Here is a 130,425-nt window from a genome sequence, read left to right as displayed (position 1 = left end):
GACTCCGAAGCCATCAAAGTGAAATGTGATTCACAGTTGGTGGTAAATCAGGTCTACGGAATTTTTGACACCAAAGAAGAGCGTATGCAACAATACATAGTAAGGGTTCATGCTTTACTGACAAGGTTCCGGTAGTGGTCAATAACCCAAATCCCGATGGAAGAAAATGCAGAAGCGGATCCATTAGCAAATCTGGGCTCATCAATAGAAGTTTGAGGACCGGAATTAGGTACGGTAGTACAATTGATGAACTCAACCTTGTACACAAAGGGCTATTACAAGGTAAATTCGACCAGTCTGGTCTGGGAATGGAAAAATGAGATAATCGATTATCTCGAGCATGGAAAATTGCCCGAGGACCCCAAAGCATCAAGAGAATTGTGCACCAAAGCTGCGCGATATAGCTTTAGGAAAGGCCAGTTGTACAGAAAATTCTTTCAAGGCCCGTTGGCCTGGTGTCTAGGAGAATCAGAAGCTAATTATGTCATGAGAGAAGTCCATGAAGGGATATGCGGAAACCACTCGGGCGCAGATTCTCTGGTGCTGAAGTTAGTCCGAGCAGGATATTACTGGCCCCGTATGGAATAAGATGCCAAACACTTTGTACGAAAATATGATAAGTGCTAATGCCACGCACCACTAGCACATCAACCGGTGAAACCCCTGCATTTAGTTCTGTCCCCGTGACCGTTCCTGAAATGGGGAATGGACATCGCTAGACCATTATCATAGGCTCCTGGAAAGGTAAGGTTTCTTTTGATTCTGACTGACTATTTTTCAAAATGGGTGGAAGGAAGTCCTTATCAAAAGATCGGAGAACGCGAAGTGGTCGGCTTCCTGTGGGAAAACATAATTTGCAGGTTCGGAATACCGAAAGAGAAGAGAAGTATCCATATCTCTGGGAGCAGTAGGTGGTGCCACCGATGGCTCAACATCTTCTCCAACTGGGTCTTCGGCATCATCGCCTTCCGATTTATATTCAGTATCAGAAATATCGGAACCAGAATCAGAAGAACCGGGAGCGTCAGACCGCGTCGGGAGTCTATTCTTTGCATCCAACTCAAGCTCGCGTGCCTTAGCAATTTCGGCATCAATATCAATAATGCCAGCTTTGGCTGCTTCCAAGATTTTTCTCCTCATACTGTATATGGCGTAAGTTTTTTTTAACAATGAGGGAAGCCTCTCAGTGCCTGAGTTCTTCTTTGAGCTGAGTGATCTCGGCAGAAACATTTTCCCGGGCGAACCTAGCATATCGAAGACTGACATCGACATCATGGACAATTGAACTATAGGGCATGTTGTGCTCGATAGTTTTCTTATACTTCTCCTCCAACCGGGCATGTCTCGCCCCCGCGGCAGCAAGCTACCCGGCAGCAAGTTTTTCGGCCTTAGAATTCAAGGCTACTTCTAAATTAGTTACCCTTTCAGCAGCAGTAGCCTCACGATCATTGGCAGCAAGAATGGCTTTTTGGAACTCAGCCCATTTAGCCTCGACTTCATCAAAGCCAGCCCTCAGTGGCCCAATTTCCTGGCTGGGGGTTACCACTTCTTGCTCACTTTACTGCAAACGAGTTTCAAAAAGATCGGCCTCAGTGGCCCTGGTTTCCAGTTTCGAGAGCGAAGAACACCCCAGTCCCGTTCCGTCAAAAGCTGATCCCATTCAAAAGAGAGTTCCTCCTTCTCGCGGATTAACCTTTGTAGGCCCTTGAAAGAAGGAAAATTGGCATGCGAGATAAAAAGAATTAAAACTTAAAATGCACTCATTTAGAAGCTAAACAAAATAGTAGTAGAAGAAAGAAGCATATCGCTGCAGCATTATGCATGACATTGTTCAACAAACACTCTCCCGAGAGTGTTTGAATCTTTTCCCAAATCTTCTCTGAAACCAAGGGCTTCGGATAATTTGCAAGCTCCACCGGGGGGGAAAGAAGGTTGCACCCGGTAGATACCGAGAGGGTAACATTCTTCCTCCTATGAGGATATTCAGAAGAGGCAGCATAATTTTTCCCCAAATTGTCATGAACAGGAGACTAGGGAAGAGGAACGCCTTCATCATGGTCAAATGAGGCCGTTGGAGATGATGTTATTAGGAGAAGCGAGGATGAAGATGGAAAAGAGGTAGCAGCCGCTGGTGGCAAAGAAGGTGGTGATAAAGTTAGTAAAGGAGAAGAATGGGAAGCAGCTGCACCGAAGGCAACACTGATTGTTGGGTGCTCATCAACCGAGGATGGCAAGGACCCGGTACTCTGCCTTGCAGTATCGGGCACAACGATTGGGGCCCAAGAACGGGAGTTAGCATTTTCCACCAAATCAAACTCTCCCCAAAGTGTCAAGACATCATCCTCGGCGGGTGTGACTGCATCAACAGGTTGAGCATCTTGTTGAGAGGATAAGGATCGTTGTCTTCTATGAAGAGAAGCTCCCTCATCACAAGCTTCATCATGATCAATCACTACAGTGTCTATGACCGGCCCGGAGGGAGGACCGACCAACGTCGCCACCTGGGATGATTTGGGGGCATCAATCTTTGCCCCCTTATTCTTCTCCCCGGGCGCAGAGGAACACCTTCTTTTTGGTTGCTTGTTCTCTGGCTGGGGACTCCGTGAAGAAATATTTGCGCCCGAAGTAGACCCGGAGGCACCCGTTCGAGCAAGCGCCTACTGGAGCAGCCTCGCCGCATCAGCAGGGTCGACCAAAACATCCTCTTCGAGGATCTCGACTGAGCCCGGGGGTAGACCTAATTTGACAAACAAGTGAGGAGATTCAGCCAAAATCCACATATGCAAAAACTAAAAGCAAAGCAAATCATAGTTACCATGATTCTTGGCCTTCCACCCGTATTTAATGGACAGGTCTTTTCACAAGCGGATTTCAGGCGTGGTGATGTCCAAAATCTTTTGAACCTACCGGTCCAAGCCTTCTACCACCGGTGGGGCCTATCGGGTCGGTACAACATACAGAAGTTGAAATATCAATACATGCATAAAAAAGCACTTAGGAGGGGAGAATATATTGAAAGAAACTTACGGGAACGGTTCCAAGCAACCGGAAAGGATGAGGCCGTTGTTGGAATAATGTCATCGGAGGTAGCTCAAACAAACTATTCTATCCACCCTCGGTTATTGCATCATCCATGTTGGAAATCAAAGCATGGTGACCATACTTGCAAAGATTTATCATCCCCCCGCGGAAGATCTTGGGGGAGGGGGGGGGGAGTACAAATTCATCATATGAGCCAGGGTCAACTCTTCTCTGGTTTCAAAGCATAAGCACCGAAGATAGGCAACCGTCCTTCATACAGAGGGGCTTACCTGTGCCAAACATACCTGGTAGCGAGGACAAAATTCTGTTATCACGGAATCAAGCTCCCCACTCAAAGAGAATGTACCCAAGGTAAAATGGTACGTGTAAAAATATGTGGAACCCTCTTTGGGAAGGGTCAATCGCTCCGATAGGTCGGGAGCGATGATGTTCAAATTCCAGCAACAACAGTCTTCCTTCACAGTAGGAATACTAGAAGGATTAATGGAAGATGGATACCTGCTAACCGCCCATGTACAGGGGTTATCAGTGGAAAATTTCTCCTTCAAATCCTTCAAAGTACTGAGCCTTTTGGGGATTATGGAACTTACTGTGGGAGGAGCATAATCTTCGTTTTTGTTCTTATTCTTCGAAAAACTAGAATGTTTAGATGAAGAAGCCATTGGAGGAGGGGAAGAAAAAGTTATGTGTTTGGAAGAAATTAAAGAAGAGACGTAGAACATGGATGTAGGTTGGAAGTTCAAGCAACTGGTAAAACCTAAAGGAAAAGGGAGTCGATACGTATAGGTAAAAATTTTGGGTGGGGTAAAACACTTGGCCCTAATTACCTCGATAACCGGCAAAAGGCATGCTAAATCATAGGAGGACGTGTGTTCAAGGAATTAAATGCTGAAAGACCGGCGTCTAATCAACCGTTACTAACCTTGAAAAGAAATTATAGTAATTCACGCCAAAAGAAGATTCTCACCAACTTCCCGGTAACACAAAGTTATGTCACCAGAAAGCAGGGGGACTATCTGTATTGGGTAAAATATGTCACGGTACATGGCCATTGAAGAAGGGGACACGTGGAATCAAAGCCGGGAAGACGGATAGCCGGGTACATCTACCTCGTATGTCACTGAGAAAGGAAAGTCCATAAAAGCAATGAGCATGATGCGCCCGGTAGCATTCAATGAAGAATATTTTATAGCAATAAAGAATAATAACCCATTACAGGAATTTGGGCATTTATATTTACTGTTAGGTTTCCATTATCGCACTTTAATAATTATCATTAGTGTTAGGACCGACCATTACACCCACTGAACTATAAATAATAGGTTCACCAATCATTGTAAGACACGATTTTATGGAGATCAAAGAACATATTCTAATACACCATCTTGATACTATTTCTCTCTAGCTTGTTGTTCTTATCATCATCGTGCCCAGAAATCTTGTTCCTGGGCTCTCCAAATCTGTCGTTTTATCTATATTTGAGCTAAGTATCTTGTACGAAAATTGATTAATTCATTATCTATTGGGATCAAATTGATTCATCTGTCTAGAAACCACGAACAAATTCAATTGTACCATTTTTCGGATAAACAGTTATCATATAGATAATTTAACCAACAAAACTATTGTGAGAAACAAAAGAATAGGAGAAGCAATTGAGAAAATTTGTGAACATCAATATCTTATGTCTAAAATCTTTATATTTCCAGTTTATTAATAATACTTTCTTTATGATGGTATATCACAAGTCGTGTATACATAGTTTGTTACATCATATTATTTCCCTTGTCTGGTTGAGAATTGGTAAAAATGTCTATAAGTATATTATTAAACTATCAAATTTCGTGGTAAGATATTGTCTCTAAAAGCATATTTACTTTAACAAACGACAATCAATTTTGACGTGTTTGGCCTTCTCATAAACCGATGGACCGAGGGCGACCAACGTATCTATCAAACTACAGAAGTTTGTATTCTCGTTTCTCCAAATTCCAATCCTTTGAATAATTGTTTGATTCGTATAAATTTGCAAAGTTGCCAGTATCATAATTCATAGCCCAATATTATTCTTTGCACATAATCTTGTAACTATCTCGTTTTTAGCTCGCTTTCAATGTACCAAATTAATTATCTATACCTATATCGTCAGATATCTAACCACATTAGTCTCTTTTGGTATTCATTACATCTCATAAAGTTTTCGAATTATGTGACTCAATCTTAAGATTATTTATCAAATTGAAATTTTAAGTTGCACACGCTTTCAGTGACGTAGTCAAAAATTTGGCCAAGGGTATTCAAAGTTTAATGGAGTCAATAATATATTTCAATGAATGGGTGCCCTAAATTTTTTAAATCAAACCACACAATGTTTAACTTAAACTAACAAAATATTTGTAATGAAACAACACTTTTATAAATCCAAACTAACATAAAAAGACATAACAAAAATTCTACTAATAAAAGTAAGTGTAGCACCCCGAAAAAATTTCAAGGTACTTAATCGCTATTAAGAAAGTTGATGTGTGCTAATTACATTATTTTGTGTGCATACGGCAAGGTCGTGTGAGAGGGTATTTTGGAGCTAGTATTTGGTGCTTTCATGGTGGATTCGACTTTGGGACAACTTAAGAATACAAAGTGAGTTTTTATGGATATTTTAAGTTAATAATATCCTATTAACACTAGTATTAACATAATTCAATCTTTGAAATCCCTAAAAATCTTTCAAGTTGTTCAAGAACACAAAATTTTCTAAATATTAGATTTTTGAGGAAAAGCTTTAAGAAGGTAATCATAATGATTCAAACTCATTTCTTATGAGTCGGTGAGAGTAGTTATAATATTTGTTTCAAGTTATTATGGTTGGATAATTGAATTCACAAACCCTAGTTCATGGCATAAATAGTATTTTTGAGAAAATGAGGAAGATGAAGAGTGTTCTTAGAAATGAAATTAAAGGATGCAATGAACCTATGGAATCATTTTCTAGATAAATTGAAAGTGTTCAGCTAAGTAATACCAAATTGAATATTTTGGAAATGTTGGTTAATTAAGACGATGAATAGTAATTTGGCGGTATTGGAGAATTAATATAGTATCATTAATGACTTCAAATGAGTATTAATTGATAAGAGTGGAGTTGAATATGCTAGTAAGTGAACCTATTCGGCGATTTGAGTTGTTGGAGGCTTGTAGTCAACTTATGAGCCATAAATTGGTCAATATTTTAGGTCATATTTTGATATAATTAGGATATCTAATTGTAGATATCGAGTTGTTGGTGATGCTTGAGCATTTTAATCAAGGTTGGAACGATGGAAGAGGATTGAAAGTTTGTGAATGTTAATAAAGCGAAAGCGAGGTAAGTTGATTAAAACTTACTCTTCTTGAGGGATTCTCTAAAAGCATGTTTCGAGTTAATGCTTAAGTTGTTTGCAAATGTGCTTTCGTGCTTGTGGGGACAAAGAAGTACAGATGTCTCCATGTACTAAAATATTACGTTGCACATGTAGTGTCATGTTGTTTTATAAAATTTTATTTTAAATCTTGTTGCCAAAATGACACTCAAGATAAATGTTACTATAAGTTTTTATCAAAACTTATGTGTTGATAAGAGTATACATATTTGAGTGCTAAAGATAAGTTTTTATGAAAAGTATTTCTTTTGAAAATTGATAAATAAAATAGCACTTGTGACCAGTATCTTTCAAAGATTGATGTTAAATTGCTAAAAGTTTTAATATGAAAAAGGTTATTTATTTAAAATTTGTTCAAATGTCTTGATTTTCTATTAATGCTATGATTTGATAAAAATAGATCATTTGAGACTACTATGCTATGAATCTATTTTTGAAGTATCAAATATTTTGGGAGTTGTGTTCACCGAGATTGATTTCAGATATATTGTGTTCGTTGTTATGAAACTATACGTGTCGGTGTAGGCGTAGATGGCCACTTTGTGGTATAGACTACGGCAGAGTGCTCTCCCTCGAGGGGGGTACTATTTTATGTTATTATTAGCATGGCTGAGTCGATTCGTACGACATTACGATGAGACGACCTGAGCAAGTAGGGTGTATGATACTTTCTGCTAGGTACATAACCTAGTTGACCTTCTTATGTCGGTGATGGTATAGTACTCCCAGTGAAAGGTAATGATGATTTTCCTATGTTTAGGCCTAAGGAGCCGAAAGTAATTTCAATGACTTAAAGCAAATGAAATGATTTTGTATGAATTTATCCAAAATCTTGGGTTGATATATATGTTTTAAAAGTATATATTGTGGGTTATGTTTTTCTTGTCTTTTATTTAAAATGACAAGGATCATGAATTGATAAAATTTCTTATCGTTTTATATCAAATATTGATGCATTATTTCTATAAAGTTTGTCCCAAGAACTTAAGTTAGAGAGAGTCTATGACACTTATTGAGTACCGATGTGGTGTACTCATCCCTTAGGGCCTTCCCTCCAGGGTCCCGCTTACTTTACATATTTCAGGATGAGGTATGATACGTGGCATGCGGTCAGAGCTAGGATGACTTTCTTCCTGAGGTATATGGTAAGGCACCACTCCTGTTTCGCGGTAGTTATCATGTTGTTTTCTTAATTTACGCTAGTCGGGTATTAACCCAATTGTTTAATTCTGTTCTTTGGTATAAAGACTCCATAGATAGTTGTGAAAAGTTGTAATAACGGGGTTGTACACAATATACATAAAAGTATATTTATTTTACTTAGTCTCATTTTTATTATCATGCAAGACGTCATGTGTGATTTTGAATTGGAAAATATTTTATCATTTAACTTGAAAATGTATATGATTTTCAAGAAGCTTCCGCAGTTAAAATTGGTTTTCATGAAAGACGTCATGTTTGGTTCGCTCGGGTCGGGTAGTGTGCCAGGTACCAGTCACGTAATTTTGGATCGTGACAGTAAGCATAGAATTAGAAGAAAGAGAGGATCGAGAAGTTTTCTATGAGAACTTTTTGTTAAATAAATTTTTGTAGCGCTTGGCATTTAATATATAATTTTTCTTAAATAACTTATAAATAAAAAACTACTTCTATGATAAGTTGTTTATTTTTTAAGTTATTTGGTTTTACACAAATTTTAAGAGTTATTTATATTAAGAAGTTTTAAGATTAAAAAAGAGAGTCAAATAGCCGAATATGATCCCTGTTTAGTTTCAAAAAATAAATAGGCAGATAGATGTAACGACCCGGCATGTCGTTTTGAGAGTAATAGCCCCGATCCCCTATTAACTGCTTCCCCCATATCTTTTTCTGCTTATGTTACTTGCCGGGAGGTTTTGTTGTTGGTTTCAGAGTATTATTGGGACACTTAGTCCCTAAATGGAAGCTTAAGCCTTAGAATTATTGACCATAGTCGGAACTGTATGAAGACGACTCCGGAATAGAGTTTTATCAGTTCCGTTAGCTCCGTTGAGTGATTTTGGGCTTAGGGGTATGTCCGAATTTTATTTTGGAGGTCTGTATTTCATTTAGGCTTGAAATGGCGAAAGTTGAATTTTTGAAGATTTTGACCGGTAGTGAAATTTTTGAAATTAGGGTCGGATTCCGATTTTGGAAGTTGGAGTAGGTCTATAGGGTTGAATATGACTTGTGTGCAAAATTTGGGGTCAATCGGACGTGGTTTGATAGGTTCTGACATCGATTGTAGAAATTGGAAGTTTCAAGTTCATTAAGTTTGAATCGGAGGGTGATTCATATTTTAGCATTGTTTGATGTGATTTGAGGGCTCGACTAAGTGCGTATGGTATTTTAGGACTTTTTAGTATCTTTGGTTGAGGTCCCGGGGCCTCGGGTGTATTTCGGATGCTTAACGGATCGAAAATTTTACTTGTGTTTTTGCTGAGGTTTTTGGTTTCTAGTATTTTCGCACCTGCGGTGGGGAGACCGCAGGTGAAGACTCGCACGTGCGGAAGATGGAGCGCAGAAGCGGACGGGGCCTGGAGCGTGAGGTTTCGCAGAAACGAAAGATATCCGTAGGAGCGGGCGCGTAGGTACGGTCCCTTGCTCGCAGATGCGGACCCAGCCCCTTAAGTCATTTCCGCACCTGCGAGGGATTTTCCGATTTATTTTACTAAGTAGCAACCTGTTTTCCCTTTCATTTGAGTTATACCGTTTAAATAAGTATTAGTCTGTTTTCATTCTTAATTGAGCTATTCCAATATGTGTAGTTATCCTGTTTAGTCTAATATCGCATGTCTACGTGCTTTAACTGCTTATTTGAACTCTGTGAAGCATGCCTAGTTGATTTCCTATTTTTCCTTGTTCTTTATCAGTATAACTGTAGAAATCTTGCTATTTGTTGTATTTACTGGTTTGAACTGTGTGTTTACTTTTGAGACTACGAGGCGGTTCCTCGGGAGTTCTCCCTACACATTTACTTTTGAGACTACGAGGTGGTACCTCGGGAGTTCTCCCTGTACAGTTACTTTTGAGACTACGAGGCGGTTCTTCGGGAGTTCTCCCTGCATATTTACTTTTGAGACTACAAGGTAGTATCTTGGGAGCTCTCCCTGTATATTTACTTTTGAGACTACGAGGCGGTACCTCGAGAGTTCTCCATATATATTTATTTTGGGACTACGAGACGGTATTTCGGGAGATACCCTGTTGTTTACCCCTGTGTGTTGTACTACTGCCTTCCGGTGCTTCCTTTTGTTAAATTCTAGTCTCTTATTATACTGTATATATTCTCCTGCCTTATTTATTATTTACTAGTGGGCCTGACCTGACCTCGTCACTACTCGACCGAGGTTAGGTTTGGCACTTATTGGGTACCGTTGTAGTGTACTCACGCTACTCTTCTGCACATATTTTTGTGTGCAGATCCAAGTACTTCTTATCAGCCCCGCTATTAGCTGAGAGTGTTTGCTGCTGTACGGAGACTTCAGGGTATATCTGTCGCGTCCACAGACCTCGGAGTCCCCTTCTATTCTCCCCTATGTCAATTACCTTATGTACTTCTTTTGTTAGACTCTGGTGTATAGAGATACTAGTTTCCTTCTTTAGCTTGTGACTTACGATGTTTCGTTTTGGGAAGACTGTGCAATTATAGAGTATTGATATTTGTACATGCCAGGCGGCATTTTTACTAGTTATTCAGTTATCCACTGCTGTTAGTTGCTAAGTTTTACTTTCGTTTTGTTATTTTTCGCAATTTGTTAGGCTTACCTAATCGTAGAGACTAGGTGACGTCACGACATTATAAATATGGAGTTTGGGTCGTAACAATAGAATCATAGAAATGTCAACTTAGGGATTCGAACCCATAAATTTACCACACTCAAAAACATCCTTGGCCGCTATGCTGCCTATCTCAATAGAAATGGGCAGATAGAAATGTCAACTCATGGATTTGAACCCATGAATTTATCACACTTTGAACATCTTGGCCGCTACGCTCTCTATTTCGATTGTGTTAAGGGTATTTAAAATAAGTATATACTCATATAAACTGATATTTGACCTGTATATACATTATAATTTTTCGGTGAGTGATATTTGTTTGACCACCTTTGCTACCATATAACTACGCCACTTGACTTCTCTCTTTTTCTTCTTCTTATCAAATGTTTGGTTTTAACAAAATGGAAGATACTATACATTCAAAAGTAAATATTTGTTCTTTAGTTTAGTTCGACATCAATATTATTCTCAATCAATTAGTTATGTCTTGTACCAACCAATTATAGACATCAACGGTATGAATCACATACTATATATTATTGTAATATAATATATTATTGTAATGAATCATATTAGAAAAATGTACAATATTCTTACACTTTGGAGAGAGAGTATAAATACTAGAGTACTATTATTATGGACTAGATTCAAATCGGCTATGGACATGGTCAGTGGTTGAGGCCCTCCTTCATTCGTGCAAGTTAATGGCAATTAGAATATTAGATGTAGGAATGAGGAGATTAGTGAAAATTGCAGAAGTTTCCACGAAAAGCTCTCTCGTAACTAATTTTACGTTTTATCCTCTCACCCATTTGTATTCAGTTTTGACCGCACACTTGATTTCTCGTCGATCTATTCACTCAGGCATGGACATTTCAGTTTTCGAAACAATCTAATACCATTTCCCATAATTAATACCATCATTTCACAAAGACAATCACTCTCTAGTTTACAGTTTTTTTCGGAGAAAATGAAAAGAATGAAAGGTCAATTTTCCTAGACTTTCTCGTTGCATGTTTTTTTTTTTTTGCCTCAGCGCTATTACCATTGCGCAAAACAATCCTAATTTTTTTTTTCTCTTCCATGCCATTTTGTTTGAGCAGACAAATCCTAAGTTGAAAATTAAACACATTTGAGTTAGTCACACAATCATGGATGCAGAGAAAGTAACACAAACTTCTGAAACAAAATCCCATGACATTAATCCCAGTGACAAGCAACAAGAAAATCCTGACCCATTACCTCTGAAAGATGATACTGAAAATCCTTCGCCGCCTGACGAATCACAATCTGCAGAAGCAGAGATTGTTCAACAACTGCCAACAGATGATGGTGTCAAGACAACAGATGATGGTCATGTCCAAGAAGATGATCCCAACAATGATGAGGTCAAGGTTGAAGATTCTTCTCCCTTGCCTCCTGATCTCGGTAAGGTTTCCGAAGAAATTGATCAGTTTATCTCTGATTTGCCAAACCTAAAAGGAGAAAATGAATCTAAGCCTCCCGATGTTCCTGTCTTTGTGGAACAATTTGCTGTTCTTGTTGAGGCAAAGATTGAAGATTATGACGGTGGTGATGCACCCATCAAATGGAGCCAGCTCTCTCAGGAAGACGCCATGTCTATTTTGGAATTTGTAGATCGAATCTCAAAGCTATTAAATTCTCTCTGTCAATTCTCTTCGGAGTATAAATATGCTTATTCAATCAGCCGCGTTGACGGTGTTCTTCAGCGCGCAATGTCTTATATAGAGGAGGAATTCAAGTCGATCCTCTACGATTACAAGATTCCTGATTCAGATTTCAATTCAGACACTTCTGCCAAGCCTAATAAGGAAACTAATTCATCCTCAGACACTAATCAAGATTCAGAACAAAGCTCTGTCGCTGAATCCGCACCTTCTGAAGATAATAAATTTCCAGGCTACACTGAGGAAATCGTGACAACAATGAATAAATTATCTAAAGCTCTGATTGCAGGAGGCTGTGAAGTAGAATGTTGTCAGGTCTATTTCTTAGCACGGAGGAAAGCTTTGGAGGAAAGTTTGCATAAGCTTGGATTTGAAAAACACAGCATTGACGATGTGCAAAAGATGCATTGGGATTCATTGGAGAGAGAGATTACTGCTTGGATTATAGCATTCAAACATTGCACTAACGTGCTTCACTCCAGCGAACGCAAGCTCGCCGATGCTGTATTTGCTGATCAACCATCAATTTCTGAGAAAATCTTCAGCAATTTGTCTCGAGGTATGATGATCCAACTCCTTAATTTTGCTGAAGCCGTTGCCATGACAAAGCGCGCTGCTGAAAAGCTCTTCAAGTTTCTTGACATATACGAGACTTTGCGCGATCTGCTTCCATTGGTGGACAAAATGTTTATTGTTTCTTACGCTGATGAACTCAAGGCTGAAGCTACATTGACCCGGAGCCGCTTAGGAGAGTCCATGGTTTCTATTTTTGCAGAGCTCGAAAACTCAATCCAGGCCGATTCAAACAAGACTCCTGTTCCAGGTGGTGCGGTCCATCCATTAACTCGTTACATTATGAATTATCTGAAATATGTAGCCGAGTACAGAGACACCTTAGAACAGGTCTTCAGAGAACATCAAATGATAGAAAGAGCTGATTCAACCACCGGATCAGATTTCGACTGCCAAAATCCACAAGCTCAAAGCGAGACATTGAATAAGCTATCGCCTTTTGAAGCGCACATGATGAAAGTCATGGATCTATTGGATGCAAACCTGGAGGCAAAATCAAGGCTGTACAAAGACACTTCACTCAGCTCAATATTTATGATGAACAACGGACGATACATTTTGCAGAAAATAAAGGGATCACCAGAGATCAATGGTTTAATGGGGGATCAATGGTACAGAAAGCGATCTTCGGACCTTAGACAATACCACAAGACTTACCAAAGAGAAACTTGGAGTAAACTGTTGCAATGTTTAAACCATGAGGGATTGAATGTGAATGGAAAAGTGAATAAACCAATTTTGAAAGAGAGATTCAAGAGTTTCAATGCATTATTTGACGAGATACATAAAACACAAAGCAGTTGGGTGATTAGCGACGAGCAACTGCAATCGGAGCTGAGAGTTTCAATATCGAACATGGTTATACCGGCGTACAGATCATTCTTGGGAAGGTTTAGTCAAACTTTTACTCCAGGAAGGCAGACGGAGAAGTATGTAAAGTATCAAGCTGAAGAAATTGAAACACACATTGATGAGTTATTCGATGGAAATGCTACGCCATGGGGGAGGAAGAAATTGTAATCTTAGTAGTACTTAATAACCAGAGATCAGATCAGTTGATGATCAATAACGTTGTTTGGAAGTTGGATCCAATTCTTTTTGTCCGTTTTGTGTTGTAACTTTTGTTTCTTTTTGTTATTGTTCATGTTTGTAGTGGTACGACGTATAAACTTACCTTTCAATTTCTCTTTTAATGAGAGAAGCTTTACACAGTACTTTTCATGTTGGGGAACAACCTTACATTAACTTTTTAGTATATTCCAATTCTTTGATTCATGGTTGTCATGTATCAATCTTTACAAAATTTACTTACTTATACCACTACTTTTATATATTCGACAATATCGGACTTTACATGGGCTGCTATATGTTAATTGGTGATGAAAATATCATGACCAAAGTTCCCAGAAAATACCACCTTTTCGCTAGCATGCAAAGGAAAAGGAAATAATATACTGTAGCAGATATATCCTCTCACACACATTTTATAACAAAACCTTCAAGTTCTAAAAGTGAAAAGGGGTACAATTTGCCTCATTTCATTTAAACCAAAATATACTTTGATTGTTATGTTTGTACAAAGAACATATATGTTAAACTACAAGAAAAAGAATCTGACATATATACACACACGGGCATTCTCACATATGCAATCTTTATTTGTATTATTCCATATATATTGAGTGCGTGGGAACACATAATATGCTTATGTAATTTGTGTTGCATTCTTTCAAACAATTTTTTTTTCACTTGATCTCATCCTATGAACTTTAAAAAATTGCTTCAAATGGCAATATTTGACCATTACATGTTGAACAATTATTCATCAAGTCGATTACGTAAATTAAATGTCAGAATGGTTGTTTCACTTAGCCAAAATGTCCACTTTTATTTCATTGAATAGTACTAATCGAGGAAACTTTCTTTTGTGTTGAAAGTGAGAAACAGAAGAGGTAGAAAGACAAATACTACTCGAAAGGTAAAAAGAATATCATCAATGAACATTAATTTATAGAGATAAAAATTGATTCGGGAATTTACACCAAACTAATTAAAGCATGATATATATTTGTACATAAAATTTTATGACTTAATCATGATGACTTAATAGATGTTTTTACTTTACTAGATCACTTCACCAAGGTAATTTTAATTAGTTCGGCGCAAGTAAGTATTCATCTGGATCTTAAACAAATAATGACAATCAAATTGAGATTTTCATGTTTATTTAATGTGACTATTAGAATCATCTCCAAAGTTGTAAAAAAGAAAAAAAAAGGAAAGAAAGGGAAAGAGAAAAAGGTAATTAAACTGAGTTATAGAATCAATCTCCAAAGTTGTAAAAAAGAAAACGAAAAAAATAATTCAAAAGAAAAAGGAAAGCATTAAAAAGGTAATTAAACTGAAAAAGGAGTACAGTTGCGGAAATTCATAATAGGCAAGGACACACGTTCACGAGCGGACCTGCAGCGAACCTAAACCCAACTTAGGAGATGGGCTTTTAGTTCTGTACTTGGTTCCGGTTGCAACTTGGAATAGAATTCGACTGCAGGCAATAATCATAACTTCTCCAACTCTGGCTTTTGTATACTGATTTTCGAATAGGGAGTATATAAGTCCAGAACTTGTTCGCTCCAATACCAGGGGATAATCTTATCAATTCCTTCATTCACCGCTATCCTGTTCTGCTGCATTCTCCTAATACTGGTTTGTCTTTTTCCTCACTTCCTCCTTTTTTTTTTTTTTTTTTTTCTTTCTAAAAGAACTGCTAGAAGAAATTATTTTAATTTTTGTGCGCAGGCACTCGTTCTTCTTATTCTAGGGTTAATTCCTTTTTTCCTATTTGTCTGATATGTCTTTTAATCGATTTTTTTGGAATTATTTCGTTCTTTTCTTGTTTACGAACTTGTTGAACGCTGGAAACCTAGGAACTGAACTGACATGCCAATTCCTCTTTATTAGTTCTTGTTGCCAGTATTATTTTTCCTTCTTTTTTGTTTGGCCTTGTTTAGAGAGAAATTATGTTAGTATGCTTGATTAAATAAAAGTAATGCAATGTGGTGCGTCTTTGGACGGCTAAAGATTCAATGATCTATTACTGCTAGGCTAATATATTGATACCAAAAGAGTATATATTCAGATGGTATCAAATAAATGTTGGCACCAGCCATATATTCTAATGGTAGGACTGGGCTGGGTGGGTTTTTTATTGTTTTATTTTGCATATCTCGAGTTTAAATTCTACTCACGCTTTTCCATCACAATTTTCTCTTGGAGAACACTCGCCTCGTCCATTCTCCCCCCTTGGACATTGAGATGTTTATGCAAAGCACAAATTTTTACAAAGGCTGCAGTTTTGGAAGCTAACTGGTATATCAGTTGTTGAGCCTACATAAAATGATGGGCGAAAGTTATTGGAGGGATTGATTGTTTCATTAGCTCTGTTTTCGAATATAAGATAATTTGTTTTTTTTGTTCTTTTATGACAGTGGTGTCTGGCCAATTTGTATACTTTTCCACTAGGTACCTGCTATCTCCCACCAGTATAGGTACCGGTGATTTTGCCCACCATATGCTTAGGCAGATGAGAATAAATTACCTAGTGTTTTTTTTGCCTCCGCTAAAATTTGAACATAAGACCTCATTGTTCTCCTCCAATTTCATTGACCACTAGGCCATACCTTCAAAGGCTGCAGTTTTGGAAGCTAACTGGTATATCAGTTGTTGAGCCTACATAAAATGATGGGCGAAAGTTATTGGAGGGATTGATTGTTTCATTAGCTCTGTTTTCGAATATAAGATAATTTGTTTTTTTTGTTCTTTTATGACAGTGGTGTCTGGCCAATTTGTATACTTTTCCACTAGGTACCTGCTATCTCCCACCAGTATAGGTACCGGTGATTTTGCCCACCATATGCTTAGGCAGATGAGAATAAATTACCTAGTGTTTTTTTTGCCTCCGCTAAAATTTGAACATAAGACCTCATTGTTCTCCTCCAATTTCATTGACCACTAGGCCATACCTTGGGCGCAAACAAATAAAATTGCATATGTTTGCTATTATTTGCACTTATTAACCAGATATGGACACAATGTGAGCACATAGTCATTGAATTAGTTGCAACCTAAGTTGCTCGGACACGGGTGCGGATCTAGAAGTCGGATCCTTCGAGATGTAAATTCTAAGATTCGGGGATACGGATCCTAGTACGGATACGGTTGCGGGGATCCGGCTAAAAATAATTTAAAAAAATAAAAATAGAAAATATCTCTAAATTATGAGAAATTTTGTGGAATACTCAAGTATAGCCTATAAAATGTGAATTTCTTTTTTATTCTCAAATTGTGTAGATAAGTAAATGATTGATTTCCTAGATAAGGTATGCTATTTTCTTCAAATTTACCCTAGTTTTGGTTCTGATTTCGGGAATCAAATTGTATCTCGTCTCGAATTTTTCCATCCGTCGTGGTCAAAGTACCCAAAATTGTTTGACCAGATCCGGTACGGATCCCATACCCACACCCATACTAGTGTTGTGTCGACACGGGTGCGGCAGCTAAACTGCCATGTCGGAGCAACTTAGGTTGCAACGGCAAACATGGGATATATTAAGTGTCAAACATTATATGGTGGATATATATCACACATGTGCTTTATGACAATTGTGTAGACTTACCAATACGACCTGGATTAGTAGCATATAAGTACACACTTTATTCACTTGGTAGTGGCAAGTAAGAGTTATCTTACTTGGGTCTTCTTTGTGTGGTGACAAGGTTTGATCATCATGCACTTGTATATTTTCCTCCTTCTCCAGCTTCTATTACATCTATGCCATCCATTATTAGATCTGAAGATTTATATTCGGTAAATGTGTCTGTCTGAGGGGAAAATCTTCTGCTGTCAGACATCCCTGTACAGTTGGCACTTGCTGGGCATGCCTAAATGATTTTCAACTAATAACAACACAACAACATATGCAGTGTAATCTCATAAGTGGGTTCTGGGGAGGATAGTGTGTACGCAGATCTTACTCCTATCTTGTACAGGTGGAGAGGCTGTTTCCAATAGACCCTCGACTAAGGCATGCATAATTACAGTAATAACGATGAAATTGAAGCAAAGGGAGAAAGAAAGCAGTAACAACATCAAGATAATAATAAAAACGAAGCAGAAGCATAAGCAGAAGCAAATCAGGTAGTATTAGACATCTAAGAAAAAGAAAAGACGAGAATAGTAATAAAACTACTAGTATGGAAAGGAAATACACTCGACTACCTACTAACCTTCAACCTTAATTTTCGACCTCCACGCCCTCCTATCAATGGTCATGCCCTCGAAAAGTTGAAAATATGCCATGTCCTGCCTAATCACCTCTCCCTAGTACTTTTTTGACCTACCTTTACCTCTCCTAAACCCCGCCAATACCAACCTCTCACCCCTCCTCACTGGGGCCTCTGAGCGTCATTATCTTCACATGTCCGAACCATCTTAGCCTCGCTTCCCGGATCTTGTCCACCACGGAGGCCTCTTCCACCTTGTCCCTAATATCTTCATTCCGGACCATATCTCTTCTAGTATGGCCAGACATCCATCTCAGCATCCTCATCTTCGCTACTTTCATCTTCTGGGCGTGAGGGTTCTTGACTGGGCAACACTTCGCCCCATACAACATAGTCAGTCTAATCTAAGATGTAAATTAAAGAGTGTAAATATACTCGATTACTTATTTGACTTGTGTCAAAACATCCTACTCCTCTTCGACAGGGACCTTATGACCCATAGAAGTGTTTGCTCTTTTCAAGTCTGGCATCATTCTCATGTCTATACTTCTGATATCATAGGATTTGCCTTCTAAGTTATTATCCCACAAATGTGATCTCGTACTTATTTGGTTCTGTTTCTCTGGCGCAGGGTGCTTTCTCTTAAGGGCCTGCCTAGCGGTTTACTAGTTGGTGAATTTTGTGTCGAAAACCATGGGAACCACATTTAATCCGCAAATTTTGGTGGACAAGCTGGCAAAGCTCAATAGTACGCAGCAAAGCATTGAAAGTATCCGTCAATTTTTAGCTGTTAAATAGATAATTATTTGATCTTGTTCTATTTTTCAGGAAACACATTGGTTGGGCATGAGAGTTAATTCCATGCTTGAAAAATTGGGAAAGAGAAAGAAACAAAAGAAATTAGAATGAGCAAAAGAAAGTTATTTTCATCCCTTTGTTTAGTTTGGTGGATAAAGCAAAAAAAGAGGAAAAATGTAGGACTTTCCGTTCTCTTGAATTTGAACTTGTGGCAACAAGAGGAAAAATTATTATTTTTTCCTCATTTTCTACTCAAACCCAAAAAGAGGATTTTTTTTTGTTGAAACATTCTCTTCTATTCTGCTCTTTTCTCTAATTTCAACAGAAGCATAAAGGTTATTGGCCCGTGTACTGTAATAGTAGAAAATGAAAATATTAAAAGAGTGGCTTGAAAGTTGATTTTATGTTGGAAGTATAATGATGTTAAGGGGGTACACTTTTAATGGAGCTTGAATTACTAAAACTTCTTTTGCAAACTTCGAGTCATGAATAAATAAACTAAAATGGATATCTTCAAACCATCATCAGAAGATGAACTCCAAGCCAAGTAATCAAATACATAAGAATTAGGAATAAGGTATTGTAACCTTCTCAAAAAAAAGAAGAAGAATAAGGTATTGTATCTTCATATCAACTGCTGAAGAGTGAGAACCTGTTCCTATAACACACTTTCTTCACACATTGAATTGTTAGGACTTGGGAGAATCCATTTTGAGCATGAATCATGTGGAAGAGAGCACTGTTGTATCAGAGGGGCCGAGAGGGGGAAAAGGTTTTTTTTTTTTTTTGGGGGGGGGGGGAGGGAGGGAGAGAGAGATTAGCAAGCATGATGCCATGGCACGTATTAGAGTGTCAAACATCGTGGACTTTGTGTGAAACGTATTATTTAACACTCATTCAAGCTCGCTGCTGCTGTAACTATATTTCCTTGTGGATATCTGTAGAGTATTTAGTTTGTTGTGCAGTTTAGTGTGATAGTGTTTTTTTTTTTTAATCACTTCAATCGAAAGCCGAATCTGAGAGTAGTTGTAGCCCCTTTTTTCTTGACTATGTGAAGAAGCTTTCTTGGCACATTTTGCATAGGTGTAAATACTTGCTGCTATTCTCTCTTTCGGCAATCAGCGTACAGTGTCGTGATTCACATTAATCATGTTGAATATGTAAGGCTTACATGCTTCAACATGGCCTAGGATAACGTTTCTATATCTTTCATGGATATATTATTTTGAGATTTCCATTTTTTTGGGAGATACTATGGTGCTGCTACTTTGGCTTGCTAGAGCAAATTGTTACCTGATTGCTCGACAAATGCGTTCTTTTCATGGATTGTAACTTAACTCCAACTAGCTTTATCACATTGGTGTATTTTTCACATGAACAAAGCAAAACAAGTTGTTGAAACTTGGGCCCAGCAATTCCATTGCTCACCACGTGAACAGAGATTGGCGTTTCTTTACCTTGCAAATGACATTCTTCAGAATAGTAGGAGAAAGGGCTCAGAATTTGTCGGTGAATTCTGGAAAGTTCTTCCAGATGCTCTTCGTGATGTAATTGAAAGTGGAAATGAGTTTGGAAGAAATGCTGCATTACGGCTGGTATGTTTCTCTAGTTCCTTCATCCTTTTTTAGCTCCATACTGTAGCCATAATTGGTTGATGTGTTTGACAAGTTTAAGCTCACCTAACTATGGGTAAAATTATACAGATTTGTGAATGAATATTCGAAGCAGAAAGTTTCAACTGTAATGGGATGCCTTTATTTGCAATATCCTTTGTCCAATAAATTTAACTTGAAATTTAGAACTTGAACTTGAGAAACAATGTATTGGAGTATAAGCAATTTTGAAGAGTATGGTAATTGGGATGTACAACAGGCACTTCTTGGTACAAGTTTGAGGTTGGACATTTTGGAAGGAGTATGAAGTATGCAAGAGAATATACTATGTGACATTTTTGGAGAATATTAGATCCCTTCTGTAGATGGAGAAGTAGTTAAGACCTCTCTAATTAAGTTCTGTTTATCTCAACTTGAATGCCTTTTTTTTTGGATTGGTGTTCCCAACTTGAATGTCTTAGCTTGAGTTTGCCCATTGGTCATATAATAGTAGAAAAGCTAACTGTTTAGTCTTCATTGAGAGGACATTGTGCCCTTTTGGTTTTAAACCGTTGATTGTGTGACCATCTCATCTAAAAGCTTAAGTTTTATTTACTTAATTATGTCTTCAAAACGTCCCTTCATGTGCAAACCTGATTCTTTTTATGGGTTGAGCATGTGAAAATTCTTTTTACACACTTTTATCTTCTTGGTTACGTCTTCAATATAAAGAGTAAAATAGGAAAAAGTTCTTTCTGAAAAGTTAATTTAGGTCCATATGACCTTTTATGGATATATACACTTGAAAATATCCTTTCTAGAAGTAAACGTTACTTTCAGATGAACAAAATAAAAGGTAAAATTTCAGAAGAAGTATGATAATAGTGGATATACTCAACCTTGATCTCTATGACTATTAAGTCGCAAGGAGGTCCAAAATATTCAATTTGTTATCTTTTCCCATTCAAAACTAATTGTATTTGCTAGAATTTAATGACCAAAAAGGAAAAAAAGGAAAGTCTATCTTTAACAATTTGTTGGACTCAACCAATAAGCTCTCCTTCCCCATCCCCCTTCCTCTCTACCCAACTTCAGTACCTTCAGACCTCCTTTCTTATTGGCCCATACCGTCCCTTTTTTAAAAATGAAGTAAGAAGTTATCATTAAAAAGGCACCAAGAAGATGCATAAGGGAAAAAAGGTACAAAGAGAGATGACTGTTAGCTCTGCTAATACGAAAAAGCTATGCTAGGATCAGGGAACTAACACGGTCCAAAAATAGTCGGTGCTAGTTACAGGGGTCATTTAGTTCTTACTAAAAAGAGTAACTAAATATCTAGCCTTGAGGAAACATGTTGGAGTTGAGACACCATCAAAACATCTGCGATTTCTCTCAGCCCAGATACACCAAAAAATAGTAGTTGGGATCATTTTCCATATCCTTCTGGTGGCCTTATCAACTTTCCACAAAAACCAGCTATCATAGGCTTCCCTGACTTACTGAGGAATGACCCAGGATAATCAAAAAATGGAATAAAAGAAATTCCATAAGTCAGCTGTAATTGGACAATGAAGGAAGAGGTGGTTAATGCTCTCTGCATTATGGAGACACATGTAGCATCTGTTAACCAGTATAGTGTTACTCCTGATAAGATTATCCTGAGTGAGGCATGCCCATTTCGATGCTGTCCATGTGAAACATATTACCTTCGTAGGCAGTCTAGTCTTCCATATGTGATTCTGTAACATCCCATTTTGTGAGCAAATGAGATTATAACCAGCTTTGACTGCGTATTTGCCTTCCTTGGAGCTTCCGCAAATGATTCTGTCTGGCTGCTGTTCTTCAATGTTGTAACCTTCTAAAGCCTCAAGTAGATCATTGATTTCCCAACCCTGCACATCCTTCTGAATAAGGGCTTCCAGGTGCTTCCTTCCCTATTCTGGCTATTGTGGAGTTCTAGGCTATCTGAAAGAGCCCAGGGAATGAGTCCTTCAGACATGAGCTTCCAATCCACCTATCGTTCCAGAATTTGACATGCATTCCGTTTCCAACTTTAATGGTTACATTCTGAAAGAACTCATTCCAGTTTCTGCTAATATTTTTCCATAGGCCAATCCCATGGGGGGCTGAGCTATTCTAGGTACATCGGTGGCTTTGTACTCCATACTTGGCATCAATGACATCTTTCCAAAAACCAGGCTCCGGCTGACCATACCTCCATAACCATTTCCAGAGCATACATTTGTTGTGAGCTTTTAGGTCCCTGATGCTCAAACCTTCTTGTGACTTAGGTTGAGTGACCTTAGACCACTTAACCAAAGAATTTTTATGGGTTTGGCTGTTTCCTTCCCATACGAATCTCCTTCTGAGTCTATCAAATTGCTTTAAAACTGAAGAAGTAATAGGGAATGATGACATGTAGTATGTTGGGATGCTATCGAGAACAATGTTTATTATGTGGCCTAGGTATTGCATCTGCCAGGATGAGAGCCTCTTCTCAAAATTTTCTATTACTCCATTCCATATACCAGCTGCCTTGTGTTTAGCTCCCAATGGTAGGCCTAAGTATGTTGTAGGGAAGGTGCCTGTTCAGCTGGATTGCAGCCAAGAATCTCAGCCAGTTCAGCTAGATTGGAGACCTCATCCCTTCGGTATCCCATAAGAATGTTTTACAGTTTGCCAGAGCTGACATTCAGAAGAAAACTAGAACTGGAGGTTGAATTGTGGCAAACCATTGATCGTTTCACAAATTTGATCAATTTTCATCTTAAGGAATTAAAGAACAATATTGTGAGCATCATTATTCCCAACCTTTGCAGTATCTTATAAACCTTAAAATTTCCCAATTGTTTCAGTGACCGGGTGATTCTTTTCAATTCCCCGTCATTGCAATTTCTCCTAAAGCATAACCCCATCCATTGTTTGTTCTGCATTGAATCACAATTGCCTCTTTGTCCTCTATAAGTTTCCACCAAATTCTTCCCAGAGTGCCCTGATATGGTTCCATAGACCAACTTCACGAGAGAGGGTACTGCATAATGTCCCCTCCATATTTTTCCTTAGTTATTTGTTTGAATAAAGCTTTATTATTCTTACTATATTTCCATAGCCATTTGAAGAAAAGGCTTTTATTGTGCAATCAGAGATTTCATTTTGATAAGATGTTACCCACAGATTTCTATCCTCCAATTCCCCCTCCTTGTTCTTTTTTTTTTGGTTGTAAAAACAGTTCAATTGACAACATGAAAAAGTTTTCTTCTCTTTATTCCTCTCATAGGAAATCTTATCCTCTCCTGCTTCCTTTCCACACTTCTAGGAATAGGAAATAAAGACATAGTGTACGTGGAGAGTGTGAGTTCAACATGCTGTTAATTAGAACTAGTGACCCATTGAAAGTTAGTCAGAGGTCAGATGACATTTGCTCACACTTATCCAGTATCTCTTGCCATATCTCTATTAACTTGTACTTCATTTCCAGAGGAAGACGAGGTTATGCATTTAATTCCAAATTTCCTGAAAAATCTTAAAAGTTTTAAGAGGCCCCAAAATTCCCCTATAAATGGTGTTCTGAAGAGGCGTATCTAGGATTTTAAGAACATGGGTGCACCATTATATTAATTAAAAAGGGCATGGGGAATTAGCCGATTTGTTTATTTATTAATGATAAAAAGAATTAATTAAGAAGAACTATATGGGAATTGAACCCCTAACTTGAGGGACAAAAGGGGCACTTAGTCACCAGTGCATCAAGTAGTCACTTGAGCATGGGTGGCCACAAATATATTTAGGTACATAATCTGAAAAATTAGTATTTTTAATATATAGCTTAGGGAGGGGAACATGGGTGCATGTACCCCACCCCCCTCCACATAAATCCGTCCCTGGTGTTCTGGTCAAGTAATAGTAAACATTGAATCAGTGAGCTTTTGTTGTCAAAGAAGGGGGTCTCACGTGTTTATTAGAAGGAAGATCTATTTAGTTTTGCTATACTCGATTGCAGATTTATTTGAGAGAGAAGTGATGATAGTACGATAACGCTCAATTGACGAGAGGTACAAAGGTTTATTTTATGCATCAAAAAAAAAAAGAAGGTACAAAGGTTTATTTATCAAATGATGAATAGTCATGAACAATTCACATGGTACCCACAAGAAGGTAAGAGAAAATGCAAATTTAACAGCAAAAGATTGAATCTAAGAGCTTAGAGCCTTGGAAGCCTCATATGCAAGCCCATTATTGAAGTGTCTTATTATCCAGTTTGCTAAGTATGAAATTCAAACGCTTCTGCAAAAAAACATTAACCAAGTTTTTCAACTTATTGTGTGATTCAATTCTCTTTGTGGTTGGACCTAGCTTTTCTGGAAAACCAATCACAACTACTATAACACAATTCCAAGCTACTATGGGCCTGTTTTAGTCAGAACTAGTTAGTACCGCCTATATATATTTTTTGCTTCCATTGTTCATTTTTTGCCAAGTCTAAATGGATTTTGATAATCATAGGTTCTTTAGACAACTTCCATGTGATTTTAGGTGTATTTATCAACTTTTTATTTTTAAGCTGCTGGTCAAGTTTTAGATTCTTTGTAAGTATTCATCCGGTATTTTGCCTTGTATTAGTAGGAGTATGGTCAATGTTTTCTGTTTCATATGGCATTGTCCTATCACACTCAAAGTCCTACATGGTTTTGCAATAAATTATACTAGTTCCATTACTTCTTGAAGTAACATTTGTAGTAGTCATAGTTGTAGAAAGCGAGCTTGACTCTTATTTTTTATAAGAGTCAAACATTGTGGCTTAGTTCTCCTTTCAAAACAGTTATTTCCGCCGACAAATGTGTGGAGTTGAAAGCAATAATCTTTTTTGCTACTCCCTCTGTCCCAATTTATGTGACATTTTTCACTTTTTGAGAGTTAGTTTGACTAATTTTTGAAGCTAAATTGGATTGGATCAACTCAATATTTTAAAATTAAAATTTAGATATCCAAAACTATGCGAAAAGTACTATAAGTTGCAATTCTTCTCATGTTAGTATGATGAAAAATACGTTTTAAATTGTTGGTCAAAGTTCACATAGTTTGAATATAAGGAAAAGTCTCACATAAATTGGGGCAGAGGGAGTATATGATTGTTGGTCAGATATGAAATTGACACAATTTTTTTAAAATGAAAAAGCCAGTAATTTCCCTACATTCACCTATGTTACTACTAGAATTTTCTGTTCTGCTGATTCGAGAAAAAAGAGAGTATTTTTCCCTACATTCACCTCTTTCTTACTCTTGAAATACTTGCCTTCTGAACGAAAGTTTCTTCAAGAGAACCAGAAAGGGAATTGCATTAATGTGATCTATAACATTGAATGCCCCCCTGGTTAACCACTTCTTGAATTGTTCGGCAGTTGACCTTGTTCTAGACCATAGATGTTGATTCTAGCACTTAGTTATGCGACATCTTCACGATGATTCCCCTAATCTCATTTTCATTTTCAAGAGGGTACAGTTATATGGAGGATTGGCTAGCTGTTCTCCTTATTATTTAGATATATGCATTGCAAGCTTATACTAAGGTCATAGTGATCGTAATTCACGTATCCATGAGTTTTAACTTTGATTAGCCACACTTTGAATATTAACCTGAAAAATATGATGAACATTGGATGAAGAATTGCCTACAATATCAAATCTTTTATCCTGGGTAGAGTTTATAGATCTTTTTACATTGTGACTTGCATTGTGGAACTGACTTGGTGCCTATCTTATGCTCTATTTAATTCTGAAACATCAGATCACTATCTGGGAGGAGAGAAAAGTATTTGGTTCTCGAGGGCAGCTTCTGAAGGAAGAGTTTGCTGGGAAGCATGTTGGGAATGGAAAGCATAGTGGAGTCAAAGTGGTAAGTCTCCCTTTTCATCCTGGTCTTTTGTTGTTGAACCCGCTTTAGTTGTTGATTCTTTTTTATATATATTTGAAGCTGGATAGAACCTTCTCATCACACTCTTTGCGAAGAAACTCAACTGGGGATGCCCTTGACAAAATAGTTTCAAGTTATCAGATGTTGTATGGTGGTCAAATTGATGAAGATGCTATATTGAGCAGATGTAAAAATGCCATTAGCTCTGTTGATAAAATAGATAAGGAGATGGGGGGTGATCTAAATCCAGGTGCGCTTTCTTTTCCACTTGTAATGTGTGCCTAACATCGCTTGGCTTGTCCACTTTTGTGTTATAATGGCCCCTTTCACCAAGGTTTGTCTAGTTGCCAGTCAATTTTCATCCAACTGAACAATACAATTCTGGTTTGGTTTAACGAAGAGTTAATTTTCTGGGGGTTCAATTACTTGGACCTCTCTTTAATTCAGCAAAAATAGATAGAGCTTCGTTGTAGTCAAAAAACCATCTGACAGTTTTCTGCTTAAATTTTCAAATTGGATGGCTTTAGCTTTTGGCATCCTTCGTCTGAAATTCCCTTTGCCTAACTTACCCAAAGTAGAAAGAAGGGGCTTCCTTCTTCAAAGAGAGAGGGAGAGAGAGCGAGAGAGGGAGACAAAGCACCATTCAATTAATTTGTTTCATATCTAGTTTCATACTGAAGCTAAATCAAAAGCCAATTCATTCGTTTTGCTTCTATATCTGGTTTAATAGTGAAGCTTATGAAAAAGCTCCGTTGAGATAAAAACATTGACATAACCTACCTTATGAAAAAGCTGATGAAAAAGCTTTTAAAGAATGTGCCACCTACCTTTTGCTGTTATGTCAACCAATTCACTTTCTCTTCAATTTTGGGGAATTAAGAAAATTGTATATGTTTTATTATTATAGAGGAGCACATGATTGTGCCAGTCTTATTTAAGAGAAAAATGTATAGTTACAAAATATTTTAATCAAGTCATGTTTTTAGGTGAATGTATAGTGAAATTTTCTAGTCTGAGAAGCCGGCTTTCATGGGCATGGTTTAAGGAACACTTTTAAACCATAGGGCGTTGTGGTGTTGTGGTCTTTAGCTGTTGATATCTAATTGATAGTTTTGTATAGGCCAAAAATTACCCTAGTCAGCACTAAGATAGCCTTCGAAGGCTGCTGCGTGTCATCGGTATGGTTTCAACAAAAGACGGGTTCAAGATAGAAATGATCAGACAAAAGATAAGGGCTAGGTCGAGGAGTCAACCCATATCGAGGTCGAGGACGAGTACCCTCTTTAACGGAGCAGTAACGGCTAGTTTTGGGGATCTGACTTTAAATTAAATATTCCAGTGAATATTCCTAAAATCTGTACTATTAGGGTTTTGTGGCACATGTCCTCTTATAAATAGAAAGAGACATACTTATAGAGGGGGCATTGGACACTCATTTGTAAAAGAACAACACTTTGACATTCTCTAAAGATTGTAAAGATTCTTGCTTTATTACATACATACAAAAGACACTTTTTTCTTGAGATCCTTATCTAACTTTTCTCCCACGATACAAGGAGAACCCGAATATTCAAAGGCTCATCAATCATTTATCATTGTCAGAAGGAATATCACACGATTTCATCCCTTTTTCGGTCATCTCTGTTGCATTTATTTACATAAATACCATTATATACCATTTATTGCTATTCACTTTTATTGTCAAAAAAATGCTATTCACTTTGTATTTGTGCCATTAAATGTTGTTTATTATTATATGTCCATCACTGTTCCCACAGACTTTGTGACATTTTGCCATGGCACTAGTTAAATAATCTAGTCGATATCATTATTGGCTTAGATTAACCCTATTTTGTTAAGAAAATCTATTTGTTTAAACCGAAATCCAAATTTTGGGTCAAACAAGTTTAATATCTTATTTTCCTCTCTGGATTTGAATCTATGTTTCTTTTGATACTTGCTATGTCATGCTGTACTTCTTATCGACTTCCTCCTTTGCCCTTCAGGCCATCTTAATGGATCTGGTATAGTGGATGAACTCAAGGGGCAACACACTATATTGAAGGACTGTATTGAGCAGCTAACAACTGTTGAATCATCCAGGGCAAACCTCATCTCTCATCTTAGAGAGGTCCTCCGAGAGCAGGTTAGTCATCCCATTTTGGTGCATTCAACATCTTTCCGTCTCCCTGTTTGCTTTTGTGTTTTTTGCTCTTGATTGAGTAGTGCCACGGGTTTCTCCTCAGGAATATAAGCTGGATCAAGTCCGCAATCAACTTCAGGTAAGTAACATGCTTATTAATTTCGTTTGAAAGCGTTATTGATCTTTTAGGTGAATCATGAATGATTACACTTGGTTATGATGACATGATACTGGTTTCAAAAGAGGGGGTCGAATATATAGTTGAGTACACGAGGAAAGAGATACCTCATGCTTGCTTGGAGAAGTTATCCTTTTTCTTTGTGATAATGAAAAAAGTGTAGAGAAGGAAAAGCCAAAGTAGAAGTAGCAGCTTATACTATTCCTCAAAAGTAAAACATGTAGACTCTGGAAAAACCAGTCTTTTGCAGTAAACTGATACTACTTACATGAATTATTGATACTGCTATCCTGCTACCTTTTCTGGCCAACATTTGTGCCTGGTTAAACAGTGTTGTGATGTTCCATTAATTTGCTTTTAGGCTGCTCAGTCCCACGCAGATCAGGCAGGCAATATTTGTAGACAGTTGCTGAATTGTGATGCCAATGGGCAAATCTCGGCTGAGCAGAATCGGAAGGAAGCTAGTACTTCCCAAGCTCCACACGCATTCGTAGCAGGAAATCGAGAGCAATCTGTTCCAGTGATGTACACTCGACAGGTGTCTTATGAAAAATCTGGCAATCTTGATGAAGATATGAAATCTGCAGCTGCTGCAGTGGCAGCAAAGCTCACTGCATCAACATCTTCAGCCCAGATGCTGACTTATGTTCTCTCATCCTTGGCGTCGGAGGGTGTCATAGGCAACTCAAGTAAAGAATTTTCCCACGATAATCAATCGGAGAAAAGGGTGAAGCTTGAAAATGACCACGCAGCTTATGTCCCTTCACAGAACCCTCGAGAACCCCTCTCATTTTTCTCTCAATCCTTCTCAATGCAACACAATCTCCCGAGCACAACTCAGGAATCTGCTCCAATTGAACCGCCTCCTCTACCGTCATCACCTCCACCATTGCCACCCCTGCCTCCTATGCAGCCATATCCAGTGCCTCAGTGCATGCAGACGTCTGTGCAGTTACCTAATTCAGCATTTGTTTTCGCGACAAGTCAGCAACCTTCAACATTGCCTGGTTTTCCCCAAGTTGTGCCTCCTGTCAATGGGGTTTCTCCTTTTACATCTTCCACAACAAATGCTTACCAAGGGTATTCAACTGATAGTAGTTTATATAGCCAGTCTTCATCCTTGCCGATGACACCCGTTACCCGTCAATAGGATTGACAGTTCCCTGTGGTTCCTAGAATGGTCTGTTTGGTATTTTAGAGCAAATACAATCTTACTCAGCTTCTCTGTCACTTAATTTTAGGGTTCTTGACAGCTTTTACATAATTAGCTAGTCTGATGTATACAATTAGGCTATTCACATTGTAACTATGTAACTTATGTTGTGATTTTATTTGTAGATTGGAGGTTGTTGGTGTTTATATAATACTGACCTAGTATTACACTAGAAAAAAGTCGTTTGTTTGAGTACTTCACTATCTTCACAATGTCAACCACGTTTGTTCACTTACGACTTCCTAGCAATTTTATATTCAGAGGAAGCAAACAGGCAATGAGTCAATCATTCGAGTCCCCTTGGTTAAACAAGCGAGGAAGAGGCAAGAATGATGACCGCACGTGATGCTCACAAAGAAAAAAAAAAAAAAAACCCACCCTCATCTACCTAAATTGATTATAGAAATGTTGTGCACAGAACGAACCAATTTTGAGTCGAGAAAGATAGAATGGATATTGGTTGAAGGTGAAGTATGAAACTCGACCAAACTGACACAGTGACACAGCTTTAGATGCAGTCAACGGGGACATGGGTCACGTCGACGACAAACTCATTAACTTGTGTGGGAACAAAAACTGATTAACGCCGCCGTCCTGCTGTCAGTATCTGTACGAACAAGAAGTCGACAACTGACCCATTTTTCCCTTCCTTTCTCAATGTCCTGCATTACTGCATGCATACATTTTTATCACAATTGATCATTGATTCTGTAAAACAAAAAAAAGGAAGTTGATATTGCAAAAAGTGCAGCAACTTTGTCTCCCCAAAGCTACTCTTCGTCCTACTATATGCAACTGCTCTTATATCAGGGAACCACTTCTACCTGGTACTCCCTAGTTTGTTTCAAAAAACACGCGAGTCTTTAAACAACAGCAAAAGAGACAAAATGTCGGGAATTTGTCCAAAAGCAGCCGTCCAAATTAAAGTATGAATAAGGAGTGAGCTCAGAAGGGTAAAATATACACTGTATGCACCCTGTCTCAATATTTTAGAATCAGCCGCAAATCAGAGACAAATGTCTCCTTTAAAAAGGGAACCATACTGAGCAAGGACGGCTCATTGTTAAGTTTGTGAAAGTCACGTTCCTGACTTAAACATGATCAAATTATAAGGCCGACATCAAATAAAGATTTCAGCCCTCTATGTAACAACAACAACAACAACTAGTCTCTGAGCTCTACTCCCTTTCAGAAAAAAGCCTGCTCCTTTTGTCTCTTCCCTCTATGAGTCATAATAAACAATTGTTTTTTCTTTGGGTAAATGTTTTATATCAACATAAGCTACAACAAAGCCAAATGCTGAAATTGAATTTATGCTAAAATACAACAAGGACAGTTAACAGTCCCACCACACTTCACTATCCACACTGCCTCTATCCACCTGCCATTCTCTATAAATACCTCTAGTTACCTGAATCATCCTCACTCACCACAAGGATATCTAAGCTAACCAACTCACTTGTCTTACACCTCCCATACTTAAAAAAAGTTGACTTCTTTCATCCTTATAGACATTCTCATAATTGAAATTAATAGAATGCACTATCAAACAGAGTCTTGGAATTCTTACCTACCTGAGAATTTTAAGATGGGTGGTGGTGACCCATTGGAAGAAATACAGAGAATGGCATCAAGGAATGCAGTGGTGATATTCAGCAATAATACTTGTTGCATGTGTCACGCAATCAAGAAGCTTTTCTGTGGAATGGGTGTCAACCCCACAGTTTATGAATTAGATGAGAACCCCAGTTGGGAGCAGGCTTTAATGAGTCTTTTGGGCAGCTCCTCTTCTTTGCCTGTTGTTTTCATAGGTGGGAAGTTAGTTGGAGCTATGGACAGTGTAATGGCAGCTCACATTAATGGCACATTAGTTCCTCTTTTGAAAGAGGCTGGTGCTCTCTGGCTTTGATCTTCTCTTCTCTGTTCTACTCTTTTTTTACTTTACTACAGCGGAAGTGGAGTTGCTTAGATTTACCTATCTTTTCTTTTTTCTTCTTCCTTTTCTATTTCGCCAGAGAAGGAATTTTGTTTTGCTTGTTTTTATGTAGTTAAAAGTTTTAATGGCCTGGGAAAAAAATTGTAACTTGCTCCCTCCATTGGTGCTAAAGAGAATTGAATTGAATAAGAAAAATGTAGTTCCACATTTCTTACATATGATCTCTTCCTAATTCTTTTACTTTGTCTGCTATAATGCAATGTTCTACCTCGCCTTTACAAACTCAGGCTCAATACTCATTTTTTCTTTTACTTATCCTAGTGTTGTTATGGCTCTTTTTTACTGTACTAAGAAGGAAGGTTTCATTACAAATAGAAGAGAAGGTATTGTACTACTACCACTTAATACTGAATTTAAGAGAACATCACTCTTCTTTTTTTAATGTACTTCAAGATAATGCTCCTTTATCTTAGTTAAACTGAATTTGAAGTAAATTCCTCAAATGGTCTCAAGTTGACTAAATTACTTAGTAAATCACTTTCCTTTCTTTTATCACAATAAAGTCACTTAACTATTGGAAAACTCTAAAAAAAAAAACCCAAACACACGTTTGAAGCTTCTTTCCAGCAATGGCACTCATGGATTGGATTTTCTTCTAATTTAAGTAGTTTATTTTATATGACATACTACTATTTAACAAAAAAACAAATTTTAAGGCTATTCTTTTTAAATAATGAAATGAAAATATTGACTAGATCAAATTGGTATTTCGAATGGTGAATGGAAAGCTCAAGTTGTTTTGTGTGCAAATTATCAACTTTTCAATGCTTCTAAAGATGGTTCACCTCTCACAATCATGAAAGGTACAAACTAATTAATCTCATCCATAAATCATTTATCATAAAAGCAAAGAGCCAAAAACATAGGATGCAAAAATGTACAACTCAAATACCTTACCATTTATCGAAAAAAATACCTTATGATTTTATTAATTAATAATAGTAATAGTAAAAAGATAAAGTGTAAATTCAAGAAAACCTCCATTAAAATGCAAAGTGAAAAACGAACAGAAAAAAGTGATACAACAGCTCGAGCCAGGCGTGACCCACGTGGCGTACACTCTACGTAGTCGATACTCCAATCATACACAAGACCAAAAAGGAAAGAGGAAAAAAGGTAACCCACTGTATATATTTTGTAAGCTCTTCACTATTTTACGTTTCCTTCCTTTCCGTTTTGCTTTCACGTTCAACGTCATCGATTTGGGGTCTAGGGTTCCTGGTTTTTCTCCCTCCCTTTAACTAAATTCAATGCAACCAAACTCAATAATACTTCAAATATCCTCTTTCACTGCTCGTTAATCACTGGTACATGTTAATATTTTATTTATTTTTATATTCGTGTTAGACTTGTAGTTTAGAAAATTATTTTATTTCCCTCTTTTAAACTATGGGGTTTGAGTGGTTCAACAGTGTGAACTCAATTTCTGTGTTTGGCTTCAGGAGCTGGGGGTAAATTGGGAAGTCCAGTGAAGGTTGGAGGTTTGGTTGGTGTTGATCGGAAAACAAGTGAAGACGGTGGGCAAATGCCGGAGGAGGACTTGATAGAGCTCAAATTTCGGTTGTACGATGGATCAGATATTGGTCCTTTTCGCTACTCACCTGCTTCCACCATAGCTATGCTTAAAGAGAGAATTGTCGCCGAGTGGCCCAAAGGTTTTGTTTACTGCCTCCCTCCTTTGTTAAGTTTTTTTCCTAGTTAGCAGTCAAGCATCGTGTAATTCTTTTCTGGGCTATGTATAATCATTCTTGCCATGTTTTCAGTTGTAATTTGCCCACATATGATGCCTCCCTGATTTTAAAGTTAAGGACTTTCAACTCTCGTTTTAGCTTATTTAGTTTTATAATCAATGTGATCCTCTGCATTGAAAATTAGTTCTAAAAGGGGCACCAAGGTGTGGCTTGGTGGTCGATGAAGTGGGTTGAGAACCATGAGGTCTCACGTTCAAATCCTTGCGGAGGCAAAAATACTAGGTTATTTCTTCATATCTGTCTAAGCATTGGTGGATAGAGTTACTTACCTGGTACATGTCCTGGTGGGAGGTAGTAGGTACTCCGTATAATTTGTCGAGGTGTGCATAAGCTGGCCTGAACACCATGGTTATTAAAAAATAATAGGCTTGAGGTGACCTGCATATTTTGAAAGTTGACTTATGCTAGATTAAGTCACTTATAGGCAGTTTTTGAACTTGTTATACCGTTCTAAGGCCAAGCTTATTAGTTAGAAAGCTTGTGTCAAGTGGCAACTCCTCTGAAAAAGTCTAAGAGTGCTAGTGTTAGTCGCAAATGTACTAATATTGAATTAATGATAGAAAGTATCTTTGCAGAATTTTTTGAGTCAAGAACTGTAGTGGGGTATTTCTTTTTCTGAACTTCAATTCCGTTTAAGATGACTCATCTTCAATATGTTCGTACGAGTGTTCTGAGTTTCTAGTGTAGTCTGTCCAAGCTTTCAGGCTTCTGAAGTTTTTTTAGCTGGTGTGAACTTTCATCATGTGCCTTGCTGGACTTTCACATGAAAGAATTGCGTGTTGTATTCTTTTTATCATTGGGTTCAGGAGTCTTAGGCTGCATATATTTGGTCTTATTTTTACTTTTCCAAAAATCCTTACTATCTTGAGGGTTTCTCCATAGTTTCCAACTTTGTGTCAACTCTCTTGCTAGTTTTGTCATTTAGCACATCATCATATGCAATATCAAGTGCCATAGAATTTCATCCTATGTATATTAGTTAGTTTGTCCATAACTATGATAAACAAGTAGCCGTTCAAGGAAGATGCCTGCTGTAAGCCCACATCATCCACCATAGAACCTCATCTTGTATAGTGTATACTACTAGTTAGCTCATTATAAGCCAGCTACCTGGTTTAAACCCACGATTATAAGAAATTCCTCTATGCATCCTCCCAATATTCGTGCACTTATGATTGCTTGCTTGCACATATGATATTGCAAAATCACATGATGGGAATGTATTCATACTACTACAGTAATATATTACTTTTTCAAGGAAAAAAAAGGCAAATTTAACCAACCTACAGTTCATATTGTCAAAAAATGCAGGGTATATATTTGTTGTTGTTTGTAAGATCAAAATCACCACCATCACCAGAGTAATAATGGCGCTTTCTTTGATTGGCATACATCCAGTGTGACCTAGATATTCAAAATTGCATGATTCATAGTGTTGTACAAGAAAGTAGAATATGTATCCAAATTGTCAGATATATGCTGAATTCTAAGAGTGTATAGATACTCATAAAATGCGTACCGCTGGAGGCTTGTACTGAAACATATCCAAGAATACTAATGGCTGCCTTGCAAACTATTTGTATAGATACTCATAAAATGCGTACCGCTGGAGGCTTGTACTGAAACATATCCAAGAATACTAATGGCTGCCTTGCAAACTATTTGCTGTGAGTACCAGTTTTGTAGCTAAGAGACGTTTGAATAGAGTATTTGTTAGCGGGGACTTGTTAGCTAGAACATTGAGCTAATGACACCAAATCAGATTGACAAGTAAGCATTTTGATCCTACTCATTTTGCCTAGGAAAGTTTGAAATAGAGCCCGTGGACCTTAGGATTCTTGGTAGGGTTAAATGCGGTGCTCTCAAAGGCCAGAAGCAAAGGAAAGCACCAAGGTCTATTTTTTTTTTTTTTTTTGAAAAGTTCACATATTTGTATTAATTAGAAGGTGGACTACACCAAACCAGTGTAACCATCCATAATTACAAGAGGGAGTACTAGAAGAGATTCTAGTTCTCTGTAAAATCTCATAAATAATCTAAAACTTCAAAAATACATTCACATTCTTCTAAATACTCCTGTTTACACCAAAAATAATAGAGCACTAGACAGCTCATATTCCTTAGTGGTTGTCTATTGGGGTTTTAAGTGCACACCAAAATTGATAAACATGCTTAGTGAAATAAGGTGCTGATCAGGGGAAAAATATGAAAGAATATATATCTAATGCAAGGAAAAGAACTCTACATATTAACAATAAAGTAGAAAAAGATTCAAAGTAAAATTTTTTTCATTCTTCATCAAAAAAAATAAAAGTAAATTTTTTGTCATTCAATGTTCAAATACTGTACAGCCAGGATGAGCTAAGTAAATCTTCCAGCCAGAGCTTTTTGGTTTTGAAGAGAACAGAAGAAAAAGTACTTGCCCACACTCACATTAAAAAATAAAAAATAAAAAAAATAAAAAGATGAAGCCAAAAGTTAAAGCCTTTTGGGTTAGCTACAGGTAAAGTTCTTCCAGAGCCAAAGCAAGACACAAACCGCTACTCCTTCAGAATTAGAAGAGAATTTTGAGTTTCTACATTCTTAAGACTGAACCTGCAATATGTCCTATTTTCACCCCTATCAAACAAGGGGGTAAACCCAAGACCAAAATTTTCACAACTATAAACCTATATTGGTAAAGGTGATAAAGTTAGAGCCTGGAAAAACCACCTTTATGTTTTTCTCTATACCGTGCAAGAAAGTGAGTAGACATCTAAACTTTGAAATTTGACTTCCTCTTATATCATGCTTTATTGCTTTTTTGATGGTCCATTTATTTGCAGGGGTCTTTGAAAAGGGCCGTCCATATCCTTCTTTGTACCTTTTTGTCTATGGGCTTTGTTTTAATAAGATTCAGTTGTTTTCCCTGCAGATAAAAAAATTGCACCCAAGGCGGCAAATGATGTAAAACTGATATGTGCTGGCAAAATCTTGGAAAACAGCAGGAGTGTTGGTCAATGCAAGACGCCTTTCGGCGAGCTACCAAATGGTGTAATTACCATGCATGCTGTTGTACAACCATCTATAGCTAAAGCAAAGTCAGGTAGGTTCCCCTTACTACTGAATATGCTGGCGTTCTATGCCATGTCTTACTGTTTTATATTAGGACATTTTAACCTGATGGAATTTTTATGTTCTTAAAACAGAAAGAACTAGAAGCTTTTATCTCTTCCTTTGAATGTGTTGAACCTAAGCAACAGTGTTGAATGTGGGAGTCTTATTTCTAACGTAAAATGCATCTAACATAGTTATGCTGGAGATGTCTATTGGCTTTGCCAAGATTTTCAGAAGATTTGACATTTCTCTAAGGCAAGAGTGTAAGATGTTCAGATATAGTTCAGTTGGAGTCTTTCACATGTGGTGTGGAGAAATGGCTATTTTATGAGAAGAAAGGAGGAGGTTCTGAAGATTTGACATTTCTCTGATTCCATGTTAATATTTCTTCTACTTGTCAAATCGATTCAATTAACTCTATGTCCGCTGAAATTTGGCAACCATCCTTCAAGTCTAATGCTTTTTATATATTTAGTCTTGTCTATAAAGATGTAAAACATGGTAGATGTTGCATTTTGTTGGCTGGCAATAAAGATGGACAATGAGAATAATTTTTATTCCTCTTCTACGAATTGGACTCATTAATTAACCTTTTTAAGATAAAATATAGCCAAGTGTGGAAAATATTTGGGGAGTTGAGGTTGAAATGAATGCCATAGAGATAGGGAAATGTCACTTGAAGTTATCTCCCAGTGACGTAAAATTGAGGAAGTTACGAAAATTGAGCATCGTTTAACCAATTAAATGGTAAGATTACCATTTTTAGGGTAAAATTGTAAGCGAATGAACATCGAAAGCCAAGATATTTCTTATCTTGTTCCCACTTTGTATGTCAGCATAGATGAAAACTTGCTATGGGGCATTGAAGAATGAATCAATGCCACTTTAGCATTTTACCACCATCTTGTGTTGACAACGGTAACTTGGGATGTTAACATATCCTGGGCTTTTATGTGAGTAAATTAGCTTCATCATAGATCACCATATGCTGGGGTATTGTGAGGTGAATTTAGCTTTATCATAGATCAGCATGAATGTGCTCTAGCCTCTAGGTGGGATGAACAACTCAAAACATGAGCTTATAATTACACCAGCTTTTTATGTGTGTTCATTATGTCACTCTGAATATATGCTGTGATAACTCAACACTTGTTTTATCATTCATGGTGTAGAATTGTCTTTATGATTTTTCCTTTTTTTTCCCTCTACTTTCTATTATCCTATCAATATCATTTTTACCTTAGCCTGGTATATGATAATTGTAGATGATATTATGTTAATTGGAACTAAAGAAGGTGAATACCAAAAGCTTGAACTACGAGAAGCACTCTAGAGAGTTTAAGATAAGCTGGAGTAAGACTGAATTTATGCACTGCAAGTTTAGCCAGCATAAGAAGAGTGTAGTTGAGGTGAGATTAGACAGGATTATGGCGCGTAAATGCAATAATTTAGATCCGGGCTCTAGGAGAATAGCATTCTGAGAGTCACCGAGATTTTGGGTATTGTAGACGCATCAAGGTTGAGGAGGTCGTGGGGGCTATGTGTAAGATGAGCAAGGGCAGAGCAACCAGGCCAGATGAAATTCCGGTAGAATTTTGGAAGTGTGTGGGTAGAGCAGGCTTAGAGTGGCTGACTGGGCTGTTTAATATTATTTTCAGGATGAAGATGATGCCAGACGAGTGGAGATGGAGTACGGTGGTAACGTTGTACAGGAATAAAGGTTATATCCAGAGTTGCAATAACTATAGGGATATCAAGTTACTAAGTCATACCATGAATGGTGGAAGTGAGGGTGAGGAGGACAATGTCTATATCCGATTACCAGTTCGGGTTCATGCTGGGTCGTTCAACTACGGAGGCTATCCACTTTATTAGGAGGTTGGTGGAACAGTACAGGGATAGGAAGAAGGATCTGCACATGGTGTTTATTGACCTGGAGAAAGTGTATGACAAGGTGCTTAGGGAGGTCTTTTAGAGATGCCTGGAGGCAAAAGGTGTGTCGGTCGCTTACATCAGAGCGATTAAAGACATGTATGATGGAGTTAAGACTCGAGCTAGGACCGTGGGAGGCGACTCTGAGCATTTTTCGGTGTCATGGGGTTGTACCAAGGACCTGCGCTCAGCCCGTTCTTATTAGCCCTGGTGATGGGTGCACTGACACACCATATTCAAGGGGAGGTGCCACGGTGTATGTTATTCGCTGCTGATATAATGATATAGTTCTGATTGATGAGACGCGATGCAGCGTTAACGAGAGGCTGGAGGTTTAGAGACGGACCCTTGAATCTAAGGGTTTCAAGTTGAACAGGACGAAGACAGAATACCTGGAGTGCAAGTTCAACGCCGACTCGAGTGAAGCGGGCATGGACGTGAGGCTTGGGTCACAGGTCATCCCCAAGAGAGGCAATTTCAAGTACCTTAGGTCAGTTATCCAGGGGATAAGGAGATCGACGAGGACGTCGCACATTGTAGAGGGGGTGGGGTGGATGAAATGGAGATTAGCATCTGGAGTCTTGTGTGACAAGAAAGTGCCACTGATGCTCAAAGGTAACTTTTATAGAGCGGTGGTTAGACCAGCCATGTTGTATGGGGCAGAGTGTTGGCCAGTTAAGAACTCACTTATTGAGAAGATGAAAGTAGCAGAAATGAGGATGTTGAGGTGGATGTGCGGACGCACTAGGATGGACAAGATTATGAATGAAGATATTCGGGAGAAGGTGGGTGTAACTCCTATGGATAACAAGATGCGTGAAGCGAGGCTCAGATGGTTCGGGCACGTGCGAAGGAGAAGCCCCGGTAAGGAGCTGTGAGTGGTTGGCTTTGGCTGGTATGAGAAGAGGTAGAGGGCGGCCTAAGAAGTATTGGGGAGAGGTAATCAGGTAGGACATGACGTGTCTTCAGATTTCCGAGGACATGGCCCTTGATATGAAGGTGTGGAGGTCGAGCATTAGGATGTAGGTTAGGGGGTAGTTGAGCATTTTCCTACATTGTTTCGGGTGAGAGACTAGTTTGATAGGATTTTGTCTTTAGACTGCTAGTGGTTAATGTTGTGTTCATACTATTCTTCTGTTTTTCATAGTACGGGGCCTTATTTACTTGTTATTGTTATTGCTTCTCATCTATTTTCTGGTCCTTATGTTGCTGTTATTATTTCTGTGATTTCTGTTGATGGTACTGATTTATTGTCTCTGTTCGTCTTCTTGAGTCGAGGGTCTTTCGGAAACCGCCTTTCTACTCCCTCGGGGTAGGGGTAAGGTCTGCGTACTCACTACCCTCCCCAGACCCCACTTGTGGGATTACACAAGGTTGTTGTTGTTGTTGCTCTATGAGAATGAAACAATAGATGAAAATATTATACACAATTAAAATAGGATGGTTGAAGAAATGGAGAAGTGCTATTATTGCACCGTTAATACATATGGCAGATTTGGTGCATGTTCCCGAATCTATTTGGGATTTGTTGGTGTTTCCAGAAACATAAGAGATACGCTTAACAACTGGCAGGGCCAAAGAATTACAAAGAGCAAAAAGAAGATATGGAGAGCTATTTCTTTTTATGTATATTTTGGACAGTTTGGATTGCGAGAAACCATAGATATTTTGTGGATAAAAATCTGTCCTTACCTTTCGTGAAGTTTAGATGCCTGTAGAACATGTATTGGTGGAGCAATGTAAATTCTGTATGATCCTAGATTGATGGTAGAACTCATAGACTTCCTCCAAGTCTAAAAGGGAGAAACTACCTCATCTTTGAAGTACTTAAGCACTTGCTTGGTGCTATCTTTGCTAATAAGTTTATATTTACTGATCAGAAAAGAAATGAAGAAATACTACCAGAGTGTTATATGATAGAGAGGACACAATTTGATAGACAAGTTGTTAAAACGGTTATAAGAGCAATAATGTTATGTGAGAGTGAGTGTCGGGCCACCAAGGTTCAACATATCCAAAATGAGTGTTTCAAATATGCAAATGCTAAGATGGTTGTAAGGTCATACAAGAATAGAATTGGTCACATTTGACCAAAGGTACAAGCGGCATACTTAGAGGATAAAATGAGAGAAGGTCGCTTGAGTTGGCTTAGTAATGTCCTATGTCAACCTGCAATATCTCAGAATCCATATAGACTTGCCAAAATGTGACACAATGGAAGAAAAAGATTCATGTAGGCTGATCCAATGAATTGTGATCAAGTTTAGTTTGCTAGGAGTTTTTTAAGTTTCGGTAAAGATTTATATACTAGTAGAAAACTTTGAGTACTTTTTTTGAAAATGGTAACAAGTATTTATTATATATAAACAGCACAAAGCTTCTGCTGAAATCCAAATGTACAGAGGAGAGCAAAAATTATGCCCTCGTTCTTCTTACAAGGATTAGTGACATCTATCAGTGTGTCAACATCTTCTACCAGTTCTTCCTTACACCAAAAATGAAATAGAAAATAACTTGTGCGGATCAAAATCTTCAAATATTGGCTTGATGCTAGTCTAAGTGGAATGACATGGTCAATGAGGATCTATATAGCCAACTCTAGCTAGCTTGGGATTGAGGCGTAGTTGTTATTTGTTGTTTTATTTTATTTTTTCACCTCGTCTATTTTGGTTTATTTGCACTGTTATTCTTTTAATTTCTTCACCTTCAAGTACTGCTACTTTTTGTTGAACTATCTGAAGATCCAAATTTGAGGGATTTTGCTCGTCTACAATTGATGTGCATAATTTCTGATGATTGCTACAATTAGAATAATATTCCTCTTTATAGTGTGACCTGAGATAACTGCTGACTCTCAACCTGTAGAGCATCTAATGACTGTGGACTTACTAAGTTCTAAGGAATTTCGTTTCCACTTCTTGTTAAGTTGCTAACTGTCATATTTTTATAGACGCATATATAATTGTTCTCCGTCTATGTCTTGAACCTTAAGAGACAGCTCTGTATTTGAAGATCTGAGGTGGTCCTGCTACACCCTATCCCCTGCTCTAGCCCCTGGTTGCCAAATCTCAGTCCAGGGTTATGATGTTAAACCATTGATGTTTTAATTTTCTCCTTTATTGCTGCTGAGACTTGTCTTTCTGCAACAGAAAAGAAGATTGACGAGACCCCAAAGAAAAGCATATGTTCATGTTCCATATTGTGAGATTGCAAGTGATTCAGTTTGACCTTGTGGTATTCATGGGGTTACCTGCGCTTTGAAGTTTAGTCACTGAGTTAATAATCTGTATGTACCTCATTATTACATGTTTGTTGAAAGGCATTTCTATGTAACTATTGCATGTTTCTATGATCACGTTTGTTCTATAAAGTTGGCATATTTACATTTGTAGTCGCAGATTTTCTCATTTGAAAAATACAGAAGGATGGGGACACGCAGAAGGTGATTTCTCATCATGGTCAATGGACTCGGATTTTCTTGTCAAACAGACGCATAATTAAATTGACTTATGGATTCCACGTTTTAGTCAATAATTGACACATTAATGCAAAAGCTACCTACCTTTACGCAGGATGCTGGTCTTTTTTAAATATTTCTGGTCGTCTTAGGAGGAATTGTCCTTGTTGAGTGATGCAGGGCAAACTTAATTCTTACCACATAAGTCTCAGCAACTTTTGTATATAACACAACCGAGTAATTCTTACAATATCAAGGTCACGCGGCATGCGACTTTAGCTTTTATTGTCTTTGAGAGTAACCACGTTTATTATGCTCCGTTTAGATAGCAATGACAGTATGAAACTATTTTCCGTGAGGAAAAGAGAGCATAAATATGTACTGATTATGTAAGGGAACGAAAAAGATAATGTGTGATCTCAAAAAAAAATCTTTTTTTTTTCTTCTGAAGCTTGAAATTCTTGTATGGTCTCATAATTCGTTTCCTCCGATTTTCTTCGTTCTTTTTTCTTCTTTTAAATAAAACCACTCCTAGTGGTGATTTTATACATCACTAAACATAAAAAAAATTACATGGTAGGGGATGTGACCACATTCTCCGGTTCTGTTGGCCTAAGCGAAGATTGTTTTGATGATTGACAAAAGAACTCAAGCATGAACTAGGTTCATACACAGTGTATACAGACACGGCAGATTCGAGCACAAGGCATGCACGTGAAGGAGATAAGCTTAACTGGTTATATCCGATATCTCCTGAACGAAATGATTGCATAAGTGATAACATGATTGCATAAGTGATAACGAGAATGACTCCTTACTCAAAGAGAACTCTATCCTAGATAAGGGAGGAGTTAGAAGTTGAAGATAACTAGAGCTCTTCCACCATGGAAGTTCTTTACTTTCTGCATTTATTATTTTGCAACAGTAGTATAAGGAACACATAGAAGAACCAGGTTCTTCGATAATCCGTGCACGCGAAAAATTGTACACCACACAAATCACCCCCTCTTGTGTGGTATTGAAGTACAAAACATCAAGTTCAAATTGAGAATGGACCGTCCCATTTATACATTAGAGAAATCTAACACTATCAGATTTGGGGACTCTAACAATTTGTCATGTTAAGCTTACAAAAAAATTATCATAAATGTATGATATCACTCCTTTTCTTCTTCGTCCTCAGTACTTACGAGAGTTTACTTTTCGGGACATGGCTTTTCGAGTTGCAACCTGTACTGATATTGTGACGAAGGTGCAACAACTAAGCGTACTTATATCTATGGCCAAACTCAATGATATTTGGCAATTTAAGAAGCAGGTATCTAGGAAATTTGCTGCACTTTTAGGGCGGGAGTATTTGCTACAGTAAACTTAAAATACTCAAGCTGGTAATTAACTTCATCTAATCCATCTAGCTTTGGAAATAAATTACAACGTTCGGCAAAATAGACATGAAAGTGGCTATATATAAAATCCAGTGCTTCCGATAGTGAGGAGCTATATGAGTAATATTCAAACGAATGATTTGACTTAATTAAAATAGACATCCTGCACCAATAAATTAATGTTGACCTAATCCTTCTTTAGAGGTCCCATTCTACTTACACAGAAAAAATAATACTCCATCTAGAACTTTGATAATTCTGTTTCATTACCTTTTCCTCTTTGGCAGATATTTTGTTTTTGGGGAGGCTTAGACAAAAGCAACCTCAATCCGAGTATGAAATAGAGAAAATAAAAGAAAAAGGAAAAGGAGACACATATACATTAATATAAGTAAGAATTAAGGAAGAAGAAGGGAAGCAAATGGAGAAATCATGAGCATCAGCATCGCCAAGCAGACGCAGCTAAAATGGCCCTATCTTGCCATCCCAATAGCAAACAACCATTATCCTCTGTCAATTTATAACCATCACACGAGTAAAGTCCCAGTAATATTTTGGACTGCGTCACTGCATTTGCACTCAGTGCTACTCCTTTAAACCCCTTCCCTTCCATTAACCTCCTCCATTTTTCCAACCTCTCGTGCCGCACCACTCTCTCTGCTCCCTCACACGACACTATGTTCATTATCTCCGGCGCAAATATATACTGTTCCAGTTTTGCCCTCTGCGAAGAATCCGCCGGAAATGTCGCGTCCAGAGAATCAAATATCGCTGAATAGTAGTGCAACGCTTCTAAGAAACGGCCCAAAAAGTAGGGCCCGTTATGGCTCGCTTCTTGCTCCACAATGGTTACAATATTCGGAGCCTGGTCTCTAATCATGGCTAACAAATTCCCAATACAATTTACTGGGACTCTATGGAGTCGGTTCACCGAATTAACAGCCAGAGCCTCACCAATCCTTCTGTTAAACATGTGCGGTTTCAAATCTTCAAGTTGCTCCCCTACAGGGTGAAATTCGAACGGAACATGAAGGGAGTGAGCCAGTTCTGTTAAACATCGGCCCGTTTCCTTGACGGCTTCAGGAGACGGCCCGACTCCTGTTATACGAAGAAACGGAGCTCCACCGGGTCGCGCTGCTAACGCTTGCATAAAAGCGGGCCACTGATAACCTTGAAGGATGTCTAAATCGATGACATGGACCCGCTCTTCGGCTTCGAATGCTTCAAATATGGCTTGATTAGCTGTGAAATGAGCAAACTTAACGTAAGGGCAAGCTTGGTAAAGAATCTGATAGATTTTGAGGATTTCTAGGGAATTAGGAGGGAAAGGGTTGAATGGTTTTGGGGCAGAAGAAGTGTTGGGTTTAGTGGCTAGGGTTGCGGTTAGCCTCGCAGTAAGAGCTTCGGTGAAGCAGGAAGCGACACGTTGCATGGAGTCGCCGATAGGGGTGACAACTCGATTCAGGTGGTGGAGGTATCTTCTGGCCAACATGTAGTCCTCTTTTGAGACTGCTTCTGCACAGGCAAGGAGAAGGTGCACCAGTTGTAAGCCACTGTCCAGTTCCTGCATATATACACATGCGTTCAAATTAGATTATTCCCACTTTTTTACCTTTAATTAATTAGAACATTACTATCTAGTGAAACATCTTCAAATTAGCAATAGATTATATTTGTCTAGTGAAGCTGATTGAAAGAGTCCAATTTTGTGGAATGACTAAGGACTAGGCTCTTTTCTTAATAAGCTTCTGTCCATACAAAGAGGGACAAAAACACGTTTGCATGGTCATAATAAGCAAGCCGTTAGAATTCGCTGTAGACATGTTGCCGTTTTTAGCTGACTTGGTTTAATTCCTACGTACTATTGAAAAAGAAAAATATTGTTGTAAACAAGGTAGATTAGAGACTTAATTTGAATAAATAGCATTGGAAAGACAGTCTAAATTTTGGCTTATTTGCATGAGGTGAAATCAAGACGTGCAAGATGAGTAGTACTAGCTAGATATGGTTTCCTTTCCCAAACCTTGTAAAGAACCCAATTATAAGTGTCGAAGTAAATTTACAAAGAAAATTAATACAAATAAAGTAATACCTGATCAGGTGCAGCAACGACCAAGTTGTGATTGATAATTTGCGTATGTTGTTGTTGTGCCGTTGGTGGTTGTGCATGTGTTATTGGTCTTTGTTTTTGTTGCTTTTCATGCTGCCGTTCTTGTTGTAGCTGTTGGGACAAAGGAGCGATAGACCCCGTCTGGAAAATCTCATCGTCTGGGACGGCACTTGTATCGCCGAGTAAGGATCCCATAAAGCTACCTGGTGCATTAGATGATGAATTTGGCAAAGCGCCCAGGCACTCCAACAGATCGGGCACTACCGACAGCACATCAAACGACTCGGAAGAAGATCCAGCAACACCACTACCTGAAACTTTGAGGGTCGAATACGAGGATGCCAAATCCTCCTCCTTGTCATAATCATCATCCAAGAAACTCTCAAGAGCTGGCAGGTTAAAGCTCTCAATTTGCATGAACTGGTTATTGGGAGAGTTGAATACCTTTTGGAGTGGGCTCAGTCCCTTGCCTTTATTACTCGAGTGGTAATTAGGTCCCAAAGGAGAGCGAGGAGGTGAGCACATCATCATGCTCTGCCCATGAATCCCCTGATGATGCCCGTAATTATTGTTACTATGAGTAGTAGTACTGAAACTGGAAGCAGGCTGAGGCGAGGGAAGGTTCCTGACGGGGGAAGAGATCATGAAATCTCCCTCCAGCTGATCCGCAAAGAATGATTCCCAAATGGAATTGTCAGGTGATTGGATTTCAACATCATCGTCCACTACGAATTTCAACGTAGGGAAACTGAGACTGGTAGGTCCTAAGCTGCCACAATTGAGTTCAAAATCGGAGGTGACAGGAGTCACTTTCTTTGATTCAGAAGAAGCAAGAGAAGACTCATCTAGCGGCAGCTTGCTGTATGAATTCTCACTCTTGAAACTTCCTATTTCACTCTTTAAGCTGCCAACCTCGCTTTTTATGTCATTCTTTAAACTTCCCATCCTCGCAGACAAAGAATTGTTCATAACAGTACTCATTCACTGCCCTTGTTTTTTGCAATCTATTTATGCTGATGAATCAACCTTTATTATTATGATTTGATGTCCTATATAAATAATTAGCCGGGAAATTATTAGAAATGATGGTCATAAATTGGAAGGTGCAGAAAAAGGAAGTTTGATTTTGAAAATCAGGCGAAAAGGAAAAGGAAAGAGGTTTTTAAAAGGTGAAAGTTGTGATCTTTCAATCGTTTTTTTATTGGAAAATTAAGGGCATTCGTCAGCTTGTCCAGACTGTGGATTATGAAGGAAGAAAATCTTGGAAAAATCTGTGACTTCTTCATTTCGCATGTTTGGAACTTAGTGAATTTTATCGACTTCTTTCTATCAATCGAATAGGATTTGGAATTGTACCTCTTTAAACTAAAGAATTTTCTGTTAGCTGGTTGGTCGATTCTTACATTATTTTATTTCATCTCTTGTTCTTTTCTTAAACTACTGTTTAAAAAGCAAGAAATCGGTGGGGCCTTGAGGTCCAGTTGTACGAACTTTCGTGGTATGGGCCCCACTCTGGGCCGGCCCGGCTGACGATAGCAAGCATAGTTGGGAATTTTGAATAAAAAGAATGATTCCTTTGGTATAAAATAATGGGAGTATAGTGAAATCCGCAAGCAGGGATTGGTCGAAGTGGAATGAAAGGGATATTATTAGATAAAGGCGATGCTCCATTCTACGTTAACAATCAAGTCACTAGAAATCTACTTTTCACATTTAACAAAAGCACCAACAGTGGCAACCCATCAATTTTATAAACAGTTTCTTATTACTCCCTCTATTTAACTAACTAGTCTTGCCAAACGCGTTCTGTGCGTGTAACATGTATCAATAAATACACAACTTAAAAATAAATATACTCTGTAACTATTATCAAACAATGTAATTTGGTTTTAAAATAGAAAAACTAAAAAAAAAGCGTAAATTTCTAAAAACGATGAATCTAGCTCGCATAAGTTCTCATATGCCTTATTGTGGTTTCTAATAACATCAGAAGAAATGCTTAATGAAGATTATTGTTATTTTTGTGATGTAATTCTGAAAATAAATAAGCAACACAAAAATATTTTTAAATTTGAGAATGAAGACGCCTTCTAAAGTAACAATGTGAAATTTAAAAATGGCTAATATTGAGTTAATATTTTCTAATAAATAAATTAGTATATTAAAATTTTGATATTAGGACTTCCTCACGAAATTTTTGTTGATAAGTGGCAGTTTTACTTACCATATGAAAGTTTATGTGATATCAATTGGTTTGGACCTATGTTTATTGGTGTTATTAGATCTTATAACTCGAGAAAATTTTAGTTGATAAGTGAGATTTTAGTTGATAATCGATTTTGAGTTGATAAATAAAATTTTAGTTATTTTTAGAGTCATAAATATTAGAAAATTAGCATGGAAGATATTTTGCTACATAATTCAAAGAATTCAAGTATTTATATAAGGTACAATTTTAATTGATTTTAAAATTTTAAATATTAGAATATTTTGCATAGCAATTTAAAATTTTTTGTGTTAAATGACAAAAAAGTTCCAATAAATTAAAAGTGGTAAATTCATAGTTAGAATTTAGAATCCGAAATATTAGTTTATTCACATTTTCTAAATAATGGTAGTATCCTATTCAAAGTCTTTCTCTTGCTTACTTTTTTATTTTTCGAGGGATGATTACAATGGAAGTAAACTTTGATTACCCATGTTAATGTTGATTTAGTTAATATGTTATATGTCTACGATGGCTAAAGTCTAAAACTTAGGACTTCTTATTTAGTTCAATAAGAAAATATTTAATAACCAAAAGTTTAAAAAATTTAAATATCCTAATATTTAGGAAAGTAACTTAAATTATAATTTTGTCTAATATATAGTAAAAAGGGGTAAAAAAGGCGAACAATATTTTACTAAGAACTTTCGATAGATAGATGTATTATTTGACTGCACACCAAAATTAACGCCAAAAAGGGAGATTTCTGTATTTGTGGTTTTAGGCGTTTCATGACATTTATATTGCTATAAAATATGTCACTAAAAATAAATAAAAAGGTTAAAGTTAAACTATTACATGCTAAAAAAGAAAGAGTGTTATATGAACTAACCGTATTCATATTTATTTCTTTTTCTCTCCAAACTATTAAAATTATTGTTTGTCTTGTATTGTTACACTTCCTATTCGTTCTGAAAGAATGCTACCTATTTATATGTATAGCTCAATTCAAAGTAAAAAATGCGAGTGCACTTATCGGCAAAGATAGTGTTTCAGCTAACTGCCTAGCTTTGTGTTTCCTCTTATTGTACAACACATACATGGGAAGAAATAAAAGATTAATTAGGCGTTTATTTTTCAAGTTGTAACTCTCTATATCTACCTTGATCTCTTTTTGCATGTTTCTTTTGCGTTCATTGAACTGTTAGTGTCTTGCCAGAATACAACGTTATAGCAATTATCTATTCAAATTTAATCCCTATATATATTTGGTCTAATGATAAAAGACTCAATTATTTTTGTTTGTTGTTGCTTTGGAGTGGAGAAACCAACGCATTTTGATTTTCTCATCGGTATGATCATTTGTTTGAGCTCGAATTACAGGCAAAATGTGGCTGACCTACAAATATCAATCCTAAACTTTAGTCTTCCTTTTGCCAACTTATACCTGGAAGCTAAAAGCTTTAATCCCTTCTTTTCTTTTTCACTAGCATATATATATACATGATCTTCAATTAAAATCCAGTGCCAACGTTTGTCTTTTGTTGGAGCAGAGTCAGTGACAATCACCTTCTGCACATGACTTAAATTTGTTCTTCTTATTAATGGACTCAAAATTGCGCAACCATACTTTCAAAATAAATAAATACAGATAACTGTGCAAACACTCTTGTATCTTCGAGATATTGAGGTAATTTCTAGGCTACTGCAAACTCCTAGGTTTTGCACTTTCTAAAAGTTTAAACTAAATAGAGCTCACTTTTGATTATTTATTATATTATGTCTCAATATTTATATGACAAGTATAAATGTAATATTCTTTTGTTATCCGTCCTAATTAGTAATCAAATTTAACAGCTACTTATTAGATTTGTAGTTGAGTTGTAACTTTCAAACTTTAAATTCCACTGTCTCTTCTTGCAGCCTTCTATAATTTCATTTCCACTCGCTCTTCCTGAAAGTTAATGTGCAATTCTGTAAAAGAACATGTGGCATAAAGCTGCTTCGGAATCGAAGGGGTAAACTTAAAAAAAATATTGAAAGAGAAAGAGTGTGTTAAGCCAAAAACTACCGTAGCCGAATATGTAGGTAAAAAATAAGAAGAAAGTGAAGAATATTAAATCTCCAAGTGTTAGCCAAAAGAAGGGGCGGTAGGTCATTATCCAAGAAAAAAATGAGGGCCGATATTTAACAGGGAAACTGAGTGCGAAAGAGGAAGTAGAGAGGTAATGAAAAAAATCACCAAACAGAGGGTGAAATGATAAACGTTTCTTTCCCTTAATCAAAAGTATGAGATTCAAATCGTTAGAATAAAATTATTTTAGATATATATAAGAAAAGCTAAATTCCTTATGATATATTTTTTATAATGCGAATCCGAAGCGAGTGGTGACAAATAGTAGAAATTGACAACATTAATGTCTCATGTGTCGTCGATGGCGCCCTTGTATATGCCTTGGATTTACCTAAGGATGGTTGCCCTTTGTCTTTTTCTTTATTTTCTCTCCCTCACCTGTCTCCTCACAGAAAAGTCGGCATTTTTTCTCTTCATTTATTGCCACCTCCACAAAGTTAAACCCACCTTCTTTCTAACTGGATAATAATGTTTATCACGTCCCTCAGCTTATTTTTCCACTATTGAATATTGAAAAAAAAAATCATTAACGTTTCCAGATATATTACTACTACTACAAAAGAAAAAAGAAAATATATATATATATATATTACCAACTTATTAACTTTTCCTAGATAATCTAGTGACGAATATGTATGGTCGCATAGCTTATTTGTCGCATATTAATGAACTTTGATAGTTTCTTATTTATAAATATCTTTACAACTAACTTATTAACTTTTCCCATCCGAGAAACACTAGTTTACAAATATATACAGCGGAAAGAAGGTTAGGCTCCCGTGTAATAATTCTTTATATAACCACAAAAAAGATCTTTGGTCTCACCCCAGAAACAAGGTCTTGACCTCGTCTTTAGATATTTACTACGATCCCGTTCATATTTTAATGGAAAGCGATGAATATAGGCATTTAATATTTGTTTGAGAGACGTGTGAATTCAATAGCAAATGTTATATTAAGTACAGAAATTTTCAGAAATTATTACTGTTTATACGAAAATTTGTGATATGCGATTTCCGTTACTATATTCATAAATACAGTAGCGCAAATACATCAAATACAGTCGCACAACGGGACTTTTCTATTTTTTAGGCGAGATCCGCTACTGTATTCATAAATACAGTAGTGCGAATACAACGAATACAGCCACGTAGAATCGAAATTTATGTAGAGTTAATTATGTTGAGTTAAATTAGGAGTGATACACACTAATTGATCCTCTTTCTGTTATTAAACTGCTGGACTCCCCTATTTTTAGTCCTTTTGAATCATTTATCACAAATTTTCGTATCTGTGTATCTTAAACTTCCTCCATTATTAGCCATGGCCAGATCTGCTCGCCTAAGAGGATGAGCCAATACCGGATGATGACGGCGACCACGATGATGACGCCGACGATTCTGTTGATTTGATAGAGAAGAGAGAGGATTAAGAATCTTGGTGATATAGAGAGAGAAGAAAGAGAGAGAAATAACATAATTGGCGTATTTCATGCCTTAATGGAAGGTATAAATAAATACCTATTTTGCTATAAAATAGAAAAGGTAGCTATAAATAATAATATTTTGAAATTATTTTGGTGTATAATAAATAGAGGGTAATAGTTTGCTATATGAGGTAAAATAATTTTCAAAAATCACTATTGTTTAGTGGCTATTAACTTCCTATAGCTAGCATATACATAATTACTTCCTATAGCTACAATTAAGTTGTTAAGCCACTGTATTCGATATATTCGCGCTACTGTATTCATGAATATAATAGTAAAATTCGCCTAAAATATAGGGAATTCCAGATGTGCGATTGTATTTGCTGTATTCGCGCTACTGTATTTGTCACGACCAAAGACCATGTGACTGGCACCCGGCACACTACTCAACCCGGACGAACCAACCTATACTAGAATATCCATCTATATGACTAACATATGCATGCGGAAGCCTTTTTGAAAACATAATCAATTTAAATGATTAAAACCATACATGAAGTATAATCTTTAAATACATCATTTTTTATGATAGGCTATAATTACGTATTTTAGTCGCTTATTACACTCTAATTTACTGCACTTTAATTGAGTTTGAGCTTTAATCGCTAGTGTTTTGCACTAATTATGTATTTTATGCCTTGTAGGAGTGATTCTGAGCTATGTAGATGTTAGGGAATGAATTCAAGTGATTTGGAGCTTTGAAGTCTGAGTAAAAACCCAAGAAATTAAGCCGGGATCGTGTTCGGGGATTAAATTTGATAGTTAAAAACGAACGAAGAATTGAGTAGGAATATTGCGCAATGTCTAGTAAAATGCATATAACTTTTCTCTCAGAACTCCACTTTAGCTTTACAATATATGGTTCAAAGGAATACAACTTTCATGTTTTAAGTTTTTCCAAATTCTAAACATAACAGGGTGAAAAACGTGGTCGAATCTGCGGCCGCGGATCTGACCGCGGATGTGATGCAGAACACTGGGTAAAATCCGCGCCCGCGGACGTCCTGACCTGGAAAAGTGTCCTTTTTCGCGTAGGAGAAAGTATAATTGTTTGGGCCCGACCCTACTTGGTATATATACATGAAAAAAATGGTATTTTGAGGACTTTTTGACATACTTTTGACATAATTTAGACCTAAGGAGGCTAAGGAGACTGGGGATTCGACCTAAGGAGGTAAGAATATGCGAGAAGCAAGGAGGAAAATTCAATCACGAGTTTTTTCCTTCTTCTTTCTACTTTTTATTATTGGTTATGACTTTTAGTATTGTAGTTTTTACATACTATTATGAGTAACTAATTTGTTATCTATGATTTTGATGGAACCTCTTAGAGGATGAATTCTTGTTATGTTTTAATATAATTTAACCTTTGAATTTATCTATTTGTTCAACTACGTACTTATTTCAGTTGATTGAATGGCCATCGATTGACTGTGCCTATTTATTATGTGTTGCTTGAGAAAGGATACATATTTAGGTGGTTGTTGAACAACGTCACTCCTAACGTATGTGAGAAATCAATACAATATGTTTAAAGGTAGGTTTAGAAATAACAAAGCCTTGACGTGGTCATAGTGAGCGGTTCGATGAAGCCAACTAACGTAATTCGAGAGAATATGTCTAGTAAATTGATGTAGTTCCTCTAGAGAGAATTACGATACCTAAAGTGCTCACGATTAGTAGAGAATACATCGGCGAAATTGTTAGGAACATAGCTGGATGGATTCCGACAATTAGGGAAATCATAACTCTAGACCTCCTTAATTTAGTTTCCAACCTTTTGTCTCGTTAGTTGATAATTTTACCGCTTTCTAGTATTTGCTAGTTAATTCATTAGAAATATAAATCTCAATCTTTATAATTTAGAAAATTGTTCAAACTTGTCTTCTTAGTGATATTAAAAAGCTATAGCTAAGCCTTAATTCTCTGTGGGATTCGACTTCGAACTCTTAGATCAGATTATATTTGCAGCGACCGCTTATCCTTTTTAGGACTAGAGTTGGGCGTGATTAATTTTCAATAATTGAAAATACATAAAGATAATAATGTCTCTTTCATTTCATGATATATGAATGACCATCAATTACATGATATAAAAAATAAGAAAAAACCATAAATTAGGGCTTCTATCAATAAAAAAAGTCTCGATTTTTAAATTTAATATTTCAGTTCCTTTTTAAAACTTTTGAGTAATTACAAGCTGATTTTTTAGAATTTGGGTATTATATGAAGGACTCATTCAGCCCAATTAAGATTGTGTCATCATGAAATGAGATTGAAGAGATACCAGAGTCACAAATGCAAAGGCCTCTCAATAAAACTCGTCCCCTAAAGCCAAATTTTAATAAGGGTCTCAATTTTTTTCTTTTTTGTCTATAGTATAGTTATCTTGTAAAATATAGTATTAATATTACATTGGTTTCTTTCTTTCTTTCTTTCTTTCTTTTTCTCTCTAGTGTAGTTATCTTATAAAATATAATCTTAATATTTATATTGGTAAGAAAATTCAAATTAATAAGATGTTAGCCACTTAATTACAATTTGTTACCTTGGATTTTATTGTAAAAAAAGTTATTTATTAATATGAAGATTTGAATATCTTAATTCAAAGTTCTAAAATATTTCTATTGTTAAAAAATAGAGTCTTTTTCCATTTTTATAAGGATTTTGTATTTTTTTCTATAAACTTCAATATTGTCTAAGCGAAAATAAGATAGTAAATTCACAATTAAAAATATTTTTGAGAGATCAAAATTTAGGGGACCTAAAGCAAATACTTTACTAGCCTCCTCCTTGAGCCACCCATGCACAAATGAGATCACCAAATAACTAAGAATCGTTGATCCGTTATATCACCCAAATGGGGGTGACTAACAAAAACTAAAGCAAGAAAAGGAGAACAAATATAGGAACTTAATTCATACTAGTATAACTTTTTCTAGTAATTTCATAACTGTTACTTATCCATCCTTTTTTTAAAAAGAAATAACAACGTTTAAAAATTATAGTATTAAACATGACATAAGGTAGCTTTTGCTACCACACAAAACATGCATTAACCTCACCTCCAATTGTATCTAAGGTAGCTTTTGTTATCTTCCAGGATACACTAGGGAGGCTAGTAGTAGCACAACTCCCTCAACTCAGTTGTGAAATGCTCTGCTGATCTTAAAGAAAAAGTTTTACTTATTAGTTTTGTTTGGTAATTAACAAAATTTTAAAGAAACTAAAACTTAGTAGGAGTTAGGCGTAAAACTTGCACGAGGCACCCTATTTGGTCGCCCACATTTAACCTATACCCACTTTTTAAAAAAGTTTTATTAAACAACTTCAGGCCTCTTTCTCCTCCTCCTTCTCCTCCTTCGTTTTCTTCTTCTCCTTCTTCTTCTTCTTCTTCGAGTGACAATGATTTTATATGATGGTTGTGAACATATTTTAATGTAATTTATGATGTTTTACAATGGTGAGTTGTTATGACGCTTTATTTTTTGTTATTGCTTAGGGTTTCTTCTTCTTCTTTTTCTTAATTGCAAAATGGGTTCATTAGATTTATTGTTGTTTTGACACATTGATGATTGAGGTTTGTTCCTGATGATATTTAGAGGTTATGTTTCAAATTTGAGCTCATTTGGAGTAGATTTAGGTATTAAATCATAAATTGAATAGTTATAATTCTAAGAACAAATTTCTGTTTTCGAAAAATTTGCACTTCAAGCCTATTTGACTTTAAGTGATTTTTCATTCAGACTTATTAGCCTTAAGTGTAGCAAAACGTTCGTTGCACTTTAGACCTTTTGGCCTTAAGTGCATCTGAAGTGCAAATTTTCACTTCAGACTTAGTGGCCTTAAGTGTAGCAAAACGTTTGTTGCACTTCATACCTTTTGGCCTTAAGTGCATCTGAAGTGCAATTTTTCACTTCAGACTTATTGGCCTTAAGTGTAGCAAAACGTTTGTTGCACTTCAGACCTTTTGACATTAATTAAGTGCATATGAAGTGCAATTTCTCACTTCAGACTTATTGGCCTTAAGTGCATGAAATCATTGGTTACATTTCATATCTATTTGGCTTTAAGTGCATCTGAAATGCAAATTTTCACTTCATACTTATTGGCCTTAAGTGAATGAAAACGTTTGTTGCACTTCAGGCCAAGGCCGGCTCTAACAGTATGGTGGGTAAGGCATGTGCCTTAGACCCCCAATTTTGAGGGGCTCCATTTTTTAGAAATAATATATATTTTATAGGTATTTAAAAAAATAATATGTAGTAATTTTGAAGTAGACAAGCAACAACTAGTTATTTTGGACTCAAGGTCTTCATTCTTCAAACTTTGTGAATCAGCAATCGAGTAATATCTTTCTAGTATTATTTTTATTTGATATTTGATATTTCATTAATTTTACTCCATACATATCATTTAAATTTTTTTTAAAAATTTAAATACTTAGGCCTCACATTTGACTTTGGCCTTAGGCCTCAAATGCCCTTGAGCCGCCCCTGCTTCAGGCTTATTGGCCTTAAGGGCATCTGAAGTGCAATTTTTCACTTCAGACTTATTAGGTTTAAGTGCATGAAACTATTGGTTGCACTTCGGGCCTATTTGGCCTTAAGTGCATTTGAAATGCAATTTTTTCACTTCAAACTAATTTTTTTTAACTTCAGACCCGATAAGTCTGAAGTTGATCGTAAAGTGGGTACGCTTGCAAACTTTTTTGCAAAGTGGGTATAGGTTCAATTGTAACCCCAAAACCGGGTGTAGATGCAAAAACTTCGAGTTAGGCGGATTTCGCCATGACTCACTATTTAGCCCAGTTAACTCAGCCAATGTCAACCCAAGTAATCTGTAGATGGGTTTCACCAAACTCGACCCAACGACTTCATTTTACAACCTTAGTTGTAACTAACCCAATAAGCGGTCTTACAACTAGCTTGATACCTTGAACATCTATATATATCTATAAAGTTGGGAATTGATAAGCTGATGTGGTATTCTATATGCCCAAGAAACTCAATTATCTTTTTTGTCAATTATTTTGTTTTTTTCTTATTTTTCCTCTTTATTTTGGTTTTTTCCTCATTAACTTTTAATTACTCAGTTAAAGGAGAAGACAGTTTCCAAAAGGTTTCATGTTTCCAAAATGTAACGTTTCAGTTATTAAGGAATGGAAGTTATAGCTCTTCCCCGTTTGATATTCAATCATACATTTATCAAAGATTTGTATAAAGATAGTGAACGTGTAATTTCTATTCAGTTTCCAGTGACTCACTTTTGATATTTATATTGTTTAGTTTCTTCTATGAATAGAACTTTAAGCCTATCTGATTCTTTCTTTTTTGTTTTTTGTTATTTGGTTGCAGAGCCTCTGCCTCTATTTGTCTGTGAGGTTTTCTCAGTTATGGTAGAATCTAAATAGGATGTAAAAGACTACGACGATATGATGGTAAAATTAATGACTCATTGTATTCAAGTCTTTGCGTTATACCCATTTTTGAACTTTTAGTCTTTTCTTATTATAAATGGGTGATGTGATAAACACATTACTTGATCATGCTTCTGACTTAACATTGAAAGATAATTTGTTCATTTTTAGTTCTGAACTCATTGTTGTCTAATCATTTTAGGATGTTTCTTTTCTTTCTCAATTATATATACTATATTTTTTGGTGGAAGCGTTTTCTTGGATTGTGAAAGCAATATCTCAATATTCACATGTCTTACAGTATTTATACACTTCAACTTAAAGCATGAACATACCAACTATTTTAAATATGTGGTTATCGCCGGTATGACTTGTATATATATACTTTTGATCTTTCCCCTTACTTTATAATTGTGTATTTAATTATAAGATGTTTAAATAATTTATACGCTCTTTTTCTCCTATAATTTCTTGCGTATTAACATAGTCTTTTTTGCCTTCTATTCGTTTATGAGGAGTTGTTTTTCAAACTAAACACAAATGAGTCGCAAATAATTGATTTATTATTAAAATTTTCAATTGTGTTTCGAAAATTTTCAAGAGTCCTAATTTCAGTTCCCGTGCCCATTTTGCTTTGAGAAGTTTGAAAATTCCCTATTAAAATCATTAAGTATTCCTTGTAGGAGGAAAAAAATCAATAGGATGGACCATGTGATGACTTAGCATTTTTATAGGACCACAAAAATCTATTTTTTTTCCTCAATTTTGATCTTTTTTTTTGTTTACCTTATTTTAAGAATCTCCAAGTCTCTGAATAAAGTTACTAATTAAGTAACATTTTATACAATAAAATTTTTAGTTATGCACAACAATTATATAGGAATGGAAGCCAAGAGGGGTTATCACCAACTTAACATCCAAGAACAAGCGTTAAAAGAAGAACGCTACATTAATGAGAGTTCTAGAGTGGGAACTAAATAATTCTTGAAAGAGCAATTATATAAATAAGTGGAAGGCATGATTCCAATATCTTACTTTAGATCCTTCTGTCACCACCTATAAATAAAGGTAATCTATTTTAGTTGCGTGCAAGCAAGAAGTGTGAGCACAAAAGTTAAAAATAAGAAAACAGTAAAAGAACGGTTAGAATACGAGCGAGATAATTGAGTGTAAAAAATTAAAAGATCAAAGTTGATTCTTAGTTTGCAATAACAAAATTCAAGTTGCGAACAACTAATTGTGCTCAATATAGGTATGTGCCAATATTTTTTAAACAAATTAATAAGAAAATTCAAATAAAATAAGACAGAGGGATTAACACTTAATAGTATCTATGAACAATGCTAGGACTTATGTTGAGTACATACTTTATTATAAATTGGGTGTTAACTTCTCTTCCTCTATGTCGAGGATGGTCCTTTAAGAACGTTGGGATTATAAATCTACAAAAGGTAAATTATGCTTATATTTGAATTAATTTTTCATATTTATTTGTTCCTATGACTTTGGTTTTTAATTTTTTTATGTGTATGCCTCACATTATATTTTAGTTTTTAGTTTGGGTATTATACATCTTTTATTTTATCCATATCAACAAAACTTATCCCATACAAAATATGATTTATTGCGCGAAGCGCAGGCCAATTAACTAGTGGTTAAAATAAAGGTGATGGTCTCATTGCAATATTGAAAATGTTTCGGCTGCTTGTATTTTCATTGGTTCGTCATTGTTTAGACATAACCAACTAACTGAAGGCAGTTTCTATAATTGATGGAAAAGCAAGTAAGAAAAATGTAAGTGCCATGAATGCATTTCTCTACAACAATGAATACATCTACAAAGAAATAAAGAATGAGAAGTCAAACTTACAAGTTACTTACAATAAATGTGAAGTTATGCTTGGCTTAATTCTTTCATCTATGATCGCATGATTCTCAGTAGAAACAATCCTTCACTCCGCCCAGACGATTAATAACAGAGAAAGAAAAGTAGTTGAGATAATAAATAGACAGTAGCAACTAGCAAGAAGTTCAAGAAGCAGCTAGCAGCTTGTTAATTTATATCACGTTAAGAAGCAAGACCATCATAAATTCCAAACATAATTCAAGAAAATGAAAGGTGGGGGACCTATTTATTCCTCTATATATGCATATTGTCTACTTCTTACGTACTATACTCTCTTTCCAACACATCCACCCTTACAAACTTCCAAAAAAAGTTCACATGCTTTGTTTGTTTGTGAATTCTGACTAGCTAGTAACTGCTGCATAGTGCATACAATAAGGTCCGATCCTTGTCTCCCTCTTTCTAACTTTGATCTCTTTTTCATTTCTGTCGTTGGTATTCATTATCCATACACCCAATCTCAAATCTTTTTTTATTATAGAAATTTTCAATAATATTAGCTAGTCTTTTTTTTGTGTGTGTTTTCTTAACTTATTATAAAATAGGCTAGCTGCTCGATTTACTAGCTTAGAGCTAGGAGGGGATAGCTATTCACATATAAGTAGTTTTATCTGTTGCTATCAGAGTTTTAACTTTTAAAGTCTCAGGTAAGTCTGCGCTTTTGCCATGACTACAACTACTACAGTTTTCCTCTTGGTGATTTCATGCTGCTTCTTGTGGTTGTGTTTACCATTTCCTTTGGATGTTGAGGCTTCATCAGCAGCAAAAGTGGCTAATCCCCAGATCACTGTCATGGGTTTGGTTTACTGTGATATTTGCTCCAATAATTCCTTCTCCAGGCACAGCTACTTCATGCCAGGTACTACAGTCTTCCATACAAGATTTTGGGGGAATTTCTTGTATATTCACAAATCCATAACATTTTTTCTTCTTCTGTCTTAACTACTTCATTCTGCATACTGCTACCTAAAATAATCCTTTGGTTAGAGGTGTCAAACGATTGGTTGGGTTATAATTGGACTGGTCAAAACACTAAGTAGTCATGTCTCAACCCGTTTGGATCAAGATGGGTCAAAAAACGGGTCACAACCCAACCCATCCAGCATGAATTAACCTCCATTTTTTTTATTTTGCTTTTGAAAAAAGAAACTTGAAAGCTAATGTATTTTTATTAAGTTAAGTTCGTCTAATTATAATAATTCCCGATCTCCAAATTTGATACTTGTGATTTTGTATGTTTGGGTTTGGATTGCATCTATTTTAACCCGTTTTGATCCAATAAGTTGATGGGTCAACCGGGGGGTTCAACCTGTTGGATCAACTCAACAAACGGGTCATAACCCGAACACATTTAAACTTGGACAGGTTACTAAAAATTGGTTGATTAATCGGTTAATGTCATTGATATTGGAATAAACAATGAACAGGTGTAGAAGTTAAGATAGACTGCACCTTCAAAGCAATGTCAGCAAGGACAGCAGAGCTGGTATCAGTGTCAGTCAACAGAACTACCAACAGATATGGTGTTTACAGGTTGGAGATACCATCTGTGGATGGAATAGAGTGTGCTGCAGAGAAAGCAATTGGCAATTCCTGCAGAGCTAGCCTTATTGGAACTTCATCTTCTTCCTGTAATGTACCTGGCTCTACAAGAACCACTACTGATGAAATTACCATCAAATCAAAACAAGCAAATATGTGCATCTATAGTCTCACTGCTCTGAATTTCAGACCTTCTAAGAGAAATGTTGCTCTTTGTGGGAATTAGGAGCCCCAACAACTGAATTTCACTTGGATGGATTCCTTTGTAATTGTTCCATATATGTCTTCTCCTCGTCTTTCACTTTCCAATTTCCCGTTTATAGGGAATAATATGTATAATTCATTTGTCTCCCTTATATTTTCAGTAATCATGTGCCTTGTGCCTCGTCCTCAATTTCTGGTAATCAAATTCTTGCATCACACTATGCATGTGAATACAAGGAAATGTATTAGAAACAGGCAATAAGTCTTGCTGTTGTTAGCTGGTTAATCAATCTGTTTTCTCTTTGATGGACAAGAAAGAAAGAAGGTTTATCTTTGTGTCGTGTTCCTCTTTGGACATGAGAATCTCATTTTATCTTTTAGTCGAATTACAACTCTCTAACCTGATATTCGAACAGCAGAGCACAGGTGTGAGCTGCCAGTAAGATAAATGTTTGTCATTCTACACCATTACAACTTTCCAATTTATATTCCATCTAATATCTTTAAGTAATGTAACCAACAGGTCTTCAGCCATTCCATTACAAATTTAAGATTGACTTAATAAGTGTTCGAAACACAACTAGTGCCCTTCTCCCTATGCTACAACAAGGAATATAAAGTGAATATCTGGAAAGGAAGTTAACAAGAACAGATCCACAAACAACAAATGTACCTCAACCTGCAGCACATTAGAGAATTAGCTCACAATCTCTTCTGACCACACCAGATTACACGATGAGCTGCTTATGTTTCTGCTCACATTTAATGAACTTCACACAAAAGGGGTCAGCAGGGAATCAAAAGTGGTTCCAATTAGCAATCTTTTATTTCAATATCAACTGTACAAATTTAAGCCTTAAAGAATCCCCCGCTCAACTCAGATAAACTGCAGATGCAGTAAAAAAAATTCAAATATGACATTTTTCCGGTTAACTTTAGAGAATTTTGGAGGTAAATACAGTATAAGAGCTTCTTCATTGAATGCCAGTCATTGCGACCATGATACGTCAACCAATTTTCAGCATGCCTTGATCTGTAAATTCCAAGCTTTTCTTTGTAAAGATAGCAAAAGCTTAAACAAGTGATGGACATGTAAAAATCACGCCTGGCCACACTTGCTTAAGCAAGCAACTCCCTCTTCTAAATAATCTTGTCTATTGATCCAAAACTCAGGGGCATCCTGCAGAAATTACTCGATAATTCAATATTTCCTTTCACATCATAATGTTTCTTTCAATTGAATGCTCTTCAGTTAGGGTGCATAGTGACTCAGTGAAACTATTTTCTTTTTTGACATAACGAGGAAAAAACTATAATGCTCAAAGAGAGACGAATGCCATTCTACAGATGATTTCAAGATGAACAAGGATCCTGACTAGAATAGAAGGATAGCATGAATCGTTTACAGACATGAAATACATCAGCCACAATGATTTGTTTGGACTCAATAAACATATAACCTCGTTTACTTTTTGCCAAATGATATGCTCTTTCATCGTCATTTCAGCAACTATACAGTAAAAACATTTTAGCTACCACATAAAAATTTCTTAACCTGCTGTAATGAGTGGATTATTCAGTAGCATTCAGCCACCGGAATATCTTTCATACACAGATGATTTCATCAATTGCACGAAATGTGTAATAAAAAAGAGATGGATTGGGGCCAAATGCAAAAATATGCATTTTCCTTGCGGCTTGGTTTCGGTTTTTTTGTTATTACTTGCTGTTAGTGCTTCTTTCATCTTTTCTTTAGCTGATGGTCTATCGGAAATAGCCTCTCTGCCCTTCCAGGGTAGGAGTAAGGCTGCGTACATCCTACCTTCCCCAAACCCCACTTGTGGGAATCCACTTGGTTGTTGTTGTTGTTCCTTGCGGCTGAAGTTGATGATTGCCAAGAATGTGGCACATCAAAATAGTACAATCCAACATTTCCGATCCCGAAATCAATTGAAGATGGATACTCAAATCTTGAATGTATGGGAAAGAGTACAGATTGAAAAAGGCTGTATCCCAGGCAACCAACTTACTTTCTTTTCTAATTTTAATTTCCTCTCTTAAATTAAATACTTGTTTATATGCATTGTAATGGAAGGAACAGAGATGGGGCTAGAGAGATGGAAGGAGATAGCATATACCTTCATAATTCCTGCCAGAACCGCACCTCCAAGATACACCATATGCTTTCTTCTTGGTGGATCTTCTATTCGTAAACGCAATTTCTGTTGCGGAAAAGACATAAAATAAAAAATAAAGATAGAAAATTTCAACGAAAACCAAGCAACACATGAAAGAGAGAATATGCTTGTGGCCAATGTAATCAAAGTTCCTAGATATGCTAAACCCTACTCGTCCTGCTCCAACTACTTTCATATCTCCATCTTTTGACTGACTTGACTTTATACCAGAAACCGTCAAGGTACCAATGTGATCAAGGTATTTACTTCAACTACTTCTCCCCACCCCTCGCCCCCACTCCAACCGACTCTGTTTTTTCTTTTTTTGCCCCTTTGGTTTGATGAAAGCTTTTCCCCTATGGCTTTTACCAAGGGGAAAATGATTTCCATGATTAGATATCAAATGCCATTTTATTCAACACTAATTGGTTCCAAATAATCAAATTAGGTTTGTAGGTCAGACAATTCGAATAAAAGCTACTTTGTCGCATAAGCCTGATCCATAAGCTAAAAATCTCAAGAAATGGCAAAATTAACAAAAAAGAGGCAACTGTACCTTCAAACCATCTTTGTTCCCCTTCAAAACAACATCAAGATAGCGGTCCAAAATTTCTTTCTCAAGGCTGTCAGTGTTTGAAAGAAGGAAATAGAAGTGTTATTTAAATAAGAGAGAGAGAGAGAGAGAGAGAGAGAGTCTGGGTGGAGGTGCGGCAAGAAAGAGTTCATTCCTTTTATTCGCACAGGAAACATAGGGCTATCATAATAGCAAAAGTAGAGTTTAAGGCAATAAATCACAAAGAGAGAGAAATTCTTTCTACGGCAGGGGAGGACTGAGCAAATTTTGATACTGCACATCAAGAGAGTTATCAAAGTCATACAACAAAACAGTTACATAGTTCAAAATCTCTGCCAGAGAGATTGATCAAACATTAGTCTCAGAGAAAATTCAAGGATATACTATGGTTCATAAATTCAAAGAAAGCATTCACACTAGTTAAAAGTTCCTAGAAAAGTGTGATGATAATGTAGCATTTAGAATCAGTCATGCACAATTGCATTACTCGGCAGCTAAGTTCTCAAAGCTCTGTCATAAGAAAGAGTATTTGAGCAAGTTACCGACTAGGTAAGCCAGGATACATAGTACTTCCGCCACTCAAAACAATATGTTGGTAGAGCTGCAAAAAGTTTCAAAGTAATGATTATTATATTAACAATAAGATGGAAGGCAAACAACAACACTACGGGCAAGGAATACAGCAAAATTCAAATTTGAAGTACCATCATCCTGTTATCAATATCCATCTCCTGGATGCAACGAAATACCATGTCAGCCATGCCATCACCTTCAACATCAATAAGATCCTAAAATGGATAATGAAAATAATATTTAGCTTCCTTCCACATACATCAGCCCATCAATTAGAATTCCGGAGAAGCATGGAATAACATATTAAACCATGCAGTTGCAATGTTGCTTCAGTTTGTCTTAAGGACTTCATTAACACTTTATTTGAAACAAATTGATTTGAAGATGATACTCTATTGTTTGCTTTCCTGTTGGAAGGTTGAAAGGCCAAACTAGTTTTACAATAACAGAAGATCCATCAATTTAAAAAGTTGTCAAGATAAAAGATGGTCACTGATTAGGTAACAAGTGCCACATAGCATCCGGCATTATACAGGATTAGCTTTCTTTGGGGGGAAACGCGAATTGCATTTACTCTTCCCCACTATGGGGAACCAGCAAAGCCCGTGCATGTTTATGAAAAGGTATGTTCATGGATTTTGAAAGAGGAAAACAAATGGGAATGCATGCTTACTGGAGTAAAAAGAGCCTCAGGTGCCTGGAACCTTTCTGTGCCAACTTTAAGTACCCTCCCATCTGGAAGCTGAAAAAATAAAAACCTAAACAATGGGTCACTGAATGGCTAAGTTTCTTATGGAAACATGAAGATTTTTATATCCAAGAATTAAGAGCTTATTATGGATGGAGCCTACTCACAGTATAATTCTTAACAAGAATAGTAGTCTCAAGCCCTAACTGATATTCTCTCTTGTAATCGTAACTGCAGTACAGCAAATACCATTACTCGCCAGAAGAAGTCGTAAAGGAATTAAATTATGACACAAGTTATTTCACCTAATGTAGCACAGCTTTTCTTTAATATCCCTGACGGTCTCAAAATCAGCACTCTTATTCATTGCATACCTTCAAAAATTGACTGGCCATCAGAACTCCAGTAATGGTGTAAACTAATCAAATATAGCATGAACAACCACATTTAGCTTATTTCAAATGAGTTGGCAATTACCCTCTTCGAAGTAGCAGATCAACCAGATAAGATGTTATATGGCGCCCTGCAACATTCATTCTTTTTGTGAGGTGAGGGAATGAGTATCCATCAACAACAGGAACCTGCATCAAAGAACTTTCTGATAACATACGGAAGAAAAGTATCTCACAGTTCATGGCAAATACAACTATGTGCTATCAAACTAACAAATAGGTGACGCTGTGTTTATGACCACATTGACCAGAAGCTGCAAGCAGCAATCTTATTTAGTCGGGGAAACCCAAATGGACTCCTCTGATGCAGAAAAACAGCTCATATTTGGCAAAATCAATACGGAACCAAGACCGCCATAGATCGTAAAGCAGCTATGCTAATGGAAAAACTTACAACATGCGTAACTCCATCACCAGAGTCTATGACTAGCCCAGTCAACAAACCTGCATATATTTTAGAACAGCAATGATGAGCAAATCCATCACATATAACCCAAATTAAAGCTAACTATCTAATTAAACCCATTCTTGTAACAAAAATAAGTATTTACTCGACAAAAATTGCAATATCTGGACTCATAGTGGTCCTTTTCACAATAACCAAAAACATGATTTATGCCCAAGAACTCATATATCAAACTTTTCACCAAATGTATAATGGTACCTTGAGCATACAGTGTTAGAACAGCTTGAATTTGGATGAAGACCCCAGCAAAGTTGTACTTCTCAAACATAGTTTCTACCTATAATTCAAGTATATTCTGAGTATTATTTAAAAATCTTTGAGGCAATACAAAAAGGGAATGTATTCTGTGAAAAAGAAAAGCATGAATACAAACCATCTTTTCACGATTTTTCGATGGATTGAGAGGTGGATCTGTCAGCAGAATTTTGCATTCGGTCGGATCTACCTTCAACAGCAGAATGAAATGAAAGTTTTTTCAGTTAATCATGAACTAGCCATACGCCAAGTATTGTAAAAAAAAAAAAAAAAATAGCAAGCAAAAGTTAAACCAATAAATGATCTTCACAGGGAAGTTAACAGTAGAGAAAGCTACCTTCAGTTCGTTGAAAAATGCATGATCCCACACATGCCCCATATCATCCCAGTTTTGCACAATTCCATTGTTGACAGGATATGATATATCCAACTGATGCCGCAACTTCAAGCAATCATCTCCCACAATAGTATCCTAGAGAAACAGTGTAAAAGAGTTACGTATTCATCAAGAAGTCTGTGAGTCGAGTTACAGAGCTCAATAGTGAAAATGCAGAGCATATAAGAGAAGGATATAAGAAAGAAAAAATATGACGAGAAGATTTCCAACGTCCTGGTTGCAAGACAGACGAATAAATAAAGAATCCAGGAATATACAATATAAGCATTATTCTAACAATCCCTGAGGTGTTCTGGGAACAAAAATAAGAGTAAACCTTCATTTCACAAGAAGTAGTTATATCATCTAGTTTAGCATGGAACTGCTGAAGCCTAGATTTTCTTTCTCCAAGAAGAACTTCCTAGTTGTCTATAAATGCAAGTGAACTCTTTCACATTATCCGTTTTAGAGTAAGGATAAAGAGAGACGTTTACCTTCAAGTCTTGTTCCATAAGAGATTCTTCATATCTTAGCATTGGCCTCCCCACAACACAAGGGAATACAGATGTGGGAAAATTCTCACCCGCAAAGCCACACTTGACATACTGCATTTAGACATCAAAATAGTTTAATAAATGTATTCGATCTCCTAGCACCACCACCAGCCCCAAAGAAAATGCTAAAAAAAAAAAGGCAAAGGCAATAGCTAGAAGCATCTTATGCTTCAGCAAAAGCTCGGTATAAGTTCTCTTTCACTTCATAAATCAGAGAAGCAGGTTCCCCTAGGAAAGGATGCTTGATTAGATAGGATGATGGTTTCCGTAAACTACACATTTAAGTCAAAGCTTGCATCTTGTGAAGGAACTGACTGACAGAGATTTGGTTTTCAAGAATGATAGTTCCAAAAAGGAAATAAAACCGAAAGTAGCTTCACAAACAAAAAATAATTTCGTTGAGAACACCACATAAGTCCAAGTTCAATGAATTAATGCATTTGATCATGCCAGACATAAACCAAAGTTTCTTTCTCATTTTCTGATAAATCAAAAGTATACTTTATTGTGTTGGGATGAAATGCATCTCAATATAGAGGACTCATGTAGCACACACCCCTAGTGTGGGATTGTAGCACAACCAACTAGTATGGGACTGAAGCGTAGTTGATTAAACTGAATTTACAAGAAAATCAAAGGAACTTTTATTGATATCACACATCGATAGTTTAACCTTCACAAAATAAGAAATTAACTCTAGTTAACGGATCCTGGTTTAAGCATCTCAGGCACAGATAAGTGAGACATTTCAGTTCCTGTAGGCGTCCTTAGCTGCTTTTTCAGAAGTATATATGCACACGTAGAGAGTCACCAAGTTTATTTGCATTTTCCCTAATCTACTAAGAAAATATTGCAAAATTTCTTCTATTAAAGCCTTGGATAAAAATTCAGTTTCGTTTGACAAATGCGCGATCTTCAGATGAATTAGAACTCTACTACACCAAATAAAAAGGCAATGTGAAAGAGCAAAGACAATACCCCGGTGCCGTTGTCGCAAACGACGACGTTCCTACTGTCCATCTTGTAGCTATTCAGCTGGATCAATCATGGACTCGATTTTCCTTCCAAGTTTTTTGTGCTTGCGCTAACAGCAAAGATCAAAGCTTTTAGTTGGTAATGGTCATGGACTTGCTCCGGCTACCGGAAGTTAAAAAATATTTTTCGTTTGAGTCCTCCAATTTGGTAATTTTGTACTTTTTACCTCTTTGGTGAACTTTCCTGCATAATCAATCCCTTCAATTATGTTTATTACTATAAATTTGTCTAATTATCCGCTCAAAATTTTACTCCCTCCGTTCACTTTTACTTGGCAGGTATACTAAAAATAAATTTTTATTTTTACATGTCACTTTACGCATATCAAGAGAAAGAGCACACAATTTGTTTTCTTTGTTTTACCCTTAATTCATTGACCAATATTTTTAAAATAAATAATGGTCAATTGTAGCTTTTCAATGCTCAATATTGGAATTCACAAAGAACTCTTCATTATTATCCTTAGCTAAACACAAAAATCCACTAATGGTGACATGCATGCTGAAAATAAAAGAAAATAGAGATTTTGCGAAACTTACCTTTGGTGACATTCGTTCTTTAGGAATGGACATTTTGCACTGCTTTGTTCATGCTGCAAACAAAGAAAAATTGTGAGTTTTAAAAAGTGATGGTCGATTTGTAGCCTTGATGTCTTTGGCAGCTTGGCTTTGTGCCCATCTTTTTTTATGATGATTTCCTGAATACCACGGCTAGCCGTGTGGGACGTAACTTTTTCAACTTTATTTTGACTTTGTGGCATTTCACTTTCGACTTTTTTTCTCAACACTTTCAATTTCGGAGCATTGGAGAACCTTTGGCTTTTCAAACTTTGCCAAAATGGTTAGCCACCTGGGACTTAACCTTTTCAACTTCATTTTGCCCTTGTAGGCACTTTCAATTTGATTTCATCCTTACAAGAGTTTTTGATTTTGAAGCATCGGCCGCCATGGCCAGTCGGGGTCAACTTGATGCCCCTACCGAGTCTGGGTGCCTCTTGAATATTAGCTTGTATCAAACGAAAGCCCTGTAAACCAGTTTTGCTATCCCTTCTTTGCCTTAGTTTTGGAACAGAGTTAGACCGAAAGGGATTCAAAGAAAAACAAACAATGGAGTGGACAATGAATTTAGAAAAGAGGTATCCCTTTCGGGAGAAGGAAAGAAAGACTTATCTGGAGTACATGCGGACCTCAATGAACATGACATGCCTTTTGGACTGGATGCTTGATATGTGTAAACCGACCGATTCTTAGAAATTCATCACAACTTTTGCCTTGAAACCGATAAACAATGCCTAGGACTGTCAATACCAATGGCTGTGAAGATCATCTTTTCGATCAGTAGTGCCCTTTGCGGGTTTTTACCAGTTAATCTCTCTCATTTCTCTTCTCACCATCGCCTTACAGTGCCATTTGCGGGTTTTCACTAACAAGACTCCTATTTTCATTTTCTCTGCTCGTCATCGTCATATGGTGCCCGTGAGGGTTTTCACCAATAAGACTCTCTCATTTTATTACTTTAATTTTGGTGGCATCTGATCCAAGTGACTGTATCCTCCAATTCTTGAACATTCTCGTTGATTGATCAGAAGGACTTGAAAAGGATTTGGGTAAAAAGGATTTGGATTGAATTAAAACTTTAGAACCTCTCAGGCGAGACCATCGCCGAACCATTGTAACATTTTTCCAATTTTAACTTCTTTGGGGAATGTGAATTTTTATTTTGGTGTGACTGAATCCCAGAGAGAGGCTGCCTACGTATCATTCCGGAATCAAGTCAAACGTAGTTCAAGAAACTTTTTTTTTATTCTCCTTTGTCTTTCTTTTTTTTTTTTCTTTCTTTTTTCATCAATTTCTTTTTAAATAATAACTTCTAGATTCCAAAGAGGGTAATCAAGAAAGGGGACCGGCTCAACGGTTTTGCAAAGGGTTGATAGTGTTTGGGTAGCGAGAAAGAAAGCCTTCGTCATCCCAATCGGAGCATGTTAAAGTTGTGAAAAAAGGGTCAAACATAATACTTTTTGACCACGTCTGCATTGACAGCTGTCTTAGGGTCATTTCCCTCGATGTCTCCCAAATACAGTGCTTCCTTCGACAATACTCTTCTTATAATGTATGGACCTTTCCAATTTGAAGCAAATTTACCATTGGCTTCTTAATGGTGCGGGAGGATACGTCTTAGGATGAGTTGCCCCAATAAAGTCATCTTTTATTCTCTTGTTATTTGGAGTATTTTTTTTCTTCAGAAGTTATTTGGGAATATGGGTTCAATTATTGAAAATCAATTAATAGGGTTATTGTGGTAAAATTATCATGTCAATCATTGTTTCTTAAGTGGCGTAAAAAGTCAAAAACCAAGTAAAAGTGAACGGAGAAAATACGAATAAGTGATTTTTTAGCCTTTGTCACACCCTTTAAGAAAATACGAACTCTTAGAGAAAAAAAAGATGTATTCACTAAATTACCCTTAATTAATTATTACTTTGACACATTGGGATATGTAAATAAGGGCAAATTTTGAAAAAAGAAGGAGGAATGCCCCAACCACGATGTTGTGCGTAGAAATCCTCCCTCCATATCATGACCTCTCTATATACAGATATAGGAGCCTTATAAGTCCCCGTACAAATAGAGGCACCTATCAAAAAGATACTTCGAAGGCTTCGGGATCGAGGTCTCATTAGCCGAAGAAAACCCTGGCCAATCCACGTGGCATGTTTAACGAAGCTGAAAAACTTTCTCAAGAACATGGAGAGCGGTGACTCTTTAAATAAAATTAATTCTTTCTTGATTATGTAAAAGAATATTTATTTTGGACCAAAATAAAAGGGCTAAAGGTCACTTATTATGGACCGGATAAAGTAACAAACAAGAAATTGATTTTTGAGAATACTAATGACAAATTAGTTAAAGTTATACAAATCTAATGTTTCTAGGATATTTATGTTTTTATCAATTCAGTATTTCACATATCTTTTCCATAAAAATATTTATAGAAAAATCCTTAAACTCTTCATGTGTAAGTCTGTTCATATCCTGTGATGACCCAATATATCATCTTTAAATTTAATAATTACTTTTATGTTAAAAAAACTCAAATAGTACCATTCAGCTTTTCTCGACTTGCGTGCGCTGTTCGTAAATTTTCTAAAAAGTGTTTATGTAAAAAATTGATTAAAATGTGAAATAGTGCTTCAAAACTCATTTGAGTTGATTTCGGTCAACATTTTGAGCAAACGGACCCGGATTAGTATTTTAACAGTTTCTGTAGATTCGTATCGTGATTTGGAACTTGGGCGTATGCCCGGAATTTAAATTGGAGGTCCCTAGCTTGAGTTATCACCATTTATTAAAATTTTGAAGTTTGAAAGGCTAAAGATTTCCAAAGATTGACCGTAGATTTGACTTTATTGATATCAGGGTCGTAACCCGATTCTGAAAATTAGAATAGTTCCGTTATGTCATTTATGACTTGTGCGCCAAATTTGAAGTCATTCCGGATTCGTTTAATACGTTTCGGCACGAGTTTTATAAATTGAAAAGTTTGAAACTCAAAAGTTCGAATCGAGGTGTGAATTGTAAATTTGACATTGTTTGACGTGATTTGAGATCCCGAGTAAGCCCGTATTATGTTACGGGACTTGTTGGTATATTCGGACGGGGTCCTGAGTACCCCGAGTGTGATTCGGATCGAAATCGGATAAAAAATTGCACTTAAGCAAAATCTGGAATTTTGCTGCTTCTGGTGCCTTCGCTTCTGCGAAGCCTTGGCCGTAGAAGCGAGAAATCCCTCGCAGAAGCGGCCTAGGCAAGCTGGGCAAAAAGCCGCAGTGCGAAACCTTGAACGCACTCGCGCGTCCGCAGAAGCGGATTCTGCGATCGCAGAAGCAGAAGGCAGCGCAGATGCACATTTGGCTCCGCAGAAGCGAGACCGCAGGCGCGGTCAAGTCCACCGCTGGAGCAAAAATCCCTGGACAGTGTATAAATCGAAGAGTCCAGGATTTTTCTCATTTTTAGACATTTCAAGCACGGATTTGGGCGATTCCAAAGAGTTTTTTCACGATTTCGACTTGGGTAAGTATTCTATATCCGAAAGTGATTATATTTCATAAATCTATGTCAATATTCATCATTTATTTCGGATTTATAAAACTTTCCAAAAACAAAATTTTAGGATTTGAAAGCCAATCCGATGTCGGAATTCGATAATTTTTATATGGTTAAACTCGTATCGAAACGGGTGTTCGGATTCGTGAGTTTTTATGGGATTCGAGACGTGGGTCCCACTATCGATTTTTAGAATGAATTTTGAATTTTAATCCGGAAAATTAGTAATTTCATATGGAATTAATTCTTACGATTCGTGTTGAGTATATTGAATTTTTTGTGACTAGATTTGAAACTTTCGGGCACGAATTCGCGAGGCAAAGGTTTATTGAAATCTTGAATTTTGGTTGCGAAGCGAGGTAAGTATCGTGGTTAACCTTGACTTGAGGGAATAGAACCCTTGAATTATTTGTTATGTGAAATTCATGTGAACGACATATAAGCGAGGTGACGAGTGTCTATACGTCGTCAATTTAGTTATTTGCATAATTATTTGAAAATCATAAATTATTTTAAATCATGAATTAATTATTATATTAATTATTTCTCTCATATTCCTTGCTCAATATTATGCCTTGAATCCATGCTATAATTGATACATGCTTATTTAATTTATGTGACTTAATTGTTACTCTACATTTAGCATACTAATTATTAAAATGCCTATTTTCTCCTTAATTTCCACAATTAATTGCTACTTGTCATCACTTATTTCTAAATAAATCATAATTATTATATGCTTGCTGTCTTATAATTTTATATTAATTGTTGTATTTATTGGAGTAATTTATTTTATAAGAATTGGTAAATTATATTATTGGAGGAACGAGTTGCACGCCGCAACAGAAATGGAAGTGAATATATTAGAGGAGCGGGTTGCACGCCGCAATAGAATTGATTGAAATGAATATATTGAAAGAGCGGGTTACACGCCGCAGCAGAATTGATTGAAAATATATATTGAGGATCGAGTTGTACGTCGCAACAAGATTAAATAAAAATGAATATATTTGTGGGTTCAGGTTGCACGCAGCAATAGAATTGAATATGAATATATTGGAGGAGCGGGTTGTACGACGCAACAGAATTGATTGAAAATATATATTGAGGATCGAGTTGCACGCCGCAACAGGATTAAATAAAAATGAATATATTGTGGGTTCGGGTTACATGCCGCTATGGAATTGAATATGAATATATAGTAGGATCGGGTTGCACGCCGCAACGGAAACTGATTGAAATAATAATTGGTTAAGACTGCTGAGTTGGCTTCAGCTGTTGAAACGAGTTACCTGTTTTATTTCTAGTATTGTTGTTATTTATTATTATTAAGTACAGGTTAATGTAAGTGACCTGCCTTAGCCTCGTCACTACTTCGTCGAGGTTAGGCTCGACACTTACTGGGTATATAGGGTCGGTTGTACTCATACTATACTCTGCACTTCTTGTGTATATACCGGAGTTGGTCCCAGTGGCGTACAATAGATTTGCTCGGATTCAGCTATTCGCAGGAGACATGAGGTATAATTGCATGACATTCGCAGTTCTGACGTCCCCTTCCACTTTTTCGTAGTTGTGTATTTCTTTCAGGCGACTTCATTTTCATTCAGACCTTTATTTGTATTATTTTAGTACCTCGTGCACTTGTGACACCAGTTCTGGGAGAGTATTTAGACATCGCTATTATTATGGATTATTCACTTTTATTTCAGACTTTATTTTCGCATTTGTTTCTTTGTTATTAATTAATTTAAAATTTATTTAAAAATGGCTAATATTATTCTAACGTTGGCTTGCCTATCAAGTGAAATGTTAGGCGTCATCACGGTCCTGAAGGTAAAAATTTTGGGTAGTGACATATCGTCACTTTCAAGCTTAGATAAAGAAAGAGAGAATTATGGTTGGTTAACAGCTAATGTAAAATTAGTCAATCTATGATGATTTATCACAATACAAAATATGTTACCGTGTTGCGAAACACACTACAGTGTTGTAACAAACAAAAGTGTATTTTAAAAAGATTAAAGAGTTAATACCCTAAAATCCCTTAAACTATCAAGTTTTTGTCAGTTTTCTACTTGAACTATTCAGTGTCCCCAAAATTCCTTTGAACTATATTGCCCTTCATATTAAAACCCTTTAATTGCATTCTAAGAGGTGCGTCTAATACACGCTCCTAACTGTCTAAAAAACGTACCATGTAGCACTACATGTGGATATTTAACTCAGACTAAAACCCGCCTAAACTATCGTTTTTTATCAGTTACCTACTTAAACTATGTGGTATCCCTAAAATACCCCTGAACTATATTCTCCTATATATTAAAACCCCATATTGGAATTTTAAAGGTACGTCTGTCTATCTATATTAACTTATGGATGATACAATTTTTTTTATATAGTTTACTCATGATGTATTACTCTCGAATGATTGATTAATTCTAAGAGTTTTGGCTATATCTAATGTACTGTGTTAATTTTAGGTTTAATGGTGAATGTGCTTTATGTTAGACTCCAATTGATAACTCCTTATTTATATTCACTTTGTAGCACAATTAAAGTATAAATAATAGCATATAGTGTTGTATTTCTTAAAAGTCATCTTATATTACATAAAAAAGATTATACAAAATAAAATTTCACAAATAAAAAATCAATTGCCCAGCAATTACATTCTCTAATTCCAGATTACATAAAGAAGGTTCAAGAGATTCAACTTTATTCTTTATAAGGTGTTGAGTTTAATAAGAAGATTTAAATTGGTATTCTTTAAACAATATGTGTAAGACATGAAAGAAGACTTAAGTAAGAAAGAGAATAAATAATTTCATTGGAAACAAGAGAGTGAGAAATTTTTCCAAATGAAACCCATACGGAGAACTGAGGAAAAAAAGTTAAAAAATGAAGAAGAAGGTGAAAAAATAAGGAAGAATGGTGAAAAATGAGGAAGAAAGATGGATATAACTGAAATAAAGAGAATATTTATTAAAAAAAAATTGAAAGAGGGTTAGGTTAATTAGCAAATAATTTTGAGTTAATACCCTAAAAACCTCCTAAATTATCTGGTGTCCCCAAAACCCCCCAAAACTATATTTTCCTTCATATTGAAACACCCTCGTTATATTTTTGGTAAACCGTGTGTAATAATTTGCTATTGCGCGCGTGATGACTGAAAAATCTATCAAAAAGTTCCCACCTGACAGCATGTAACGACTAATTAAACCTTTCTTCCTCATTTATTCACTTTCTTCCTCTTTTTTTCACCATTTCCCCCCATTTTTTCTCCTTTCTTCTTCATTTCTTCATCCGGTTCCATCTGAAATTCTCCCTCTTTTGTTATTACTGGATCTTCTTTTTATCTTTCTCATTTTATTCTTTTTCTTCAAAGTAACTCGAAGTTTTACCAATAATCTTTACTCAGCCATAACTCCAATGAACCCTAGATTTTTCGGCAAACCCTAGTTTTTAATCCCCAATCTTGAACAAAAACAAAATAAGACTGAGCAATCGAGGGTTATTGGGGGGAAATCAAGGTTACAACGAAGCTTAATGGAGCAAATCGCTACTGAGAGGTGCAGTATCCATCATTAGAAGAGAGGAGAGAAAAGGGGAATTGACGGAAACAATTTTATCCTACCCCTCTTTTTTTGTTTCTAACTGGGTGAATATTTATCACTCTAATAATACTTGATTATTATTTAAAAAATTAATTAAGTCAATTTTTAGATTAAGCTAATTAACCCCACATGTATGTGGATTGCCACATGGCAAATGTTTTTGAAAATTTGGAGCGTGTAACACACAAACTATCAGAAATATAGCGACGGTGTTTTAATATAAAGGAGAATATAGTTTAAGGGGTTTTTGGAGACACCGGATAGTTTAAGCATGAAATTGACAAAAACGTGATAATTTAGAAGAGGAAAGGGGGTTAGGCTAATTAACCATTATTTTCTGTTAGGTGGGCCATTTTGATGGCTTTTTTCAGCTACCACGCGCTCCCAAGCGAGTATCTACACATGTTATGCCAGGTCAGCGACAAGGGGTTTTTAATACGAGCGGCAATATAATTCGGGGGGTTTTGGGGGATACCGAATAGTTTAAGTAGGAAACCGACAAAAATGTAATAGTTTAAGGAGGTTTTAGGGTATTATCTCATGATTAAAAGTGGTAGAACATAAAATAACTCATTAAAGCGTTACCATAAATATTCTGAAAGATTTATAAATGGTCGAAACACTTTAGTTAGTGGTTATAGAGGACTAGAATTGATGTTGAGCAAATCACAAATGGTCCCTCATACGTGATAGGAAAGCAGTTAGCTAACTTACGAGCAATTCAAAAATTATTATGTTCCGCAAAAGAGAGCAAAAATAAGAAAGGAAAGCCTTTTAAATTGACCTTGTTATTACCCAAAAAAAAGAAAAGATTCTCTATGTATTACACTATTACTTTGTTCTCGGTTCTGTATTCTCATGTGTATATTGATGTGTCCGCTGCCTCGTCCATTAATTATATGGTGAAGACCAATGTATAGAGCATTCTGAATGTACAAACATGTGGTATGTCATCTGTAAGCCATTTCTTTCCCCAAGTCATTAGTAGAATTGAGACGGTTTTCTTGCATCACTTGAAATAACTTGAAAATTGGATCTGGTTTTGAAGTAGATGAGATTGATGCCAATATTTCATTGCTCAATGCCTGATACGTCGAAGGAGATTTGCCTTGAATCCACTTCAAATGTTCAACAGCCAAACTTATTTCTCCAGCATCGGCTAAAAATTTAAGAAAAATCAGATGGGAGTCTAAAAATGCAACATCAGTGCTTTGGCCACGAAGTAACTCCATTGCAGGAAGCAAATAACCTGCAATTATAGGATAACACTTGAATTAGAACAGATTCATCTTGTTTTCTTGGTATATATGTGTATTAAAACTACTTTTCCAGTTAATATATAATCATAAGGGTTGCCATTATCACACGAGTTTAACTTCAATACACTAATAACTATGGTAACCGTCCATAAAAATGGGACCAGTTTAGTAACCTGAAAAAATAATAAGTTAGTGTGTACGCAGATCTTACCCCTACTGGTAAAGGTAAAGAACTTGTTTCCGATAGACCCTCGGTCCAAGAAAAGGTGAAAAAGAGAAAAGAAGAAAAGAAAGAAGAAAGAAAAAGAAAGAAGAAGAAGAAGAAGAAGAAGAAAAGATAAGAAAAAAGTAGCACCAAACAGTAACAACAGGAAAATAAGATAGTTGAAGCGAACGAAACAACAGGGTGTAAATAAAGCTTAAGGATATAAAAATACAAAAGTGCTACTAATACTAGTAGTAAGGAAAGGGGAAACTCTCGATTACCTACTAACCTTCTACCCTAATTCTCGACCTGACAGTGTCAATAACTTAAATCTTTATAAAAGATGCCGAGTCATACCTTCCTTGCAGAGGCTGAGGATGAATGTACACAAGATGGAACGTGCAACGGTTGGATCCTGCATAGCACATTTGTTGAAGACTTCAAGAGCCATTTTGAGATTTGCTTGACAAAGCCCTTTAAGGACTGAATTGTATGTAATAGCCTCAGGTACTACTCCTTTCTCTGTCATGTCATTGAAAAGCCTACAAGCATCTTCAATTTCACCTTCTTCTGAACACTTCTGAATAAGAATATTGTACGTCTCTAAATTACCAGGGCACCCATTTGTGAACATCTCATCCCACAACCGTTTAGCTGGTCGTAGTAGATCTTCTCGACAGCAAGCTTCTAGCAGGAGATTGTAAGATTGTATATCAGGAACTGCACCTTTCCTTCTCATGTCACGAAGAACCTCGTAAGCTTCTCTAACTTTACCAGCCTTGCACAAAAATGAAACCATAATATTATAGCTCTGTGTATCAGTAAAATAGTTTATAGCGGACAACTTTTGAAATACTTCTAGCAATTCATCAATCTTTCCATGCTTACAAAGGTTTGCACTTAAACTCGTCACAGTAACAAGATTAGGCTCCGTTTCTCTACCCAGCATGAAGTTAAAAAAGAAGATGGCGAGTCCAGGATCAATAGCTGATACCGATCCTATCAAAGCATTGAGCAGATCATCATCCATTGGAAAGTTCCCAGATGCAATTACTTTGCCCAACTCTTTAGCTTCGGAAATCAGCCTCTCTGAAAACAAATCAAAGATGAACACTTTATAATCGTTATTCCTCGGAGCCACTCCTAGTTTTCTCTTCTTCTTCAAAACCAACTCTTTGTCAACTACGTTTCGCATATTCCCCAACGCTTCAGCAACAACGCTATAAGCAATAAAATCAGATTTACATTCCCTTATCCTCAATTCATCAAAAGCAGAAACAGCTTCTGCTATCCTAGACCGCGAGCACAACCCATGGACGACTAAAACAGCAACAACGGATCCATTAATCCCAGAAAAGTCAATCTTCCTGACCTCATCTAACAAACTCAAACTCTTTTCCAACCCATTAAATCTACAGAATCTCCACAAAAACACACCAAAGCCAAGAGTATTCAATCGAACACCTCTGCGATTCATTTCGTCGAACACCTGGAAAGCACATTTATAGTTCCCTTCCGATGACAGAGCAGCAAGAAGTGAATTACAAGTTTGGGATCCAATCTCTGATGCCAAAGAAGGAACCTCACTGAAAATGGAAAATGCTAAGTGGGATTTCTTACCAATGATCTGAGAAGCAATGACAGAACGATAAAGCGAAGGATGAAGGCGGATTTTCTGGGCTTTTACCTGCTTAAAGAGCTTATCAAGGGTATTGAACTGACGGGAAATGCAAAGAGACTTGAGAATGGAATGGTAAGTAGAGGAGTCGTGGGAGAATCCAGGTTGCTGAGAAGCCCAGTTGAAGAAACCAAGAGCAAGGGAATGGTGGTGGACAAGGAAAGGGTCGATGACTCGGGCGACGAGTGTCGGACTGAGAGATTCCCGACATCCGAGGCTGTACAACGTTTGCTCCAATGCTGAAGTCCATGTTTGGCTTGGGCTACTTTGCTTTGATCCGTGGATGAGAGCCCGGCTTATTACACTTGCCAACTCCCCCACTGATCGTTTCATCATTTTATACGGTCTGTTTTCTGTGTGCCCAAACGCTTGACCCTTCTGTTTTAGGATCAGAGTATTTCAGTATTTATATTTGTTAGCTACTACTAGACTATATTATTAATTGTGTTTTTATTTTGAACTTTTCAATTAAATGAAGGAAAGCTTTTTCCTTTTTAAAGACCAAAGGCAACTGTAAAATAGCTAAATAATCATTACGTCATTAATACTACAATATAATCTTTTGCATGCTGCTACAAAGTAAAACCAATAACAGACGCAGAAGAGTAATCTTGTTGCGGCTAAGTTCACGCTCGTGAGTACGACAGGGGAAGCCAATAAGCCATAACAGCTCCCAAGCGTTAGTTGAAAACATTGGTAAAAAATTATAAGGAGCACAATGATACTTGTAGAAAAGAATAGATAAAGTATTACTGCATTAGCACAGCAGACTATAGGAAAAAAGAAACGTCAGGAAAAGGAATGACTCAGGAAACCAAATGGCTTTTAGCCAAGGCAAATTTTCATTTGATCTAAACCCATTGCCAAAATACCACACTAAGCTCTTATACGTATATTTTATTTTCTCCACAGTATAAGTATCTGTACAAGTTATCATTTTCTGCTTTATAGTTTGGTTCTCTTTCCTTCTCAGAGTGAATACTGTACAAAGTATATAGTATGTATATATGCACCTATACAATACCCATGTATATACAGAGACCCCTTGGCTATATCTGCTATCTGTATCAGTATTCTTGGTACTACATCACTATCTACATGGTCTGTTTAATGGTCACTATTTACATAAAACTAACATGTCTTCACCAATGGGTAGGATATCTATTTACACTTCCTATTTGTTATCCGACATCTCCATTCTGACATATCTACAAAGTTTTCCATTCTTCTACGGGCAGCCACTTAAGTGTAGTATTTCATCAGCTTCAGATTTTGGAGGGTGCTAACTTTGAAGAGATTCCCCAAGAGGTAGCTGATTGTTCCTTCTTCAGGTAGCTTTGTTGAATGACAAGGATTCCACTTAACATGCAGCATATTTTGTCCAACTTGCTCACAAATTGAGTCGACTGTCTTTTGGTCAACTGGATTCCCGGTCACATCTGTGACATAAAAGATATCCTTTGCCTTCCCACCTTCTGTCGAGATTTCAGCTCTTTTAACGCACAAACTATTCTCCCTGAATATCCTAGTGATATCTGATAGTAGTCCTAACCGATCTTCTGCACACAATTCTAGCTCCAGACCCTGCAGAAAGCTAGCACATATTAGTGGGCTCGTGCTAGAGAAAGCTTTACAAACTTAAAATCTTCTTGTCTCAGAATCAGTTGCTTTACCACAGAGGCTCTTCTCTCAATAGCTGCTTCAAGGCACTGTATCACACGTTCTCGCTCAGCCTCCGAGCTTATTGGAAGCCCGTCAACATGTCGAATGTAGAATTCCTGCAGCAGGCCAAATTAAGGTTGACATTGGACACAAATTTTCAGAGCAACAGAGATATAAGAATTGACTTAAAGCTAAAATGCCATCCCATTAACACATATAAAACCAAAACTAATCTGCTACTTCAACTGTAACTATGCTTTTTTTGAATCAGTACCGCTAGAAAGACCATCAATTACTGTCCAGATAGAAACTAACATTACCTGATAAGCTTCCTTCTTCCCTGTGTGAACAACTCCATGAAAGACCACATACTGCATGTCAGTTAAAGTGCAGACTATATCAAACAACAGCTTAGGTCGATCCCTTGACCTCATAGTGATCACAGTGTAATCCTTTTCGCTACAATCATAAACATTTATACAAGGGCCGGACTTCAAATCCTCAACTTTGCCTTGCTCTGTTCTTCTAACCTTTACATAGTCCCTATCAGCAAACATTATCTGGTGTAATCTTCTCTCCCGGTGCGTAAATCCCGGAGGTGATAGTGTCATCTTTGCAGTCTTCAAATCATTGTTACACTTGAGAACGTTGTGAAGTAGCTTCTTGATTGTAGCAAGACGTTTTGGGTCTTCAATTGCACAACCTGTAATGTTATCGACTACATGAACCACAGCTGCAGCCCTAGCATTATGTGTCCAGATTGCAGCATTCACCACATTACAGCTAAGGTCAGCAAGAACTGCGCACACTTCAGACAATAAACCAGGTCTATCAGTCCCACTTAGTTCGATGGACGTGTGCTCTTCAGAAGGCATCAAGCCGACAGTTCCCCTCAAAGAGGGTAGCAGAACTTCATCATTTTCAAGAGTCTGTGTAAAAGAAAATTGGAAGAATTTAGGGTGCACGCGCAACTTCAAGTAAAGTGAGGAAACAAAAGAAATCAACATAATCATTTGCATTTACGATTCTTGTTGTTTACAGCCTATTTATTTTTAATATTTTTTGGGCCAAAAGACAAACTTTAAGGGCACGTTTGCTTACAGGTATAAACAAAAACAATCATGGTATAAAAATTCATATAAATTTATACAACATTTGGTTGAATTATAAAATCATGCATTACATTTTTTTTTTTAGTTAATACAGTTATGCAGAGTCTAACACCGGTAGCCAAACGTTGTATGACTAATAGGGGTACAAGTTTTATGGGATCTATGTATTATTTTATATGGAATAGAAGGTGGAATAAGTAATACATGTATTAGCAATGCGTGGTAAGAACATAGAAAACAGAAATACCCTTATAATTGATATATCCAGAAATAACAAACCCCATATAATTTATTCACCGTATAATAGTTCATGCGTAATTTATTCTCCGTCTACGGTCTAACAATCCTGTGTTATTTATTCTCCACATAACAATCCATGCATTTCATTATATAACTAAGCCATCAAACAAATGACCTAAAGGATCAAGCTAGCTTTGCTGATAAACCATAGTACAATACTGCGATGAAGCTTGTCCAAGGAATAAGAGGCCCTTAATATGAATACCTTTTGAATATAGTTGATAATTTCTTCATCTCTAACTTTATTTCCATCTCGATCAGTCACATTAAAAACTGAAGAAATAATATATAGAGAATAGTTAGTGGAAAGTCAATTTCCGAATGGAATTCCTTGATCTTCAAGTAAATAAGCAGAGCTTACCATCCATAAACCATCCCCCATCAGAGGAAATGTATGCTTTAGTGATAACAAGGTTCAAATCTGTCAGAACCTGTACAACTTGAAGAAGAATCCCATGCTTGTTGACACTGTCAACCTGCCCAAATTTGAGCATAACATAAATATTTTAAGCACCAAAGTGAAATCTTTTACTAGCTGATTGGATGCCTAGACTGACAGAGAGAAACAGAAAAGATGGTTTTTTAGGGCATGCCTGTATAATGGTTGCATCCTCGCAAGAGTCGTTGTCAATTACCACTCTGTAACAAGAAGAACAAAGGTTAAGGAGAAAAAAAAAAGGGATTTTCCGTCATAAACCCTAATTAAATAAACCACTCGATCAGTTCTCGAGTGGAAAAGCAATTCTTGGACAGGGGAGGGGAAGGAAAAACTTGACAAGAAGAAGACCAAGGAAAATAATCAAAACAAGTCACTCCTAACAACAGAAGAAAAGCTCAGATAGTAATCAAATTTTACTTTCGGCTATCCCGAAAGAAAAATAGCGGCTGTGCTGGGCTGGTAAGTGAATAGATGATCTGGGTCGGACACTGAGTCAAAGGAAAAAAATGGAGACCCTAGGTCGAAAGAGAGAAGGAAGTACCTGGGAGGATTCATCCTCCGAATAAGCTTGGCATACTCGTCATCCATGTCTATGAAGATGGTCTCAGAAGAAGAATTTGGTTAATAAGCAGAAGGAGAAGAATAGTGAGGCTGAAGAAGATAAGAACAGAATGAAGAAAGGGTTAAAAATAGAATAAGTCTCCAATGTCCCTGGAACCTAGGCAAAGGCTGATGATATTTAGAGTAAAGTGACGCTTTAAGGAGTGGAAAAGGCACCAATTTGGAATGGGGATTATGAAACAGCACGCCGCACCACTATTTGACACTTGACATTACATTACATATTGCAGAATTTAGCGCCTCCTTTTCTTTTTTCCAAGGCGGGTGACTACCGCCCACCATTTGGGACGCTTTTCTTTTAAGGAAAAGGTCTAAATTTAGTTGGACTGTTTATTTTATTATTAATTTTTTAATCTAATATTATTCTGTTGTTAGAAATAAAATTAGTTTTATACTTAGTTCTTAATTGAACTCCAATCTGACGGTAACTTTTTTAAGAAGTATTTTGAACATGTAAGCTAGTACTTTATTAATGGCAAAGAATATAATAAGATAATTTGGTAACAATGAGGATATGAACCAAAAGCATAATGGGTAACAAAATTGAACAGTTTCAAATAGTATGTGAATAAAATTGAATTTTTTTCTTTTTAAAAAAATTTGACACGTAGCATGGTTGACCACAAAGCCACTTTGTATTTTAGACTTCTAGGTATTGAGCAATCTCATCGTATGATATGCGATTTATGCCATTAATCATGATTATTATTTTTTAATTTCTTCCCAATTTGACTAATATTACTTTTATCCCTTAACTGTTTAAATCAAAGTGATAATTGCATTTTAGCCCTTATAATGCTAAAAGGTGAAAATGAAATAAAAATAGAAATAAATACTCCAATAAGGTAAAAAATATATATAATACTTTCTATATTGATAATAATTACTAACAATTCAGACTTAAACTTCTTATCTGATTGTAAATAACATAATTTTTTTTCTTAAAATTTTGTGTTTATTCACAATATATTCACATTAAATAAATCAAAGAGAGTAATAAATACTATACGGTCAACTTAGTTCGGGGAATGGGGTGGCTTTGGCGGCATTTCCCGCGTGACCCACTTGTTTTCAGGCCATGTTCTTCAAATGCTTAGCTCTCTCCCTCACCCTCCAAGTCTAACAGAGTTCGGCGGAAATGGATTTTTTTCGCCAAGTCAATGACTGAGGTTAGGCCTAAATCTTCTTTATAATCTAGCCATGCAATTTTCAACTTTCCTTCCTAATATAGACCCGTTTCTTATTCCTGATACGTATATTTTTACGACGTGTTCTCCAAATTATTCTTTTCCAAATTCTATATCAATTTCTACCCATTTTTACTGATCTGCGGAGGATTGGATGGAGAATGAATACATGTGATCACGCCCAACTCTAGTCCTAAAAAGGATAAGCGGTCACTGCAAATATAATCCGGTCTAAAAATTCGGAGTCGAATCCCACAGAGAACTAAGGCTTCGCTATAATTGTTAAGTATCACTAAGAAGACAAGTTCGAACAAGTTATGAATATAAAGATTCTTATGTTAAACTAATTAACTAACAAATTAAAGTAGTGAATTAACAACTAGAGATACTAGGGGTTGGAGAAAATATTAAGGAGGTCTAGAGTTATGATTTCCCCAATTGTCGGAATCATTTCCGCTACGTCTTCTATAATTTTGCCTAAGTATTCTCTACCGATCGTGAGTACTTCGGGTGTCATAATTCTCTCTCGAGCAACCATACCACAATTTACTAGACATATTCTTTCGAACTACGCTAGCTGACACTAACTCATCGTTCACTACGATCGCACCAAGGTTTCGTTATCTCTAATCCCGCCTTTAAACCCTCCGTATTGATCTCTCACATACGTTATGAGTGATGTTGTTCAACGACTACCTAAATATGTACTCTCTCTCGAGAAATATACACACTAAATAGGCACAGTCAATTGATGATCATTCAATCAACAACAATAAACACGTAGTTGAACAACTAGAGAAATTCAACTACTCAATTATATAAAAACGTAATAAGAATTCATCCTACAAAAGGTTGGATCAAACCTAGATAACAAATTAGCTATTCATAATAGTATGCAAAAGTACAATACTAGAATTCATAACCAATAATAGAAATAGGAAGAAGGAAGTGAAAAACTCATAGAAGAATTCTTCGCCTTACTCCTAGCGTGTTCTTACCTCCTTAAGTCGAATCATTTCTTCAAAAACGTCTTCTTTAGGTCGAATTTGCTCTAAAAACGTCTTCCCCAAGTCTTAGACATGTTTAGGGAGTATTTATAGGTTAGGTTTGAAGTTCTTGAGTCCAAATCCGGCGGGCCGCATAGTGATCACATACACAAATAGATGTTTGCCCGTATTAGACACCGATTATGCAACCGATATGTGGTCCGCATATCGATTATGCGATTGCAGACCTTGTTACAGGAGAAACTCTAGCGAATTTTTTGGAAATTTAGGGAGTTAGTCAAATTTGGGGCTTCTGGTGTGTGGTATGGAAACTGAGTCGTAAAATATGCGAATAAGAGATTTTTACCCTCATTTGAGGACGAATGGTCCTAAGTGGGGGAGAATGTAAGGCCCCATAAAATTTTTGCAAAAGAAAATAATATTTCGTGGTGCCGAATTGGTTTTACGTGTTGAGTACCGCGGCTCGGACTTTTTGGGTTGAACAATGCACCGGAAAGTAAAGGAAAATTTTTGGCATAAAAACGCATTTCTGCGGTCCATTATGCGACCGCATAATCACTCTGCGGGCCGCATAATGGTCGCAGAAGTGAGGCAGGAGGGGGTCAGTCTGGAAGCAATTATGCGGTTGACTATGCGAACACATAACTGTTCTGCGGTGCATTATGCGACCGCAGAACAGTTATGCGGGTCGCATAGTGATCGCAGACACAAATAGATGTTTACCCATGTTGGACACCGATTATGCGACCGATATGCGGTCCGCATATCGATTATGCGATCGCATATGCGATCACAGACCTTGTTACAAGGGAAACTCTAGCGAAATTTTTGGAAATTTAGGGAATTAGTCAAATTTGGGACTTCTGGTGTGTGGTATGGAAACTGAGTTGCAAAAGATGCGAATATGAGATTTTTACCTTCATTCGAGGACGAATGATCCTAAGTGGGGGAGAATGTAAGGCCTCGTAAAATTTTTACAAAATAAAATAATGTTTCGTGGTGCCGAATTGGTTTTACGTGTTGAGTATCGCGGCTCAGACTTTTTAGGTTGAACAATGCACCGAAAAGTAAAGAAAAAATTTTGGCAGAAAAATGCGTTTCTGTGGTCCATTATGCGACCGCAGAATCACTCTGCGGGCCACATAATGGCCGCAGAAGTGAGGCAGGAGAGGGTTAGTCTGGAAGCAATTATGCGATCGACTATGCGACCGCATAGTGACCGCAGACACAAATAGATGTTTGCCCGTGTTGGACACCGATTATGCGATCGATATGCGATCCGCATATCGATTATACGATTGCATAAGCGATCGCAGACCTTATTACAAGGGAAACCCTGGCGAAAATTTAGGAAATTTAGGGAGTTAGTCAAATTTGAGGCTTATGGTGTGTGGTATGGAAATTGAGTTGCAAAAGATGCGAATAAGAGATTTTTACCCTCATTCGAGAACGAATGATCCTAAGTGGGGGAGAATGTATGGCCCCGTAAAAATTTTATAAAATAAAATAATGTTTCGTAGTGCCGAATTGGTTTTACGTGTTGAGTACCGCGGCTCGGACATTTTGGATTGAACAATGTACCCAAAAGTAAAGGAAAATTTTTGGCAGAAAAATGCGTTTCTGCGGTCTGTTATGCGACCGCAGAATCACTCTGCGGGTCGCATAATGGCCACAGAAGTGAGGCAGGAGAGGGTGAGTCTGGAAGCAATTATGCGGTCGACTATGCGAACGCATAATTGTTCTGCGGTGTATTATGCGACTGTAGAACAGTTATGCGGGCCGCATAGTGACCACAGACACAAATAGATGTTTGCCTGTGTTGGACACCGATTATGCGACCGATATGTGGTCCGCATATCGATTATGCGATCGCAGATCTTGTTACAGGAGAAACTCTGGCGAAATTTTTAAAAATTTAGGGAGTTAGTCAAATTTGGGGCTTCTGGTATGTGGTATGAAAACTGAGTTGGAAAATATGTGAATAAGATATTTTTACCCTCATTCGAGGACAAATGATCCTAAGTGGGGGAGAATGTAAGGCCCCGTAAAATTTTTACAAAAAAAAATAATGTTTCGTGGTGCCGAATTGGTTTTACGTGTTGAGTACTGCCGCTCGGACTTTTTGGGTTGAACAATGCACCGGAAAGTAAAGGAAAATTTTTGGCAGAAAAACGTATTTCTGCGGTCCATTATGCAACCTCATAATCACTCTGCGGGACGCATAATGGTCGCAGAAGTGAGGCAGGAAAGTGTCAGTCTGGAAACAATTATGCGGTCGACTATGCGATCGTATAGTGACCGCAGACACAAACAGATGTTTGCCCGTGTTGGATTCCGATTATGCAACCGATATGCGGTCCACATATCGATTATGCGATCGCAGACCTTGTTTCGAAGCTCATTTTTGGGTTTTTAAAACCCGACCCTACTTCGTTAAATACACTCTCTGGGCTATTTTTGAGCTATAATATGATATTTTAGAGTGAGAAGGTGTTCTTCAATACTTGTTTTTCAATTCTTGCCCAAGTTTTGGAAGATTAAGAAGGGAAACTCACCAGGTCTTCATCCTACAGGTAAGATTCTACACCCTAACCCTCAATTTTGAATTTTGTCTAGAAATAGATAATTAGCAAGATAATTTTTGTGCAAGAGAGTTGTTTATTTTACATGCATGTGATATCAAGGGGTGTAAGAAGATTGTTGAACTAAGCATGGTAAAGATTAGGTTGTGGGATGATGGAATCCTCCATAAAAAGAAACTTGAAAGCTAATGCACACCTAGTGTTTGATAAAATGATCAAATGAGCTAGAACCATGATCATCTTCCTAATTTTGGTTCAATTTGTTATATTTCTAAAATAGATTGAAGTTTATAAGAATTCTGGAATATTTAGAGTGTAAGGAAGCTCAAGTGAGGTATATTGGCTAAACCCTTCTTTAAGAATTGGAATTCTCATTATCCTTGTAAGTTCCAAGATATTGATTTCAAACCGAATATTCCGATAAGTTTTGTGATAAAGATATATGTTCAATTAGTGTTTCAAATGCTCTCATCATATTGCATTATAAATTGAGGATGTGTTCCAAATTATGGATTGTGTATCCATATGTTATAATTTCAAGTCGTAATTTATGTGAAAGTTATAATGCTAAGTTGTGTAGAGATTGTGATTGTGATACACCTCCACCCGCATATATTGGGGTGAGGCGGCATGACCGCTTTGTGTAGGGATTATGGTATTGTGGGACTGCACCTCCACCCGCATACATTGGGGTGAGACGGTACGACCGCTTTGTGTATAGTTTTGGTATTGTTGTGGCACCACCACCCATATATATATATATATATATATATATATATATATATATATATATATATATATATATATATATATTGGGGTGAGGCGTCATAACCGCTTTGTGTTGGTATTCTTATCGTTGATGCATTTCCCCCCGCATACATTGGGGTGAGGCGGCATAGCCGCTTTGAGTAGGTTTTTGGTACTGTGGTTATACATCCATCCACATACATTGGGGTGAGGCGGCGGGGCCGCTTGAATAGAGTTGTGGCATTGTACTTACACCTCTACCTGCATACATTGGGTGAGGCGGCGGGGCCGCTTTGTGTGAAGATGGTTACAGAAGATCTCATCTTAAATCCTATAGATGTTATTGATAGCTCTTAATAAGCTTGCTCTGGTTTAAAAGGTTATCTATATTATTCTATTGCCGCCCTAATTCATCATATTCATATTGTATTTCTAAATTCTTAAATTGGTGTTTGATTTTCATACTAGTACTATTCGACGGTACTAACGTCCCTTTTACATGGGGCGTTGCATCTTTAAATGGATGCAGGTGGTTCCACAGCAGGAGATATTGATCAGTGATAGCAGTACACCTTCTTCCTAACTGACTTGGTGAGCCCTACTTCATCCCGGGGTCATGAATCTTTTGTACTTTGTGTATTATGTTTGAGGTATAGCCGGAGCCTTGTTGCCGGCATTATCATTGCACTCTTCTTTATCTATAGAGGCTCCGTAGACATAGTGTGGGTTGTATATTGGTGCTGGGAAAGTCAAACTCGTTGTGTTGTGTTTGAATTACTATTTCCATTTCAGATTATGAAAAATATGTGTGAAATTGAGACTTTAAAATGAAGTAACTATTGGTATTGTAGACATGAACACCTTTTTGTCTAATTAATGAAAATATGTATTATCTCCATTCGTGGATGAGTTTGGGTAGAATGAAATCTAACATGCTTGCTCGGTCGGGTTCACTCGGTTGAGCGACGGTCGCGCAACTCGGTTTTGGGGCGTAACATACCCTGCAAAAAATAATACAAAGATTGGCTCATAACTTATACATGTATTATTTAAATGACAACCAAACATAGTATTAGTTATTGTGAATTGTGTACAAAATAACTAAAGGCTACCAAACATTATATAAGTTATATTGCTCCCAATACATGAATAACTTTTCTCCTAACCAGCTAATAAACGACCTATAAAAGTATAGCATTTTGACCTAACATCAACATGAATCACCCATTTTAAACTCCCAAAAAGCGACAAAAGAACATCGGTAGTGACTCGGCCTAAATATGTGATAGTTATTGATGGTCGGCACTGATTCACTACTATTAGAAAGACATATATAGTTGAGTAACAAAATTCGACTCTATCATATCTCAATATCGACATTTGATGTCTACTTTTGAAGTCACAGGTTATTAGGAAAAAACTAGAACATAGATAAAGTAGTCACTATTCACTAATCAACCATACGTTGATTGAGAACGTCCACGTTGATGTTTTCTGTATCGCTCTTCTTCGCTCCTATCAGATAATATTGGATAACGTATTCGTCAAACTTGCTAAATTTTTAATCCTAACCCAGATAATTTTGAGTTCACGCCTTTCTGTCCCCAACGACAAAAGCCAACTTTTCATTTCTTGTTTCACAGAAATAAAATTTTCGTATAACTTTTATTCCAAAAAGATTTGTACATTATGCATGCACCAGGATTAATTGTTGGTCCGTGGTATGCATCAACAATAAATAATCCCCAAAATTTCTTCTAGTATTGTTTAACTAGTATCTAAAAGTTTTGTTAAATGTCGATCATAATAGAATTGTTCGATGATAGGAGAAAAGAACCAATTCCCTTTAAACAACAATCGGTATCTAGTTTAGACTGTCAATAGCGACACAAACAACAATAGCCATCATAATCATTTGCAGGTTAAATTTCAGGAATGGTCATATATAACTATGACTTTTTCTCATACAAAAATTATAAAACTTTCACTAACTCACACAAAAATCATAGTGGTCAAAAACAAATTTTCCGATAGTATTTTCTTATTTTACGTTTTTTATTTTTTATTTTCAATCTAATAAATAATTATCCAATTAAAATAGGAGAAATATGAGTATATTTTTAGCCGTTCCCAAAAATAATAGCCGATAAAATATTTTTTATATATATGTGTATTATATACACATTCTATATATATATATATATATATATATATATATATATAGAGGCTAGTAAATGCAATTAGTTTCGGCCGGCCAACTAATTTTATATTTTCCTCTTAAAATAGGAATGGCCTAACCCAGCCAGACCCAATACTCATATACGTAATAATAAATCCTTCAAAACATGATACATCTATCTTTTAAGGTCGGGTTGGCTCATCCCTATAAGAAAATAAAAAATCATAAAATAAAAAAATACTACTGAAAATTTATATTTTCCAATCACTATGATTTTTGTGTGAGCTAGTAAAAGTTTTATGATTTTTGTATGAGAACACATAGTTATATGATTTTGGTGAAAAAAAAGTCATAGTTATATGATTTTTGTGTGAGAAAACAAAGTTATATGACTTTAGTGGGAAAAAATCATAGTTATATGACCATTTGTGATATTTACCATCATTCGCTACTAAGACATTTAAAGAGCAAGTTATGTTTGGGAGTACTGGAATCAAATCTTATAGAATTATATCAAGTAGGCAAGTATATTTTTGATAATTGAAGTTTGGATGTGTCGTGATTCTTTTGAAGATATGGAAAGGAACATGGTTATAATAAGCCGTCCACGTAGCCCCATAAATATCTTTAAAAGGTGCAGTTGCCATCTCTATCAATTTACCCAAGAACATGGTTTAGAGATCAATAAAATGAATTGAGAACCACGAGGTCTTAAGTTCAAATTCCATCGAAGGCATAAACACTAAGTGATTTTCTCCGTAAGTCCAAGCCCCATGCGCACAAGCTATACTTGTGCTCCCGGGAAGTAGCAGCGTACCTCGTAGAATTAGTCAATCGGTGCTCCTGGGATAGGCAAACTTCACGCAAGCTGACATGAACACCACTATTATTAAGAAAAAAAATCAAATGCCCAACAAAGAAGAGATAAAGGGGTGGCAATGGCACAACGTATACCAAATGGTTTGGATTATTCAACTTATTGCATAATCCTAAAGCATATATAAGCAAGTAAGGATGAGGATACAACAGGGACCACAACTGAGCATTTACATATACGCACACAGAGAAAGACATTCGCATAATAATGTTCAATTTAATTATGCCCTTCCCAACTTGCTACTATGGGATTGGGCATCTTGTATTTTCTGTACGAGCTACCACGTTTGTGCTTCTTCTCCTTTTCTTTTAGCTTTTGCCTTATGGTCTGTAGACTTAGCAAGTAACAGAAGAGAATAGAATGAAATGCTCTACCTGTATATTCCTCATAACGAGCAAACACTGTGATAGTGGGTGGCCACACTAACATCTGAAAAACTCTTACCCCTATCCAAAAGATAGAAACAAAAGAAAAAGGGAATGACTCATGTTGAAATTCATATATCAAGAATCCATATATTAGGTTCAAGTAGAAGATGATTGAATATAAGAAAGCAAAACTTTCCCCATAACTTGTTTAATTTATAGAACAATTCATTCAATGACAGCTGCCAAAAGTTATAGGAAAGCAACCTCTTCCTTTGATGCTTTTACAGATTTGAATATCTTGCAAATACAATTAACCTGATCTTTGAATCATTCGTGCCAACTAATTCCGCTGTTCATGATTCTTTCTTGCATATGCAACATTACATTTTGGTTCTTTTTTTCTTTCTCGGACTGAAAAATGTACAGACTACAGAGTCATCTGTATATCTACCTATATACAGCCAGCCCCTGGGCTATATTTGCAAAATCCGACCATGTTAAGGTCAACTTTGGTCTTGAGATGACAGGAAAATGTGCCACACTTATGAAAGGCATCATTCATAAGAACACTAGCCTTTTTTTTTTAAACATCTTTTTGCCTGTTACCATAGGAAGCTGCAATGATAGCATGTATGACTTCTCATCCTTGAGAGAAACTGTAACCAAAATGTTATAATTCTGTACTGCTGTAATAAATAATTAAACTTTCTGAAAAAATAAAACAGAAAGTTAGTAATACTTGTTTAACGAAATAGATTCTGAAAAACAAAAAATAGTATAGGAATAAATCGAGCCCACTGAATACACAGTGTGTCCTTAAGAAAATTATTCCCCTCAAGTACCCGAGGTGCTGGAATATATCCTCCCACGATAGAACGATTTAACTCACCGGAGTGTCGGTACCAAAACGCCGGTGAACAACGAGTCACTCGAAGGCTGTAAAATACACTGGAATTTATTGTGCAGAAGAAGAAGAAGAAGCTCAGAAAATTTCGTAATGAAATATTCTGAGATTCAAACTCTATTTATAGAGTTGCTCGCATTATTTCTGAAAAGGTTTGCAACCTTTCAGAAATGGCTGTTGGAAAATGGTTGTTTGAAATATTGCGGGAAAAATGTATTTAAAATAATTCGGGAAAGAAAACTGGCCTGACCGAACCGGGTCGCGGGTCATGGGTTATTCCGGATTGAATTTTTCGTTAATTATTTAATTAATTAATTAAATAATTGAAAGAAATTTTATCTAAAAAGATTAATCAATCAATCGATCTTTGACCGAATCCAAATACGAAGCCGAAGCCGAGCCGAGCGACGACGACGACGGCGCGAGGCTTGCCTTTTTCTTAACTCTTTAAGAGCTAGAAGAAGAGCAATTATATATATATACCCATCAAAAGCCTTTTCTTCCTCCGATATGGGACAATGTCCCTTTGCAGAAATTCAAATATTTTATTTTCCCTCCATTTCTCATTCACCCTCTTTAAGCTACACAAGCTTAAAATCTCAACAATCTCCCACATGAATGGGGAATGGCTATAAAATAAAGGAATGCACGGACGCGTGTGAGTTTTACATGCAAGAATTAATTGCATCTGGATAAGTAGGTTTCCCTTTGAACTTTCCGTAGTGAACTTATATCGGATATACTCGGTCAATCGGTAGATTTGATATCTTTGAACCGTCGAGCTTTGTTGTATACCTAAACAACATAAGTACACAATCAATCCTTAACCATCTATGGTTCTCACGGTTGTGTTCGTTTCAGCCATGAACACCGCCTGGTTTCATGAGTGCTTAGAGAATGGGCCTTTACTTTCATTCCCCTTAAAGCGGCTTACACTTCACACTCACATAGGTGATTTCTAAAAGTGTAATCCTGTAGACATACTATCTCGTCATATCCTGCCAGACTTAGCAAATTATTAAAAAATCTTTAAGCTTTGTTGACTCATCAAAAAGCCTTAATGCTTTACCTCGATTTCTGAACATTGTCTTCATCACGAGAATGGGTTGAGTTATTTGACAATGTTGAACCGTCATTCATAACTTTGTTTGATCTCTTTGAACCTAGCTCGTGGGATCTCCAGTCTGCTAGGTAGAGTTACCGTCATGATGACTTGTCCTAGACCTTAACCTCATTTCCTTTGATGATTTTTCAACTGCCTCTCTAGATAGGCCTTTTGTAAGTAGATCCGACACGTTATCTCTTGACTTTATGTAGTCAATTGTGATAACACTACTAGAGAGTAGTTGTCTAACGGTATTGTGTCTCCATCGTATATGATGAGATTTTTCGTTATACATAACGCTCCCTGCCCTGCCTATTGTCGTTTGACTATCACAATGTATACAAATAGGTGCCAAAGGTTTGGGCCAAAATGGAATATCTTTCAAGAAATTCCGGAGCCATTCAGCTTCTTCACCGGCCTTATCTAAAGCTATGAATTCAGATTCCATTGTAGAACGGGCGATGCACGTTTGTTTGGATGATTTCCAAGACACTGCTCCACCCCTAATTGTGAAAACATATCCACTCGTGGATTTAACTTCAGATGATCCAGTGATCCAATTTGCATCACTATATCCCTCGATCACGGAGGGATATTTGTTATAATGCAAAGCGTAATTTTGGGTATGTTTGAGATACCCCAAAACTCGTTTCATTACCATCCAATGTATGTGATTGTGATTACATGTAAACTGACTCAGTTTACTAATAGCACATGCTATATCTGGTCGTGTACAATTCATGATATACATCAAACTTCCCAATACTCTTGCATAATCCAGTTGTGAGTCACTTTCACCTTCATTCTTTTGAAGTGCATAACTCACGTCAATTGGAGTCTTGGCAATTTTGAAATCCAAATACTTGAACTTGTCAAGTACCTTTTCAATGTAGTGAGACTGTGATAATGCTAGACCTTGTGGAGTCTTGTGAATTCTGATTCCTAAGATCACATCAGCAACTCCTAAGTCTTTCATATCGAATTTGCTAGCCAACATGCGCTTAGTAGCATTTATATCTGCCATGTTTTTGCTCATTATCAACATGTCATCAACATATAAACAAACAATGACTTCATGACCTGGAGTGTTTTTAATGTAAACACATTTGTCGCATTCGTTGATTTTAAACCCACTTGCCAACATTGTTTGGTCAAATTTGGCATGCCATTGTTTGGGTGCTTGTTTAAGTCCATAAAGCGATTTAACAAGTTTGCACACTTTCTTTTCATTATCAATTACCACAAAAATCTCAGGTTGTTCCATGTAAATCTCTTCCTCTAATTCTCCATTTAAGAAAGCTGTTTTAACATCCATTTGATAGATTTCAAGACCATACACGTCCGCTAGTGCCACTAACACCCTAATAGATGTTATCCTCGTTACTGGCGAGTAAGTGTCAAAGTAATCAAGGCCTTCCTTTTGTCTATAACCTTTGACAACAAGTCTTGCCTTATATTTGTCAATAGTGCCATCAGCTTTCACTTTCCGTTTAAAGATCCATTTCGAACCTAAAGGCTTATTTCCCGGAGGAAGATCTACCAATTCCCATGTATGGTTATCCAAAATTGATTGAATCTCACTATTGACTGCATCTTTCCAAAACGCTAAATCAGAAGATGACATAGCTGCTTTAAAAGAGGCTCATTTTCAAGCAAGAATGTCACAAAATCTGGTCCAAAGGATGTAGATGTTCTTTGACGTTTGCTACGCCTTGGATCTTCTATACTTGGAGTATTTTCCTTTGGTTCTTCCCGAGGTCGTTTAGCTCTTTCACTTAACGACTCACATTCAGTTTTATACGGATAGATGCTTTCAAAGAATTCAGCATTATCTGATTCCATTACCGTATTAACGTAAATTTCGGGATTATCGAATTTATGAACCAAAAACCGACATGCTTTACTGTTTGTAGCATATCCAATGAAAATGCAATTAACAGTTTTTGGTCCGATTTTAACCCTTTTAGGTAAAGGAACTTGTACCTTTGCTAGACACCCCTACACTTTGAAATATTTCAAATTGGGTTTTCTTCCTTTCCATTTTTCATATGGAATAAATTGCGTTTTGCTGTGGGGTACTCTGTTGAGTATTCGGTTAGCTGTAAGGATAGCTTCGCCTCACAAACTCTGCGGTAATCCGGAACTTATTAATAAAGAATTCATCATTTTCTTTAATGTCCGATTTTTCCTTTTCGCAATTCCATTGGATTGAGGTGTGTAAGGTGCACTAGTTTGATGGATAATTCCATATTCCGAACATATTTCTGCAAATGGAAATTCATATTCTCTATCCCTATCACTTCTAATCATTTTGATCTTTTTATTTAATTAATTCTCCACTTCATTCTTGTATTGCTTAAATGCTTCAATTGCTTCATCCTTACTATTAAGCAAATAAACATAACAATATCGAGTGCAGTCGTCAATCAAAGTAATAAAATACTTTTTCCCACCTCGAGATGGTATCGACTTCATATCACAAATGTCAGTATGAATTAAGTCTAAAGGATTTGAATTCCTTTCAATAGACTTATAAGGATGTTTTACAAACTTAGACTCAACACATATTTGACATTTTGATTTATTACACTCGAATTTAGACAACACTTCTAAATTAATTAACTTCCCCAAGGTTTTGTAATTGACATGTCCTAAACGAATATGCCATAAATCATTTGACTCTAATAAATAAGAAGAAGCTGCAATTTTATTCATACTGTCAACAACCATTACATTTAGTTTGAAGAGGCCCTCTGTGAGGTAGCCCTTTCCAGCATACCTTTCATTCTTACTTACAACAACTTTATCAGAAACAAATACACATTTGAATCCGTTCTTAACAAGAAAAGAAGTAGAAACTAAATTCTTCCTAATAGTAGGAACATGAAGAACGTTGTTGAGCGTTAACACCTTGCCGGAAGTCATCTTCAGGAATATCTTCCCATAACCTTCAATCTTGGCTGTTGCAGTATTTTTCATGGAAAGCTCTTCTTCGGGACCAGCAGTAGAGTAGGTCGCAAATGCTTCCTTGACAGCACAAACATGTCGAGTGGCTCCAGAGTCAATCCACCACTCCTTAGGATTTCCAATCTAGAAACTTGGCAACCACGAACTTTTTCAAGCATGCATCTTCAGTCTTGTACTTCTTCTTAAGTGCGTCCCATAATTCTTTCGAAGTATTCATCGCACTGTACACATTGTACAAGTCATCCTCTAAAGCGCTTAAGATATAGCCTTTGCAAAGAAAATCTGCCAGCTTTCACGCGTCAACAATCATGAATTTCTCGCTGTCCGGCATGTCCGCAGCAGGCACTGGAGGTTCTTCACTAGTGAATTTCTGCATACCAAGTGTGGTAAGCCAGAAGAAGACCCTTTGCTGCCATCCTTTGAAGTTGGCTCTGGAAAATTTCTCCGATTTCTCTGTCGGTGGAATAGGAGTCCGGCTTGACGAGGCTATCGTCGTTGCCGCAATAGTCGCAGAAGAATTTCCGTTATCAATTACTATTTCTCACTGTAAACAACAGAAGAGTTCAATTAATGGCAAAATCAGAACAGTAAATAATATTGTTATTAACAAAAACAGTATGTATAATAAATAAAATCGAAGTTTTTATATACTGTTTCACAGAAAAATGATGAAGTTTTTATGTTCTTCAAATCGTTTTACGAATTTCAATACTTTGATGAAGTTTTTATATCTTCAAATCAGAATAGTAAAATTCAAAAGGAGTAGAAAACCACACAAGTTTTAATCTCCACAAACAAAATACGGAATATAAAAAAATAATTTCCTTAAGAATGTTATAATTCTGTACTGCTGTAATAAACAATTAAACTTTCTGAAAAAATAAAACAGAAAGTTAGTAATACTTGTTTAACGAAATAGATTCTGAAAAACAAAAAATAGTATAGGAATAAATCGAGCCCACTAAATACACAGTGTGTCCTTAAGGAAATTATTCCCCTCAAGTACCTGAGGTGCTGGAATATATCCTCCAAGGATAGAACGATTTAACTCACCGGAGTGTTGGTACCAAAACGCCGGTGAACAGCGAGCCACTCGAAGGCTGTAAAACACACTGGAATTTATTGTGCAGAAGAAGAAAAAGAAGAAGAAGAAGAAGAAGAAGAAGAAAAAGAAGAAGAAGAAGTTTAGAAAATTTTGTAACGAAAGATTTTGGGATTCAAACTCTATTTATAGAGTTGCTGGCATTATTTCTGAAAAGGTTTGCAACCTTTCAGAAATGTTTGAAATATTGCGGGAAAAATGTATTTAAAATAATTCGGGAAAAATGTTATTCCGGATTGAATTTTTCGTTAATTATTTAATTATTTAATTAAATAATTCGAAGCCGAGCGAGCGAGCGATGACGACGGCGCGAGGCTTGCCTTTTTCTTAACTCTTTAAGAGCTAGAAGAAGAGCAATTATATATATTCCCATCAAAAGTCTTTTCTTCCTCAGATATGGGACAATGTCCCTTTGCCGAGGGAAACTCAAATATTTCATTTTCCCTCCATTTCTCATTCACCCTCTTTAAACTACACAAGCTTAAAATACCAACACAAAATCCCCCGCCAATAATCTCATGGCAAGGCATCAGAATCATTAGTCATAACTGAACAACTGATGAAATAATGACCAATCTTTTCTTTGATTCTTTTATGTGTTGCAAATCTATAAATACACCATCCATAGAATATATTACTCTATCTGCTTCAGACTTTTCTATTAGAAGCAGCTGAATAAAGAATGTCTAGGAGTGTGATAAGGATGTAGCTCTAGCAATTTCACTATGAGGAGAGGAAATATAAATTACATTTGTGAAAAAACTCTTCTATTTATGCAAAGCAAATTAAAATATCATCGCAGCATACTGGCACACTCCATTTCCACGCTTCATTTATACACCTTCCTCTACCCAACTATTATTGTTGGAATAACAACAAATTAGTGCTTTCATCTGAAGAAGATAAAACTGCTAAATGGGGGATAGCAACTTAAATCTGTACCATTCCTTAGCGCTTCTATGCAATCACTTAGCCCCCTTCAAAAACAATGAAATTGCTCTCTTCAATATCCTGTTCCTGATCCAACCTAACTACCTAAGCCATGGCAAGTATAGACACTTATAACAACATACTCCATGAATAATACATAATGCTTCTTTTATAAGATTATACATAAAATACTGGAACGTACAATCAAAAGAATTTTCTTTTACCACTTTTAGGCCATATGGCAAGAAATAATGCATTTCTCAATAACAATGTTTCTTTGTGAAGCAAAGAGTTATAACTGAAAGGTTGACTTGAAAAAAGGAGCTCAGTAAAGCGCTGACTTTTTTCAACTGCAAGTAGAAGATATCAATTCTACAGCACTCTTTAAGAACATTGAACTGTATAGAGGATGGAACTTCACATTATTGAAGCTTGGATCTTCTAAAGAAAGCTTCATCTTAAAAAATTTAGCCAAACAAAAATTAGAAAAGCATTGTTGTCCCTCCCCCTAAGGATCCATCTTAAAGAATTAATTTAGAGCTGAACTCATTTGGCTCTGCTTAGGTCAAATTTGAGTGCCGGAAATCGTATTCTTGGGCTGACAGATAAATATGATTCAATCAGTTACTGAAGAAAGAAAGTTGCTTGTGTATATATGATTTCTATGTTTATTTCAACAAACAAGATACAAGCACTTCACTTGGCATTTGGATCTAAAGGGCAAAATGAATGATACAAAGATTTTCTGCACTTTTTAAGAAGACACTCTCTAAAAATCAAATCATTCACCAAAAAACCCTCTAGCTCAGAAAACGCCAGTATCACTTTATATATGTACCACCCAAATTGGAATATGTTATGGGAAAAGCTCTATTATCCTGATCCTTGAGAATCATCCACCGGAGAAAGCTGCTGATGCTGATTTTGTTGCTGCTGATGCTGATTTTGTTGCTGCTGTTGCTGTGAATGGTGCATTCTTGAATGCTCCATCTGCTGGTAAATCTGGCTCAAAGATTGAGAATTCAAACCCCCAATATGACCATCTTGTGATAAGCCAAGCTCTAACCCAGGTAATTGCTGGGGATTAGCAGCACCCAACATAGAAGTAAAACTCATAGGATTCAAATTGTTGGCTGGTAAGTCAAACCCAGGGAAGCTAGTAATTTTTTGTAGATAATTGGAACTCTCTGTCCCCAAATTTGTTGTGGATGGGGGCCATATTCCTGTTGTGGCCAAATGGGGTCTCCCAAAATTCCCATTAACCATAGGCCAACTGGTCCTACAAAAACTACTACTACTAATATTGCCACTTAATTCATCCATTTTTTGCTGCAAACCAGCAGAAACAGAGATCCCCTGTTGCGAAACAGAGGGTCCTGCCGCGGCTAAAGCCGAGGCTGGAATTGTTCCATTGCCTGTTGCAGCAATAATGGAGGGCTCCGCCTGCTGCAACAGCCACTGGATTGTTTCTCCATCAGATTTATGACCCAATTCGCGTGTGAGTTGAAAAATCCTAGCAGCACAGAGAGCAGGCATGCGTATCCTCCTGCCTCTGCCTTCAACTTTTGTGTGCCTATCTTTATTAGAACTTCTTTTTGGAGCCAATTGTTGCTTCTTTGTTTCGTCTTTGTCTGAAATTGCAATCTGGAAATCTTTGATTTCTGCAGGATTGTTCTCCCCCATGTTGCTGTTGATATTGGTATTGATATTTTTGGGATGTGAGCGGCTCAAGAAATTTAATATCTCCTTTAAAGTTGTTTTCTTGTTACAACTTAATATTAAAAAAAGTGAGCAAATATTTTTTTATTATAGAAGAAGATGACCTCACAAATATGAAAAAAAACAAAGAATAACTACAGGAGGTTTCAATGTTTGCTCAATTGCTCTGAACTTGTTCCATTTGAAAACCAAACGGTCAAATCCCGTGACTGAGCTTGGAGCAGGTAATGGAAAGTCATTAATCTAACTACTCAAAATTAAAAAATTTATTTTAGTTTAAGAGATTAGATGTGCAATTATTTAGGTTAATTCTTCTTCGAATAATTCATAGCATGATTGAAACGGCGCACCCTACAGCCATGCCTTTTGAAGTTATTCTTTAGAATGGAGTTTTACAATAACATAGTTCATTTTCTCCCTCATTAAACAAGAGGTGTTTACTCCTTTATTAAAGGAACAAGATTATTGGATTGACGACGATAGCACATCTGTAAATTATACTCCCAATAGTCTGAGTAAGCAACGAGAACATATGAACAGGAACTGGCTTGGGTAAAGAAAGAATTACCTGATAAGGAGCGAAAGATAATACTCCTACTAATTTGCACATATTACAAATTGGTCGCAAAGTTTAATTACTCTCATAAAATAATTTTTACCTGTTTAAATACCATATTTATAATTTATCTACGCACTAAGAATAACGGTTCTCACATTGAGTATGTAATGATCCTAGACTATAATTAAGCGATTAAAGTTACATTTATTTTTTAGTGTACGAAATAAAATTGTCCCCTTATCTCCAAATTAAATGAGGCGGTTAAATGGCAGCAGTAGCCGACAAGCAAGGGTTGTATACTTAAGTATTGCCTAATGCCTACCAAAACCTAGGAAGTGGAAGAACTCTAATCTTTTCTGCTTTTTGGTAGTCAAAAAGTGATGATGATAACATGCGAAGCAAAATTATTTTAATTATTTTGAATCGCAATACCAGTGTAAATCTTTATACATAATTTTCCTGATATCTGTCGTTAGAAAAATATTTTCCTGAATACACAATACATAAAGTTATTTTATGCATAATTTTCCTGATATCTGTCGTTATCAATTTCTTCCATTGATTGAATTAAATACATAAACACAAGCTAATATGTGTTGTTAATTTTCTTGTTCCCAATTTCCCATAGCCTAAGGGAATCGGAAAGGGCGGAGAGGGGATACCGGTCCTTCTCAGTTCTCATCTGGAAATGCGCTTCAACGTATAAAAGTCAACGCAATTACTTAATAAACAAAAGGTAATTGTTCAGCTGGGAAATATAGGCGGCTATAGAAAAAGACAAAGAAAGGGACTTCCCTTGAATCAAGACGCCCCATAATCATAAAATTTAAGAAAAAAATCCAAATATGCCCTTGTACTATATGAAAATGAGCATATTTGACGTCCGTTAATATTTTAATTCAAATATATTCTTACCGTCACATAGTTGGTCCATATATGCCCTTAGAATTACACAGTTGGTCCATATATACCTCCTTTTAAACGGAATTCACCCAAACTAATTAGCTCTTTCGTTAATTATATTAAAATGTATTACAAACACTATTTCCTTTTTATTAATACTTTTTTTCATTACCTTTCTCTTTTCTTTCTTCTTTTTTCTTTTCTTCTCTTTTTTTTTTCCTTTTTCTTTCTCCCTTATCCGATTTCCTCCATTACTGATATCTTCTCCATTTTCGTCACCAATTTCACTTGACAAAATTCATGAATTCCAATTACTAAGAAAATTCTCCCATAAGAATATTTTTATAGGTCATATGTTTGTCAATTTTTTAATTTTTACTGAACATATATTTAGTGCTAAAACATTTAACAAAGTAAGATTGAAATAATATTTATGTAACAAAAAACCCGAAAAATCCAACAAAATCGAACAATCCAAACCGATATAATTGGTTTGGTTTGGTTTGGTTTTAATAAAAACCGAACCAACCCATTCCATGTACACCCCTAATTTACATAGTTAATTAAAAAAAATAAAAAATGTCCAGCTGAAAAAAGACCAACAACTCAAATTTATAACACTACAACTTGAACTCTAGGCTTTTAATCATTAAATTATCTTTCCGGAAACAATTTAAATATTTTGGTCTTTTGAGTATTGTTAAAGGTTGAGATGTTTTTATTATTTAAAGTTTAAACCATAATTTTTGGAACAATTTAATTTCGTTTATTTAGAGGGTCAGTGAAATTGGAACTTGATTACCTTATGGGAGAATTTTCTTAGTAATTGAAATTCATGAGTTTTTTCAAGTGAAATTGGTGACGAAAATGGAGAAGACATCAGTAATGGAGGAAACAGATAAGGGAGAAAGAAAAAGGAAAAAAAAAAAAAAAGAAGAAAGAAAAGAACTAATAAAAAGAAAATAGTGTTTGTAATACACTTTAATACAATTAACGAAAGAGCTAATTAGTTTGGGTGAATTCCGTTTCGAAAAGGGCATATATGGGCCAACTGTGTAACTCTGAGGGCATATATGGACCAACTATTGACGGTAAGAGCATATTTGAGCTAAAGTATTAACGAAGGGTAAATATACTCAATTTCATATATTACAAGGGTATATTTGGACTTTTTTCCTAGAATTTAGTTTTTTGTAGTTCTCTAATCTCTAATGATGTAATTTGCATGAAGCTTTTTCTTTTATCAGCAATTCTGCATAGTATATGTTTAAGGCTTTAAGCTATAACTCTTATCACTACTTCCCAGCTGTTCCAAAACGTGAACACGACTTTGTGATTCTTAGTATAGGTGCTCGAGTATTGGTAAATGGTAATAAATATAGAAAGATGATGTTATTAGCATAATTCAGTACTACTATTTGAATTGGTCGTTTGATTATAACAAAAGGATAATCTTGTAACAATTCCATCCATTTTGTTTTTGTTGTCGATTAGATAAGGCTCTAAAAATTGGGTGGTCAGACTTTGGAGTGGGTTTCTTTACCTCTTTCAGCTTATAAATCATTTCATCTTTGAATCTGAGGTTGTCACTTGTCAGGCTGCCGCAACTTATACCATTTTCTTACTCTACAAGAAATTTGACTAAACCTAATGGTAGTATCCAGAGCAAACTTCATTGATTAAATAGCAATTTCTTCTAGATTTCTTTTTTGCAGGATAATAAAAAACTTACTTGAAATTGAAGAGTATTGCTTTATTTTTTTTAGGGTAAGCTTGACAATTGAACATACTCACACTCTAATTTCCACTAAAATATTTGGAAAGAGAGAACGCCAGTTCTAAATCTCAATATTTCCAATTTTTAGACAAAGGCTTTAACAAAAATAAGTAATTACACAAAGTTCTACAATCTTAGTAAAATTTAAATAATTTATTTCTAATACCTATGTTTCAGAAAGTAACATTTCAAGGACATAGGCTAGACTTTTCTTATTCATCCATACCTTCCAATATACTATCCAATATATAAACTTTATATTGATATTACCTAATCGGCATAAAGTCATATTTTTAAAACCTTCCAAAATAAAAAATTGTGTAATATAAGTTGAGAAAAACTTACAGATCCGACAGCTATATTTGGGCTTTGTGCTGTAAGGATTTCTCCCGGACCCCCTGGTAGCAATATTTTTCCAACACAACAGCAATGTCAAATACCTAATGAAGTGGTAATTCATTTTCATGTATGACACTACCAAGTTTATAACATCTGGTGCACATTTACAGGTACAAATGATTGGAGAAATACTTAAACAGAATATTTACAATCCGAGAGGTTTTTCTGATAAGACTAAAGAAAGAATTGCAAATGCTACAAGGCATACACTTGTTCAGGTGCTCACAGAAGGCCCAAAGTACATGCAGATTGGTGGGTTAATCCTGAAGATAGAGAGGATAGCTGATGGTATGGTCCAAATCCCATCGCCACATATCAAACCAGAGGCAACAGCACCAGCAAAATCTTCTGCATCCTTCTTATTTATCCTCTCCCATACAAATAATATCACTGTGCCAACAAACATGTCAATTGCAAAGTAGGCCCCAATATAGAATGGAACAGCCATCGCCATTGGAATAGGGATGAATTGGGAGAATTTTGCTGGCGTAACATCCCTCAAGAGGTTTATGGCCAGAGCTGCCACAAAAAACCCACAACACAATGCAAGGCAATGCTTTGGAAGTTCGGAGAATCCCTCAATCCCCAGAATGGCCATCTCTCGGTAAATGACAGCATATGGTGCTTTGTATGGACTATCAGGAGACCCAATGTCAAAAGCATTCCAATACATCCAGAATGTGAGGGGCGCAATAATGCAACCCATTGCTGTTCCCACCAACTGACTCACAAACATTGATTTAGCTGATGATAGTGTAAGATACCCCGTCTTGAAGTCTTGCATTAAGTCAGCAGCTGTGGAGACTATGGACATCATAACTCCACATGCTGCCAATCCTGCTACGACCCCACCATTGCTTCCTACCAGTGACGCAATCATAAAAAGACCAATTTTACCATAAGTTGAAGCCAAGCTCCAGTCTGTAAGTCCTGTGCCGTAGGAGTTGCAGAAGGCAAGGGCAGGGGCAATAACGTATGAGCAAAGGACCAAATACCACTTCAGAGGAGGAAATATCATTGGCATTGCGGCTGTAGATATTGCCGCCAGGGCAACGTATCCAGATGCAGCAAACCAAAACGGTATCCTATCTTTCAGAAAAACTTCGTTGCGCTTCTTCCTTTCCAATTCTAGTATGGAACTCTCACCACCTGTAAGAATATGAATAGACAAAATCAAGAAACATTACATACCCCATAAAGTAGTAACCTCTCAAGTTCATTTTAGAGCGAACAAAAAAAAGTGTTCGCCCTTCTAATAGTGCAGTAACAGAGGCTTTCAAAATTGATTAATTGGTTCACAAAGCAATTACAGAAATGGGAATAAGTCAGTGCAAAAGCTGACATCAACCTTTTCCTCTGCTTGATCACTGTTCCTCAATTGCATTGACATAATAACCAAGCAGAAAGAAGAAGCTTAAATCTTTTCAGATCCCAGCAGCTTGTTTTCTCATCATTACGAGTGAACCATTTGTTTATCAATTTGGAGTTTTGATGTAGCAATTTGTAATTTTATCACTATACTGCAGTCAAATAGGTAATGTTGTTCTCAGTAATTAAATACCAAATACTTGGTCAATTAAGGCCTACCTATGACTTCCATGACCAAGGGAAGATCCTTCTGTGTGCTGCTACTTTTAAAAATTTCCCTTATGGTGATTGCAACTATCTTAACTAAATTGTAAAGCCCATCTCCAAGTATGAGGGAGATGGCTATGAATACCTGCAAACGAAGGAAAGAAAATGAAGATTATAATAACACCAACAGAAGTATATGGGAAGATTTTAAGTACATCAAAGGAAGTATACGGCCAGTTCTCTAGGGGAAAGAATAATAGAATAAGCGTACTTGTGATACTATGAATGCGCCTTAAAATGATTTGCTAGAAGACAACATGATAAATGAGGTCAATAAATCTCTAGGGCTGCAACAGTAAAATAACAAATCTCTAGCGGAAAAAAGATAAGCTGAAGATTCTCATTTCTTCCAGGTCCATTTCACCATTAAGAGGTGACATATGAGGACAATGCTCATATCTTAGCTGTCTCACACCTAGAGAGCTTTTAGTAAAACGCGGGAAGCATATAAAAAACATGCTTCTAATGAGGACTTTGGACTCTTAAGTTGGGGAAAAGGAGCTTGTAAATTGCTGATTACTGAACGGCAATCTTCTGTTGACAGTGCACTATCGTCCTACATGTAGAATTTTCCAGAAAAATAAAGATACAGCAATTTCTTTACTTTTATGATTTAAGAAGTGCATATCTTCAGTGATGTTACATGTCAAGGGTGTTGTAATTGCTTCTAGCCTACAGCTTCGGAGTAGGCAAGCAGATACATCCTGGATCCAGCACCCCGCAACCGAGGGGGAGGCACCCCTGTCAGTGGGCATTCCACCAAAATTCCCAACTACAATGTCAACTGACTTCTTGAGTATCACAATTTCTAACTCTACCAACAATCTTATGTCATAGACAGAGCAAGCCTACATAGGACCAATGGCCAGTCGTCGCACAAAAGCATTGAGACCAGAAAGATAAAGCAGACTTTATGAAAATACAGCTATCAAGCTGGAATTGAAGAAATTGAATGTTATGCATTCAAATCCTGCAATGAAATTGCAGATTCTATGCTTGAGAAGTATTTTGGCAAATTAGAAGTACCCTAACATTTGAAAATATCTCTCATTGCTATATAGTCGACTACAAATCCTTATACTCTACGCTGACAAGAACCATAGGCAAGGAATCCACTAACATAAATTTCCTCTTATCTTTCTCTTTTTCATTCCTTCCTTGTCTTACCTCATTTTCTGCCAAAATGAAGTACAGGAATAGCTTGAGAAAGTTTATACAATCTTTCTTGAAGTACATTACTCTTAGAGTTGCACATTAAGAGCCCGTTTGGACATAAGAATTTTTTCAATTTTTTTCGAAAAATTTTCACTTTTTTTCGAAATCAGCGTTTGGTCATAAAATTTTTAGGGTTTAAAGGTTTGGATTAATGCCATTTTCAGTTGAGTTATGCACAAATCAGGCCCAAGACTTGAAGATGCATTTTGGAATTTTTCGAAAATTTGAAAAACTCCAAAAAACTGTTTTTCAAAATTTTCACTAAGATCACTCACAAAACTTCAAAAACAACCCAAAATTATATTCATGTCCAAATACAACTCTAATTTTCAAATACCATTTTCGCTTGAATTGTTTTTTCACTTTTTTATGTAATTTTACAATTCTTATGTCCAAACGCCCACTAAGACAGCATTACAGAGTTATCGTGTTTCGGATGTGCATCAGCTAGAATTAGTTATCAGTAAGTACACACCTTATATCCATAGAGACCTTTGAAATCATTGCTTCCAAGGTCTGCTGGGTACCAGTCACCAGCACGTTGGGAGATCAATGGCCACAGTACACCCCATGATATAATAGCTCCAAAGAGAACTGAACAGTTGACTATGTGAGGACAGATAAGTCCACATCCAACATAAGTTGGACTAAAATCAAAATAGAACCTGCAGGATGACGACTGTGTAAGAGCCAAAACATCAATAGCGAATCCATTCTTTAACAAGAAGGTCATAGTTTTAGTTCCAGCAGGTAGGGGAAGAGGGAGAAAACAGGGAAAATGAATTCATAGTCATACTACAAGGCTTCGGGTCGTGTTTCTCTCTCGGCCTCAATTTACTATAACAAAAACCAAGGACAGAGAATATCTAGTGACAAAATAAAAGTTAAACATAATATGTAAACATTAAAAAATAGGGCAAGCATCCATAAGAGATCATACAGAAGAGCCAACGGAAAAAGAAATTTTCACAGCCTCTAATTTAGCAGTAGCACCAAAATCATGGCATCTATAGAATTCAAATAATGCGGGTGTTCTAGCAGCCTAACATATATTGTGCTCGAAGAACTATTGCAAGTGTTTCCTCCTCTTGAAAATGAACAATTGTTCACAAAAGCATAAATCTAGCTGCTTTCTCATTCCAATCTAATAGCCTGTTTAGCCAAGCTTCTTCCAGGGCCAAAAGTGCTTCTCAAAAAAGTATTTTTCTCTAACTTGAGGTGTTTGGCCAAGCTTTTGGGAGAAAAAAAAAAGTACTTTTCGGGAGAAGCAGAAGCAGCTTTTAAGAAGCAGAAAAAAATAGCTTCTCCCCAGAAGCAGTTTTGAATTTTCTTCCTACCAAAAATATCCTTAGCAAAATGTTGTATATACCAAAATAACCTTAGTTTAAACTATCAAATAATATATAATGACTTTTGGGTTTTGCTGAATGATTTTTTATATATTTAAATCTTCTTAAAAGAATAACGTACTTTTCAATTTTATGTGTATATTTTACTTAAATAAAATAAAAAACTTAATTATTGTCTTTAATAATAAATATTTGTGATTATTTAATAACTTATACAATATTAACTATTGAATAAATCTTTTCATGTCCATATTTATAATTTGATACTTAAAGGCACTTTTGAAAAGCTTGGTCAAACACAAATTGTTGCTCAAAAGTACTTTTTAAATTGATTAGCCAAACATAAATTGTTTTTCTCCAAAAGTACTTTTTCGAAAAGCACTTTCAGAAAAAGCACTTCTCAAAATAAGTTGATTTTTCCAGCTTGGCCAAACAGGCTATAAAGCTACAATAATTCTCTTCTCAGCTAACCCATGGAAATTATTAGCTTAAGAATAAAAAATAATCAATCTGAATAGAGAAAAAAAAGGAAGAAAAAGAGCTTTTACCTTGCCCCTATTCCAGATCAAGAAAATATAGCAAGGAATACAAGAATTGCAGATATTAGAAGAATATACTTACGTGTTCTTGAATAGGGTCAGCCCAAGGGTGGGAAAATTGTCAAAGCCACATGCATCGCCAATACCACTGAAAAACCATTTAAAACAGCTCCAGCAGAAACTTATGCTCAAATATTTTCCTAGACGGCCAACTTGATTCCTGTGACAACAAGTGATACTTGTGATACTCATAGAGCACAAGATGTTTCGAAGTAAGTTCTCCTAGGACCATAGAAATGATTGAATGGTTAAAGCGCCCCCCCCCCCCCCCCGCGACCCGACTGGGGAAAAAAGATAAATGCGAAAAAACATATATTCATTAACGTCTGAACCCGAGAAGAAGAAAATGAATGACTCCAAAAGCCAGAGAAGAAAAGGCGATGCTAATTATTTGGTGATGTTCATGTACAACTTTATTCTCAAGTACACCAATCACCAAGACTCTCTCTTGCTGATAAGGACCATTAAGCATTAAATAAGTTTAACCGGTCTTATCTTACTAGACACCTTCTGCACTTCTATCATCAATCAGGTAGCTAGCCCAAAGATGTAGCATCTTTATGAAATTAGATACAGAAATGAACATAGTAATGAATCTCTTGCCTTGCAAGTTCAGCACCAGTATTTGTGTGGAAGCTATTTATTAGCATGGCAGTGGCGGTTCCACTAGGGTATGTGAGCTTATAACCCATAACCATAACCTGAAATTACATTTAAAAGAGAATTAAATTTGTCAGATAGATATTTGAATCCCAATCAACATATGAGCAACAAGGATGTGGAGCATATGCCCAAAATTTATTCAATTAATACAATATAGCTACAGAAAACTTTCAAAAGAAGCATTTCATAGAATAGCACAAGTAAATAAATAGAAAGGACATTGCTGGCCGGTGGTTGCTATAACAGTTCAAGCGTAATGTAGTGGTGTTGGTTCCCCATTCGACAAAAGTTTTGTTTTATGTCTTCTCCATCCCTTACATTAATTAATAACAGATTTTTTACATGAAAAAATTGCGGAGACATTTTAATCAAACCATGCAAACCTTAACAATCTATTGAACTACTACCAAAAATGGTCGGAATCAGAAAGTACCTTACGGAGAGGCACAAGACTAAAAAGGCCAAGGAAACTAACAACAAATATAAAGCCCATCATCCATAATAACCCTGGATTCTTAACATCCTCTGCACGGTTTCCAGGATAATCAGGACCTATAAGCTTGTATGTTTTCTCATCCATTGCTAGCAAGTATGACCCAAAGCCACCTGCAAATATATAAGGTAACAAGAATCAAACATATGATAAGCTTAAAAAGTTAAAAGTACGAGAATTGTTAAGTCCTCATCATCCTATAGAACTGAAAGAAGTCCTAGTAACCAATAAATTACACAGAAACTCATCATCATTTCTCTAGGGTGATAAATACTCCTCATTTTTGTTCCATAAGTAGAGAGACAAACCGTTTTCCAGTCAACTGAAATTCCTTATATATAAGTAAATGTAAATTTTATACAGGATGAAAGATTCATCTGTCACCACAGCTAGTCTCCTCCTGTGGTGGCAAAAGGGGAAGATGTGAATTTTAAATTTGTACGTTTCCTCATACGCTTCTAACAAAATTAAAGGTCTGTCCTCTAAAGTTGGTTTCAACACATTATGACTAATTGTATGGAGAAATTATATAATCGACCTCACTTAGTTTGTGATTGAGATATAGTTGACTGATTGATTGATCTCTAACAGTTAGTACTAGCTCGTTGCAGAGGCGGATGTAGCGTACTAGCTACGGGTTCAGCTGAACCCATAACTTTCGACTCGGAGTAAAAACTTGTATGTAAAAATTTATTAAAATTGCAAAAATAGTAGATATGAACCCATAACTTTAAAAATATAATGGGTTCAATGTTAAAAATCTTAAAATTGAACCCATAAGATTTAAATCGTGGATCCGCCTCTGGCTCGTTGACAACATCCAAAAATCCTTGGTTACTGGCCCTTCAAATCAAGGAGTAAATGCGAAACAAAAACTGAAAATTATGCTCGCGAATGAAATGATAGGAATTCACCATGCCAAATGCAAGAATTGATTGATGCTCCTAAAAAGAAAACTAAACATCCAAAATAGAACGTCGAGAAGAAGGCAACATCAGCTAATAATAATAATAAAACCCAAGAGTTTCTGTTTAATACAATCAATCAATCAACTATGCCTCACCCTAAACTAGTTGTGGTCGACTATATGAATCCTCTTTATCTGTTCCGCTCTATTTAGACCCATTTCATTTCAATACTCATGCTCTTTGTTTAATTAATTAAATAAAAATCAGATAAGAATAGGGCAATACCACTAAAAGCGAGGCCATAGCAAGCAACAACACAGGTCTGAATAACGGTGTTCTCTTGCTTAGTAAAGGGTTGAACAGAAAAGCCCAGCTTGGACATAAAACCGGTCCATGATTTGACGAAGAAAAAACCCAGCAAACCAGCAGCGACATTGAGAGAAGGAATGATACCAACAGTGAGATTGAGCTTGTGAGTGATGATACAGAAGAGAGTCCCAAGCACTGCACTCACCACTAGGCCTCTGATCGTGATCTGATCCTTCCAATAAGGGATAGTTTCCGAATCGTCCAAATTGGAATCGGGGATTTTGGAGGGTTCCTCTAGCAATGGCTCCGTTATCTCCACTGTTCCAGAATTTTCGGTCCCCATTGAAAGTTTGCACTATTAGGATTCGGATTAGGGAGATGTACAGATGGTGAAAGAGAGAGAGAAAAGGGCTAAAACTTGATAGAAGTCAAAGGGAAGGACTGGTAGGTAGGTAAGTTAATACTATTTCTATTTATAAACTTAGCACGCAACGTCATGAAAAAGAAGAAAAAAAAGTTACTAGCACGCAACGTAACAAAGGTCTTTTCATTTTTTTTTTTCCCTAACACGTTAGTTCACTATTAACTCCACGTGATTTAAATGGAGATGAAAATGCTTATGGCGTTTTGACATAAGAATTGTAAAATTCTGAAAAAAGTAAAAAAAAAATTAAAGTAAAAATAGTATTTGAAAATTAAAATTATTTTCAGACATGAATATAATTTTGAATTGTTTTTAAATTTTTAACAAACTTTTTGGAATTTTTTAAATTTTCGAAAAATTTTAAAATTCATATTCAGGTGAAAATTAAAAAATTTGTGACCAAACACTGATTTTGAAAAAAAGGTGAAAATTTTTCAAAAAAAAATGAAATTTTTTTATGTCCAAACGGACTCTTTAAGCTAATCATCTTTTCGTCAATAGATTGAAATCTTGGCCGGTGCACGTAAAGGCTTGATCAAACGATCACTATTTAACTCCACGAGATTCAAGTGGAGATAAAAATACTTACCCCTAAGTTAATCATCTGGTTAATAGATTAAGATCTTAGCCAGTGCACGTAGAGGCTTGATCTAATATAACTAAAGTGAGATGAAAATAATGAGTGATTAATGTTTAATATTTTGAGGTAAAAATATTACTACTATTATCTTTGTATGTTCAAATTTTGATTTACTTGTATATATTTTAGCGAAAAGTAACAAACATTTGATAAAGTAGTTAAAGTGCTTACCAACTAGTTAATCCAGACATCAATTTATTACAAAAATAATGATAATAATCTTGGCCATCAATACCGTTATTTGAGTGTGCCGCTCGTACCCTCGTACATAATATAGCGCCTTTGCAGATACTCTTAATAGGGAAGCAAGCTTTTATTTGGTATGTCCCTCAAAATTTGATCTCAACTAAATTCTCTATTTTTGAATACTTAAAATAGTATTTTAATACTTCAGTGTTCAAAAAACTAAGTTTAAAGTAATAATATAAAACGAGAAAATAGGCAAGAGATGTAGAAAGGAAAGAGAGAACTTTTTTATTTCATCACGTATTTTTCAAGTGTATACTACGTGATTTCCAATACGCTATTTATAAGATTATATAGAGGCTTACAATAAGGTTGTTTTAAACATGGTATTAACCATTTGGATCATGGGGGAGATCACGGGGATGGGATGGTTATGGAGGTGTGAAAATTATAAATAAAAATAGTAGAGTAACGGGAGTTATTATGTAATTTATGAAAAAGATAACGAGTATTACTCCTTTAAAAGTTATAGACATCCAGTGTAGTATATTAATATGTCTGAAAATTTCTATTATATAGAAAAGTCATGCTTGGTCGATCAAGGGTAGAATTGTTATTTTATTCTGTCATTTTATTTTTCATACGATGCCACATATTCTAGAACCGTCCACACTTTCATCTTCTTTCTTAACTCTCTCACTTTCCCTTCATCTTCTCGGCTTGGAGTTTTACCATAATTTTTGATTAAATCTTCTTCCACTTCTTTTCAATTCATCCTCCTCTCTCTTTCAATCTTCTGTTATTACTTTTTTTCAATGGATTTTCTCCTATTTTATCAGCTTCTTGGTTGAAGTATCTATATTTATGGGTCTTCTACTTTGAGTGTTACAAGGTTCAGGTTAATGTGTGAGCTATTTTCTGTTTCAGTCTTTCTTCTATTTTGTTTCATTTTTTGTCTGTTATTATCCTTTGTTAGTGTTGTTATTTATTTTGGATTTTTTTTTGTGCATTTTATTTTTTCTTTATATCTCATGTTTAATTTTTGTCTTCATATGCAGACTCTATCAATATAATACTTCTGCTTTCATTTGTGGTCTATGTGGTCTAAGCGACTGGTTAAATTTTTAGTTAAATTTGATTTAAGTTTCTTTTCATTTGGTTTTTTTGCTTTTTCTTTTTGCCTCTAAAGAACAATACCGTTGGAACTGGGTTTAATATGGGACATGTGGGTGATGCTACCTGAAGCTTGAGTTAGTTTTAAGGGAACTTTACATAACTGTCACATTGTTACATTTTTAGGTTAAACATTTTTGTGCAATAAGTGTTTGATGAATTTATTGAAAGAAATTGCTTTACATTAAACTTCTAGATTCTCCCTTTTTGAATCTTGAGCTTTGATAGATCATGGCTACACAGTTTGTAGGTTCAAAAGCAATATACTCTGTTTGACAGAGAACTTTCTATCCTTGTGGTCTCTCCATCTCGAGGAGTCAATCGCTTGCAATTTACATCACATCTTCTTTCATCGGAAAGAACAATCTAGAAGAACTTTATATCTCTGCCACAAAATTCAATCATATCTCAAAAAATTGAATATAGCCTATAGTCTATCTTTCTTTCCTTTTTGTTATAATGGTGGTGATAACACCTTCTCATTTCTCCTATTTTTCTCTATTTATTTAGATAAACCAAAAAAACATAATACATTTTATCGTGTTGTGGGAAGACTTTATATTGATTAATAATTATAGGAAGATCACTCTACCTCATTGCTTTGTCCTCATTTGATATTTTATCAAATTTAATAACTACTGAAGCAGAATAAGAATTAGAAAATATGTTAACTTTGTGTTAAACTTAAAACACATATCTTCTCTAACCATCATAATTCATCTAACTCATTTTATAAATGAGTTTAATGACAATCGTTTAATATCATTTCTCCTTTATCTATCTTCTTTTCAATTTCTGACTTTTCAGAGAATGTTCAAGCTTTGTTCCCACTTTGAATTTACCTTATTGAAATATGTTAGTACTCAAAAGATAGAAAAATATTTACTTGCTATGGTCATGGAAGACTCGACGCTCCTCCTCCATCACTTTCAGAAAGGTTATAAATTATCTATCTTGGTACCCTTTCTTTGATCCCACAATATGTTGTTCTTCACGTATTATGTTTATCTTTATGACGGTAAGGTCTAAATCTCTGCACGTAATTTGTTGTGTGTGCTTGCTTTTGTGCTTTAATTTAAAGTTAAACTCTTTCTAAATAAAGAAGTATGACATTCTTTTTGGGACGGAATAAAAAAAAATATAACACATAAATTGGGACAGAGAAAGGATGGTTTAGCATGATTAATGTGGAGTTATTTCGTAACTGTTATATGGTATAACTTTTTTATTTTCTTTGTTCATAAATCATTGCAAATTGGATATGTGTCACATGTTGATGTCAAGGACATACCAAAAATTTGAAAAAGAAAAATATATTACCTGGACTGAATCCGTTTCAAACATGCGATGCTCTTGCGGACAGAATAACACAAAAAAGTTATTGATGTTACTTGATTTATCAAGCATTCCGATTCCATGTTGATTAACTTCTAATCAGAAGGGTGAAGATTAAGTATTATTTTGAGCTAACTATATCTAGAAGGATATTTTTTTATTTGATTAATGACTCCGATGATTGAGGTATGTATTGGGTCATGAGCAACAATAACTTGACGGGTAAATAAAATAAGTTTATTGCCAAGCACCTACTCTAAAATAATGCTGAGATGATATAAAGAAATGTCATGTCAGTCCATATTTTATTCTTTTAGTGGTGATAGAAATTGTATCAATGAACCTACGTCACAACTGTATATTTTAATAAACTTTTTAGACATTGCTAATCATGTAATTGGGCTTACTTCTTTCTTTTGTTTGAGGGTAAGTAAATGTAGACAAACATTTCTGGAGATCATTTGCATTAAATTTTAAACATATTTATATAGTTGTTAGCATTAGCTTATTAAAAAAAAATAAGAATTAACATTTCTTCAATGTTTTTATAATTGTTAACCGGTTTAATCTTAAGGATCTGAGGACCCCTTATACTTTTGAGAATGCATTAGTTTTATGATGCATAAGTAGATTGTAGTAACGACGTCTTTGCTTTTAAAGACATTGCTAGCGTGACTCATACACTTGGATATAGTACTCTAGAGTAATTGATTTGCATAGATACTTGGCTTGTGTCTATGTTCTCTCTTTCTAGCTTATTTTTGTATCATGATATATTTCAAATTCTTGGTGTGAGACTTGTAGTAGTAAATATTTTCTATTAAGAATATTTAATATCTTATTCTTTTCTCATAATAGGAGCAAGCTCTCATGATGGAGATCAGGAAGAATATAAAGTAGCGGATGTTTCCAGCAATATGAAAATCCTTGCAATACTCTATATAGCTCTTAACTCGACTACATAATTTCTATTGTTCATAGGTGGTATAGCACTGATAGCAACATAATACGTTTGGTTAATCATTTGGTATATAATGATAGGCAGAAAATGAACAATTAGTCATATGCTTAGATTTAGTTTTGTAAATGATTTTAAAAGAAAAGCACAACAAAATAAAATATTTGCTCGGTTCTACACATGCCGGGCCCCTGGGCAGGTAAATATGACTTTTTCATGTCTCACTATTTACTGAGAACGGAACTGTCTTTTTGTTTGTGATATGGTTATTTTAAATAACTTATTGTTATTTATAGTTGCAATCACATATAAATGTGAGTGAATACATAGTCAAAATTATATCAGAACTTAAATTATTAGACTCTCGGCCAGAATTATAGACTCAAATTATTGGACTTCTGTATAATTATCACTACAAAAAATTCGGGCAAAATCGTCTAAAAAAAATCGATCAAAGTGGGTTGGTAATGGCCAAAAATTATCCAAAACGTGATCATTTACGTGTGAACGGTATTTTGAAGATCGGAAGGGCCTACCGACCAAAGTTGGTCGGAAATTACCGACCAACTTTGGTCGGTCAATTAAATTTAAAAAAAAAATTGCCGAAAAAATCGACCAAAGTTGATCGATTTTTTCCAACCAAAGTTGGTCAGTATTTTAATTATGTAATTAAAAAAAGCACCATCTGGGAATCAAATCGGGGTCTGTACTGTGGTAGGATACTATTCTATTACTAGACCATTGGTGCATTTTATTTTAAGACTGTCTTTTATTTCATTTATACTCTTTAATTGTATTTTCGCACGAAAATAACCGACCAAAGTTGGTCGGTTTTATTAAAAAATAAAATTACCGACCGAATTCGGTCGGTTTTTAAAAATGACCGGCCGAATTAATCGATCGATTTTGGTCGGTTTTTTTTAATATTAGTATTAATTTATTTTAAATGAAAAACCGACCAAAGTTGGTCGGTTTCTTGAAAAATAAATTTTGCTGGGACTCAAAAATAGTTTATCGTATTTTTGCGCCAAAGAAAATCGATAAAAGTTGGTCGGTTTCGTAAAAAAAAAAAAAAAATATTTTGAAAACCGATCAAAGTGGGTCGATTTTTTGATCGATCGACTGTGGTCGATTTTTGTCGAATTTCTAATAGTAGCACGGGCAATACTCATCTAGTTCAATTAAAATTTCTGCTGAACGTAACTCCATAAGTTGGACCGGAAGAATAACGTGAAGATTCAGATTTAGTATGGGAATATGGAGCTGCATCCTGCATCAGCCATTTATGGGCGTTTCACTTCCCAAAGAAACATTTTTGTCTTATAAGGCACTTTGTTTTGCTTCCCTTTCAACTGCCTTGCATGAATTATGTCAATTCTCAGGTCGGACCCAGCAACATTAATGGCCTTTAACATTTTTCAATACATGAAGGTTAGATAAAAGGAAAAATGGCTAAGAATATTCCTCAACTATGCAAATAGAATCATTTACTTTTGGCATATTATTGACACCGACTATGCAAAAGTGATGCAAAAATGATCATTTTTGCATAGTAAAAGGGTAATTTAAACATTTTTCCGCTAGATAAAAATCATGTACATAAGACTGTTTCTTTTCTTATTGGTAGTGTTCGAAGAGGACATGAAATCACCAAATAGTATCTAATTATTTTTAACCTTGCTGGAATTTGAACGTTGATCTTTGAAGTATTCACCTCTTTGACCTTTAAGCCACATTCTTAAATGTTGATTTTGATATCGTTTCTACTAGAAGCATAAGAGTAGTCCCCATGAAGTTGCTCTTAAAGAGTTTATATTATTGTATACGGGTAAAACCGAGCCCATGAGACGCCTCGGCTTCCGATGAAGCAAACAGAGCAAGAGACGTGACGGCAAGGAACCAGAATCGAGACAAGGAGCCCCTTGAGTCGGGGTCCGGGCAAAACACCCGACCTTGGGAGTATCGGGGCCATGACCCCGAGTTCGGTTCGAATCCCAAAGGCCTCGTAGAGTACTACCAAGTAATCGAGCACGACCAACAAAATGCCGTGATATTCGTGACCAGCCGGATATCACGGCATGGATCTCGGCACGTATCGGCAGAGAACCGGTGATTAGTTAAACAGAAGATTTTTACCTTTTATGGAATTATACTTAGGGTAAAACTTTTCTACTATATAAAGGGGGGTCTAATTATTCATTGACCACACTGTAACACGCATATCAAGGCAATATACTCTTATTTTCTCTGTTATTCAAAGTTCTTACTCTTGTTCATCAGTGCTTCGTTATTGTGAGTCCGGAATAGAGGACATGCATCTCATTAAGGCTGTTATTGAGTCCAAAATCACCCCCTTAAGTGGTTTGACAATCAATTACGCCCTCCATCTGTTTTATCTAACGTAATTTATCGTTTGTATTGAATTAATCCGTTTATCCTTAAAACCGCATATAAATTTAATTGTTATCCGTTTTTAGGGTAAACAGTTTGGCGCCAACCGTGGGGCTAAGGATAATACTGGCAATTTGATACAAATTTTCATAACACACTCTATTTTACACTTGTTCTTTGAGCTTTGAATTTCAGGTCAGATTAAAAATGTCGAACTCCCAGTCTGCCCATTTGAACGTGAATGCTGAATCCGGCCACCATGGCGAAAATAACAACATGGTACCCAGCAACGAGGTGCCCCCAGCTGACCTCAACGGAGTCCCGGTCGCTGATCCGATTGATGCTAACTCACATGCGGTTGTCGAAGCAAACTTGCCTACTGACCTCGAAAACAACATTAGCGGGGGAGCCTGGTCAACAGCTCGGAATACACATGAGGGCGAAGGTGACGAGATCAACTTGCGCATGATCTTCGAAATGTTACAGGCTCAACATGCAGCGATAGCACAGTTACAAAACCAAAGCCGAGCCCCCAATAGAGTTGAGCCCGAATCGTCCCGGGAAAGCTCCCGCAGAAATGAACCGGCCACGGAAAGGCCGGATGAAGCAGAACTCGGGACCAATCCCGAGATAATAAAGATGCTTGAGGAACTGATAAAGCAGGTGAAATCGGGAGAAAAGAAAATCGAAGCCAACGACAAAAAAGTAGAGACCTATTTCTCCAGGGCCGACCAAATCCCAGGAGCACCACCGATACTGACGGGCCTGGATTCCAAAAAAAATGTCCAAAAGCCTTTCCTTCCGAGCACAGCTCCGAAGTCGATCCCAAAAAAGTTCTGTATGTCCGAAATTCCGAAGTATAATGGGACAACTGATCCTAACGAACATGCGACCTCTTATACGTGCTCCATCAAAGGAAACGACTTGGAAGATGATGAAATCGAATCCGTCATGTTGAAAAAGTTTAGAGAGACCTTGTCGAAAGGAGATATGATATGGTATCACAACTTACCCCTAATTTCATTGACTCGTTTGCTATGCTTGCAGGCGCCTTTGTAAATGCGCACGCTGGGCCATCAAGGTCGAGACCAGGAAATCGGAACTTTTCAAGGTAAAACAAAGAGATAACGAGATGCTTAAGGAGTTCGTATCGAGGTTTCAAATAGAACGGATAGAACTGCCTCCGGTCGCAGATGATTGGGCCGTTCAGGCCTTCACCCAAGGACTCAATCCCCGAAGCTCGTTGGCTTCACTGCACTCGAAGAAAAATCTGATAGAATACCCGACACTAACTTGGGCCGATGTCCATAACCGGTACCAATCAAAAATTAGGGTCGAAGATGATAAGCTAGGGGCCCCTTCCGGGTCCATTTATCCCGTCAAAACTGGTGACAGATCCAAGAGAGACATTGATCGTGAACCAAGATTGAATAGAGACCAGTATCAACCATATAGTGGAGATCAAAAAGGCAATGGGTCCGGACGCAACATTGTAAGAAGTGAAAGAAGGAGCAACCGAAGTTAGAATAACCGGGGACTCACGGGTAAAAGCGGTTTTGACAGACCCATCGGGTTTAAGGAAGCACCAAGGTTATCAGAGTACAACTTCAACATCGACGTTGCCGCTATCGTATCAGCCATCAGACGCATCAAAGATACTAAGTGGCCTCGACCATTGAAATCCAATCCTGCCCAAAGGGACCCCAACCTAATGTGTAAATATCATGGCACTCATGGCCACAAAACCGAAGACTTCCGACAATTGAGAGAGGAAGTAGCCCGATTATTCAACAACAGATACCTCCGAGAGTTTCTGAGTGATCAAGCCAAAAATCACTTCAGGAATAGAGACTCCAACAAGCACATCGAGCAAGAGGAACAGTAACGAGCCGACTTGTCATTTTGAGAATTAGCATCTCGTTCAGCGGCTTAAGATCTCAAGCAACCTCGTAATACGCATTATGACTTGCGTGTATGGTTGAGTTTGGTTTTCGGACGATTCAGGATCAAATTTGGAGAACAATTCTTATTTAAGAAGCTTAAAAGAAAAGAGTTGACCGGAGAGTCGACTTTTGTGCAAACGACTCCGGAATGGAGTTTTGATGGTTCCAGTAACTTCGTTTGGTAATTTCGGACATAGGCGTATGTCCGGATGTGGATTTGAAAATTCGTAGGGCAATTTGACGCATTTTGGCGAAAGTTAGAAAAATGGAAGATTTTTAGAAAGTTTGACCGGAAATTGACTTTATTGATATCGGGGTCAAAATTCGATTATGAAAGTTGGAATATGTCCATTATATCATTTATGACTTGTGTGTAAAAATATGAAATCAATCGGACTTGATTTGATAGGTTTCGACATCGAATGTAGAGGTTGGATATTTCTAGGATGTTTCGACGTCGTTTCTTCAAGAATAAGTGGTATAACATTAAGCAAATTAGCTCCAAATTTAGTTTTTATTATACCATTAGATCCGTATTGAAATTTTGGAACCATAGCAAAAAGAATCGTCAATTTCGGACATCGTATGAGAGAGTTATGCCTATTTCCTTGTCGGAAAATATTTTCCGTTGTCGTTAGCGTCCAGGGTAGCGTGGGGCGCTATCCCTGGCACTGGAATTTTTGAAGTTCTGGAAACGGCGCCACAGGCAGCGCCCCACACCACCTGTGGAGATACAAACATCAGAGGTTCTATAAACGGGGGTTTTCTGCCATTTTTGAAAAAAATAGACTCAGGAGCTCGGTTTGGGCGATGTTGAGAGGCAAATTTCATCACAAAACTTGGGGTAAGTGTTCTTGACTCCCTTGTGATTATATTTCATGAATCTATGGTTATATTTATCATTTAATTCGAGTTTTGATGGAAGAAATTGAGATTTTTGCCAAATCTTTCAAAAACAAATTTTTAGATTTGGAGGTCGATTCGTTATCGAAATTTGAAGGTTTGAAACGAGATTTATGTTAACATGAAGTTAAACGACGATGCTGTAATTGGTTATGAATAACTATTATGACTAGAGATGTGGTTATGGGCGTATGCATGTTGCGACATGTTATGTGTTTGTGCCTTGCGAGCGTAGGCACGGGTTGTTACAGTCGCCTGAGACTAATACCGTGCGTTGATATGAAAATCGGACCCTTTTAAAAATAATTGGAGTGTAAGAAAGTTGGTTTTAAGGTTTATAAGTGCGGATAGAAAAATTAATCTCAATTGAGATGGTGTTGTCGAACCTATGTTAGTTGCGGTGATGTGGCATCACCCGCGAGTATATGTGTAAGAGTGAAATCAGCAATTTGATAACCTCATAATAATTCTTAGCACGTTCGAGGATGAACGTTTGTTTAAGAGGTGGAGGATGTAACGACCCGACTTGTCGTTTTGAGAATTAGCATCCCGTTCAACGGCTTAAGATCTCGAGCAACCTCATAATACATATTATGACTTGCGTGTATGGTTGAGTTTGGTTTTCGGCCGATTTGGGATCAAATTGGGAGAACAATTCTTATTTAAGAATCTTAAAAGAAAAGAGTTGACCGGAGAGTCGACTTTTGTGCAAATGACTTCAGAATAGAGTTTTGATGATTCTAATAGATTCGTATGGCGATTTCGGACTTAGGCGTATGTCCGGATGTGAATTTGGAAGTCCGTACGACAATTTGACGCATTTTGGCGAATGTTGGAAAAATGGAAGATTTTTAGAAAGTTTGACCGGGAATTGACTTTATTGATATCGGGGTCGAAATTCGATTTAGGAAATTGGAATAGGTCCATTATGTCTTTTATGACTTGTGTGCAAAAATTTGAAGTCAATCGGACTTGATTTGATAGGCTTCGATATCGAATGTAGAGGTTGGATATTTCTAGGATGTTTTGACGTCGTTTCTTCAAGAATAAGTGTTATAAAATTAAGAAAATGAGCTCCAAAATTCAATTTTGATTGAAGCATTAGATTTGTATTGAAATTTCGGAGCCATAGCAAAAAGAATCGTCAAATTCGGACATCGTATGAGAGAGTTATGCCCATTTCCTTGTCGGAAAATATTTTCCGTCGTCGTCAGTGTCCAAGGTAGCATGGGGTGCTATCCCTGGCGCTGAGATTTTAGAAGTTATGGAAACGGCGCCACAGGCAGTGCCCCACGCCACCTGTGGTGATACAAACTTCAGAGGTTCTATAAACAGGGGTTTTCTGCCATTTTTGACAAAAATAGACTTGGGGAACTCGGTTTGGGCGATTTTCAGAGGCAAATTTCATCACAAAACTTGGGGTAAGTGTTCTTGACTCCCTTGTGATTATATTTCATGAATCTATGGTTATATTTATCGTTTAATTCGAGTTTTGATGGAAGAAATTGAGATTTTTGCAAAATCTTTCAAAAATAAAATTTTTAGATTTGGAGGTCGATTCGTTATCGGAATTTGGTAAGATTGGTATGGTTGAACTCGTATCGGAATGAGTGTTTGAATTTCGTAAAAATTCTATCGGGTTCCGAGAGGCGGGCCTTGCGTTGACTTTGGTTGACTTTTTAATGTGAAATTTTAAGTCGATATTTTATTATCCGAAATTATTTTCGATGAATTTTAATAAAGTTATACAATTAATTTGGATAGATTTGAGCTGTTTGGAGATCAATTCAAGCTAGAAGGCTTTTTTAAAATATCGGCCTAACTTCGTTAAGATAAGTGTCTTGTCTAACTTTGTGTGGGGGAAACCACCCCTTAGGAATAGGGATGATTGTGTTATTCGTGTTATGTGAAGGCCGTGTACGCAAGGTGACAAGTGGGTACACAACCTATATGTGGTATTTGACCGATTTTGTTTGTTAGGCTCCCTTCATGTGACTAATTGTAACTATTGTTTCATGACTGCATCTTTTGTGTTCTAGTTGTTTGTACGTGCTTTACTTGAAATTGTTAGCACATGTTCCATCTTTGTTGTCGATAACACCTTATATGCCAATTATTGATTGTAACCACTCGTTGAATTCATGCTTTATCTGATACATGCCTTAATTGTCAGTTGATGCTCATAAATTGTGCCTTGGCTTGTGGATTGTCAGTTCCTTGCTATTTTATTTCGTGAACTATCGTGTAGCCTTTTTCATTGGTTGTGACATCTTTGTGTAGCCTCATTATTCCTTTTTACTTTGTGGTATACCGTAGTTGGTTGTAAATTGGTTGCTTTATTTGTGTTGATGTTAGAACGGGTTGCACGCCGCAGCGGAATATATTTGAAAGATTATATTGTTGGAGAGGGTTGCACGCCGCAACGGAATTTATTTGAAGGATTATATTGTTGGAGCGGATTGCACGCCGCAACGTAATTTATTTGAAAGATTATATTGTTGGAACTGGTTGTACGCCGTAACAAAATTTATTTGAAAAATTATATTGTTGGATCGGGTTGCACGCCGCAACGAAATTTATTTACAAGATTATATTGTTGAATCGGGTTGCACGCTGCAACGAATGAACAAATATGAAACTATTGTGGTATTAAGGTTAATTCCAATTGTGATTCTCATGATGCATTTCATGTTAGGACGCTTATTGTGGTTTCTTAAATTACCTCACTATATTTGATTATAATTTATTTATCTGTCAATATATTAAAAATGGAATAATATGGACTTCTTGTGTGAGTCATGCATTTTATGTGATACGTTAAGTTGCTGAAAAATTTAGCAGATATAAATGAAAGAATTTTCAAGCTGTTCCACTTGTGTGTCTTTCAAAAATGAAACTCATACCTTATTCGAAGGTCTACTAATTTAAATGGTGACTATATTTTTCATCTAATTGATGTCTCAACCCTCTCATTATCTTATTGTCGTGTAAATTGCGTGAAAATTATTATTTCATTTTATTTTAATAAATCTCATACTTATTTCGTTAAAACTTGATTGAATGTCTTATTTTGTATAAATATAACATTTTATCGGATCTCATATACTTCTAAACTAAACTCAATTGATATTCTATTTGTACAATCTCTCAACTATTTTACCTTATTTAAATCTTAAATTGATTTAATGACTTATTTGATATTTCACTGCATTTAATTTGGAAATTATATTTAATTGTGTTTAAATTATTCATTGGTCATCTTGGTTGATATTGATACGGAAATTATACAGATGGTAGTACAAGGATTTGCCGTGCAAAAACTGATTTGGGAGATGTGGGCACAAAATGCCACCTGTTTAAGAATTTGAAAGTTGTGAATCATGAATTGAGATTTTGAGAAGTGATACCTCGGGTAATTTATGTTGAATTACATGCATCATAAATAATTTAATTGATTGATTTGTCATAAGATTCCTTACTTGAACCTACTCATATGTCATTTGTACTCTGACTATGTTGTTGCGTAATTACTTGATTGTTTTCTCGTTGTTATTCCGTGTTCTCATTGTTGATTTGAATTGGAAATTCTTCGGTTAATGGCCTTACATTGATATTCCTTCCTTGTTGGCTTTATGTAGTATTTTGTACAGGTTTATATGTCCGGTAGGTGTCTTGACATGGCCTCGTCACTACTCTACCGAAGTTAGGCTTGATACTTACTGGGTACCGCTGTGGTATACTCATACTACTCTTCTGCACATTTTTGTGCAGATCCAGGTACCTCAGTGTTGTTGATAATCTGGCTAATCGATTGGGCATTGTTGTGGAGACTTAAGGTATAACTGCTGACGCGTTCGCAGGCTCAAATTCACCTTCTGATATTTTTCCTGCACTGTTGATTCTATTATGGAATAATTGTATTTAGAGATTTTTCTAGTAAACTCTATAGAGCTTGTGACTTGTACTACCGGTTTTGGGATTGTAGAAAATTTCTATTTCATATTTAATAATTGTTGGTCGAGTTACCACTAATTCAGTAAGTGTTAGGCTTACCTAGTCCTTAAGACTAGATGCCATCACGACATCCTACAGAGGAAAATTTGAGTCGTGACAAGTTGATATCAGAGCTCGAGGTTCATGGGTGCTACAAGTCACAAACATGTTTAGTAGAGTCTTGCGGATCGGTCCGGAGACGTCTGTACTTATCTTCGAGAGGCTACAAAAACTATTAGAAAATTCTACTTCTTTTATTCCCTATCGTGCGATATTGATTTAGCTTGAAGCATATATCTATATTCATTCACATCCACTCGCGTATGACATTGCGCACTCGGTATCAGTTGTGCGCCGATGGTTCGTGATGTCGCAGATAGACTACGAGGGAGCCGGGGATGCTCAAATATCGTCTCAACGTGTGGTCCCAACTGAAGATGCAGATGTATTGGAGGATCACTCATTGATTTACGTGGGGGTGCAACGGATTCTTGCATTTGGTTGATGAGTACAAGTTGTGAAGGTTAGTATTGTGGATCATCGAACGTTGTGGCCTATGGCTTCACGCCAAGTGGGGGAGTCTACTATAGACGAACATATTGCGGGGTCATGTTTTATATCAGTTCTGGCCTGATATGTACATATGTGGCACTGAAAGGTTCCCCAAAACTTTGCACATGTTTAAGGCTTGAGATTTTGCAGCTGACAATGTTGGGACTCGCAGTATGACTGCGTCCTTAATAATCCTATACTTCAGTACCAAAGGAGTTAGAGAAACCACTTCCGATTTATAGAAGGTCTATTCAACGTGGACGTTTCGGTTGCGGCAGTATGGAGTGCTTTAGAGGAAGTACAATGGTTGATGAGCTTATGGGCTACGTGGTTCGTGCCAAGATTTGTCGGTACGGAGCTTTACTTTTGGGGATCGTTGTGTACAAATAGGGGGAAGTATTACCCCAAGGAAGAATCGAGGAATATGTGAAGAAATGGGTTAACTCAGCGGTGTTGGGTTAGCATAGCAAAGGAAGAAATTGACCTTTGGAGAGATAATTCTCCACCGGTGTTTGTGGCAAGTCTCTGAAGAGGGCAGACCAGCCAATGAAACACCACCTACTTGGGCTCAATTTTTAGAGATGTTTTTGAGGGAGTTTGTTCCCTAGACTCTACGGAATGCGTGGCACATCGAGTTTGAACTATTGCGTCAGAACACCATGACGGTGTCAGAATATGCCATCAGCTTCAAAGAGTTAGCCCGTCATACACTTACTTTGGTTCCTACAGCCATAGAGCGAGTCCACAAATTTATTAAAGGACTCAGTTATGATCTTAGATTGTGTATGGCTCGGGGGCTACAAGCTGATACATCACTTCAACAAGTGGTGAAAATTGCCAAGATGTTAGAACGTGTTTGAGTTGAGGAAAAAGGGAACTAAGGAGACTAAGAGGTCTCAAGGTTCTGGAGAATTCAGTGGATGCTACTCTGTAGCTATAACTCATTATGGTGGAGACTGGAGCAGTCTGTCAGCTCAGTCCGCACATCAGATTACTCGAGGTACTCCAGTAAGTTCTTTTACTGCACCACCAACACGAGATTCCTATAATGGTTATTCGAGTTATCAGGCACAGACTCAGTATAAGCAGCCGAAACCGCAGATGGGTTGTTATGAATGTGATGATACTAGGCACATCATGAGAGATTGTCCCAGACTTGGGAGATATATATATTACATTAGAGCACTCAAGCAACGAGCTCCATTTTATTTGGTATTTTACCTACATATTCAGTTAGGGGTGAAGGACATGCAGATATAAGGTGTCCTAGAGGTGGAGGCCCGACCCGTTGATATAATTGCTATGAATTGGCTGAGGCCATTACACTAGATGGTGTCATTATAGGTATGATTTAATTCATAATACAGGAGCACTATTCTTATTTTGATTTGATTCCGGTTATCGAGGTGAGATCTCCTTTAGTGCTCCTTATATGGTGAGTTTGTGAATTTGTACTCTACTCTCGTGTTTATCCTTGTTGGGAGATTTGATGGTGTTAGCCCGTGTCTATCATTTTTGTTTTGTACACTATTGAGGGCTATGAGTCCAAAAGTGACTTCCTGTTACTCACTACAGTGGGTTTTGATGTAATTTCGGGATAATTGATTATAATTTTATGAATTATATGCCCTACCAGTATGGGGGTTCATTATATGTTGTGATTCTGTTTAACATAAATTATTTTTAAAGAAGAAAATGGAAAGATTTTGATTGGCACAATGTGCATATTACTGGTGATTCAGAACTGAGGACGAGATCCTCACATTTTAATATGATTTATTATGTTTAAACTGGGATACAAGCCACGATGGAAGTTATAAAAGGACGAGATCCTTGTGATAAAACTTTATGTGTTTAAATTCTCCCTTGTGAAATTAAATTTGTACTATAATACTAATAGGGAATCATGCTTGTTAGGTTTATTTGAAAATTCTTGTATGAATTTATCTGTGCATAATTTGCCATATTCGTGTTGTAATTATTGAGTTTTATCCTATGAGGTGGGTACCCAGGTGGCGTTAAATGTGACTCATTAATTTAGGTAAATAATTATGAGGCCTTAATGCCCCGTGTCTCGTTGTCAGTATTGTGAAGGTTTGAAACGAGATTTATGTTAACATGAAGTTAAACAACGATGCTGTAATTGGTTATGAACAACTATTATGACCAGAGATGTGGTTATGGGCGTATGCATGTTGCGACACGTTATGTGGTTGTGCCTTGCGAGCGTAGGCACGGGTTGTTACAGTCGCCTGAGACTAATACCGTGTGTTGATATGAAAATCGGACCCTTTTGAAAATGATTGGAGTGTAAGAAAGTTGGTTTTAAGGTTTATAAGTGCGGATAGAAAAATTAATCTCAATTGAGATGGTGTTGTCGAACCTATGTTGGTTGCGGTGATGTGGTATCACCCCGCGAGTGTATGTGTAAGAGTGAAATCAACAATTTGATAACCTCATAATAATTCTTAGCACGTTCGAGGATGAACGTTTGTTTAAGAGGTGGAGGATGTAACGACCCGACTTGTCGTTTTGAGAATTAGCATCCCGTTCAACGGCTTAAGATCTCGAGCAACCTCGTAATACATATTATGACTTACGTGTGTGGTTGAGTTTGGTTTTCGGCCGATTCGGGATCAAATTGGGAGAACAATTCTTATTTAAGAAGCTTAAAAGAAAAGAGTTGACCGGAGAGTCGACTTTTGTGCAAATGACTTCGGAATGGAGTTTTGATAATTCTAATAGATTCGTATGGCGATTTCGGACTTAGGCGTATGTCCAGATGTGAATTTGGAAGTCCGTACGACAATTTGACGCATTTTGGCGAATGTTGGAAAAATGGAAGATTTTTAGAAAGTTTGACCGGGAATTGACTTTATTGATATCGGGGTCGAAATTCGATTTAGGAAATTGGAATAGGTCCACTATGTATTTTATGACTTGTGTGCAAAAATTTGAAGTCAATCGGACTTGATTTGATAGGCTTCGATATCGAATGTAGAGGTTGGATATTTCTAGGATGTTTTGACGTCGTTTCTTCAAGAATAAGTGGTATCAAATTAAGTAAATGAGCTCCAAAATTCAATTTTGATTGAAGCATTAGATTTGTATTGAAATTTCGGAGCCATAGCAAAAAGAATCGTCAAATTCGGACATCGTATGAGAGAGTTATGCCCATTTCCTTGTCGGAAAATATTTTCCGTCGTCGTCAGCGTCCAGGGTAGCGTGGGGTGCTATCCCTGGCACTGGGATTTTAGGATTTATGGAAACGGCGCCACAGGCAGCGCCCCACGCCACCTGTGGTGATACAAACTTCAGGGGTTCTATAAACGGGGGTTTTCTGCCATTTTTGACAAAAATAGACTTGGGGAACTCGGTTTGGGCGATTTTCAGAGGCAAATTTCATCACAAAACTTGGGGTAAGTGTTCTTGACTCCCTTGTGATTATATTTCATGAATCTATGGTTATATTTATTGTTTAATTCGAGTTTTGATGGAAGAAATTGAGATTTTTGCAAAATCTATCAAAAATAAAATTTTTAGATTTGGAGGTCGATTCGTTATCGGAATTTGGTAAAATTGGTATGTTGAACTCGTATCGGAATGAATGTTTGAATTTCATAAAAATTCTATCGGGTTCCGAGAGGCGGGCCTTGCGTTGACTTTGGTTGACTTTTTAATGTGAAATTTTAAGTCGATATTTTATTATCCGAAATTGTTTCCGATGAATTTTAATAAAGTTATACAATTAATTTGGATAGATTTGAGCTGTTTGGAGATAAATTTAAGCTAGAAGGCTATTTTGAAATATCGGCCTAATTTCGTTAAGATAAGTGTCTTGTCTAACTTTATGGGGGGGGGGAGGGAAACCACCCCTTAGGAATAGGGATGATTGTGTTATTCGTGTTATGTGAAGGCCGTGTACGCAAGGTAACAAGTGGGTACACAACCTATATGTGGTATTTGACCGATTTGGTTTGTTAGGCTCCCTTCATGTGACTAATTGTAACTATTGTTTCATGACTGCATCTTTTGTGTTCTAGTTGTTTGTACGTGCTTTACTTGAAATTGTTAGCACATGTTCCATCTTTGTTGTCGATAACACCTTATATGCCAATTGTTGATTGTAACCACTCGTTGAATTCATGCTTTACCTGATACATACCTTAATTGTCAGTTGATGCTCATAAATTGTGCCTTGGCTTGTGGATTGTCACTTCCTTACTATTTTATTTCGTGAACTATCGTGTAGCCTTTTTCATTGGTTGTGACATCTTTGTGTAGCCTCATTATTCCTTTTTACTTTGTGGTATACCGTAGTTGGTTGTAAATTGGTTGCTTTATTTGTGTTGATGTTAGAACGGGTTGCACGCCGCAGCGGAATATATTTGAAAGATTATATTGTTGGAGTGGGTTGCACGCCACAACGAAATTTATTTGAAGGATTATATTGTTGGAGTGGATTGCACGCCACAACGTAATTTATTTGAAAGATTATATTGTTGGAACTGGTTGCACGCCGTAACAAAATTTATTTGAAAAATTATATTGTTGGATCGGGTTGCACGCCGCAACGAATGAACAAATATGAAACTATTGTGGTATTAAGGTTAATTCCGATTGTGATTCTCATGATGCATTTCATGTTAGGACGCTTATTGTGGTTTCTTAAATTACCTCACTATATTTGATTATAATTTATTTATCTGTCAATATATTAAAAATGGAATAATTTTGACTTCTTATGTGAGTCATGCATTTTATGTGATACGTTAAGTTGCTGAAAAATTTAGCAGATATAAATGAAAGAATTTTCAATCTGTTCCACTTGTGTGTCTTTCAAAAATGAAACTCATACCTCATTCGAAGGTCTACTAATTTAAATGGTGACTATATTTTTCATCTAATTGATGTCTCAACCCTCTCATTATCTTATTGTCGTGTAAATTGCGTGAAAATTGTTATTTCATTTTATTTTAATAAATCTCATACTTATTTCGTTAAAACTTGATTGAATGTTTTATTTTGTA

At 36.4% G+C, this 130,425-nt stretch overlaps 11 protein-coding genes and 1 long non-coding RNA gene across 12 annotated transcripts; 5 read left to right on the top strand and 7 right to left on the bottom strand.

Moving 5' to 3' along the window:
* Positions 1 to 11,014: 11,014 nt before the first annotated feature.
* LOC104106246 (exocyst complex component EXO70C1) lies at positions 11,015 to 13,737 on the top strand. The gene is made up of 2 exons (XM_009614744.4): positions 11,015 to 11,248; positions 11,366 to 13,737. The coding sequence occupies exon 2, from the start codon at positions 11,414 to 11,416 to the stop codon at positions 13,541 to 13,543; it is 2,130 nt and encodes a 709-aa protein (XP_009613039.1). The 5' UTR covers positions 11,015 to 11,248; positions 11,366 to 11,413; the 3' UTR covers positions 13,544 to 13,737.
* A 1,227-nt stretch (positions 13,738 to 14,964) lies between these two features.
* Positions 14,965 to 29,844, top strand: LOC104106245 (uncharacterized). Its single transcript, XM_009614742.4, has 8 exons — positions 14,965 to 15,229; positions 18,438 to 18,575; positions 19,952 to 20,199; positions 25,982 to 26,089; positions 26,168 to 26,357; positions 28,114 to 28,253; positions 28,354 to 28,389; positions 28,790 to 29,844. The coding sequence occupies exons 2-8, from the start codon at positions 18,500 to 18,502 to the stop codon at positions 29,576 to 29,578; spliced, it is 1,587 nt and encodes a 528-aa protein (XP_009613037.1). The 5' UTR covers positions 14,965 to 15,229; positions 18,438 to 18,499; the 3' UTR covers positions 29,579 to 29,844.
* A 1,168-nt stretch (positions 29,845 to 31,012) lies between these two features.
* On the top strand, positions 31,013 to 31,793 carry LOC104106244 (glutaredoxin-C1-like). Its single transcript, XM_009614741.4, has one exon. It carries the CDS (start codon positions 31,179 to 31,181, stop codon positions 31,548 to 31,550), a length of 372 nt encoding a protein of 123 aa, XP_009613036.1. The 5' UTR covers positions 31,013 to 31,178; the 3' UTR covers positions 31,551 to 31,793.
* A 967-nt stretch (positions 31,794 to 32,760) lies between these two features.
* LOC104106243 (membrane-anchored ubiquitin-fold protein 4) lies at positions 32,761 to 41,807 on the top strand. The gene is made up of 4 exons (XM_009614740.4): positions 32,761 to 32,944; positions 33,080 to 33,292; positions 36,303 to 36,473; positions 41,566 to 41,807. Exons 2-4 carry the CDS (start codon positions 33,163 to 33,165, stop codon positions 41,619 to 41,621), a joined length of 357 nt encoding a protein of 118 aa, XP_009613035.1. The 5' UTR covers positions 32,761 to 32,944; positions 33,080 to 33,162; the 3' UTR covers positions 41,622 to 41,807.
* Positions 41,808 to 43,331: 1,524 nt separating this feature from the next.
* Positions 43,332 to 46,349, bottom strand: LOC104106241 (GRAS family protein RAM1). The gene is made up of 2 exons (XM_009614739.4): positions 45,351 to 46,349; positions 43,332 to 44,822 (listed from the first exon to the last, which is right to left on the bottom strand). The coding sequence occupies exons 1-2, from the start codon at positions 46,347 to 46,349 to the stop codon at positions 43,698 to 43,700; spliced, it is 2,124 nt and encodes a 707-aa protein (XP_009613034.1). The 3' UTR covers positions 43,332 to 43,697.
* Positions 46,350 to 57,501: 11,152 nt separating this feature from the next.
* On the bottom strand, positions 57,502 to 58,620 carry LOC138906633 (uncharacterized). The gene is made up of 2 exons (XR_011414126.1): positions 58,498 to 58,620; positions 57,502 to 57,672 (listed from the first exon to the last, which is right to left on the bottom strand). It is a non-coding gene; the product is annotated as an uncharacterized lncRNA (long non-coding RNA).
* A 113-nt stretch (positions 58,621 to 58,733) lies between these two features.
* On the top strand, positions 58,734 to 60,604 carry LOC104106240 (uncharacterized). The gene is made up of 3 exons (XM_009614738.4): positions 58,734 to 58,901; positions 59,170 to 59,381; positions 59,950 to 60,604. Exons 2-3 carry the CDS (start codon positions 59,189 to 59,191, stop codon positions 60,288 to 60,290), a joined length of 534 nt encoding a protein of 177 aa, XP_009613033.1. The 5' UTR covers positions 58,734 to 58,901; positions 59,170 to 59,188; the 3' UTR covers positions 60,291 to 60,604.
* Positions 60,605 to 61,062: 458 nt separating this feature from the next.
* Positions 61,063 to 67,532, bottom strand: LOC104106238 (actin-related protein 2). Its single transcript, XM_009614736.4, has 15 exons — positions 67,362 to 67,532; positions 66,324 to 66,434; positions 65,791 to 65,925; positions 65,572 to 65,643; positions 65,397 to 65,475; positions 65,127 to 65,176; positions 64,758 to 64,861; positions 64,586 to 64,654; positions 64,448 to 64,511; positions 64,266 to 64,334; positions 63,724 to 63,807; positions 63,562 to 63,620; positions 63,002 to 63,068; positions 62,407 to 62,490; positions 61,063 to 61,448 (listed from the first exon to the last, which is right to left on the bottom strand). The coding sequence occupies exons 1-15, from the start codon at positions 67,401 to 67,403 to the stop codon at positions 61,368 to 61,370; spliced, it is 1,170 nt and encodes a 389-aa protein (XP_009613031.1). The 5' UTR covers positions 67,404 to 67,532; the 3' UTR covers positions 61,063 to 61,367.
* An 8,363-nt stretch (positions 67,533 to 75,895) lies between these two features.
* LOC104106237 (pentatricopeptide repeat-containing protein At5g14080) lies at positions 75,896 to 78,681 on the bottom strand. The gene is made up of 2 exons (XM_009614735.4): positions 76,960 to 78,681; positions 75,896 to 76,387 (listed from the first exon to the last, which is right to left on the bottom strand). Exons 1-2 carry the CDS (start codon positions 78,614 to 78,616, stop codon positions 76,089 to 76,091), a joined length of 1,956 nt encoding a protein of 651 aa, XP_009613030.1. The 5' UTR covers positions 78,617 to 78,681; the 3' UTR covers positions 75,896 to 76,088.
* Positions 78,682 to 79,082: 401 nt separating this feature from the next.
* LOC104106236 (ACT domain-containing protein ACR6) lies at positions 79,083 to 82,643 on the bottom strand. The gene is made up of 7 exons (XM_009614734.4): positions 82,335 to 82,643; positions 81,948 to 81,993; positions 81,716 to 81,830; positions 81,560 to 81,627; positions 80,263 to 80,871; positions 79,954 to 80,058; positions 79,083 to 79,864 (listed from the first exon to the last, which is right to left on the bottom strand). The coding sequence occupies exons 1-7, from the start codon at positions 82,379 to 82,381 to the stop codon at positions 79,523 to 79,525; spliced, it is 1,332 nt and encodes a 443-aa protein (XP_009613029.1). The 5' UTR covers positions 82,382 to 82,643; the 3' UTR covers positions 79,083 to 79,522.
* A 16,354-nt stretch (positions 82,644 to 98,997) lies between these two features.
* Positions 98,998 to 100,326, bottom strand: LOC104106617 (transcription factor TCP20). Its single transcript, XM_009615196.4, has one exon. It carries the CDS (start codon positions 100,050 to 100,052, stop codon positions 99,243 to 99,245), a length of 810 nt encoding a protein of 269 aa, XP_009613491.1. The 5' UTR covers positions 100,053 to 100,326; the 3' UTR covers positions 98,998 to 99,242.
* A 3,433-nt stretch (positions 100,327 to 103,759) lies between these two features.
* On the bottom strand, positions 103,760 to 111,350 carry LOC104106616 (probable metal-nicotianamine transporter YSL6). The gene is made up of 7 exons (XM_009615195.4): positions 110,874 to 111,350; positions 109,621 to 109,793; positions 109,128 to 109,225; positions 108,547 to 108,684; positions 107,052 to 107,241; positions 105,314 to 105,446; positions 103,760 to 104,875 (listed from the first exon to the last, which is right to left on the bottom strand). The coding sequence occupies exons 1-7, from the start codon at positions 111,238 to 111,240 to the stop codon at positions 103,941 to 103,943; spliced, it is 2,034 nt and encodes a 677-aa protein (XP_009613490.1). The 5' UTR covers positions 111,241 to 111,350; the 3' UTR covers positions 103,760 to 103,940.
* Between the last annotated feature and the right edge of the window lie 19,075 nt (positions 111,351 to 130,425).

Source organism: Nicotiana tomentosiformis, chromosome 2 (assembly GCF_000390325.3).
Source record: "Nicotiana tomentosiformis chromosome 2, ASM39032v3, whole genome shotgun sequence".
Taxonomy (NCBI): Eukaryota; Viridiplantae; Streptophyta; class Magnoliopsida; order Solanales; family Solanaceae; genus Nicotiana; species Nicotiana tomentosiformis.
This window is presented reverse-complemented; position numbering and strand designations above follow the sequence as displayed.

Bases quoted from the DNA above. Each gene is read 5' to 3' on its own strand.
- LOC104106245 (XM_009614742.4), top strand. From the start codon at position 18,500: ATGGGAACCACATTTAATCCGCAAATTTTGGTGGACAAGCTGGCAAAG. The intron at 18,576-19,951 runs GTATCCGTCAAT...AACTCCAACTAG, and splicing joins TACGCAGCAAAGCATTGAAA to CTTTATCACATTGGTGTATT. The intron at 20,200-25,981 runs GTATGTTTCTCT...CTGAAACATCAG, and splicing joins GAAATGCTGCATTACGGCTG to ATCACTATCTGGGAGGAGAG.
- LOC104106244 (XM_009614741.4), top strand. From the start codon at position 31,179: ATGCACTATCAAACAGAGTCTTGGAATTCTTACCTACCTGAGAATTTT.
- LOC104106240 (XM_009614738.4), top strand. From the start codon at position 59,189: ATGACTACAACTACTACAGTTTTCCTCTTGGTGATTTCATGCTGCTTC. The intron at 59,382-59,949 runs GTACTACAGTCT...AACAATGAACAG, and splicing joins GCACAGCTACTTCATGCCAG to GTGTAGAAGTTAAGATAGAC.
- LOC104106617 (XM_009615196.4), bottom strand. From the start codon at position 100,052: ATGGGGGAGAACAATCCTGCAGAAATCAAAGATTTCCAGATTGCAATT.
- LOC104106236 (XM_009614734.4), bottom strand. From the start codon at position 82,381: ATGGATGACGAGTATGCCAAGCTTATTCGGAGGATGAATCCTCCCAG. The intron at 81,628-81,715 runs GTAAGCTCTGCT...TTATTTCTTCAG, and splicing joins TGGGGGATGGTTTATGGATG to TTTTTAATGTGACTGATCGA. The intron at 80,872-81,559 runs GTATTCATATTA...TCTTTTACACAG, and splicing joins TTATCAACTATATTCAAAAG to ACTCTTGAAAATGATGAAGT.
- LOC104106238 (XM_009614736.4), bottom strand. From the start codon at position 67,403: ATGGACAGTAGGAACGTCGTCGTTTGCGACAACGGCACCGGG. The intron at 65,476-65,571 runs GTTTGTATTCAT...CTTGAATTATAG, and splicing joins CGAAAAATCGTGAAAAGATG to GTAGAAACTATGTTTGAGAA. The intron at 64,335-64,447 runs GTGAGTAGGCTC...TTATTTTTTCAG, and splicing joins TTCTTGTTAAGAATTATACT to CTTCCAGATGGGAGGGTACT.
- LOC104106241 (XM_009614739.4), bottom strand. From the start codon at position 46,349: ATGAGTACTGTTATGAACAATTCTTTGTCTGCGAGGATGGGAAGTTTA. The intron at 44,823-45,350 runs GTATTACTTTAT...GTATATATGCAG, and splicing joins TCGTTGCTGCACCTGATCAG to GAACTGGACAGTGGCTTACA.
- LOC104106243 (XM_009614740.4), top strand. From the start codon at position 33,163: ATGCCGGAGGAGGACTTGATAGAGCTCAAATTTCGGTTGTACGATGGA. The intron at 33,293-36,302 runs GTTTTGTTTACT...TTTTCCCTGCAG, and splicing joins TGTCGCCGAGTGGCCCAAAG to ATAAAAAAATTGCACCCAAG. The intron at 36,474-41,565 runs GTAGGTTCCCCT...TTTCTGCAACAG, and splicing joins TATAGCTAAAGCAAAGTCAG to AAAAGAAGATTGACGAGACC.
- LOC104106237 (XM_009614735.4), bottom strand. From the start codon at position 78,616: ATGATGAAACGATCAGTGGGGGAGTTGGCAAGTGTAATAAGCCGGGCT. The intron at 76,388-76,959 runs GTATGACTCGGC...CTATAATTGCAG, and splicing joins CCTCAGCCTCTGCAAGGAAG to GTTATTTGCTTCCTGCAATG.
- LOC104106616 (XM_009615195.4), bottom strand. From the start codon at position 111,240: ATGGGGACCGAAAATTCTGGAACAGTGGAGATAACGGAGCCATTGCTA. The intron at 108,685-109,127 runs GCAAGAGATTCA...TTGTTGTCACAG, and splicing joins ACTGGTGCTGAACTTGCAAG to GAATCAAGTTGGCCGTCTAG. The intron at 105,447-107,051 runs GTGTGTACTTAC...CTTCGTTTGCAG, and splicing joins AAGGTCTCTATGGATATAAG to GTATTCATAGCCATCTCCCT.
- LOC104106246 (XM_009614744.4), top strand. From the start codon at position 11,414: ATGGATGCAGAGAAAGTAACACAAACTTCTGAAACAAAATCCCATGAC.